The following is a 144,179-nucleotide window of genomic DNA, read 5'->3' as shown; positions in this document are numbered from 1 at the left end:
GCAAATCAGTCTGACCCTGTGCCTCATGGGAACAGTCCAGCCCGAACTGCCAAGCCATGCCTTCCCTGGACCGGACTCAAGCTTCCTAGGACCGGTTTCTGGCATTACAGTCGTCTTCAGCCAGGCTTGCTTGAATCCAGTGGCAAAGTGAGCAAGGGACTCACGTCTGAGCATACCCTGCCAACTTATGGCGGCCAAAGCGGTACAAAAGGGGGTGGTGATGGATGGATTAAAGCAAGCCTGGCTGAAGACGGCTGGAATGCCAGAAACCGGTCCTAGGAAGCTTGAATCCAGTCCAGGGAAGGCATGGTTTGCCAGTTTGGGCTGGACTGTTCCTATGAGGCACAAGGTCAGACTGATTTGCATATGGCCATGTCTGAACTGGGGTGGCAGAGTGGGCTAAAGACCAGTGATGGATTAAACCCAGATCTGTTGACTGGGTGTGAGTGTTTGATTGGTTCAGATGCTCCGTCCATCACCACCCCCTTTTGTACCTCCATGTAGGCAACCACCTGGCCTAATTTTTTGTCATGGTCACTGAAGGCATTGAGCAGAGCTGTCTGGCCCACCCAAAGCTGGTGCAGGATCTCTACAGACTCAGCACTGAGGGCAGCAGGGGGGACAGGTGCAGGCTCACCAGTGCCAGGTGTGAATCTAACTCGTCCTCTCTTACTGACACGGACACGGGCAGCACCAGAGGAAGTGGATGGGAGGGTGGGCACTGGCCGCTGTGTGGTAGTAGATGATGCAGAGTCCCCATTCCCTGTGCCTTCCAACATGGCTGCATCTCCACTGGCATCAGATGATGTTGTACTCTGTGTCTCAGGTAGGGATTCCTCCTGCATACTTCGATCCCCCTCAGATGCGCTGGTGGGCTCTGTGTCACTGGCCTCCGGTGCAGCTGTAGTGCTACCCTCGCCACCACTGGTTTCCGGCTCCTGGTCCCCCGTGTCCACTGTTGATTCTGCATGAGTGAGAGATGCAGGGTTATGTTAGTGTCATCATCAGGACAAAGAAAACCAATCAATGCAGTTCAGGAGATGGCCAAATCTACATGGTGACCACCACACCCTGCAATCACATTACAACTGCACACTACATAGACCACAACAGTGCCTTTAACCCTGAATATCTGCCATGTTGAGGCCACACAGCACAACACCCTGCCCGTGTATGAAGTGTACCAGACACACAACTTGCTCTGCACACACATAGGGACATGATGTGGGGACACTACTTATTACCACTGACAGACCTTGAGGGAACAGGAGGGGACAACACACACACCTATTACTACATGACAGTCCACTTTGGCAAGTAGGCCATAACAAACACCATGTGGTACTCTGGGGCACATTCTTGTCTGATGTGTGTGTCTCACCGATCATGGTGCATGCAAAGTAGGCATACATGCAGTCACACTCAGATAGTGGACACTGCTGTTCACCCCCTAATGGATTCCCCACTCCATCCCAATGCTGAATGACCATGTAGATGCTGACACATCTGGCAATGGTTAAGCACAGCAGGGAGGCTCACCCTTGTAAGGCAGTTTGGGCCAATGCATGACACTGGCACCCATCCCAGCGGCTACTCACATGACACTGAACAGCACCACCCCACGAACATCACATGTGCCACCGCTGCCACAGGCCCTGTACACATGCATCTGCTCCCAGACTAAGTCACCCTCCCCAAATACTCACCCCTGCCTTGCTGCCGATGCTCCTTCAGACGTGCATCCAGCTCAGGATGAGTCACTGCCAATATGCGGCCTATCAGTGGTGTCATGTTGCGCCGTGCCTAATGCCCAGTGCGTGGCAGCAGCCCAATGTCATCTCTGCCATGTTCTTAGCCAGCCGGCTGATGTCGCCCCACCTCTTGTGGCAGTATGTGCATCGTCGGTTGGATACCCCCAGGGCTCGCACCTTTGCTGCAATGGCCCTCCACACGGCCTTACGCTGGTGTACATTGAGCTGCAGGCATGGGAGAAGAAAAGGGAAAATGATCAGTGAGACAGTGTCATGGACCAACATCTATCAGTTCCGTAGCAAGACACAGACTCATTACCAATTGTAATCTCTTTCCATCCCAAACTGGGGTACACCTCACAAGGGCACTCTGCATGGGCCAAACAAATGTGATTGCATGCATTTATGAGGGCATACAGGGTCCCTGAAAATCTCACACACATGCAGGATGACTGCACTGAACCCCCTCAGTGGCTTGCACACATCTCCAGTCCTATGCACGTCTGGCCACTACATACGTCACATATCTACCTGTGTCTGTGTGTAGAATCACTGTGTGCATGACTGGGCAGCATTCAATGAGCATGGCCTGTAACATATGTGTATGTAATGTGTGTGGCATCGGGGTACATGGACTCACCAACAAAATAGCCATCTACACAAGTGTGGTTGTGTGCAATTATACAGGGCTGTGATGGTGCAAATCTTTTTTTCAGTGTGAATGAACAGGAGTAAGGACACAGTAAGTACAGTGATGTCATTTTGTCTTGGTTGGTGAGCAATGGGCATAGTCTCTGGGTTCACGCTGAGTCGGACAACAGGGGCACACAGAGACAATCACCCAAGCAATTACTGTCCTGGCACCTGCATGTCTAACATCCTGTGGCTCTGTATGGCTGACAATGTAACACATTCCACTCAGGCATGCAACTGCAGACAGGGTAAACCGTGACTTTGGGACACACACACTCCCTCGCCCTGGAGACAGCATGTTTGTCAGTGTATGACACAACCCCACACCCTCAGGCATATACTGCAGCAGTACAACTACATCTCTGACCCCCCCTGCCATACTCCTCCCTTTACGATGACTTACCACAACATTGGGTATCCCATACAGCCTTGGGTACTGTGCCAGCACCTCGTCCACAAGGACCTCCAGCTCCTCGCTTGTGAATGGACTGGCACGGATCTTCTCTGTCCTTGCCATCCCTGTGGACATGGATCACCTGTGGTGGAAGTGGGTGGTGAGGGGTCCCAGGCAGCAGGCTCTGGAGGCAGCAGCAGGAGAAGGTCCCAGGCAGCACGGTCTGGAGGCAGCAGCAGGAGAGGGTCCAAGGCAGCAGGCTCTGGAGGTAGCAGCAGGAGAGGGTCCAAGGCAGCAGGCTCTGGAGGCAGCAGCAGGAGAGGGTCCGAGGCAACATGCTCTGTGAGCAGTGGAAATATGAGGCTCACTCCCACAGATTTATAGCCCCCTATGATCGTTTCTTAGGTGCCAAGCTGCAACAATTGGTTGTCCAAGTCTGCCTTTTTCAAACCCATCCAATGACCGCCTCCGCGGTGGCAGAGCACGCCTTCCGTGATTTTCAAAACTGCATCCTGCCACTACAATCATCGCTCCCATTGGCTGTAGGCAATGCTCCATGGCGGTGATGCACCGCAGGGGCTCGGGGTGCGCTACCGCGATGGTGCATCTTTCAAACCCATCCAATGACCGCCTCCGCGGTGGCGGAGCACGCCTTCCACGATTTTCAAAACTGCATCCTGCCACCACAATCATCGCTCCCATTGGCTGTAGGCAATGCTCCATTGTGGCGATGCACAGCAGGGGCCCGGGGTGCGCTACCGTGATGGTGCATCTTTCAAACCCATCCAATGACTGCCTCCGCGGTGGAGGAGCACACCTTCCGCGATTTTCAAAACGACATCCTGCCACCACCATCGTCGCTCCCATTGGCTGCAGGCAATGCCCCATGGCGGTGTCACACTGCCCAGGCCAGGCGTCAGCTACCGCGATTTGGGTGGCGGAGCATGCCCACCGCCATCTACCCATGTCTCCTTGCAAATGACTACTGCACTTGTGAAGGGGGTGGAGCTGGTGTCACACTGCCGGGGCCAGGCAGTAGCTACCACGATTTGGGTGGCGGAGCATGCCCACTGCCATCTACCCATGTCTCCATACCAATGACTACTGCACTTGTGAAGGGGGTGGTGCTGGTGTCACACCGCCGGGGCCAGGTGGTAGCTACTGCGATTTGGGTGGCGGAGCATGCCCACTGCCAACAACCCATGTCTCCATGCCAATGACTACCACACTTGTGAAGGGGTGGTGCTGGTGTCACAACGCCGGGGCCAGGCGGTAGCTACCGCAATTTTAGTCACATACAATGGCAATGTCCATCGTGAACACTTCTACAGTACACAGCGGAGACATGGTTAAGGGCACATCATCGTGCACACAATGCCATTATTCCATCAAATCCACAGGTTGACACACGTGCCATGGTTGGCTATGTGTGAGGTACATTTTCTGTGGTCCCTGCCATGTCAATTATGCATTTGATGGCTGAAGATGCGTGACAGTGTTATAGTGGACTCAACAATGTGTAACAAATCAATGTGTTGTGTGTCATTGCTGACCTTGGCAAGGCTTGTCTCACTGTATGGTGTTGTTACTTACTAGTGCTTTCATATCTGATCATGCACACAAATGACAGTTCGCCGCCTACTGTGATCATTCTGTTGTGGATGTGTGGCAAGTTTACATGATGCATTGAGGTGTGACAGGTACAGCAGATGAATATGAGACAGCCATGTTAATTTTACACACATTGGCTGGATGGTACGCTACAAGGCGTGCACATGTGAAATGTGGGGTTCAGTATGTGTGCATTCACATTGACCTATGTGTTGTTTGCGGCACTTGTGCATGGTAAATAGAGAGGTGTGCCCTCTGTGTGTCACAAATGTACCCCCATGTAACCTGGAGTGTCACGCATTTCACATGGCAGTCTTTCTTTTTCCGTGACATCCTGGACGGGATGTGCTGTGGGCATCTCATGAAGGTTGTCATTGACATGTGTCCATGTTCTTCTCAACTAGGAGGAGGCCTAATCTCCTACGTCACTTAGCACTGCTGGAGGACATGGAGGATGTTGCGATCATTCGAAAAGTCTGCCTCGAGAGACCCACCCGGAAGACCCTTTGTGATCTGTTGGAGCCCCACCTGCAGCCTCGTTGCCACTACCCAACTGCTTTCACACCAACGTACAAAGTGATGGCATCCCTCCATTTTTTTGCAACTGGTTCATTCCAGGACACTGTGGCCAGCGCTCCAGGGATGTCGCAACCCATGTTCAGCCTGGTGCTGAGGGATGTACTTGCAGCCATGATGATCTATAAGGATAGATACAAACATTTCCCCAGGGGAGCAGAGTTGGTCGTTGTGAAGGGAGACTTCTATCCGCTTGGGAACATCCCCAATGTTGTTGGTGCCATCGATTGGACCCATGTTGGTCTGGTGCCACCACAGGCGAGTGAGCACATTTTTAGGAATTGAAAACTTTATCACTCGATCAATGTGCATGTGGTGTTCCTTGCGGACATGACCATGTCGCATGTGTGTGCCAGATTCGCCGGCTCAGCCCATGACTCCTACATCCTGAGGAACAGCATTGTGCCCAGGCTGATGGCTAATCTGCTTCTCGAACGTGCTTGGATTGTGGGTGAGTATGCCTAGTGATATGGCGTGCTGTGTGTGTGACCTACTGCCCTCTGCCTGTGCGACATTGCAATGTGTGTTTGTCATTCACAGGTGACTGCATATCTCAGCCGTCCATGGGTGCTCAGCCCACTACGGTATCCCAGGACCCCGGCTGACGTCTGATACAATGAGGCCCATGCAGGACCCGTTGTGTCATTGAACCGACTTTTGGCCTGCTCAAGGCAAGATTCCGCTGCCTTGACAGGACTGGAGGTGCACTGTCATACACGGCTGGGAAGGTCTGCAAGTGTATGCTCCACAAAATGGCCATTCACAAGGGGATTCCCCTGCTCCTGGATGATGGTGAGGACCCAAGGCCCTCGCCTGTTCAGGGTCCTGAGTCCGGTGATGAGGACAGTGGAGAGGAAGAAGGAGTTGACATGCGTCAACAGCTCATCACTCCCTACTTCACTTGAAGGTGGGTGACGAGGTACGACTTGTACATTGTCTGTTGTGATTGCTGTTGTTGTGAAGGGCTATGTGCGGATGGTACAGACAGGCACATGTTGAGTCACTTGTGTGTGGAAATGTGGCAGTGACATTTCACATGTGAACGTATACAGAACTCTGTTTGTTGTCACTTGCACATTGTGTTGTCTGCCTGTAGACTTATGTGGATGTTAGGTGCAGTGTTATGTCTGTGATGCCACACTAACGCCAGTGACTGTTGTTCTGTTGTGTCTCCCTAGGTGCCTCAAAATTATCCAGGCCTACATACTGTACATCTTTTGGATACATCATGGACATTTTGAACACTGTAAATATTGCACTAAAGACAAAGCTGCACTAATTGAAGTGTGTAAAGTATTTTATTTACAAAGTTGACATGTGAGGGGTGCGGGCATATTTACATGAAGATGGTGATGGAGCAGTGGGTTGACAGTCATGGTAAATGAGATGCAAGAGTAGACACCACATGGATGTGGTAACCCACTCCAACAGACAGGTGCCATTCACAAGGCAGTGTGGGGAAGGACAGTCCAAACAGTGAAAGCAGTGGGGAAGAGGGTTGCCATCAGGGCTGGCTCTATGACTGGCGTGTGGCTGGTGCTTTGCCTCCAGAGACTCCCAGGCTCTTCTTTGGACACCCCCTTGATCGCTTCGATGGGGGGGGGGCTGCTGCATGGCCAGCGGCGTCTGAGAACTCACCCCTCGCTGTGGCCGCAGGAGACGATGGTGCACTGTCATCCTGCAGCACAACAGAGTTGATGATGCGTGACAGTGTTGTAGTGTACTCAACAATGTGTAACAAATCAATGTGTTGTGTGTCATTGCTGACCTTGGCAAGGCTTGTCTCACTGTATGGTGTTGTTACTTACTTGTGCTTTCATATCTGATCATGCACACAAATGACAGTTCGCCGCCTACTGTGATCATTCTGTTGTGGATGTGTGGCAAGTTTACATGATGCATTGAGGTGTGACAGGTACAGCAGATGAATATGAGACAGCCATGTTAATTTTACACACATTGGCTGGATGGTACGCTACAAGGCGTGCACATGTGAAATGTGGGGTTCAGTATGTGTGCATTCACATTGACCTATGTGTTGTTTGCGGCACTTGTGCATGGTAAATAGAGAGGTGTGCCCTCTGTGTGCCACAAATGTACACCCATGTAACCTGGAGTGTCACGCATTTCACATGGCAGTCTTTCTTTTTCCGTGACATCCTGGATGGGATGTGCTGTGGGCATCTCATGAAGGTTGTCATTGACATGTATCCATGTTCTTCTCAACTAGGAGGAGGCCTAATCTCCCACGTCACTTAACACTGCTGGAGGACATGGAGGATGTTGCGATCATTCGAAAAGTCTGCCTCGACAGACCCACCCTGAAGACCCTTCACAGGCCTGTCCCTCAGTAATGACACTTGCTGGGCCATGAGGTCCACCATTTGTCCAATGCGTGTGCCGATGGACCTCATCAGCAGGATGTGCTCACATAATAGTTTGTCAGACTGGGCACTTTGTCCCTGGACCTGTTCATATGCCCCGATGACTCTGGTGAAGTGGTCCAGGGATGGTGTGCCAACCTCCTGAGGTCTGGGGGTGACCCTGGCCCTCCCACCTTCCCTGCTGCCACAGACTTGTTGCCAAGCCACTGTGGGTCCCCGCACACTCTCCCTGCCATCCACAGTTGTTGGTGTCATCCCCTGGGATGGGGAGGGTGCTACAGGTGGAACTGGTGGTGGTGGTGGTAGAGGTGGCAGCGGTAGAGGCACAGGCCATGACTGCAGGGTTCTGCTGTGCTGTTGTTGTTGCAGCAGACATGGTAGTGGGAAGAATGGGGGCCTGGGACCTGTTGGACCCTGGCACACCAGATGGGCCGGCCTGGAGCTCATCGTCCAAACTATCCTGGGAGTCAACATCCGAGATTCCATGTACCGGGGGTGGAGACTGACTCTGCTGGTCATTGTTATCCTCAGCAGTGAGTTCTTCATCACCTGTGGATTAGATAGGAAATGGTCAGTGTTGGGCACTGTGCAAGTATTCTGTTAGCTGCGTGTCATCCACTGTCTGTACACTAAACAATTGAGAGATCTTCACTATTATTATTAAGTACAATAATGTGCCTCATTACATGGTGCAGAGGTACATCAATTACTCGTACATGTCAGGTAACAATGCATTGCATGCAATTGGTGCTGTGTGTTGTGATGCAAATCTCCTACCCACAAACAGCCAGCCCAGTGAAGATTGCTACCTATCTGTAAGTTTGTTTTGTGAACAATGCAATGGCTTCCATGTGCTCCTGGGTGGCGTGGGGGGAGGGCCCCATCTTGCTGGGGTGTGGGACAGGGGGCATGGTGGGAGTAGAGGTACAGGCCTCCGTCCCCCAAACAGGCCTCCAAGGCAAGATAGCTACCTACCTGTTAGGTGAGGGTGGACACTGCAATGGCTTCCAACTGCTTGTGGGTGGGTGAGTGTTCTTTCCTGCTGGGGTGTGGGCCAGGGAGCATGGTCGGAGTAGTGGTACAGGCCTCCATCCCCCAAACAGGCCTCCCAGGCAAGATTGCTACCTACCTGTTAGGTGAAGGTGAACACTGCAATGGCTTCCAACTGCTTGTGGGTGGGGGAGTGCTCTTTCCTGCTGGGGTGTGGGCCAGGGAGCATGGTGGGAGTAGTGGTACAGGCCTCCCTCCCCCAATCAGGCCTCCCAAGCAAGATGGCTACCTACCTGTAAGTTTGATTGGTGAAAAATGCAATGGCTTCCATGTGCTCCTGGGTGGTGTGAGGGAGGGCTCCATCTTGCTGGGGTGTGGTACAGGGAGCATGGTGGGAGTAGTGGTACAGGCCTCCCTCCCCCAAACAGGCCTCCCAAGCAAGATGGCTACCTACCTGTAAGTTTGTTTGATGAACAATGCAATGGCTTCCATGTGCTCCAGGGTGGTGTGGGGGGAGGGCGCCATCTTGCTGGGGTGTGGGACAGGGGGCATGGTGGGAGTAGTGGTACAGGCCTCCCTCCCCCAAACAGGCCTCCCAAGCAAGATAGCTACCTACTTGTTAGGTGAGGGTGGACAATGCAATGGCTTCCAAGTGCTCCTGGAAGGGGGAGGGCTCTATCCTGCTGGGGTATGGGACAGGGGACATGGTGGGAATAGTGGTACAGGCTTTCCTTCCCCAAACAGGCCTCCCAAGCAAGATGGCTACCTACCTGTAAGTTTGATTGGTGAACAATGCAATGGCTTCCATGTGCTCCAGGGTGGTGTGGGAGGAGGGATCCATCTTGATGTTGTGTGGTACAGGGAGCATGGTGGGAGTAGTGGTACAGGCCTCCCTCCCCCAAACAGGCCTCCCAAGCAAGATGGATACCTACCTGTAAGTTTGTTTGGTGAACAATGCAATGGCTTCCATTTGCTCCTGGGTGGTGTGGGGGGAGGGCTCTATTTTGCTGGGGTGTGGGACAGGGGGCATGGTGGGAGTAGTGGTACAGGCCTCCCTCCCCCAAACAGGCCTCCCAAGCAAGATGGCTACCTACTTGTTAGGTGAGGGTGGACAATGCAATGGCTTCCAAGTGCTCCTGGAAGGGGGAGGGCTCTATCCTGCTGGGGTGTGGGACGGAGCACAGTGTGGGAGTAGTGGTACAGGCCTCCCAAGCAAGATGGCTACCTAACTGTAAGTTTGATTGGTGAACAATGCAATGGCTTCCAAGTGCTCCTGGGAGGGGGAGGGCTCTATCCTGCTGGGTTGTGGGACAGAGGGCATGGTGGGAGTAGTAGTGCAGGCCTCCCTCCCACATACAGGCCCACCAAGCAAGATGGCTACCTACCTGTAAGTTTGATTGGTGAACAATGCAATGGCTTCCATGTGCTCCAGGGTGATGTGGGGGGAGGGCTCCATCTTGCTGTTGTGTGGTACAGGGAGCATGGTGGGAGTAGTGGTACAGGCCTCCCTCGCCCAAACAGGCCTCCAAGGCAAGATGGCTACCTACCTGTTAGGTGAGGGTGAACATTGCAATGGCTTCCAACTGCTTGTGGGTGGGGGGGATCTTTCCTGCTGGGGTGTGGGCCTGGGAACATGGTGGGAGTAGTGGTACAGGCCTCCTTCCCTCAAAAAGGCCTCCAAGGCAAGATGGCTACCTACCTGTTAGGTGAGGGTGAACACTGCAATGGCTTCCAACTGCTTGTGGGTGGGGGAGTGCTCTTTCCTGCTGGGGTGTGGGCCAGGGAACATGGTGGGAGTAGTGGTACAAGCCTCCCTCCCCCAAACAGGCCTCCCAAGCAAGTTGGCTACCTACCTGTAAGTTTGATTGGTGAACAATGCAATGGCTTCCATGTGCTCCTGGGTGGTGTGAGGGGAGGGCTCCATCTTGATGGGGTGTGGTACATGGAGCATAGAGGGAGTAGTGGTACAGGCCTCCCTCCCCCAAACAGGCCTCCCAAGCAAGATGGCCACCTACCTGTAAGTTTGTTTGGTGAACAATGCAATGGCTTCCATGTGCTCCTGGGTAGTGTGGGGGAGGGCTCCATCTTGCTGGGGTGTGGAGCAGGGGGCATGGTGTGAGTAGTTGTACAGGCCTCCCTCCCCCAAACAGGCCTCCCAAGCAAGATGGCTACCCACCTGTAAGGTGAGGGTGGACAATGCAATGGCTTCCAAGTACTCCTGGGAGGGGGAGGGCTCTATCCTGCTGGGTTGTGAGACAGAGGACATGGTGGGAGTAGTAGTGCAGGCCTCCATCCCACATACAGGCCTCCCAAGCAAGATGGCTACCTACCTGTTAGTTCGTTTGGTGAACAATCCAATGGCTTCCATGTGCTCCTGGGTGGTGTGGGGGGAGGGCTCTATCTTGCTGGGGTGTGGGACAGGCATCATTTTTTAAAATTTTTTTTTTTTGCAGAGTTTTATATCGCACGAACTAGACCCGAACCGAATCAGGTATCAATCAATCAATCAGGAGTTTGTTAAAGCGCGACTACTCACCCGTAAGGGTCTCAAGGCGCTAGGGGTGGGGGGGCTGGGGGGGTGCAGGTTCCATTCCATCAAGGAGGGGGTCTGTCGAAGAGTCAGGTTTTGAGGTTTCTTGCGAAGATGGGGAGCGATGTTGTCTGTCTGAGGTGGAGCGGAAGGGCGTTCCATGCTTTGGCCGCGAGGAAGGAGAAGGAGCGGCCTCCCAATCTGGTCTTTCTGGTGCGGGGGACCACAGCGTAGGAAAGCTGGGCTGATCGTAGGGTCCTTTGGGGTGCGTGGAATTTGAGTCGGCTGTTCAGGTATGCTGGTCCAGTGCCGTGGAGGGCCTTGTGTGCGTGGGTGAGCATCTTAAAGGTGATTCTCGCCTCGACGGGGAGCCAGTGGAGTGTGCCCAGGTGCTGGGAGATGTGGCAGTGTTTTGGCAGGTTGAGGACCAGTCTTGCGGCGGCGTTCTGGATGTTCTGTAGCTTGCGGATGAGGTTTTTGTTTATTCCGGCGTAGAGTGCGTTGCCGTAGTCGAGTCTGCTGGTGACCAGGGCGTGAGTGACTGTCTTTCGGTGTTCGAGGGGGATCCATTTGAAGGTCTTACGAAGGAGGCGGAGGGTGTGGAAGCAGGAAGATGAGACAGAGTTGATCTGGCGGTCCATTTTGAGCTCGGAGTCCAGGATGATTCCCAGGTTGCGTGCGTGGTCTGTGGGGGTTGGCGGGTTTCCGAGGGCGGTGGGCCACCAGGTGTCACTCCAGGCGTCGGGGTTTGGGCCCATGATGAGTACTTCTGTTTTGTTGGTGTTTAGTTGTAGGCAGCTGTTTTTCATCCATTTGGCGACGGCTTCCATGCCTTCTCGAAAGTTGCGTCTGGCGGTGTTGGGCTCGTTGGATAGGGAGAGGATGAGCTGGGTGTCGTCTGCATATGACACGATGTTGAGTCCGTAGGTTCTGACGATGGGGGCAAGTGGAGCCATGTAGACGTTGAAGAGCGTCGGGCTGAGGGAGGAGCCCTGGGGGACTCCGCAGGTGATAGGTGTGGGGTCCGAGAGGAAAGTGGGGAGTCTGACCCGCTGCGTCCTGCTGGAGAGGAAGGAGCAGATCCAGTCGAGGGCCTTGTCCTGGATTCCTGCATCATAGATTCTGCGTATTAGGGTGCGGTGGGAGACTGTGTCGAACGCCGCTGATAGGTCGAGGAGGATGAGGGCTACTGTTTCTCCTTTGTCCAGTAAGGTGCGGATGTCGTCTGTTGCGGCGAGGAGGGCGGTTTCCGTACTGTGGTTTTTTCTGAAGCGGATTGGGAGGTGTCGAGGATGTTGTGTTCTTCAATGAATGTGGCGAGTTGGCTGTTGATGGCTTTCTCGATGACTTTCGCTGGGAACAGGAGCAGGGAGATGGGTCTGTAGTTTTTGAGGTCGGTGGGGTCCGCTGAGGGTTTCTTTAGGAGGGGGTTGACCTCGGCGTGTTTCCAGTCGTCGGGGAATGAGGCGGTCGCCAGGGAGCGGTTGATGGTTTGGCGGAGCATGGGTGCGATGGTGTTGGCGGCTCTGTTGAAGATGTGGTGGGGGCAGGGGTCCGTGGGGGCCCCTGAGTGGATTGACTTCATTGTCTTCAGTGTGTCTTCGGTGGTGAGGGCTGTCCAGTCATCAATCGCTGGTTTCCGGGTGTCGGGGGTGGTTGGTGAGGGTTCAGTGTGTTGGTTGTCTTCGTCGAAGTTGTCGTAGATGCTCTTGATTTTGTGGTGGAAAAAGATGCTGAGTTTGTCGCAGAGGTCTTGTGAGGGAGGGATGTCGGTAGACTCGCTGGTGGGTTGGGCGAACTCCTTGATGATGCTGAAGAGTTCCTTGCTGTTGTGTGCGGGGGTGGAGATTCTGTCTTCAATCGCTTTTTTCCTCGTTTCTCTGATGAGTTGATGGTGGGCGTTGGTGGCGGCTCTGAAGTTGTTGTGGGCTTCTGTGGATTTGGTGTTTCTCCAGACCTTTTCGAGGCGGCGGCATGTGCGCCTGGACTCTCGAAGTTCGGTGGTAAACCATCTGGCTTTCTTGGCACGGGTATTGTTGTTTTTCTTGAGGGGGGCTATGGTGTTGGTGCTGTCCGAGATCCATCTATGCAGGGTTCGGGCTGCGGTGTTGGGGTCGTCGTTTTCCGCGATGGTTGGGGTGGAGTTGTTGAGTGAGGAGGTGAGCTGGTCATCGGTGATTTTGGTCCAGTTTCTTCGTGGAAGCAGGTGCTGGTGGATGGTGGGTGTTCTGAAGGTGAAGTGGACGCAACGATGGTCGGTCCATGGGAGTTCGGTGGTGTGGCTGAAGGTGATGGAGTTTCCTGTAGTGAAGAGGGGGTCGAGGGTGTGTCCTGCTGAGTGCGTGGGCTCGGTCACGATCTGGCGGAGTCCAATGTTGTGGAGGTTGTCCAGGAGGGATGTGGTGTTGGGGTCCAGTTGATTGTCGAGGTGGAAGTTGAGGTCTCCCAGCAGGGTGTAGTTGGTGGATGCGATGGCCTGCGGGGAGATAATGTCCGTAATGGAGTTGGCGAAGGGTCCGCGGGGTCCAGGGGGTCGGTAGATGAGGGTTCCTCGGAGGGCGGCGGTGGGGCTGGCCAGTATCTTGAAGTGAAGGTGTTCCATCAGTTCTGTGGACTCGTCAGGGAGTGTGCTCAGGCGGAGGCTGGATTTGTGGACGATAGCGATTCCTCCTCCTGGGTGGATGGGGCGGTCCTTCCTGGAGATCTTGTATCCTTGGGGGATGGCGATGGCGATGTCCGGTCCTGAGGTGGTGTTGGTCCAGGTTTCGGTGAAGAATGCTACGTCTGGGGTTGTGCTGTCGAGGAGGTCCCAGATGTCTGTGGCGTGTTTGTGGAGGGATCGGACGTTGAGGAGGATGCATTGTAGGGTCTTCGGTTCGGTTGTGTTCTTGTGGGCGGGTTGTGCTGGATCCGTGTTCTTGGCGGTGCTGCAGGTGTGCCAGCAGCGGTGACAGCTGAAGGGTCCATGGGTGTCGGCTGGTGATGCTAGCTTGCAGTTGTTGTTGCAGCCTGGGTTGAGTGCGTGGAGTGCTGCTGGGTCGTAGCGTTGGCGGGGCGGAGGTCCAGGGTTCCTGGTGCTGGTCGCGGACGGGTCGCAGACGGGCGCAGACGTGCTTGCCTTTGACGCGCCTTCGGTGCAACAGCGGCGCGCCCGCAGCCCGCGGCCGCTGCGCGGCCACGCAGTGGCCGCCATTAAGTAGGGGTCGGGGAGGGCTGGACAGCTGGGAGGCGGGAGCGGGGAGGGGAGCTGGATTGGGCCGGTCATGCTGGGGGGGGGAGGGGCCGCGGGGGCAGCAGCGGCGGGGAAAGGTAAAGGGAGGAAAGAAGGGATAAAGAAAAAAGGGAAAATAAGCAGAAATAAGGCACAAAAGAGCAGAGATGCAGAAAAGAGCAGAAAGGAGAAAGATAGAAAGGGTAAAAAAACGAGTGAAAACGGGTGAAGGAGCAGAGGGAGAGAAAGGGAAAATGGGCAAAAATAAGGCACAAAAGAGCAGAGGTGCAGGAAGGTGAAGGATAGAAAGGGGAAAAAACGAGTGAAAACGAGTGAAGGAGCAGAGGGAGAGAAAGGGAAATGGGCAGAAATAAGGCGCAAAAGAGCAGAGGTGCAGAAAGGTGAAAGATAGAAAGGGGAGAAAAAGGAGTGAAGGAGCAGAAAGAAAGAAAGGAGACAGAGGTCCACTGGACCACCAGGGATGAGGCGCAGGGAAACCTGCGGGTGGAGGAGGGCCTCGATCACCAACACTCAAGAGTGCAGGGGCAGGGGCACCTCACTTAATGGTGGAGCTGCGAGGGTGGGAGAGCAATTTCACTGACAATGAGTCAGTGGTCTTGCTCGCCTGTCCCCGCAGTGGCCGCCATTAAGTAGGGGTCGGGGAGGGCTGGACAGCTGGGAGGCGGGAGCGGGGAGGGGAGCTGGATTGGGCCGGTCGTGCTGGGGGGGGGGCCGCGGGGGCAGCAGCGGCGGGGAAAGGTAAAGGGAGGAAAGAAGGGATAAAGAAAAAAGGGAAAATAAGCAGAAATAAGGCACAAAAGAGCAGAGATGCAGAAAAGAGCAGAAAGGAGAAAGATAGAAAGGGTAAAAAACGAGTGAAAACGGGTGAAGGAGCAGAGGGAGAGAAAGGGAAAATGGGCAAAAATAAGGCACAAAAGAGGTATCAGAGCGCTTTACATATTTTTCCAGTTACGTTATATTATACGTTTCCAGTTACTTTCATTTTAGGCACGGGGAGATTAAGTGATTTGCCCAGAATCACAGGAGGTTTTGGCGTCGTTAGCGAGACTCGAACCCAGATCCCCAGGTCCGAGGTCGAGCGCCCTAGCCGTTAGGCCAACTCCTCTCCCCTACTCATTGTGGGAGTAGTGGTACAGGCCTCCCTCCCTCAAACATGCCTCCAAGGCAAGATGGCTACCTACCTGTTAGGTAGGTGAGGGTGAACACTGCAATGGCTTCTAACTGCTTATGGGTGGGGGAGTGCTCTTTTCCTGCTGGGGTGTGAGCCAGGGAGAATCGTGGGAGTAGTGATACAGGCTGCCTGTGCTCATGGTCCCATGGCAATATTGCTGGCTACGTTTAGGATAAATGGGAGTGAGTGAAGGTTGGATCTGTAAAACAGGTATTTGCGGGTGTGGTGGGATTTGTCTTGGGTGGTGTGGGTTTTTGTTTGTGCAAGACAGTACATATCGGTGTGTTGGTTAACATTTGTTTGTACTTACCAGCCTCCACTCCCCCGGATACTCCTGTGAGACTCTGCGGATGCAGTATGGCAAGCACCTTCTCCTCCCATGGTGTGAATGTTTTCTGTGGGATGGGAGAGCCACTGCCAATCCGGTTAGCCAGCTCCCAGTTCTTGCTCCTCCTCTCTTTGACAACCCTCTTCAGATCATGCCACCGCTTCATGATCTCCTTCTTGGATCGCGGGATGGTCCCTACTGCATTTACCCTTTGAACTATCCTTTCCCACATTTGTGTCCTTGTGGCTAATAGTGTCTGTTGGACCAGGCTAGCTACCAGTTCTGGTTCCACTCTCACTATCTCATTTACCATGACTGTCAACTCACTCTGTGAATTTGGGCATTTTCTGTGATGCTATGGTGTGTGGTTTTTGAGGGGTTTGTGGGTGCAGGGGTGTAGGTGGTGGGTGTGGTGTTTTTGTGTGAGATGTGTTATATGCTGGGGGATTGTTGGTGCAGGTGTGATGGTGATGGTGGAGGTGGTAGTGATGGGTGTTCTGTGTTGTCTTGCCTCTCCTAACAGGTCTGGTGTGTGCCCTTCGCTTCTGGAATGTTGCAAAGGATTGTGGTCAGTGAAGGGGCTGGTTTTATACTCAGCTGTGTGGGTGTGTGATAATGGGGTATTGCTGTCAGGTGAGATGTGGAAGTTGTCCTGGAGTTTGTATGTTTTTGTTTGGCATTTAGAGATTTTTTTCATTTGGAAGTGTTTTGTGTATTTGGGGGGCATGGCTAAATTTTTTGTGTGCACTATTTGCCTTTGTTGTGGTGCTTTTGCATCGTCCGCCATGTTTTATGAGGATTGTCTGCAGTGGTGGCCATCCTGCAGCTCTCCCGTTGGCTCTCCCATTCACTGCAGTGTGCGACCGCGGCGGTCGGAAACAGTGGTTTGTACTGCAGGACCTTCGGGGATATACTAATTTCCCGTGCGGTGTCTCCGCTTTGCTTGCGGCGGGTTGTAGCTTTTCCACTGCATTTCCGACTGCCGTGGTCGGTTTTTGGACGTCACCGCCCACGCAGGGTGGTTTTTGTTGGCCCGCTACCGCCGCGGTCGGTCTTTTTTGGTGGTTGTTCCTAATCTGACCACCGGTTTCTCCGCCGTCCCAGCGGGCGGTTGTTTCCCGCCCCCATGCGGTCGGGGTGGTTTTCCCCCCGCCTTCCGAATGGGGCCCCTTAGAATTTGATTACATTACTGTATAGATACCCTCATGAAATTTCCCATTTTTCCTTCTGTGTTTCTTCCCACTCCTAAATAATCCTTCTCTCGTAGTACTCTTCTGTAATTTCTATCGTATTATTTCTCTGAGTTTGAATCCATTGCATTTGTTTGTCTTTTACAGGAGGAAAGGAAGGGGCCCACCCATCGGTGTGGGGATACATGCACAGGTTCCCTACTCTTTTCTTCTTTTGCTAAGGGCATTCCATGACTGAGAGATAAGAAGTTCTTGTTTCTATACTGCTATTTTGCAATAATTTCTTTTGTTAAATGTCTCACTGGTGTTGTGTAGACCAGGCATACTAAGTATGTCTATCATAATGTTTGTGGTTGTTGCATCATTTAACGGTACACAATGGCTTTTTTGTCATTTGTAGGTTAATGCTTATCCTGTGTGCAAATCCCACTGGGGAGATGTTTATCTTTCAATTTGTCATCTGCCAATCGACTTGTATATTTCCCAATCATTTTTGGATTGCTGGCTTCTCTTGAGCATTGAGTTTTTTAAACACAGGCCTGTTTTGTATACCCATTATGGGAATACTGGTGCAGGTCGCAATATTCGGAAGCTCTATTTACCAATTATTTTTTGTTGGACAGACAAGTGTTTATAGCCACTAGAGCGCATGGATATAAGTTATCAACACGAGCTTGTGATCATGATTTCATGATTTAGTACATAATAATGTATGAGGGTTTCATTTTCAACATTGGCTCTCTGTGATCATAATAGCACTTTACTTTACACAAATGGAGTTGAGCAACTCAGATGTTGGTGAGATCTCTGTTTCCCATTGCTGCATTGCACTACTAAACATGTTACAAGATGGCCACCGTTAATGTATTGAAACTTTGCATGTATCAGCTGAAATCCTTTGTCTATTTCAGGATAAGGCTATGTATTGAACCTTACCCTTTAGTCTTTATATGATATATATATATATACACACACACACACATACAGAGAGAAAGAAAGATTTAAATCGAAAGTCAAAATAATTTATTTTATATGACTTCCTACAGGCTGTTATTTTAATTCCATGCCTCTATTATTTTCTATTGGAATGTGTTGTTATATTTGTGTGTGCTTGGTGCTAGACTTACTCAAAGGCAGAACTAGAGTACATTTGCTACTGTTTGGTGAGCTGTGGGACTGCAGTAACTTGACAAGTGTAGTTCATGAATAGCAATGGGCTTACTCTTCTGAGGGCCTGTGCTTGTATTAGGATGACGCTCACTACAGCCTTACTTACTGTCCACCATCCCCTCCTTAGCCTTCTGCAAACCTCTACCATTTAGTAGTAAGTATTCTACATTTTCCAACCACTCACCTGGTCCCTCGCACATCTACTACTAAAAGATCTCCTCAAACCAAAAATAGGTGAGATGGAGGTCGCTACACTTAGGATTGTGAATTGCATTTTGTAGTAAGTAGTACTTCCTTATGTACTACAAAATGCAGTTTGTGAATCAGGCCTGGGCCTCAGACGCTCTTTGTGTGAGTGCAACTGCATATGCTGCCCACATTTGGATGAGGAAGTCTCCACTAAGTGACTGGGTGCTCCAGCTGAGTGGCTTCCCTGCAAAGACCCACCATGTAGGTGGCCAGGACACAGCCGAGCCTGCATTTCCGATGAGCAGCCATTTCAATTGATCATCACCTAACCCTAAGACAGCAGTGTCGCTATCCTATGTTGATAGTGGTTGCAGGAGCTCAGCTTGTTGGCAACAGGCATTATTCTTTTTTCCGTTGCTTCCCCGCACTTTTATTGTGACCAGTAACTCAGACGGCTATAGAAAGCCTGAGTGAAATTTCCAAAATGCGCAATTTCTGCAGCAGAACATCTCCAAAATTTGTAAGAAATCTGAAAAATTTCAAAAGTATGAAGTAAACGACAACATCTATTTGTCACTGCAGAATTTGGCTGTGCCCATCAGCCAGCTGAGGCACCCCTGCTTCTGGAGCAGAAGAGCCTATGATCCGCTCTGTGATGACAGCACATCAGCAGATGGGTAGACTGGCACACTCTGGCAGGAGTGTAATGTGCCAGTGATGACAGGCTCTCCTACGTGCTGAGATAATTTATCCCCCATCAGGTTAAATATAGAAGGTCATGAATCACCATCTCCAGATACAAAAATAGAACTTTTCTGCTGTTGACACTGGATTACAAATCCGCTGCTGGGGCTATAAGGTTATTTGTCAATCAGGAACTACCCAGCTAAATCTGTCCACTGAACTCCTAGGGGTAAGTGTAGGCCAGCACACCCATTGGGCCGCAAGGAAACTTACGCATCAATAGCTGAAGAGCCTGTGATCAAATATATAAGTGTAGCAGGAGAGGTCTGTCTGCTATCAGTGCCACAGCCTTGAGCTCACTGCCTCTGAGCTCTCCCCTGTGCCATCAGCTGGAAAATGATTCTTGTCCTATGGCCCGGCCGTGCCCACATTGTTCTTTCTTCTCTGTGGGAACTGGCTCAGTGTGTTACAGGACAATCAGGAGTTACCAGGCCACGCTCACTCAAAAGACCATGCTGGGGGTGTGCCATTCATGCAAACAGTCAACACGCTGAACAGGCTCAAGTGCTCCAGTCTCCATTTTGTGAGTCAATTCAATTCAATTCAATTCCTTTATTCGGTTTTCATAAAGTTTCGAAAAACCATAAAAGTAGAATATAGAAAAATACACATTATATTTCAAATTTACATTTCATTTACTATTTACAATAAATAATTTAAAATATCTACTCATTCAGGAATTAAAATGCATTATACCATTAAAAATAAATACTAACAAAGTTAAAAATCAGTAATTGGGAACAAGTGGCAGCTAATTCTAACATAGCTAAAGCGAACATTGATCACCCTCAAGATATACAGCGTTAATAACTATTATACGTTTTTCCTATGCTTAATACAAATTTTAAAAAATCGGGCAATATTATTCGCAAAACACTCTGTATCCAGAAATTACAGGGCGATAAATGCTGGACGGCATGTTCTCAAACCAAATTTTTTTTAAATTGGTTTTATCCATCTTCCCCTCCACTCTTTATACAATTTGCAAAACAGCACCACGTGCATTGTCGATTGGACCGATACATCATCACAGGGACAATATGGCAAAGCATTGGTCCAATCATTCATTTGAGGGAAGGTTATCAGATGATGGAATGTGTTCAGCCTGAAACGTGTTAGAACAAACCTATCATATCCATTCAGATTGTAAGTAAGGTAAGGTTGCACTGTTAAAGTGGTTTGAACCATTAGGTTGTGCCGAACTGTTTATTTATTCACTTCAATAAGTAATCTGAGCCTCTCCAGATAGCCCATGCACTGTTTTTTAAATGATTTCTGTACTATCAACGCCGGATTATGATAGTACTTTAGGAGACCCAGATCAGATAGAAACTTTGTCACATACATGAGCCACCCAATCTTATCAGCATTGTCAAGGGCAAGGCTGTCCTTCAGAAGCTCCCGATTTATTACTGGTTTTGGGGATGACCAGATACGGTACCACAGTAGGACTGGTTGTACCTTTATTGTATCAGTAATATAAGGTATTCCCAGTTCTACATGGCAATTGTACGTTGAAGTGCCTCGCGGAACTGCCAACAAATACCTCAAAAAGACATTTTCTACTTTCTGTATGGAATCCACCCCACAAAATCCCCAGATTCCAGCCCCATATGTTTCCGTACTGATGCATTTGGCTTGGCATATCAGGAGCATTTCTACCGGGGGCCTCTTGCCTAGCCTCTGTGCAAAGTTAACCAATGACTTAATGGTCTTAATATAAAATATACTAACAATCAAAGATGCAACATGCATACGTTTTACCACCCACCAGGAGATAACGCAAAGTTCACAGAGGAGTTAATGGAGATCATAACGGCCAACTCCAACAGCGAAACCAAAAACATATTTCTAGGTGATTTCAACTTACACTGGGAGGACGACAATGATAAACTGGTCAACACGCTTAAAGATTTCCTCGTCGAACTAAACCTCACCCAAACGTGCACACAACCCACACACTCGAAAGGAGCGACATTAGACTGGATTATCTCAAGGAACAAAGATACAACTATCCTCTCCATAACTCCATGCGACTGGTCTGACCATCATGCTATAATATTCGGGATACCCATAGTGGAAAAAGGCAGGACCAGACAACCCTTCCAGTCCAAAAAATGGATGCGGGACACAAAAAAAGCAAATATGGAGCTATTGGTTGAAAGCTGTGAAAGAGACCTAAAGCCACCGAACAACATGAAAAATGTCAATGAGCTGACCGATCATTACATAACTGCGGTGGAAAATATCGTCAATCACACCATGCCATTAAAACTGAAAAGAATCACGGAGAAGACAAAAAATCCATGGTTTAATGAGACTCTAAATGAAGAAAGGCGCAAATTGAGGATGGCCGAAAGAAAATGGAGACAACACCCTTCATCCCCTGAGCTGAAAGCCCTCAGAATAATCAGAAGCCAATATAACAAAAAGCTCATCAACTCAAAAAAGGAGTTCATAAGATCTGAACTAGACAATGCCAAAAACAGACCACCAAAACTCTTTGAAATACTAAAGCAACAATCGAACAAATTAGCCAAAACCGGTCAAGAGAATACAAAAACATCCCTAAACTGCGATGACTTTTCCACATTTTTCACAGAGAAGGCTAAATCGCTAGAAGCAGAGCTCAAAAACGCCGTGGCGAACCTTCCCATCGAACGACTGCATTCGAGCGATACCGTCTCTTCAACGAAGTGTACTAATGCAAAAAACAAGGCAAGCTGGGATACATTCGAACTGTACGACCAGCACATGATCGCCAAGACGCTCTCAGAAATCAAACCAAACAATCACTATCAAGACCCACTTCCGGCAAAGTGCTTTAAGAGAAATCAACCACGTTTTAGTTCCAATATGGACCGAAATAATAAATGCTTCTCTATCACAAGGGACCCTCCCTGACTGCCTAAAAACAGGTCAAGTCGCACCCATAATCAAAAAACCCTCAGCGGACACCTCAGATCCAAACAACTTTCGCCCAGTGACCAATATCCCTGTACTAGCCAAGTTAATTGAGAAATGCGTCCAGAACCAACTCAGCCAACACATCACCAAGTTCTCCTTGCTTGACGAATGCCAGTCAGGATTCAGAACAGGACATAGCACGGAAACAGCGATTCTCCATATTGTTGATGATGCGATACAGGCACTTGACCAAAATCAAGCATGCCTACTGATTCTCCTTGACCTGTCGTCGGCGTTTGACACGGTAAACCACGAAGCATTACTGACCAGGCTGCAGGACAGGATGGGATTGTCGGGAATTGTACTGAACTGGTTCAACTCCTTTTTACAAAACAGAACACAGCGATTCCGGGTCAACGAATCTATCTCACCTCCATGCCCTATCTCAATAGGAGTCCCTCAAGGATCGACGTTATCCCCAGATCTGTTTAACCTATACGTCGAACCACTTACAGAAATTCTCCAAAAATCACAGATATCATATCACATGTATGCGGATGACACGCAGATATACATAAAGATCGCATCCCTAAAAGACATTGAAATAATGAACGAGACATTAAAAATGGCACTACAATGGCTAACTAATAATCATCTGAAACTAAATGCTCACAAAACAGAGTTCCTACTAATCTCACCACCAAGGAGCCAGGCGGAAATAAAGGAATGGACAAAAGTCGTGACTGCGCTTAACTGCACCCCAACCCTAGTCAACTCAGCTAAATCGCTTGGAATCACTTTAGACGAGAATCTGGACATGAAAGCCCACATTAACTCAATGGCTAAAAATGCCCGCTTCCACCTGAACTACTTAAGAAAACTGAAACCATTCATCTCAGAGCCGGATCTCAAACTGGCAATCCAATCCTTGGTTATCTCTAGGATTGAATATGGCTGCACCACCTTAGCTGGCCTACCAAAAACGTCCACAGCCCCACTAAAAGCCTGCCTCAACGCCGCGGCAAGACTTATCACCGGATCTAGGAAATATGATCATATATCCCCACACTTGAAAGCTTTAAACTGGCTACCTTACGAAGCCAGAATCCAAATGAAGATAGCATGTATCACGCATAAAGCGCTCCACTACAACACCCCAGGATACCTAGCCAAGAAAATTCAGCTGTCTGGAGGTAACCGACCAGCAAGAAGCGCTGAGGAGTTGCTATTACGATCAGCCATCTTCAGAAAGAAAAAAACCTATGACAGAGCATTCTCAGGAGCTGTCCCCAGAATCTGGAACTCACTCCCTCCAACCATTAGGAAGGTCAAAAATGTGGCAACATTCAAGCGGGAAGTGAAGAGCCTTCTGATGAACAAATACAATAAATAGAGAAGAACATTGATCACTGCCCTGAACTATTGCTGCTTTATTTCAGAACATTTATGACATCAGGAAGGCGAAGAATAATCAGTATTATAAAGATTGCTAATTCTAGGATATGAAACGGACCATAAATTTATCTCCAAACTCTATCTTTAAATGACCTTACAACCGCATCCCTCAGGGACTTATAACTATCTACCTCACCTATGTGTATATATTATAACTATCTACCTCACCTATGTGTATATATTTTGCTTTTGATATAATTGGAGCTGCAACTCACTTTTGACAGCAATGCGCATGTGTCAAGAATGATTACATTTCATCTACATCATATCTGTGATTCTTATAACTGTTAATATATATGTTATGCTTTCACCTACTCTATGTTAAGCGCTCTGATACCCATGGGTCTTGTTCGCGCTATACAAAACTCTATAATAAATAAATAAATAAATATTGACGTGGTGGCCCTCATGAAGAGGAGTTTCCTGGCATTTATTGCTTGTCTCCAGGAGCCCATATTGTCAATTAGAAAACCTAAATAAGGGTATGTAGCGATTGATTCCAATTTTACATTTTCTATAAAAATGTCCTTCTGCTTCTTTCTCCCCGCCCCACAACACATTACAAATGTCTTTTTAATATTAATTTTTAATTCTAAAATTGCCATAAAAGTGTAGTACCTGTTAAGAGCATGTTGTCGTTCTAGAGAAGTTTGCGCTAGGATCACGGCATCGTCTGCGTAGAGTAGGGCGGGTATTGGGTGCTTCTGTAGCAGAGGTAGGTCCTGACTCCCCTCCAACATGGCCTGTTTAAGACCATTTGTATAGAGTGTAAAAAGGAAGGGAGCCAGGACGCAGCCCTGCTTAACCCCCCCTCTCTACTTTGAACGGTGGCGTGAGCTCCCCGCCTACACCAAACCGCACCCTGGCCGTAGCATTTGTATAAGAATCTCTTAAAAAGTTAACTATGGAGATATCCACACCCATTTCTACCAAGATACTCCAAAGTTTGGCATGACTAACGCAATCGAAGGAGGCGGTCAGATCTACATAGACCATATATAACCTTCACTTTCACATATATTACCTTGCCTAAAGAATCCAATAAGGATATAGGACGATAGCAGGCCGAATTCTGTTGGTCTCCTTTCTTGAAAATAGGGACAAAAATTGAATTTGACCATGAATCAATAAGCCCTACTGAACAGGTAGCTTGTAACACTCTTATCAGTATTGGTGACCATAATTCCATATTATATTTAAAAAGATCCACTGGGACCCCATCAGGGCCCGGAACCTTTCCCCCTTTACTGGCCTTTAGAGCATATTCAACGTCTGGTAGATTGATATCAAGGACTATAGGAAAAGATACAGGATTAGAGAGACAACTTATCATAGAATTATCATCTGTCATAGAATTGACATCAATATTTAGACTGAACATCTGGGAAAAGTGTTCTACCCAATGGTTTTCATCGACAGCAATTTCAACTGTCCGCCCATGTCCCCTTTCAGAAAGAAATGGAGTTTTAAGAATTCTCCAGAAGGCAGCACTGTCCTGGTTTCTACAACTTTTATGAAGTTCTTCCAAGAGTTCTTTTTTCAACTCAGCTTTTCTCAATTTTATAGCCTGATTGTATGTTTTTCTTAGCTGGACAATTTTATTTCTATCCCTCTCTTCTACTTGTAGGGCAATTTTTATCTCACAATATGCCTTTGTACAGGTCTTATTAAACTAACCTTTACTCTTACCTTTATTATTTTTTTGTTGGACAGTCAATGTTTTATTTATTTCCTTAGTGATTTCCTGAAAATTGCTTAGCACCTCCTGATGTGAAGTTAAGGGATCTAAACATTTGATTATAGAATCAAAGGAATTTGCTACTACCACTTTCGTAGTTTGTTGTGGGTCAACTTTATCCCATTTGAGGGATTACCCATTTATTCTATCGTTAGACAGATTTTTTTGCCCTACCTTTCTTTCCGCGTCATTACTACCCGATTGGAAGGACAAGAGATTGAAATGCTGTTTGGGAATGGTCACTAGTTGCGTTATCGTGAGTCTTAAAATTCAACAAACGGGGTGAAGCCCTACTCATCATAAAAATAAAATCAATAACGGTACTAGCACCTCTACCATTAAATGTTTGCGAAAAAGGAATGGGGGGAGAAATTAATTCATTAGCAAATCCCAATTCCAATAAAAATAATGTCTCGTTTAAACATTCGCCACTTATTGTATGCAGGAATTGGGTTAAGTTTACACTGTTCTCATCAATTAGGCCGCATGTCAGATTACTACTTTGATTACATGGCGTTAAATTAAAATCGCCCCCCCATATAACAAGAAGAGGGTAAGAACTCTTACTCTGGATTTCCAGAAGGGCAAAACAAATTTCTGTTAGGGTTAAAATCAGCTGTTCCTTATGCAAGTTGTTATAGAAATTAACCAAAACTAACTTTTCTTGCTTGTTTATATTTACAATTATAATTTGATAATTAGGATCTGACTTAGTGAAGGTTATTGACTTCGACCCCAAGAGATTCGAAATATAAACTGTCAAACCTCTTTTAGCTCTACCAAATGCCGAAGAAATGGCAGGAGAAAAGTAAGTCTTGTACCCCTCAATGTGGATTGCTGTAATGGTGTTAACGCGAGATTACTGGTTACTAGTTACCTTACCAGCTCCCAAACCAAGTCGACTGGATCGTTGGTACCTGTCATTGAGTAAAAGGCAATCTAACAATAGGTCAATCAATTAAGAACTTACACCACTCTAAATGACCACTGACCAGGATTAAGTTTTAAAGATTTAATATAAAGTCAAAGATAACTGAAGATACAAACTTCTCAAAATGAGATTCAAAAGATAAATTGGTATCACTATGAACATGAACTTTTTGAATAGTCTGAGTCTGAAAAACAGAATAATGAGTACAATTTCAAATAACATGAGCGTTGCCAAAATGGATACAAGTTGCAACCTCAAAGTCATTACAGAAAAGAAAATTAAGGTTAGTCTGTCCCTACACTACACTAAGTGACATCCCACTTAACAAGATCTTTACCCCTCTAGGTGTCAGCCGTGGTGACTTCCTAAGAAGATCACGCACTTCTCTTTGTCTCTTCTCTGATAATGGTCTCTCCTGATCAGCCTATCTGCCTACCCATCCGCTTCCTTAGGCTCCCAAAATCATCTGCTCTGCTCTCCTCCCGGGTCGCTTTCCCTAATACCAAATCACATTTCCAATAGAAACGCCCCTTGGGACGCCCCTCACGTGGTACATCTTTGCGCGGTAAACTCCATGATGGTACTCTTCAAGACCCTCGTTAAAGTTGACCTTGGCTCCCAGGCTTCTTCTCCAGTGCGCCGATACCCCCTGAAATTCCTGAAAACTCCTACAGGCCTGCGCCAAGCGCCACTGAACAAGGCCCCTTTCATTCTAGCTGATTAGGACCCTCGCACCTGCATACAGTCCGTCCTGCAGTGGGCCTCAAATTCCAAACTCCACCATATCTATAGGTCGTAAAGCACACGCGAAGCTCTGTGCTGGACACCTCCCGACTTCTCTCTTAACGAGCACATGGCACTTCAAAGGAGATGACATTATCAGTTCGGGCCTATTTGATTTACACGAAGCGAGTCCCTGCACTCTAAAACATTAACTTGATTTAAACAGCATTCTTAACTAACATACGTTTCTAAAACAACACATCTATAAAGCATATATTCCCATACTAAGTTTCGATAATACAATTTTGGAAGAACCACGTTAACCCCGTCTCACATTATTTTAGCAGCACGTTTAGATTGGCTGTGAATTGCCATGAGGCCTACACAATATACTGGTTTTCAGAGTTTTCACTTAACTCTTACATGATTCCTTTAACATGAGAACATGAGGTTTTCATATTCATTCCAACATTTCTACATTAATCTCACACAGTTATGATCATTGTTACTCTATTTAAACATTCTATACATTTCACTACTGAATATAAGACACTCTGTGTATTTCACTTCTAGATATAAAAACACTCGTGTGCAAAACATGTTTAAACTAACTACGTGCTTGTAAATATGGTGCACTTATACATTTTTCAAACTTGTGCTCTCTCAATCCCCCCTTTGATGACCTTCAGGGGTCATCACCATCAAGACACCATCACAAAAATGTAGAACCCTTCAAAGTGAAGTCGTGGCAGTGCCACCTCTTTTCATTGTCTCCAATGCTTTCAGACTCCTATATTGAGTGTCCTGCATCGCTGTCAACTTTTTCTCCTGTTTCCTCATAGATCTCTGCAACCTATTTGCTCTATACCACTGATACAAACGCACCAATCCCCACAAAGTGATTACGCAAATCACAATTATGATGATGGGTTTCAGTATGTACCAAACGATACCCTTTCCTAGGTTGGCAAACCAACCTCCAACTTTACCCATTCCATGACCTACTTTTTCCCACACGTTGACCTTTGTCAGATCCTCAATTTCATGGTGAATTGCAGTGATGTTTCGTATGTATTTCTCTAGAGGTTTTGAATTGTCCGGAATGTAAGTGCAGCATTCCTGGACCTTCAAAGCCTTACAGACTCCTCCCTCTTTAGCTAACAGAACGTCTAAAGCAAGTCGGTTCTGAAGAACCATTGCCCTAATCGATTGCATCTCACCTTCCACCAGCATCAATGATCTAGCAGTACTCGCAGATAGTCTATCCACGACTGTAGCTAACCTCCTAATCTTAATGTCATTCAGTATCAATCCCAAAAATGGAAATACCACCCCAAATACATCTCCAACCACTTCTTCAGCGGCAAGGTCTCTTCTCCCCCTGGACGGTTTTCCTCTCTTTGTTGTCTCTAAGTCCTCAGCATGGTATATTTTGGGAAAGACAATTGCTAAATAACATGAACCGTACCAATTATCTGGTAACCTCACATAGGCATTCCTTCCACACACAAAATATACATTTGGTATGGCTTGCATCTCTTTCAGAAAATCTTTTGAGTAATACTCTAATTGGAAAGCATGTTCACAACTAACTTCCCCTACAAACAAATTTTCATAATAGGAAGAACTTCTGTGAATACATAGTTTCCCCCTTTTCTCTTTGTCTAGAGCAATTGGACCCTTACTACCCTTCCTTTGGTGTTCCCTTTCCTCTTTGGTCCAATCTGTCTCCCAATGTCCTGAAGCTTTCTGGATATTCTGCCTTCTATATCTAGTATCCACCTGCCCTATAAACTTCTTCTCAATTTCTGATACTTGACAAGTCAGATTATTTCTTCGGGCATGTGAGGTATCTATCGTTCTCCATGGAAGAAACCATTTTTGTAATCTGTCTTCACTCTTGTAATAGTCCCACTTGTTTAAATGCTTGTAATTTGGAACCTCTGGCAATGTCGAGTCGAAATTCGAGAAATAATACTCAAATCCTTCTCGTCCATAAAATATGCTCAACAACAAACTGCATGTGATTCCATATGTCAATGGAAGATGATGGTATCTGATACCCTCATCTACAGAAGCTGGTAGCTGCATACAAACGTAGCAATTCTTCGCCTCCATGACATCAATGTACTCATAAAGTAATTTAGCATAAGCATTTGACCTGAAATTTCCTTGTGACTCATCTGTGTGTAACCTTTTTATTTCTGCATCTAACAACGCTTTGTCTTTATCATTAATGTTTCCCTTATAGCTAACAGTAGTGGTTTTCGGTGTTGACTCTCCCTTAACCTCCTTGACTGCAGTTGCATCCCGCTCGTGTCCCACTATGTATGAGACAGTAACCACTAAAACTATCAGAGAAATCACCACTCCCAACAGTGTGCCAACTATACATTTTGCCCTGCGGTTCGGGTTGCCAGCCTCCATGTTCTCAAACAGTGTAGTTCTTGACGTTCTTCCAGCATTCGCTTCTTCTTCTTTCTGAGCAAAAAGTCTTTCTTTCTCGCAATGTCTCTCTTTTGAACACTTGGAAGCTTGACAATTTATTTCCGCAAAACAGTTCAAAGTTCGGTAGAAACAGACAACCCTAGCCCTTCTCCATCCGCTAAAAGGAAACCCCTACCATTTTTTCTTCTTCCACTCGGCGCTAGGTTATCTTGCAGTAATTTTACAAATTATTTTCAAGAGTCTTATATCCGTCTGAAGTTATGTATGGCTCAAGGAGTGACACTACGTCTTCATAAATGTCCATCCGAAGAAACATTCCCTCAAGTTCTGGGCAATTCTTGCAACAACATGGAAAGTCAACTGTTTCTAGGATTATTCTCCGTATTTCGCTCTGGACAAGTGGACGGACGAAATTGAGAGTTAACGTTTTTTCAATTTCTACTCCTGGTACTATCAGTTCTACATCCACAGTTACAAAGGGGTCCGTTCTAATCAGGATCACTTTCTTCACCTTTCCAGTTCTGCGCCCCTTTGAAGACATTTACAATAAGGTATTAATCCACAACAATGAGCATTCCAAGAACTTCTACTACTCGCTCAAGCATTTCCAGACGAAGAAGAGTTCCCTCCAATATTGGATATCGTGAACAGCAAACTGGGAACTCAACTGTCTCTAAAATCAATTTTCTTATTCCGCTCAGGAGAGGAGGATGAACGATGTTGAGTGTCAGCAACCTTTCGGTCTCCGCTCCTGGCAGTAGAAACCTTATTTGCACTGTGATGATCGGGTCAGTTCTGACCAGGTCCACTTCCCTGATCCTCCCGGTTCTGTGTCCCACCGACATCTGCAACGAGGTAGGTCCAATCAGGAGTAGAGTATCTTCTGCTAGGCACTCGCACCCTCCTTGATCTTCTAAGACCCTCCTCGGCTTGATCCTGGATATCTTCTTCTGGATCTGAGTCTTCGGATATAGGAGCAAGGGTTTCTTCCTGAGCTGACCTTAAACTTAGCCTCCTTCTCCTTTCCGGCCAAGTGGCAGCTCCAAGCCTTATTCTCCTATTCCTCGTCCTCTCACTCGGTTCTTGATCGCTCTGATACTGATCTGTGTCTGAGTCGTATTCACTACTGCTCTCTCCTTCAGTTGCGTCCTCAGTCTCACTGCCGTTCTGTCTTCGCTCTTCGTCTGGATCCGATGCGTTCCCAACTTCTTCCGACACCCCCTCAGCTATTTCGATCCCTTCTTGTGGCTCTCCTTCCACTTCTGGACTTTCGTCTGGGATAGGAGCTGTTTCCTCTAGAGGTGCTGGAACTCTTCGAGTATGGGATGCATGGATCCAATTTGGCAGCCCCCCGCACTACACCGCGGTGTTCGTGATCAGGATTACCTGAAAGGGCCCACGCCAGCGAACATCTAGGCAGTTCTTCCGGACGTGCTTTTTGACCAACACCCAGTCCCCGGGGTTCAGGTCATGACACAGGTTCCTCGATGCTGGAACTTCAGCCGCATGCACCTGAAGGGACACAGAATGGATGGCGTCAGACAGTCCTTTACAATAATCTAAGATCAGATCATCTGTAATATTCAATAGGGCAGCAGTTGGAACTGTGGGAAGTCTCATGGCCCTCCCCATCAGAATCTCGTGTGGGGAGAGACCTGTCCTCCTATCAGGTGTGCTGCGCATGCTCATGAGCACTAAAGGAAGAGCATCTGGCCAACTCAAAGATGTGGATGCCACTACTTTAGCCAACCTATTCTTCAAAGTGCCGTTCACTTGTTCCACAATTCCTGAGGCTTCTGGTCGATAACTACAATGCAGTTTCTGATCAATCTTTAGTGTGGAGCACAACATCTTCACTATTTCGCTGTTAAAATGTTTTCCTCTGTCCGATTCCAAAGAGGCAGGCACCCCGAAGCGCGGTATCAACTCCCTGAGCAACAATTTAGCCACTGTGAGTGTATCGCACCTACGTGTAGGGTACGCTTCAACCCATCTGGAAAATACGCATACAATCACCAACACATACCTAAGGCGATTAACTCTTGGCATTTCGATGAAATCTAGTTGCATTCTATTGAAAGGCCCCCCCCGACCTCCCAATGTGATTCAGTGTGACTGGTGTTCGTTTGCCTACGTTCAGTTGTTGGCAGGTAACACATCGCTTACATACTGATTCTGCTGCTATTCTAAATTTAGGGCAATACCAAGTTTGCCTGAACACTCTCATCATAGCATCCCTTCCTAGATGTACTGGACCATGTATTTCTCTCGCCATGGGATTAGCTAATTCTTCAGGTAACACAGCCCTCCCATCTGCTGAAACCCAAAAATCCATTTCACTTCGCACACAACCTGCTGTTTCCCATGCCTTTTTCTCAGTTTCTGGTGCGTTCTCCTGCATTACCCTCAAATCTTCCCAGGTATCCACGGTCTCTAACATCATGCTTAATTCTGTCCTTTCTTCTGCACCTTCTATTTCCACCTTTGAGAAAGAATAATTTTGTTCCGCACAATAACGTGCGACTTCATCAGCGTATCTGTTGCCTTGTTGATGAGTTCAGGCCTCAGCAAGGCCCAAAGGTACCGAAAGGGTTCGCCCTTCTGTGTACAAAGTCCTTAGACTTACAAATGAAGTTGGCAAGGAAACTGGAAATACAAAAACATAGTTTAATAAACCTTTAAAGGTGGTGATACAACCTCCACAACACTTCTACAGTATTGTACAGAGTAGCACACTGAATACAAGCACATGGCCCCTTTTATACACAGTGGAAGGGGTTCAGCTTACAGCTTAGACAGAGGTTACAACCACGTAAGGACATTTCCAAATATATCAGTGGGTGGAGCTAACAGTATTTCTAGAACATGGGAGGGCTATGCTAATAAGGAACAACTGTTACTTCTGCTGAGCATGCGCTACACTCTCAAGAAGGACTAATAATAACTGTTGCTAGGTAGAATCCACAGTGTAACTGGCAGAGAGGTAGGACAATCAGAACATTGAGCACATGGCAATGTAGGGCATGAAAATGGTGGACTCGAAATACAAAATGAAATCCCTATACTAGATATTTGGACTGATGCATTATGGCTTCAGCTAATGCTTAATAATACCGCTGTTTTATTTACAACAGACGACCCTTTCAGCGTTAGCTGAAGCCATTCCATTTCATAGGGTAGTTATCAAACTCATCTTGAATGTCAATGTTCATAATGTTAGAAATCTCTTTAGTTAGACTCTTTTGATAAGCAGCTTGGGAAACAGCTTTCTTATTGGGTATACAAGAGGTAATGCAAAGAGAACATATCATAGGACCACATTGAATACACATACAGCAAGTAAAAAGAATTACTACTATTATACAAAGGCCAGTGAGGATCTTCCAACCCCATGTAGTAAATAAGGTCCAAAACCAACTAGAGAAGGTCCATGTACCATTATCTACATGTATGTCAGCAGCTATTTTATGCAGTTTATTTATGGCATAATAAACAGAAGGCGAGTTGTCTGGGATGAAGACACAACAGCTACTTCCAATAAGTCTACAAGCTCCTCCTTTTTCTGCTAATATGACATCTAACACCATTCTGTTTTGCAGGGCAACAATTCTAGTAATTTGCAACTCTTCAGTTACGTTTCCTAGTGCTGCAGCAGTTTGGTTGGTCACTGCCTCTACAACTCTAGTTAATCTTCTTATCTTTCTACTGTTTAGGGCAGCTCCAACAAAAAAGAATAACCCTAGGTTAAAATCTACATATTGCTGCAAACTAGTGTCGGTCTGGTCCACATCATCGATAGATAAAGTACGTTTGTATCTATTCACAGTGGCATTATTCAACAATTTCAAGTCTTTATGATAAGTGGCAGGTGCTAAAAACACTGGTGGTAATAAAAACGATACATAGCATACTCCTGACCAGCCAGCTGGTAATCGATAATATCCTCTATTACCGCATACAAAATATGTATTATGGGATGCTAAAAATGTGCTATTATTCAGACCATCTATATTTAAGACTTTAATACAATCACTAACACCTACAGGGATGTTCCCAACACTTTGTACGCATAAGTCCGCTTGTGCTTGTGCAACTGAGATCACAAATTTTTCACTTTCGACAGTGTCTCTAGTGTTCGTAAAAATGTAGGGAGTAGACTCATTGTCCGGTCGATATTCTTTCCACTCCCATATTGTTCCATTGGCTTGTGGATAGCCTTCTTTATTCTGGTGACATTCTTTGTTTAGTCTAAAAAGTAATCTTCCAACAGCAGGCTTTCTTGTGGCAAATAGAAGAGTATACCAGGCACGACAAGAACCATTATGAGAGAAAGGGAGAGGTATAAACGGTGTTCCCCCCTTCTTCTGGTGCGCTGGCATCATACCACATATCCAGCAATTTGTTTCATTTGTAGCAGTGTGGGTATGATGTAGCATCTGAATGAAGGTGTTATTTACAAAGGACAAGCGGTGTTTTGATTCCTGATAGGGGAGCGTATAAAAGAAATGCTCCTCTGGCACCGGTGTAGAAACCACATATAGATCACGGGCAGGAATTACATCTTCAACAAACCACGTGATAATGGCAACAACTGCCACACTAGCAATAAATCCGAAGGCGCAGATCACTTTCTTTCTCTCCATGTTGAACAAATGTCTCGCAAATCTTCCTGAAACTAAAAAAAAAGGCTGTCAGAACTCTTCCCCCAAGGCGGCTGTTGTTTTCTTCACCAACGGGCCAAGACGGGTGTCACTACTCTAATGCAAGGCTGATCCCCCCCCCCCTTGCCTCATCGGCTCTCCGTTGCACCAACCAAGAGGCCGTTCTGACAGCAGTCTAAACAGCAGAAAACTTCTTCCTGGGTCGAAGGTTGTATTTTCTTACTCCAGAAGTCGTCGGGTCCGGGAAGAACTCCTCTTGCTCATCAGGTACCACAGCAGGGCCTTTCTCTGTAGTCAGGATTTCTCGATGGTCAGTCAACACGGCAGGCTCCACCAATCCGGGTTGCACTCTGCGACAATGAAGGGAGTGAATCCAGTTCTTCCGGTTGGTCACTCGGACGGCCGTTCTTGTTGCGAGCAGAACCTGCTCGGGACCGCACCATCGGGGCTCCAGGCCACTCGTCCTCTCGAACGCCTTGATGAGGACGAAGTCACCGGGTCGGAGACTATGACCCTCACCTGTGGACCGGTCAGGGAGTGCTTCTCGAACCTGTTGATGAATAGAAACCAAGTTATCAGTTAATTGTGCCAGATAGTCATTCATCAATACACAAGGTACATCATATACGGAACTTGGTTTAGGCACTCCCCAAATATTCATGGGACGACCAAACACCACTTCATACGGTGTAAGGCCGGTTCGGGAGTGTGGTACTGATCTTATTGACAACAATGCCAAAGGCAAAGCGTCGGGCCAAGTCAGAGAAGTGGAAGCCTGGATCTTTGCTAGTTTAAGCTTCAGTGTTCCATTGTAGCGTTCCACCAAGCCAGCCGACTGTGGATGGAACACTGCATGAAACTTCTGTTTTATCCCCAGACCTCTCAGAACGTACTTGATAACGTCTGCTATAAAATGAGGCCCGTTATCACTCCATAATAGTCTACAAACACCATACCTAGGGAAGAACTCCTTAAGTAGCACCTTTGCTGTAGTCATTGCAGTATTGTCCTTAGTAGGGTAGGCTTCAATCCATTTACTGAAAGCACACACCACTACCAAGACGTACTTTAGATTATTACAGCGTTCAAGTTGGATATAGTCCATTTGCAGGACTTCAAAAGGTGCAGTAGGTATTTTAAATCCTCCTGCTGGAGTCCGTGTTCCTTTCCCTGGGTTGTATTTAAGACAGATCATACAGGTCTGTACCACTCTCTTGGCCGTGCTAGCAATCTCTGGATGCTCCCAAACTTGCGCAAGCAATTTCACAATCGCTGAAGCTCCAACATGTGCTAGCCCATGTGCCATTTGAACCATAGGTTGGACAAAAGCTGTGGGCAACTTCCACCTATCCATTTGTTTGTTGCGCCAACAACCTTCATCATCCAGTTCTCCATTTTCAGACCATTGCTCTCGTTCTTTATCAGAAGCAACTCTCTGTATTTCCCTCACTTCTTTCCTAGCATCATGCCATCGTTCTGCTTGTGACTTCACAACATACATTGAAGTGGAGTCAGGTCTCATTGCAGTTTCTCGTGCTACTTGGTCAGCGAAAGCATTTCCTTGCCCTACTTTGTCAATAACTTTCTTATGTGCACTGCATTTCACTATAGCTATCTTCTTAGGAAATGTCAGGGCAGTCAAAAGATTGTGCACCAGTTCTCCATACATAATTTGTGTTCCGTGTGATGTCAGAAAACCTCTTTCCTTCCAGAGCAGGCCAAAGTCGTGCGCTACTCCGAAAGCATAGCGGCTATCTGTATAAATATTCACACACAACTCTGCACTAAGCTCACATGCTCGTGTCAATGCTATCAGCTCCGCTGCCTGGGCTGATTTCTGTGGTATGCGTGCTGTTTCCACGATAGTATACAAAGTAGTGATGGCATATGCTGCCGAAGTCGTACCATCCGGTAGCTTCAGGCAGGAGCCATCCACCCATAATTCTCCATCTACATCTGAGAAAGGCGTATCCTGGAGATCGATACGACCCTTTGTCTGTTCCTCAGTCACAAAAATACAATCATGTGCTTCTTGTGCCTCAGGCTGAGTCGTCAGGAATGGTAACAATGTTGCTGGATTTAACGTAGCACATCTCCTCAATGTGATATGGGGAGCCAGCAACGTTAGTTCATATCCGGTCAGACGGGCACTTGTTAAATGCTGCTTCTTTGTTTGATTCAAAAGGGCGTCAACAGCATGGGGAACCAACACTAACAGCTTGTGAGATAACACTATTCCCTCACTCTGACGTATTGACACAGCTGTCGCTGCGACCGAACGAAAACACCCCGGCAATGCCCGAGCGACAGGATCGAGCAATGCCGAGAAATATGCACACGGACGCTGCCTGTCCCCGTGCATCTGTACTAACACAGATGACGCACATCCATCTCTCTCATGTACATATAATGTGAAAAGTTTCGTGTAATCAGGAGTGTCTAACACTGGTGCTGAACAAAGGGCCTGACGTAACTGTTGGAAAGCGTTTTCACATTCATCTGTCCAAGGAAGGGGAATTGGAGTGTCTTTTGTCAATAGCGCTAACAGTGGTTTGACTATATGTGAAAACCCCAGTATCCACTGCCTACAAAAGGACGTAAGACCCAAAAATGCTCGAACATCTTTCTGTGTAGAAGGTGTTGGTGTGTCCAGGATGGCTTGGATACGATCTGATGTAAGTGCACGCCCCTCCTTAGACAAAAGGTGGCCTAGGTAGGTCACCTTAGGTCTACAGAATTGCAATTTCTTCTTAGATACCTTATGATTGTGAGAAGCCAAAAAGGGAAGCAAAGACAACGTTCAAGTCTCACATTGCTCAGGGGTGTCAGCAGCCAACAAAATATCGTCGACATATTGAATAAGCACTACCCCCTCAAGCAAGACAAAGGAATCCAACTGTCTTTTCAATGCCTGACTGTAGATACTAGGGCTCTCAGTATAGCCCTGTGGAATTCTACAAAATCTATACGATCGATTATTCAAAGTGAAGCCGAAAAGGTAACGGCTATCAGGGTGAATAGGGATCGAAAAGAAGGCGTTCTTCAGGTCGACAACCGAGAATGTTGTCGCTGTTGGTGGGACCAAGGTAAGGAGTGTCGTGATGTCAGAAACAACAGGGTATTGGGGCACCACTATCTTGTTCACCTCCCTCAAATCAATAATAAATCGATATACCCTAGTATCAGTGTCCTTCTTCAAGATTGGTAAAATAGGACTGTTACAAACATTGTATGGGACTTCTTCCACCACCCCTACTCGAATGAGATCCTGCACAATCTGTATGAGCGCCTCCTCACCCTCCTGTGAAATCCTATATTGAGGCAGGCGTGGCAACACAGCTCCCTCCTTTACACTCTGTCCCACATCAGTGTCTGAAGTAGCCCACAACGTGTGAGGTAAAGAGGCTAATGCAACACTTTCAGCGACCATACACACTCTCTCTTTTGCAGGGTAATTGTCATTTAAAATCACGCGTACTCCTTCAGGGGAGCAGCGGATTGTGGCTCTAAAATGTTTCAGCATGTCTAGACCCACAATGTTGTCAGGCGTGTTTGAGGAAAGCAAGAATGGACATGGTGCTGTAAATTTGTCGACATGAAATGCAAGGGGTTGGGATAATGGGCTAAGAGAAGGTGTTCCATCGAACCCTACAGATGTGATCGTTAAGCCAGACAGGGGAGCCCTCGGAACCAATTGTTTAGACAAAGCGCTACGAGTAGCCCCTGTATCAACCAGAAACTGATCAGTAGAACCCAAAACATGTGCTGTAACATAAGGACCCCTCTGATCTACTGGTACTTCAACTGATTCCTCCCCCCATCCTACGCAATCCTATGCATATTGGGAATCATGACTTTCGGGGTGCACATAGTCAGACATCTGATACTGATTTCGTCTATCAAAGGTATTAGACCCTCCTTGTTGTTGCTCCCTAGATTCGAATCTAGCCCTGTCATTTAGGTTACCTCGTGGTCCAGAAAAACCCCCACGATTTCTCCCAAAACCTCTACCCCGTCCCATAGCCCTGTGTTCTCGCGCTAAAGGACACTCATTGGCCCAGTGGCCTCGTTGCTTACAATATGCACATTGATCTTTAGCCAAGTCTGTGCGGTTATATGTAGAATCATAAAAACCCCGACCACCTCTATTATTTCCTCTCTGGGGTGGTCCATACACTTGTGCTAACATAACTTTTGTTTTCAAATCCTTAGATTTCTTATCTTCATTACTTTTTGCTTCTAGTTCCTGACGCTCGTAATACTGAGCCATTGTCAGGAGGGATGCCGGAGTCGAAGTCGTCCAGGAGCTTTCACTCGCTTTCAACCGAGCTGCTACTCCTGGTAATAAATTCGAAACATATTTGTCTACAAACAGATGTCGACCCGTGTCATCCGTCAGAGACTGACCACTGAAATCGTGAAAAGTTTCTTCAAATCGCGTAAAGAAGTCAGAAACTGATTCATCTATCTTTTGCTTGCAAGATGCTAACATAGTCCAGTCAATCTTTTTAGGGGGAATAATCGTCTTTAATTTAATCAAAATAGCAGCAGGGAGGTCTAGAATGAGCTGGGGTGGTTTCTGCGCAGGTTTCCTAGCTCTGTCCTCCTCCTCAATGTCTTCCCATTTAGCTTTAAACGTCACTAAATCATCAATTTTCCGTACTGATCTCCACATGTCAGGGGGTAATATAAGACCAAAGAATAAATCAATGTCAGCTAATGTCATAGTACAAGAATTCAAAGCCCCCTCAACTTCCTCATAAAAGGCAGCAGGATTTTTCCGTGGGTCAGGTAACGCTTTCTTTAAGGCCATAACATCCGCTCTATTCCAAGGAGTATATACCCAATTATAGATAAAATACCCTCGGGCATCAGCTGAATCTTTATCTGAACTAGTACCCGCTCCTTTAGGAGGAACATACAAAGGCGCTGCCTCTCGCATAGGTTTAACATGCACAATATCGACCTTATCTGAAGAAAAGATAGGTGATTGTTTCCCGTCGCCACTCAAACCCGTCTCTTTGTCGTCCACCGTCTTTTGTCGCTTTTCTTCTCGTAACCGAGACGCCTCATCCCGCAATACGAATAACCGTCGAACTGCATCAGCTGCCTGGGAAGGAGAAAAGAGACCTTTACGCAATTCTTTCTTATCTTGTATTATGTCATCAGGTTCAAGAACAGGAGAATATTTTCGAAAAGCCCCGACTACTTCATCAGAAAAGGTTTCAAGAAAATAAATGTTTTCCCTGTCCGGCCATTTTTCAAGAGACAACAATATTTCAGCAAGAGGAATTGTACCCTTAAGAATACGATAAGAAATTTGTCGGAGCTCCGCCATACGATCAGATGTTAGCTTAGACCGCGTGTCTACCTTATCTTTAAATGATCCAGAATCCTCATCTTCCCCTTTCGGAGCAGACGGGCCAGCATACGGAGGCGGAGAACGATCTAGTAATGAAAAATCATCATCAGCATTATTAAGGACAGGATAAAGAGGCCGACGAATGGGATATTGGCCAGATATCTGCAATCTACGTTCCTTTTCCCGTTTTTCTTCCGCATCTTTTTGTTCACGTTGTCTCATTTCTTGCGCCTTCTCACGCACATTCTTCCTCTGCTCTTTCTCAATCAGCGCATGTTCACGTTTCTCACGCTCACGTACTTCTTTCACCCACATTCGCACACTCTCAAACATATCTTGTCTGGCTCGGCGCTTACACAGGCACTGTTCCACATACTCAATTTTGCGCACATCAAACGAACCATACAAAGGCCATCTCAACTCAGGATCCTTCTTGGTATACTTCCTCCACAATGTGCTGTACATTATAGGGGAAAGTCCAAACTTAATATACATGTCCCTATTCGGCGTCCCTTCTGGGGGAGCCGGCTGCGATTCTTCAAGACTTAACCGGTTTCCACAGCAGCACCACTTACGTAGTGCGCTAAAAGCAGACATGCTAGAAATATTGTGAAATACACAATATTATACAGAAAAATGGCACTTAATCGTTGCGCCGCTCACAACCATATGTTGGAGAAAAATCTCCACATTGCCTACCTATATGTGTTGCAACGCATATATACCCATATTCATAATCATAATATGATCGATCATCCAAACATCTCCATATCCATATCCATAAGCCACAGCAAGCGTATCCTAAAACTGCCTTGCTAATCACTGGCTACCATAAACACTCACAGTAATTACCATACATTGGTCCTTACCAAGCACGAGCGTCCAGATTCCACTTGCCAAGTTCCACAATTTGCTCAAACAGCTTATCCACAGCAAACCGACAGAAGAGGTCTCAGTCGAAGACCGGCGCCACCCAGATGGTCAGATCGGAAGGAAGGAAGAAATACCTCAGGATGCCAGGACTAAAGACGCCGCTGGCAGTGATCACTTCCCCGGCAGAGTTCCACTCCTTCGTCACGACCAGTCCTTCGAGCCTCCGAGTCGCCGATGAGCCCCACGTGACGGGCGCCAATTGATGAGTTCAGGCCTCAGCAAGGCCCAAAGGTACCGAAAGGGTTCGCCCTTCTGTGTACAAAGTCCTTAGACTTACAAATGAAGTTGGCAAGGAAACTGGAAATACAAAAACATAGTTTAATAAACCTTTAAAGGTGGTGATACAACCTCCACAACACTTCTACAGTATTGTACAGAGTAGCACACTGAATACAAGCACATGGCCCCTTTTATACACAGTGGAAGGGGTTCAGCTTACAGCTTAGACAGAGGTTACAACCACGTAAGGACATTTCCAAATATATCAGTGGGTGGAGCTAACAGTATTTCTAGAACATGGGAGGGCTATGCTAATAAGGAACAACTGTTACTTCTGCTGAGCATGCGCTACACTCTCAAGAAGGACTAATAATAACTGTTGCTAGGTAGAATCCACAGTGTAACTGGCAGAGAGGTAGGACAATCAGAACATTGAGCACATGGCAATGTAGGGCATGAAAATGGTGGACTCGAAATACAAAATGAAATCCCTATACTAGATATTTGGACTGATGCATTATGGCTTCAGCTAATGCTTAATAATACCGCTGTTTTATTTACAACATTGTGACACAAAATCTGTATTCTTAGTATGAGCTACACACTTTACTACTGCGATGTCAACAGGACCTTGTAATGCTTCTATCAGCAATCGCACAAATTCTCCATTTCGAATGGGCGAACCAGAGGAGGTCATGTAACCTCTCTGAGACCACAACTGCCCGAAATCGTGAACCACACCGAACCCATATTGGCTGTCCGTGTAGATGGTGACTCTCTTTCCGTTTCCCGCTATGCAGGCACGTGTTAGGGCAATAATTTCTGCTACCTGTGCGGAATGTACTCCTTCCAGGCAAGCGGCTTCCACAACTCCAGTAATGGTACAAACAGCATAGGCTGCTCTCAACCGACCAGTATCGTCTCTTAAACATGAGCCATCAACAAAATAAATTTCATCGGGGTCAGACAATGGCTCATCCACAATATCTGGTCTGGGTTTCGTGCATAGTTCAGTCACATCAAGGCAATCGTGGTCTTCACATCCTTCGCCTTCTATTACAGTAGGTAATGGCATCAAAGTAGCAGGATTCAAAACAGAGCATCTCCTGAGGGTCACGTTATCCGCGGCAAGAATAACTTGCTCGTAGCGCGTGAGCCTACTATTGGTCAGATGCTGCGTCTTCGTCCTGGTCATTAGCAATTCAACTGAATGCGGTACATACACCACCACTGGATGTCCCATCACAATACTTTCGCTCCTTTCAATGCTGACACCCGTTGCAGCAACGGATTTAAGACATCCGGGCAACGCTGCGGCTACTGGATCTAATGTAGCCGAAAAATATGCAACTGGTCTACGGGCATTTCCGTGGGTCTGTGCCAAGACTGACAAAGCACATCCCTCTCTCTCACAGCAATAGAGTGAAAATGATTTCTCGTAATCAGGCATTCCCAGAGCCGGAGCACGACACAAATCGTCTCTCAGCTGCAAGAACGCCACCAGGCATTCTTCGTCCCATGGTACCGGATCACTCACCTCCTTGTGCGTCAGTTTCTGTAAGGGCTTTGCTTTCAGGGAAAAGTTAACTATCCACTGTCGGCAGTAACCCACCATCCCTAGGAACATTCTAACTTCTCTCTGTGTTGTAGGCGCATTCATCTTCATTATCGCCTCAATCCTCTCTGGGGACACCTTACGTTTCCCTTTTTCTAACCGGTGCCCTAAATACTGTACTTCTGTCAGACAATACTGCAACTTGCTCGGAGATACCTTATGTCCATTTTCAGCTAAATGGTTCAGTAAGGCAATTGAGTCTGCTTTACAGGCTTCCTCTGTCTCTGACGCAACAAGTAGGTCATCTATATACTGGACCAGAACCGAGTTCTGGGGCAGTACTAGATTTTCGAGATTCTTTTTCAACAACTGGTTGAAGATAGATGGGCTGTCTGTGAACCCTTGTGGGATTCGACACCATGTTAAAACGCGATCTTCCATTTTAAAAGCAAAAAGATACCTGCTCTCTTCATCCAATGGGATTGAAAAGAAAGCCTGACAAAGATTTATCACTGTGAACCATTCTGCTTGACATGGTATTTGAAACAGTATCACTGATGGATTCGGTACCACGGGACAACATGAAACGACTATGTTGTTAATTTTTCGTAAATCCTGCACTATCCTGAATTTCCCACTAGGTTTCTGCAAACCCATAATCGGGGAATTACAAGGGCTACCCACGATTTCCTTCAGTATTCCCTGTTGAATCATTGACTCGATCACAGGTTTTATTCCTGCAATCGTTTCCTGGGACAATTTGTATTGAGGCGTTCTTGGAAACTCGGCATTTGGTTTTACCAGTATTTTTACCGGTTCTACCCCTTTAATCAATCCTATTTCTTCTCCTGTGAAATCCCATACCTCTGACGCCACTGCATCTCTTAAGTCTTGGGGAAGATCTTCTACTGTCAGAGTAGGATATAATTCTACACAGGATTTTGAATTGGCCACCTTAAAGGTAGCATCATCGTCGGTAGTCTGTACTTCCACTCCTTGCGGGGTGCAGTATATGGTGCAGTTCAATTTGCACAACAAATCCCTTCCTAACAGACATACCGGACTCGAGTCACAAACCACAAACTGATGTTCGTTCATATGGTTTCCTATCTTCACAGACACTGGTTCTGTCAAGGGACTAGTCATTCTTTTATTTGCGACTCCTACCACCTGAATTGTTTCCCCTGACATCGGCAAGTCTGGAACCACCGCTGATCTCAGAGTTGATCGAGTAGCTCCAGTATCCACTAGGAACGTTGTAGGACACCCTGCCACTTCTGCCTCAACAAACGGTCCTCTTTGATCCACTTCTAAGACTGCCCCGAGGGTGCAGTCCTCCTCACTACTCACGCGCTGTCCTGTCAATGGATCAATGTAATAACACTTTTCTTCCTCGATAAAGAGAGGCATTTGCTTAAAGACCTTTCCCCCTGCCGATATTTTCGGTGGCTGTGGGAACTGGGCTCGTGGAGCCGAAGTCCCCCCTTTGGCCCCCTTGCTTCCTGTAACTGATACCTTAGGAGCTGGAACCTCTTGAACCTGCTCTTCGACTTCTAGCTCTCCATTTTCAGGGTTAAAGGGACACTCGCGTCGCCAATGTCCCACCTGATGACACTGGTGGCACTTTGTCGTTTTCTTTAAAGTGGCAAAGTCTATCCTAGGTCTCTGGCCTTCTTCGTTATCTTTGTTCTGACCGTTTGGTTTTCGTCCCATTCCCTGCTTCTGCTGTCCACCCTTCCCGGCTGACTGCATTTGCACCACCATCAATTTCTCCTTTAGATTCTTGGCTTTAGAATCTATCTCGTCACTGCAGTATCTCGCATAACGCAGGATCTCATCTAATGGTTTGTTTTGCCAGCAAATTAAATGTTGTTGGATCATCAAACAAATATCTGGTCTCAGCCCCAAAACGAACTTCGACACAAACTGCCCTATGTCCTTGGGATCCATTACATCTAGCCCACTGTACTGTTTGAATATTTTCAGTAACCTCTCATAAAACTCATGAACTGTCTCCTTGGGCTCCTGCCTCGTTCTGTCTATTTTTACCCAATCTATATCTTGTGGAGGCACTTTATCCTTTAACCAGGCTATTACTCTTTCGTACTTTTCCATTACACTGTCCGCTGGTCCATTCGTCCTAGCATTCCTCTCAGGCTCTTCGTTTGGCCACTGAACACTAATCTTGCATGTTACCCACAAATCCCCTGGAACCACAATGTCGAATAATGTGTTCAAATCAATCCACAGCACCTTGGAAATCTTTACGAACCTCTCTACCTGCTTGTACCACTCTACTGGATTCTCCCTCAACTTCGGAAATGAGTTGGTAAATGCAGCTAAATCTCCTCTACTCCAGGGCACATGTACATAATTTCCATTTGATACTTCTCGCAAAGGGAATGCCTCCATCTGCATCACCCTTCCCTCGGGGGTCATCACACTTGTACTCCGCCTAACAGTGCCCTTTTTCGACCACCTCTCTTCCCATTTGTCCAGTTCTCTCCACACCCTTATTCCTGATACCAACTCTCTTATGTGTGTTTTCAATCCGGTAGTCCTTTTCTCATCTAAGTCTTGGTCCGAGTACTGTAATCTGTGGTTACTCTGCAATGCCCTTGTTCTAGATAAATCTACGGCATACCTGTCGGCCAAACTAGTCAGTTTCTCATGAAACGCTCTAGCTTTCCTAGTAATATCCTTTGCTATGAAAAGCAGCTCATCTTGTTCGTACAAATCGATCCTTTCCAAAGGCACCGTCCCTTCTATAATCTCGTCTAAATCGGATTTTAGACTGGAGACATCGAGCCTTTTGACCTTTATCGCAGCCTTTAGTACCTCAGCTCCAGATGCTCCTTCCACATCCTTCCCGTCCCAGCTCCTAGTCCTGCGTCTAGGCACTGGTGAATTAAAAGGAGTCCTCCCTCGCTCCCATCTCTCCAGGTCCCATGCCTTCCCATCTTCTCGGGGTGGATAGTGAAACACTCCTTCGCGCCTCATAGCCCCGCGTTCCCCATCCTGTCTAGTTTCACGGGATGCCTGGTAAGATATTCCGTTACTCCCTTTTTCTTCTTCATGCATCTGTGACCTCCGATCACTCGATGTATGACGTGACCGTTCACTGTTTCCTCTTTGCCAGTGATGTATATTTTCTCCAGGTGCGTGTGAGTGATGAGTGCACCTAAACCTATCTCTGTACTCTTGCGTTCTTTGGTCTCCCTCTGTTTGCATAAGGCGAGACCCCTCCTCACACTCCATACTCCTACCATTCTGATCCTGCTGTTCCCTCCCATTCATCGGACAGGTAACTCCTCTGCTCTCCTGACTTTGACCTTCTCGGCCCTGACTGCTTTCGCTGGCCCCACAATGAGATACAGTCCCGCTCCCTCTGCTTTCCCACTCTGGTTCTGTTCTTGACCTGTTACTCTGAGTTACTGCGGACCCATCCCATTCCCTCAAATCAGCTCTTAATTCTGTATAGGACTTTGGCCGCGGTCCCCTTAGATCCATTGGTCCTCTCGGACCTCCCTGTCCTGAATTGGGACCTACAGTCGTGTCTAATGGGGTATTCCAAGTTACCGATCCTGGCAATTGTTTCCATGCATTTGTCACATTATTCCTCCTTTCCATCTCAATCCTTTCTCTATCCAATTGCCTCTGTTCTTCCTCTCTATCTCTCTCAGAGTTATAGATCGATACTATAGGTCCTATGGTAACAGGCAATTGAAGAGCATCTGGCAGCCCAACGGACTCAACCCTTTCGGTGGTTGGCGTTTTCTGCACCACAAACCTTCCCACTACACTCTGTACATTGTTGTTATGAGGTGTCTCCTCGCCTTTGATAGGTGTCCATTCTGATACTGGGAGTGGTGTATACCCCTCTATCACAGTCCCATCTTCCCTTGCGAGTCCCCTATCTGCGATCTCCTCAACTCTCGGAGGTGGTCTATCTAACAACAACCTGTTTATCAGGTTGTCTTCCGATTCACTTTCCTCGTCTTCCTCCATGATGTTTCCTCCTCCTGCCACCTCCCTCATCGGATACATTTTTTCCACCTCAATAGCCTGTACCCTCCACCGCTTTGCTTCCTCATCCCATTTAGAATCTCGCACTGCTCTTACCGATCGCGTCAGTCTTTGTTGACGCCTGTTCAAATTTCTGTCGTGTGCCGCCCTAATCCATGCATTAAGGGCCTCAAACTGTGTAGGTCTAGGTGAGGGTTTCAATGAGGACATAGTTGCTTTTAGCCGATGTAACACCTCTAACTTAAACGTCCCATACTTCGGGAACTGCATTTCCTCACCCCCTTCCGTAAGCTTATTCCAAGCCCCGATCCATAATATGGTATGCAGCCCCACATTCGTTCCCATATAGTGAGCTGGTGTACCCTCCGGAGGAGCCTCTTCCCCGTAATAATGTTCACTTCTTTTTCTTTTAAAAATCCCTTTCAAACACTTAAAACACTTCATGATTTCTCTTTTCTCCGCGTTTGTTTACTTCCTGATGACAATCCACCAATCTCAGCGTGGTTCTCACTAACTGGCCTATCCGTACGCGACTTTCCTCCAACGTCACTCTAGCCGCCCAACCAGAGCGCGGCTCTAGTCAACGTCACACCAACCGCTCAATCACAGCGCGGCTCTAGCCGACGTCACCCGTCCCCCTTTGCAGCAGTTCCCCTCCTTTCTCAGCTCGTCTCCTCGGTCATGCACACGTCCCATTCATACTCTGAAAAAAATGATTACTTCCTTCCAAGCGATCACTTTTCTTGACTGTACGCCCACAGTCTTATCTGTAGTTGTCACCTTAACTTGACGAAATGTCTTTCCGTTTACGTCCGGACAATCGCCTTCTCTGATAGGTTACTTACACACAGTAACTTTCGACCAGCGTCCGTTACTCATACACTCGCTCAAACACTCCCCCTATCACGGTCTCACGGCTGTCAATGGTACCTCATGACCTCCGTACTATGGTTGACAACTACCCTGGGTGTTCGATACACCCAAAACCACTTAAGCTCTGGCCTGAACTTAAGATTTGCCAGTTCACCCGTTTACCAGGTTTACCGGTTCACCAGGTTGCGCGCGCTCACAACCTTCTCTCATTCACACTACAGGCATTCAACTCCGCAAGACATTACAATACAAATACAACACAAAACACCGCAATCTGTTCACGCATGACCCTTGTTATACTCACTCTCCTCCGATACTGCTGCTTTTCTCGCACCGTCTGCACCTTCGGCGCACGATTCTTCCGCTGCTCGTCTCTCGACGTCTAGGGGCCTTGGGGTAAACTAACCTCTCTAGATTACCTTCCTCAAGAAGATAACCATCCTACTCTGCTACCAACTGTTAACGCGAGATTACTGGTTACTAGTTACCTTACCAGCTCCCAAACCAAGTCGACTGGATCGTTGGTACCTGTCATTGAGTAAAAGGCAATCTAACAATAGGTCAATCAATTAAGAACTTACACCACTCTAAATGACCACTGACCAGGATTAAGTTGTAAAGATTTAATATAAAGTCAAAGATAACTGAAGATACAAACTTCTCAAAATGAGATTCAAAAGATAAATTGGTATCACTATGAACATGAACTTTTTGAATAGTCTGAGTCTGAAAAACAGAATAATGAGTACAATTTCAAATAACATGAGCGTTGCCAAAATGGATACAAGTTGCAACCTCAAAGTCATTACAGAAAAGAAAATTAAGGTTAGTCTGTCCCTACACTACACTAAGTGACATCCCACTTAACAAGATCTTTACCCCTCTAGGTGTCAGCCGTGGTGACTTCCTAAGAAGATCACGCACTTCTCTTTGTCTCTTCTCTGATAATGGTCTCTCCTGATCAGCCTATCTGCCTACCCATCCGCTTCCTTAGGCTCCCAAAATCATCTGCTCTGCTCTCCTCCCGGGTCGCTTTCCCTAATACCAAATCACATTTCCAATAGAAACGCCCCTTGGGACGCCCCTCACGTGGTACATCTTTGCGCGGTAAACTCCATGATGGTACTCTTCAAGACCCTCGTTAAAGTTGACCTTGGCTCCCAGGCTTCTTCTCCAGTGCGCCGATACCCCCTGAAATTCCTGAAAACTCCTACAGGCCTGCGCCAAGCGCCACTGAACAAGGCCCCTTTCATTCTAGCTGATTAGGACCCTCGCACCTGCATACAGTCCGTCCTGCAATGGCCCATGTCTCCTGTAAGAAAAGTACCTGAAATTTGCCAACAAAAGCGAGCCATAAGTCATTACTAATTTTTGATCGAAGGCCCGCTACGTTCCAAAATAATATATTCCATATTGTTTCATTCATTGCTCCCACCTGATTACAATCTGAGACATTCTGCGCCAATTGAACAGCTTCTACGGTCCCCAAGGTTTCTAGTCTGATCTCCGAAATAGTATAAGATTCTAGGTCAACATTTACTAATACTCTATTTGGGTCAAGAATCTGGGGCTCTGGATGGTGATTCATTTCTATAAATAGAACATCTGAGCTCGAATTTTTGGTAGTCTCTGAAATATTTAATCTGCGGGAAACTGAATTAACCTGGGTCCTAAAATGTGAAACAAGTTGTGTAGGAGGGATCGCTGGAATTGGAAGTATACAACTCAGTCAATCTATTTCCTCCAGACTTGAGATAAACTCAAATCTATTATAAACAGGAGCATTGTAATCATAGAGACTCCGCGGCTGGAGCCCATCCCTACGACACTCCCTTCTGGAAATGTGCGAAATTGTATTACGATAATAGAATCCGAGTGGCAATATACAAATGCCATCCCTACTCAGGTGTCTTGCACCCACCTGCCCTTTCTAAGATAGTTTTGACCAGTTTTGGAGACTCAAAATTCAAAACTAAACAATCGCCACTGCCTACTTTTGGGGAGGTCCCAACCCAAGGAGTTCTACGGATCATTTTAAACTCCTGGAAGAGATGACTGCCCAGCCCTGATCTACTATTTAATAGATGAAGGTCCTTATTTCTAAGCGCTAACCAGTGTTCTTCAGAGCCAGGGTGGAGTGGTGGAACATTGGTAAGTATAACGGTATAGGGCGTGGATTCTGGTGGTAATTTAAGGGAGTCCTTGGGATAGGGCAAATCACCCCTAGTCGTTTCTGGGTCACTACCCTCAGTCAGCTCCAAGGGGGTCCCCCCCCTAACTATTTTTACTTGCGCAGTAAGAGGATTTGCAGAGGGGGCACGTGCTTTTTTACTGGTGCTGGCTACAGCGTCAGCAAAAGTTGTCGGTTTTGCATGTGCTGTTACCGGCCTAAGCTCCTTAAAGCCATTGGCACTCTCGTTGCTTACATTGGGTTTCGAAAGGAGAAGATATTGCTCTATTTTATTAAGCCTTGCATCAATATCTGTCAATTTAGTTAATACAGGGTTGAGCATTGCCGCAATCTTCCCCTCCAGTTTTGCTCACATACAATCTTCAGGTTCAATCACTGCCTGGCATGGAGGGGCCTGGACACAATTGCCTGGTAAGCTAAAGGAGCTTTGATCTGTTGCCACTGAGACACTATTTTTTGTTTTCCACGGGCCCGCCTCTCGTTTTTGCCACTTTGTTTGCTTGATGTGAGGCTAGGGGTAGAGTGCCCGCTTTCCTTTTTTTTATCTTGAATAACACCCTCCCTTTCCATCTCCTGCACTAAGTGTTGCTTGCGTGTGCGAACCTGCCCTGCCGGAGAAGGGGTGGAAATAGGTGTATTTGGAACAGTGACTACAGACAGTGAAATATCTGCTTGCAATTGTGGCGACCTAGGGGGAACTTGTAATAAACAGTCAGGGGTTGTATCAAGACATGACTGGGGACCAACTAATGGGTCTTCAATCAAAGCAAAACGAGGTTTCATGGAAAGTCTCCTTTGGGTGAGCTGTATTTCATGATTGAGAACAGACTCAGACCGCAGGAGAAAAGCATATAAAGTGCCCACAACCCGGGGACCCCATGTCCCCTTACGATTGCCCTTACTCATAATGGATTATTGCAGGTTTGAATAACGCAGGCAGAGAAAGCACAATTATTACAATAACCCCAAAACAGAAGGTCTGACGTAAATGTTAGTGTTCTTACTGACCAAGGCCTTAACAACTATGGATTGCAAATAAAAGAGAGGTGGTCCTGCTCTGCCTCTTCCTGACTTCGACGGGCGCTGCGGGAGTCCAGCGGCAGATTTAAAGTGCCTCCTGGCGCTGTGCGATGATGCGGCAATGGAGCGCCACGGGGAATCTGGGAATTGTAGTCCCGGGCACACTCAACAACGATGTTGTCCCGTTGCAGTCCTCCACGGACTGTTTCAATGCAGGGCAGCAGACTGGCGTGGCAGCAGACAAGGGTAAAGGTGAGAATTTGGTCCCCAATGTGAGTCATCCACACACAGGAGTTCCAAAATGAATTCCACTTTCCATACAGTGAAGCAGAGCACACAATCCCCACTGATCCTACCACGTACACTCCCATCTAGATCCCACACGGAGGGAGTGGAGGACCCAATTGAGGAGGGACTAAGTAGTAGGCATCTCTCCCGTGAAGCTCATAGGCAATATGGGCCTGTTTCTTCTATTATAATAATTTGCTGCTATCCCTACAAGTCCCTCTCAGCCCGATCACAGAATAACTGACGCTCTCAATTTGTCCAAAATGGGGGTCGAAGGTGTCTGAGCTATTCCTACTGACTTTAAAGCCATGCTCTGATGTCTCACAACATTAGATGAGAAGCCCTGAAGGAGCTTGTGTGATTGCCTAAGTCACTGATGCGAAAAATCAAAACCTTCGGACTCTTATAAGCAGTCAGACAGAAGTGTGCAAGCTCTCCAGGGCCATACAGAGGAAATTTCTGTTCCAAAACCCTCTCTTCATTCAATCCACATTATAAATAACAGCAAAAAGACAAAGATTCTACATTGACACAAAATGTGTCTTTATTTTAATGCATGGGTTAATATGTTATGCTATGTTGTACTATGAGATGTGCTGTTATGTCATATTTTTTTTCAAGGTCTTTGTGGAGCACATGATCCCCACAGGATTTCTTGGATGCAAGAGAAATATAGCTGAATATGTATTTAATTATTTATGTAAGGGTTATGTACCAGCAGAATATGCTATTAAGCCAGAATGCCCGGTTACTCACCGGTAATATCCATTACTCCGAGTCCTGGTCTCCCCGTCCCATTCCTTACAAGTGAGCAGCTAGTCTGCTCCACAGAACCCCTAGCCTAGCAGAGCTGTTTGCACTTCCCCCAGGATGACTTCACCTTCACGTGACGATAAAGGGGGAAGTGCCGAAACCAAACATCCTGAGAATACCAAAGAAACCAGAAAGAAAAACACACAATCACCCAAAGAAAAACCAAACCAGGGAGGGAGGGAAGGGCTCAGGAATGAGACGGGGAGACCAGGACTCGGAGTTATGGATATTACTGGTGAGTAACCGGGCATTACCTCCTCGTCCTGTCTCCCCGTCCCATTCCTTACAAGTGAGCCCATACCCAAGCACACGGTGATTGTAAGAAAAAAACAGACCAAACAGTTCGAGAAAAGAACAGGTCCATTTTCAAACAACAGAGAACAGTACAGATCACAAATCATGTACCGCAGAAAGGACACTAGCCCCAAAAGCAGCAGAGGCCGCCATCCCCAACTGAAGCCGATATTGGGCAACAAACATATGGGGAGAAGCCCACGTGGCAGCATTGCAAATGTCACGCAACGAGGCCCCCTGAACATGGCCCAGGAGGAAGACACGCTTCGAGTCGACCGACCCAGAACGGAAGAAGGCAGAGGACAGTGGGCAGAATCGGAAGCAGAAACCACAGCGCCCCATACCCAACGAGACAAGGTGGACAAAGAAGGCCGAAGCCCCAGCCCCGAGAGGCCATAGGTGACAAACAGGGAATCAACCTTACGGAAACCAGCCGTACGCTCCAAGTAGAAGCGGAGAGCCCTCAGCACATCCAAGGAATGGAGGAGCACCTCCCAGGAGAGGCAGGAGCTGGGAAAAAGACCGGGAGAACAATATCCCCCTGACAGTGAAAAGAAGACACCACCTTAGGAAGAAAGAACTGACTCGGACGGAGAATGACCTTATCATCGCAAAAGCGCAAGAAGGGGGGGAAGCCACAAGCTCCCCAATCTCACCAACCCTCCGCCCAGAAGCAATGGCCACCAGGAAAAGAACCATAGCAGAAAGGAACTACAGGGCCACGGAGTCCAAAGGCTCGAAAGGAGGACCCGTCAAAGCTCGGAGAACCAAGGGAAGATCCCAAGGAGGCACAGGAGAACGAGAGACAGGACGCCAAAGCAAGAAACTCCACAGAAGGCGAGCCACCAACGGGGAGACAGAGGAAACAGAGGAACCCCGAAAAGCGAGAATGGCAGCCCACCGGGCCCGCAGAGAAGAAACCGCAAGCCCCAAGACGAAACCATCCAGTAAGAAGTCCAAAACCTTAACGGCCTCACAGGAGGCAGAAGAGAGACCCCTCACAAGACACCAGGAGGAGAAATTCTTCCAGAGACGGCCATACGACAACAAGGTGGACGGACGCCGAGAAAGCTGAAGACATCGGGCAACCTCAAGCGAGCAACCCAGACCCAGCAAACTCAACCTCTCAAGTGACAAACCCCCAGCCGAAGGCGACGCAGGGAGGCAACCCCGAGAAGAGGAGACCGCAGCGGGGAGGGAGACAGGGGAAACCGCCAATGCGGGCAAACAGAAAAGTTCAGCAGAAGGGGGAACCAAGACTGCCGAAACCATTCCAGAACCACCAGGAGAACCTCCGCCGGATCCAATCGAAACTTCCGGAGGACCCTCGGAATTAAGGCAAACGGAGGGAAGGCAAACAGCAGACCCCTCGACCAAGGAATCGAGAATGTATCGGCAGCCCACACCAACGGAGAGGGAACTATGCTGCAAAACCGAGGAAGAAGGGCGAACTCCTCCGAGGCGAAAAGAACCAGCCAAGGAAGGCGGAACCGGAGGACAAGCAGATCGAACAGATCCGGGGACAGACGGAGGGACACCGAGGAGGGGAACACCCTGCTCAAAGAACCCGCAGGCCCATACTCCTTCCCCGGTAGATAGACCGCCGTCAGAGACAGGAGACTCGACTCGGCCCAAAGGTTGATCTCCCGGGAGAGGAGAAACAGAGCACGACACATGCCCCCGTGGAGAGTCACATAAGAACGAACCACCTGATCGTCCATCTGCGCAGAGACCGCCCGACCCCGAAGGAGAGGAGCGAACCAAAGAAGAGCCAACCAAACCACCCTCAACTCCTTCCAATTCGAGGGCTGGAGGGATTCGAAACTGGACCACCGACCCTGAGCCTTGGAGGCACCCAGAACGGCACCCCACCCCAAAGCACAGGCATCCTCGGACAACACGACCACAGACTGAGGAGGAAGGAGAACGAACCCCCGGGAAAGAGAGAGAGAGGGGACAACCACCACCGGAGATCCGCCCGAATCCCCGGAGCGACAGGGACCAGACTCTCGCAGTCCAAGGAGGCAGGATCCCAGCGCGACAGGACATGATGCAACAGGGGAAACAGATGTAGCCTGGACCAAGGAAGGAGACGCAGAGTGGACGCCATCTCCCCCCACTCCGTAACCAGAGACGGGCAGACACCCGAGACTGGGACAGAAGCCAGGAAAGGTGACGAAACAAAGTCAACTGGCACTCCTGCGAGAGAAAAACCATGTCCATGTCCATGTCCATGCGGAAGAGAGCCCCCAGGAACTACAGGTACTGGGAGGGCACCAGGGAGGACTTCCTGAGGATGATAAGGAACCCAGCAGAAGACACACCCGGTACACATCCAACAGAGCCTGCGAAAAAGAAGGAGAGACAACCAACCAGACATCCAGATATGGAAACACCAGCAGTCCCCTGAAATGAAGGATACCCACCAGAGGGGCCAAGAGCCCGGCGAACACTCCGGGCGCCGAAGAAAGGCCGAAAGGGAGCACCCGGAACTGATAGGGCAGGGCCCCCACAGCAAACCGGAGAAAACGCCGGACCACCGGGTGGACAGGAATGTGCAAATACGCATCCATCAGATCCAGGGAAGCCAGGAAGCCCCCCGGCAGGACCAAAGGCAGGACGGACCGGAGCGTCACCATCCCGAACGGACGGCGGACAACGAAGCGAGTAACCCGCTTCAGACCCAAAACAGGATGAAGATACAAAGTGACTCTCCATGAGACAAGAAAGATGAGTGAAGAGCAACCCCTGCCACTCGCAAGAGGAGGAACCTCCACAATAGCCCTCATCACCAACAGGAGCCGCACACCTGCCAACAAAGCAGTCCAGCGCAGAGGAAGACGGGGCAGGGGAATACAGAACAAAACCCGGAGGAGGAGGAGAGGAAAACTCGAGCCGGCAACCCACCAAAACAGGCAGAAACACCCAGGCATCCGATGAAGAGGAGGAAGCGGGGGCGGCAACACCGGCAGCGGCCCGGGGCTCGGCACATCCAGGGGCCCCCGGGCCACAACCCCAGCCACGAAAGGGCCGAGAAGCGCCATGAGCAGGAGGCCCAAAAACACGACGGTAACCAAACCCACGACCCCGAGAAGGAGGGCGGACCGGAGCCACCAGCTTGCGGTGCTCAGCTTTAGAAGCGGGATCTGAACCAACGCCTCCAGAAGAGACCGTCACCTGAACGCAGTGCCCAGACCACATGGCCATCCTGCCTCGCCCCTAAAGAGACGAAGGAAAGAACCGATAGGCAACGCACCTGAAACCCATCAGAGACAAAAAGAGGCGAGGCATCCTCACCGTCGATCAGCAGAACCGACAGGGACTGGAAATCCCCAAGGAGCGACTGAACCATATAGCAGAATACGCAGTTGCCCGGACAGAAAAACAGAAGCAGCATAGGAGCGCTTCACCGCCCCCACAAACACGCATATCCACAGCGTCCGCAGGAAGGGCGTCCACAGAAACGACCAAACCCCGAGAGGAAAGGCCAGCCACCAAACGGCAACCCACATAGCTGGAGGGAATACAGTAGCAAAACCCTCAAGAGGGCAACGCCTGGACAGGAAACGAGGAAAAGTAGACTCGCCCACCTCCTTCCATTCGCGAAGCAGCACAGTGCGCACCGCCCCGTGCAAAGGAAAAGAGCCAGGAGCAGGCTGGACATACTGCACAAAGAAGCCATCCTCCAAGACAGCATCCGCAGGAGGAGAGAAGCCCAAATCGGATCGCACATGGGTGAACAGTTCAGCGAGCTCGGCACCCTGAACGAATCAACCACGTACACCCTCATCACCATCAGGTCCAATGTCATACTCAGAAGCAGCCTGTGGATCCAAAGAGACACGAGGCACCTTGGGAGGAGACCCAGCCGTGTCCCCAGCCAGGAAAGCAGCAGCCACAGTCTCATCAAAAATGAGGCGCAGGGCATCAAGAGGGGCAGCAGAGGAAGAAACCTTGGAATAAATGCCAGCAACCAGCCGAGTCCAAAACCCCAAAACAGGCAGAAGCAAGAACAAAAAATCCAGCCAGGAATGACCCCAGAGAAAGGACACAAAGTCCCGAGGACACGAAGTCCCATGAGAGCTGTAAAAGTGGGGTGGCACAAAAGGCACAGGCAGCAACCAAATTCGCCCCCAAAAACATCGTGTAAACACGAGCGCCGCGCCTCCACACATCAAAAACCCCAGCCTACTAAAGCAGGGCACATGGGGAATCCAGAAAACCACCCAAAAACGGCCGCTGAAGCTAGCCGAGCAACCAGGCAAGAGCGGACAAAGTAAAACGGCCGCTATCGCGAACCGTGTGAGAAAAGGCAGACCGCCGGCAGAGGCAGCGCGGGGGGAACAAACAGCAAGAAACAAGGGGCGGCCGCTAAACCAGGCCGCCCAACAAGAACCAAAAACAAAAAGGAACTTACCAGAAGACGAGGCAAACAGCACAGCACAGCCAGGCAACAGGAACTGGTGCAGAAAAAAAAGAACAGGATGTTTGGTTTCGGCACTTCCCCCTTTATCGTCACGTGATGGTGACGTCATCCTGGGGGAAGTGCAAACAGCTCGGCTAGGCTAGGGGTTCTGTGGAGCAGACTAGCTGCTCACTTGTAAGGAATGGGACGGGGAGACAGGACGAGGAGGTAATGAGGCCAGTTTAGATCCGTGCAGGCGCGAGGTGCGATCGGAATTGCTGAGTCCCTGCCCTGGAGTCTCAGGATCTTAATTGTAGGCCAGAACCAATAGGTCTGTCTTCAAACCTCGAGAACCGTAGCCAGCAAGGTCGCATCCTCGGACATGGGTTCTAGCAGTCTGACTTTGAACAGCACTGGCCAAGGGTGGCAATGGTGGTGACCAAGAGCATCTTTGAGCCTCTTACTTATTATCTTACACATTAACACTGGTCCTGTGTCATGATATCTTTAATGAAGCTGTAGGATTTCCCAGAGATTTTAGAGTCAAAGGTTGACAGCTTTGACCACCGAGTTAATGTGGGATACAAACAATGTCTGTTGCAAATATAATTCGGAGATTTTCACCTTTTTTCAATATGACTAGGAGCGCAGGTGAGTCATAATGCGCTGTCCCAGAATAAGCTTGTACCTTTTCAATCCCCTAGTACCACTATCCAGCTTTGAGTTCGTTTCGAGAAGAGGAAACCCTCCTTCATCCAATGGACAACAACCACCCAGGAAGATTCTTCTTCGATTCTTTGAGATTGACTAGTTGTTATTTCTGATTGGATGTCATCGAATTTATTGAACCTCAACTCTGACAAAACCAAGGTCTTGGTTACAAGGAATTCGACATCCACGTGGGCTCTCCTTTGTTGTCTTCCTGTGGCAGATTCATTGTCTCAGAACTTAAGGAGCAATCTTTTACTCTCCATTTAACAGGATGGGCTAGACCAGTTTTGCTTCACTGAGGTGCTATGCTGGATCGTACCATTTCTTCATCCAGGTGGCCGCCGCACTGTTATTTAGGTAGCCACATTTCCTCCAGTCTTGTCTATGGAAATGCTTTGTCCTTGAGACTGCCTAATGTCTTATTCAGGATATTGCATATACATCAGAATTCTGCAGCCCATCTCCTTTCGAATTGTGGCAAGCGTGGCTCGGTCTTGATGCAACTTTACAAACGACTTTGGCTTTGTATGGAGAAGCTCATTAAGTTCAAGGCCTCCTGTCTGATTCATCTAGCTGTCAACTGCCCAGGCCCTAATGCTGACCTAGAAAATGTAATCAATATGCTCCAATGTGTACTCAGCACTCTTCTTCTTTATTAATTGTGCTATTCCACGTATTTGCAGAGCTGTCATTCCTTTCCTTACTAGTTTGTGTCCCTTTGGAACGCACTTCCTCTGCATGTGCACAGCATGGGTGAACACCTGGCTTTTCAGAAGGTGCTAAAAAACGATCTAGTCCTTCTTTACGTCAGCTTTTGGCACCTTCCAATCAGAACACATTTGCAAACCAAACACTCAATAGGTTCATTAACTAATTCATTCATTCAGTCATTTAACATGTGGCCTAGATACCCAGTAGCATTTTGCTAACTTCCTACATCATTCTTAGAACGTGTGTAAGTTTGGATGTCATTGCACTTGGTGCTGCACTGAAACCTGTGCCAGTATGGCACGTATGAATAGTGATTAGCAGAGCCTGGCTTTGCGTGAGGAGGAAGAAACAAAACACAAACTATCAAAAAAGGTAGTTTGGGATATTTTTCCAATTTTTCTAGCCTTTTCAGTGATATACTGTATAGTGATATATGGTAAGAGTTTTCTATTTTTACTGATAAGGATAGTTGAATACGGGCAAAACCAATCTATTTTCCGTCTGTGTATATTTTCAAATAGGGACGAAATAGTAAATATGTCTTCTTTTGAGATACTGCCAATGCTATCATTTATGAAGGCTAGGCCAAGCGCTGTGCACTGCAGAATGACAGGACTGGGAGTCACTAATATCCAAATGAAGCTTGAATAGTTGCCGACGTGACCATGCGCTAGCGATACAATGCCAACGCGCAGGGGCGTAACGAAACTTGAGGGGGCCCCCCTGCAAAGCACATGGAGGGGGCCCCCCTCCCCGGCGGACATGGTGATCAGTGTGAGTGCATTGTAAATGCTGTGAGTGTATGGTGAGCTTGAAAGGGATGGGCGAGAATAAGGACAAAGACAGAAATGTCACATTACAGATATACACATACTTTATTTATAACCCTATTTAGTGTCAAGATGTCTTTCCAGGCTCTTTAAACACATTGCTGGCATTTTCCTTTTGGCAACCTTACTATATATTCCTTTTCATGAAATGCATTCTCACACTTCAGCAGTAAATGTAAATTTCAAATGTAAGGCATAGGCGGAGTGGGGGCCCAGGGGGTACTGGAACTAAAAAGAAAGCTAAGCCTCAGTAACCAGTTTACCAAAGTATGTAAATATGCAAATGTGCTCTGGTCTAGTTGCCTTCAACCCCCTTGCTGCTGGGCCTGGAAGCTGGTCACCTGCACCCACTGCAAGCACCATTTAATTTATGAGGCAGGACTGTTATGAGGCAACTCACTGGTGCAACCAACGCCGGCAAGAAAGTGTAGTGCTGACTGTGTGCACTACAGCGCTGATGGGGCCCCTGGAGGCTGGAACACGGTGGCTGCTGCGGGCATAGCTGCCAAGGTTTGATTGCCATGTGTGACATTTTCATAATTTCAGTGTAATTATGAGTGGCATTCCAACGACTGAGTGTACTACTCAGACTCGACCGTACCTCAACTTTTTCACCTTTGAGCTCATTTGTAGACCCCATTGCCACATTTCCAGTGGATAAGCCCTTCTTTAATACTGGTACCAGTAGTCAATATGATCCAGTGTCATTAACTGTCTTGTGTTGCTGACTTAACCAAAACAGCTACAGTATTTTAAGAAGGACATGAACATGAATACTGCCTTCCAAACACACATGGTCTGCAGTATCATCTTTTTGAGAAGGAGATAGTCAAATTCAGTGTTCTTTAAAAAATATATATATTACAGACTTGGACCCATTTGGGGCATTGTTTATGGGCTTCCATTATTCTGCAATGTGTGGCCTCTTCTCAGAGCCGGAGATTGCTGCACCCATGCTCAGGGAAGCATGAAGTTACTAGGTCTAGTCTCGCTGTGGCTTAAAGGTATTATTAGCTTGAGGCTCATTACAGTACTGACGTTACTTGGGCATTGGCTCAGGGTGGGATCAACTGATTCCATCTGGCTTATGGCTCAGTGGAGTTACTGTGCTTGCACGTGTGATAGGAGTATTTAAGCTATTGTAACATTGATTGTGAACTCTAAATACGGTCTTTCCTTTTCAGTCTGACAATATTCAGTCTGAATGTATTCATCTTGAGTTGCTCACTTCAGTAAAGAAGAAATGAGTCACGGCACAAATTATTAAAACTAAAGTTTTTATTAGGGCGAGGGGGCTGTATAATTAAAATTGAAATAAATAAAAGTAAGGAAACCCACTGAGTGGCCTACATCAGTGTAACTTAGCCTGAGAAAGTCCTATCTAGACCAGCCTTACTAATGTTTTACTGCTTGTCACTTTTACAAGATAATTAAAGAGCTGAGTCTGTCTTAGCCACAGCAGACTATATGGATACAACCATTTATAAGTGTCCCTCGGGCCCACCATAAAAAGCTAATCTAGACCCCAGTCTCTGAGGCCTCATTAGGAAACAGTTATTAAACTTTAAACACACATTCTTAAAAGCTCTACGCATGTAAAGTATTGTGTAATCACCAGTGTACCGACCACTAGGGCAGAGTTCCTCCTGGGAATCACCATATGGCATGTGCCAAGAGTCACTTGACCACTAGCTCTACACCGATTTAGGGTTGTAGTGCTTTTTGTTATATGGCTGGATTGGCTCAGTTGCACATATCTTCACCTACAGCACAGCCTACGTTCTGGATTACCTCTAGGGACTGGATGCAGGCTGTTACCCAAGAGGTTGTTGTTCATTGTATGTGCGTCAGAAGAATGAGCGAATGTGCAGACATTCCAGGAGTGTAACCCTTTCCCCAGCCAGTGAGATAGACCCCTTCACCTCTAGCTCTGCATAGCCCATGAAAACCAAACCAGGATGCAATATTTCTCTTATAGGACGCGTGTTGCATCCAGGATATAATGTGCTACAGCCTGTAATGTAAATTTTTCATGTTCATAGAACTACAGAGACTTCACCTCCTATGGCTCAGTTACGACCACCATACAAGGTCTTTCATCTGAGGCTAGTTTACCGTAAGGACACAGAGCCTTGCACCATGACGGTATGGATTCCCTCGGGTGAACATCCTTTACATATTTTCATCTATGATCTTTGCAGTTGTGACTGAATTAGAACAAGGATACAGGCCTTTCACGCCTAGGTCTGGATTATCGCTAGAGATACAGAGCCTCTGACGCCCATGGGTAGTTCATAGGATTAAGAACTGTTCACTACTAAAGCAAAAAACAGTGGGGATTAGGACCCGTTTGCTTCTGTTACTGAACCATCAAAGGGATGGGTTGTCCAGGGGATACAGTAACTTTCACATCTAGTAGTGGGCTGACACAGGGATGCAGTACCTTTCACCTATGGCACACACAATGAATTAAACCATCTCTAAGCTCTTACAACATGGTGGATTACTATTGCCGAGCTCCGTGATTAATACTTTTATTGCCATCAGAATATAGGCGACTCAGCAGACTCGCCGGGATTCAAAGTTTTGATTTGAAGGTTCGACACTGACAGTGAATGTATTAGCCCGTATGACCATTTTAGCAACCGAAAATGCATATACTTTTACTTCCAAGCAGGGTGGCTATCTCGTGAATCCAACCAAGAATATTGGTAGCCTTCATGACTGGATAATTTGAGCGATTTATATATTTTTAAAGTGCACTATTACCCAGTAATAGTGTGCCTGGTGATGAGGCTGCCCTTGTGTGTCACTAACAACTCCGAAAATAGTGGAGAATATTAACTTTTCATCCTCTTAATGGAATAATGTGGCAATATGGAGCCATTGGATGAATAAATAACCTTTTAAATTACAATTACATTCACATGAATACAGGACCTTTTACTTATAAGGCTAACTTATCATATGGATAGATGGTAAATCACCTCCAAGGGTGGGTTATTAGTGAGGAAGAACCTTTAACTAGTAGTGCTGGATTATTACCTAGTTGTGATGCCTTTTAAACGTAGATCTAGATTAGTAGAGGTGTTCATTCATTCATGACCTTTTATCACTAGGTCTCAATTGTCTCTGGGATGCATAGCCTTTCACTTCTATTCAGGCCTAAGCCATGGCAGAGACACCAGGCCTTTCACTGCAAGAGCTGAGCGGCGGGTCCTCTCCTAGGAGCATGAAAGGTTCACACAAAAGTCATGACCTACTGTGTGAGTCACTCAGTGAATGTCCTTACAATTACCTCGGGGTGGGCTGACCGGTCCGGATGCCTGCCATTCCAGTTCTGGCCTGCAGCTATATTTTACTTCCTCTGCAATTCCAATTCGCGGCGGTGGGGTGCAGTTTGTGAGAGCAACGATGGTGGTTGCAGCTTGCGCATTGTCGCGTGGCTGCAATTAATCAAAAATTTGAATCATGATAATTGTCACGTGACAACCACCTGTTATGATTACATTTTTTATTTATTGCAGCCTCTCGACAGTACTCAAACCGCATCCACCGCACTATGTGATGAATTTAGGAAGGGTGGGGTAAAAGCAGGAGAAAGTTCCCCAGGAAGCTGAGCGCTTAAGGCTGCGTAGTACATATGTACAAGATGTGATGTGATGACAGTGCACAAGCGCCAGTACTCATCTTCCTGTGCAGTGTTAAAGGTCACCATTGCCGTCCATTACGTACACTGAAAAGTAAACTTGAACCCGGTAGCAGTCAAGTCCTGTATCCTCACAAAAGCGTAGGTGAAGGTCCACACCCCTGGGTCCTAAAGTGCGTAATTCTGACAGCCAGTCGCCCACAGTTGTAAAGCTACAGGGCGAATGCACGTTTTGCAATGTAACAACATAATGTCTGATTATGTGTTTAAAATACAGACATAAGTACTTAATACTCGTGCACCGGCAACCGTGTTTATAATGCCGAAAAACGTCAACAAAACCCTACAGTTTTCTGGTAGTTCTGAAATCAGCACATGTAGTAACAACAGGCAAAAGCTCCCTGAGTCGGCAAGACAGTCATGTGCTTGTAAGGATGAGAAAGGCCCGAGCTGTAAGGTTATATACACATGCATATGGGCAGATGAAAACATTTAAGTGAGATTACTGCAGCTCATTATGTAATGTCATGTTAATGTCAGTAACCACACTGACCGACCTCGCTCTCACTCACAAACTGAAACTGGGGCTGGCAATCCTCGTCACGGTCTCCACTGCGCAGCGCCTGGCAGAACCAGGCCCGGGGCCTGTAATATACTCCTAAATTGCGGCAAAGCCGGCTCCTGTCTGCCCCATGATGCATGCAGTTGCGCTACGGGCAAACTGACTGCAATAAATCAAACATTTTAATCATGATTGTCACGGTCACAGTGATAATGATCATGATTAAAAATGTTGATCCATAGCAGTTGGCCACGGCCTACGACGGTGCGCAAGCCGCAGCCCCCTCGCTTCTCTCTCACAAACGGGAGATATGCATCTTCACAGACTCCGTCCTCTGTGAAAAACCGGGCCTGGCCTATATTACTTTTGGCATTAAATCCCGGCCCATTTGCCCGCCCACTGCGCCCACTGCCCAGCCCATGATAATGCATGCACGCATCCCATTCGCAGCCCTTGCGCCCCCCAATGCCACTGCACCTGTGGCATTACGCTCCTGTTCGAGACTTCCCAGAATCATAAAGGGAGAAACTGGAACTGTAAAGTTTTAGAGGAAATATTTGATCTATGTTTACTGTGCTGAGTCTAAGAAAATGTCTCAGCTTAATATCATGATTTGTGGGCGGTGCCACTTTGAATGTGACCTGGTAAGTCAGACTCAGGCAGACAGACTTCAAAGAAATACTGCAATCACAGACCTATTCACACAGGTTGGCGCTCCCTACAGTGATGCGCGGTAGCTCACCTCCTTAGGCCTGGCTGGCCTGCAGCTTTGAAGGAGAGCAGGGCGGGCTGCGGGCAGCAGAAGACAGGGCGACTGGGGCCTGGGCGAGGCTAGCCACACCAGGGCCAGGCAAGGGCTAATACTCACTTCTAGTACGGTCAACGGCGGCCACACCCTTCTTCGAAGTCTGTCTGTACTAAAGTCACGCGCACTTTACAATGCGCATGACAAAATTGCACGCATTTTTCACCAGTGCCCACCCTGAAGACCGCGGCGCGCAGACTCATAGACAACAACTGCGCGCCGCCACGCCTCCGGACCGTTTTAATTATGAATACAAGAGAGCTGTACTGCGCAGTGCGCACCAAATATTTAATTAATTAATTAAAAAAAGGTTCAGAGGCCGAGCCGAGGCACGTCACCGTCCGTGGTGTGTGTGCACTGTTTATAGGCCTAGCTTGCCTCTGCCTCTGCTGAGACTAGTGAGGGGGCCTCTGGAGCGTGGGGGCCCCCTGCGGGGGCCTATGTTAATACCCCCTATAATTAATGATAAAAAAGAGAGACTGTCACGTCACCGTCTGTGGCACAGTTTATAGGCCTGGCTTGCTTGCAGTGATGCAGTCGTCTGACGTCTTTGCCGAGTGAGGGCAGGGGGGGGCTTGGAGCATGGGGGCTGTAGTATGTTAGTTTATTTAATTATATAATGTTAAGATTGTAAGTGTTGCTTTAAGAATTGTACATTCCTTACATGATGACATATACCACATTCTAGTATTACTGTCATTGAATGTTCCATATATTACTGTTGGTCAGTTTCCTGTGGGCTGTCGATCTGACCAGACGTGCTTATTTATTGGAGATTAAACATAAGAAGAAACTACTATTCTGCTTCAATTCATTCATCAATTACTACATTTTATTGGCGACGATTGGGATACTAAAAAGACTCCTTCAAAAATAATTAAAAAAAAACAAAAAAAAATTTCTTCCATGTATGCCGGTTTCATTCAACGAACCTACGTTTCCTCAACTCATCCATCGGGATAACTAAGGCGGCGAAGCGGAAAAACTGTGAGTTAAAGTGTTAAATCCTTATTGTGCGCTCCCATTCCTTCGCGCACAGAGTGTTTACCTACAAACGCTTTCCGTTGCTTCGAGTGCAACCACGCTCGCACCAACTCTCGAGCTCCATCCGCAGCTTTGTCTCGAGGTAACGCCGGTACTTAGCAACGCTCCAGTGTGTTAATACGCGTCACCACGTCTCAGGTCAATCAGCGTGACCTGACGTGACGCGTACGTGCCACCATTTTGAAAACTTCTCCGAGCACGTCTGTCATCGGATTTTCTTCGAAATTTACACGCAAAGGACAAATTGTGTGTTTCTTCATAGCGCGTTCATAGCGCGCTCATTCAAAAGTAAGGTACTATTAATTAATACTTGATATTTACTTTATATTGACAATTTCAAGCTATTTCATTTTACAATTTAGTCAAGTCTTTTAATCAGCTCATTCGTTTTTTTTAAATTAAACATGACTGATGATTCTACTTCTAGCAATACAGCCTCTACATCATCCTCATGCATTAATATTAACATTAGCACACCTAAAGAATTTTTAGTCTCTCCAGGTGATCCAATAATAAAATGGGATGAGTGGAAAAATTATTTTTTGAATTACATCGCCACTCTGGAAGACAATGTTGGTGTCTTGTCATCTGATAGGAAAATGCGAATGTTACTTCACAGTCTCGGTCCTGAAGGTCTCAGAGTTTACGAACAAATGCAAAAACCTGATAGATCTGGGGATTATGACAAATTTAAGACTGCACTATCAGACTTATCTGAGCACTATTCACCTACAGTTTGCATCGGTGTTACAAAACGCGCGTTTTTTAAACGCAAACAACTACAGAACGAATCTGTTGAAGAATACGTTTCTCAACTAAAAATTCTGGCTGCACAATGCAAATTCGGTGTGTTACATGATGAATTGATCAGAGATCAAGTTGTGGTTTGCACGAAAAACAAGACTATACAAGACAGGCTTTGGATTGAAGGAGAGTCTAGCCTTAAGGATGTAATTACCTTACTAAAGAAAGCTGAATTATCAGATAGAAGCTCTAAAGCTTTATCTAAACAATCTGAATCTTCTTCCACACCTACTGTGAGCAATATTTCTGATAACAAGAAGAAAAGTCTGTATGCAAAAAAGAGTGCAAGCAGGAAATTCCAAACCAATAAAAATTCTTCTTCTACATCTAGCAAGAAAACTTTTAATAAGAACAAACCGTTCCAAAGCAGCTCATTTTCTTTTGCATGTTACCGATGTGGCGATAAAAATCATAATGCCAGCTCTGAAAATTGCCCTGCTAGATCTGCAAAGTGTTCCAATTGTGGTACTGTTGGTCATTATGCTAAAGTGTGCAACAAGAAATCCTATCAACATACTAAAGTAGCATGTATTACTGATACTTCTTCTGACTATGACTCTGACATAAGTTTGTCATCTCCCAATTCTTCTGCTAATGCACAATGTAATATTGTTTTAGTTGTTGGAGAAGATGATAGAAGCAAACCCTTATGCATTGTGAAATTTGGGGGTATTCCTGTTCAAGTTGCTGCTGATTCAGGATCTCCATATACTATTGTCAACAAAAAAATTTGGGAGAAAGAATTAGTTAATGAATTGGGTCCTCACTTAGAGCCAAGTGACATACTTACTGAAAGCTTTACTGGTAATACTATAGAAATGTTAGGTTTTCGTTCTTTGGTTTTTGAATTCAAACATCGTTCTGCATTTTGTAAATTGTACATCGCTGTTGATGGTCCTCCTGTTTTAGGCTGGAGAGATCAAAGATCCTTACATATTGTTCTTGATCCTAACAGTGTTGAACAAGTCCTTCTTACTGGGGTGAGTGAAGATACCAAGAATTGGATTCTCAAAGAGTTTCCGAATGTTTTTTCAGGTAAGATTGGAAAATTCAAAGGATTTTCTCACCGCATAAGATTAAAGAGTGATGCTGTGCCTATGATTCATAAGGTACGAAACATTCCACTAATTGTCAGAGATGAGGTTAAAAATGATTTATTAAAATTACAAGAGAGTGGTATCATAGAACCTATTGAATCGTCGGAGTGGATTTCTCCATTGGTGGTCGCTAGACGTACCAATGGAAAAATCCGCTTATGTGTTGATTTGAGAAATTTAAATAATAACATAGTTGTGGATCAATTTCCGTTACCCAGAATCGATGAAATGTTGTCCTTAACTCGTGGTGCTAAATTCTTTTCTACGCTGGATTTATCTTCAGCGTACCACCAAATCACATTACATCATTCCAGCCGTGATTTTACTGCTTTTTGTACTCCTTTTGGTTGTTTTCGTTTTCGCCGCATGCCATTTGGTTTGGCCTCTGCGGCTGCAGTTTTTCAGCGCCTCATGTCACAATTATTCGGTGATATGGCTGGGGTCATCTTCTTCCAAGATGATATTCTTGTGTTAGGTAAAGATGCCACGCAACATGATTCTAGATTGAGACAAGTTATAAGAGTTCTTGATGAAAGATGTCTAACTGCAGAAATTTCTAAATGTACTTTCTCAGAAGACAAAGTTGTGTATCTAGGCCATGAAATCAGTGACCAAGGAATTAGGCCTAAGACTAAACTCATAAGGGCCATTTCTGATGCTCCTGCTCCTAAATCGAAAGACGATTTGAGATCATTTCTGGGTTTAGCGGAGTTTTACTCCAAATTTGTTCCTAATTTTAGTGAAAAAACTTTTCCTATGCGTATTCTTTTAAAGAACAAGGTACCTTTTGTTTGGTCACAGGAATGTCAACAAGCTTTTGAAATTATTAAACAGGCTGTTTGCTGTGCCCCCAACTTACAAGGTTTTGATCCCTCTGCTTCTACATTCGTTACTACTGATGCCAGCTCTAAAGGCTTAGGGGCAGTCCTAACTCAATTATCTGAATCGGATCAGGAAGTGGTAGTTGCTTTTGCCTCAAGGTCCCTTACTCCTACTGAGGAAAAATACTCAGTAATTGAAAGGGAAACTTTAGCAGTTGTGTGGGGGTTAGAGCATTTTAGAAAATTCATTTGGGGTATGTCATTTTGTGTGAGAACTGATCATAAACCCCTTACCAAATTATTAACCACACAAGGTTTGTATAAAGCCACTGCTAGGATTTCAAGATTGTCCATGCGCTTGCAGGATTTCTTATTTGTCATAAATTATGTTCCAGGAAAAAAAAATATTATTGCGGATTTTTTGAGCAGATTTTCTCTACCGATTTTTGTGGCTGACCGCAATTCCTGGAACGATTTTTCTGTTGCTAATGTTATGTCAATTTGCAACGTTTTTGACAGTATTTCTAAAGACCAATGGCTCAAAGCTGACTCTGATGATAAACTTTTTACTGAAGTTAAGTCCAAAGTGGTAATGGGTTGGAAGAATTTTTGCAAAAAGAATCTTAACGATTCTTTGAGAGGTTTTTGGGAAGTCCATGATGAACTTTCCATATCCGATATATTTCTGCTTAGGAATGATAAAGTAATTCCACCCATGTCTGTTAGATCTCACATCATGCAGTTGTCCCATGAAGGTCATCCGGGCATCTCTCGGACAAAATCCAGGGTGAGAGACCAGTATTGGTGGCCTGGAATGGATAATGACATAGAAAAACTTGTTAGGGCTTGCATTAATTGTGAAGTTTCGGATAAATCAAAGAAAACTTTCAATCCACCTTTAGGAAATGTTATTGCTCCCAAGTTTCCTTGGGAAGAGTTAGCTATGGACATCATGGGACCTGTCAATTGGTTTGATAACAATGTCAAATTTATTATTGTTATTGTAGATTTATTTTCTAAATGGTTTGAACTGAAAGTTGTCGAGAAGGCCAGCACAATTGTTATTATTGAATTCTTGGAATGTGTTTTCATCCAAGAAGGTTCTCCTTCTTCTGTCTTAACTGACAATGGGCCTCAATTTAAGTCTAAAGAAATGCAATTGTTTTTCAGTTCAAAAGGAATTAACCATAAATTTACACCTTTATACCACCCTTCTTGTAACGGAGTTGTGTAAAGACTTAACAGGGTCATAAAAAATACTATTCAGTTGTGTTTTAAGTCAAATCTCGTTTGGGAAAGTGAATGTAAAGAAATGTTATGGGCGTATAGAGTTACTCCACATCCTTCTTCTGGCAAATGTCCTTTTTCTTTGATGCGTTGTAGAATCCCTTTTTCAAAAACAAATCCAGGTTGGATGAAAAGGAATGATATGGTTTTCTATGATACTGAAGCAATAAACTCTAAATTGTCTTCTGCCCAAACTAAAAATAGATTATACCATGACTGTAAACATGGTGCAAGACCTATCAAGTTAAATATTGGAGATTTTGTTTGTATTAAAAATGCTAGGAAAGTACCCAAAGGTCAGAGCAAATTTAGTTCTCCCAAAAAGGTTGTAAAAATTCATGAGAATTCTGTTACCTTAGAGAATGGTGAAAAATGGCATTTGAGTCGCTTAGCTCCATCTCAACACCAGCATGAACATGTTTCTTCAGATACTTCGAAGGTTTCTCTTGGGCATTTTTGGTGTTTTGATTGTATTCAATCCGACATTTCAGATTCTGTTCAGAATTCTGGTGATTCTAATCCACTTGTAAATACAGATTGTTCTCAAGATAAGGTTGTTCATCCAAATGTTTGTGATAATGTCAATTCTCCTTCAGATGCTGGTGATAATGAAGCCTGTGCTTCTAATGTGTGTGATGATTGTATACCTGTTCACCAAAATAGAGGATCCGTCCAGAAGTCTTCTTTTGGTAGATCTGTCATTAGACCTTCAAAATTTCAGGAGTTTTATGTGTATAAATAAGTTGTTTTTTTTTGTTTAAAAAAAAAAAAAAAAAAAAACAAAGAAGGGAAGATATGTAGTATGGTAGTTTATTTAATTATATAATGTTAAGATTGTAAGTGTTGCTTTAAGAATTGTACATTCCTTACATGATGACATATACCACATTCTAGTATTACTGTCATTGAATGTTCCATATATTACTGTTGGTCAGTTTCCTGTGGGCTGTCGATCTGACCAGACATGCTTATTTATTGGAGATTAAACATAAGAAGAAACTACTATTCTGCTTCAATTCATTCATCAATTACTACAGGGGCCCCGTGAGGGGGCCCCTGGAGCGTGGGGGCCCCAGCGGGGGCCTGTTTTATTACTCCCCTGTAATTTAACGTTTAATTAGAGGCTGTCACCGTTCCGTGGGTTGTGTGCACTGTTTAATTTAGGCGTGCTGCCTTGCTTGCAGCAGTCTTTCTCTACTGGGAATGAGGGGGCCCCCTGGAGCGCGAGGCCCCCCGCACCGCGGGGCCTGCGGGGGCCTGTGTTACGCCCCTGCCAATGCGTTCATGTTCAGGTGAGTGTATTTTTAGAAATATCACTATTTGCTTTGCCAAAAAACGCGTATTCTGTCTTTAGAAGGGAGAAAGTGTTGAAGCTGTTCTCTGTGCGCTGCTGCTGACAATGGGCACTGATTGGAATTAGAATAATTAGATGTTCTTTGCACTATTTATTTGAGAATTTTATATAGTGCTAATTAAACCGGGGGTATTAGGTAAGGCTTAAAGGTTGACATATTATAATCAGAAGGAGTAAAACCAATGAAACTTAATAAATATTTCTTAAAGTACAAAACATAATCCAACATTGTCCATCCGAGTCAGTCATGATAGATTATATGCAGAATTTGATTAGGCTACCGTATTAAATTATCCTGTTGGTGTAGAAAGCTCAGGGGGGCAAATTAAATTATTTGTTCAGCAGTAGACTTCTGAGATTCTGTTTGAAACAAGTGTAAGGAGGATTGCAGCTGTGGACTTTGGGAAGTGAGTTCCAAATCCACAGAGCATTACCCAAGAAAGCACATTTCTGGGAGGGTTTTTTTTTAGCTTGGGATGGATGAGAAGGAGTGAGTTGGAGCTTCTTAGAACCCATGTTCTACACGCTCTCATGTTTGTTTTTAGATATCTAGGGTTTGCAGTATGGAGGGCTTTGTGGGTGACACTGTACAGGGGTGGATTATCCATAAGGGTTCTGGGGCTGCACCCCGATATTCCCTCGCTTTCCCTGTACAAATTTTAAATGGATTGATTTATTTAGAGATACAATATTATCTCCCAAAGAAAATTGATGTATTTAAGTCTGGGCTGTCTGTCCCAGGCTGCCTGCCCTGCCTTGCTCTCTAGCAGGAAATGGAAGTCAGGCTGTAATCAACTTTCTGAACTATGGTGGACAACGCAGGGTTTTGCCATTGTAGTTTATGGCAGTATCCTCTATAGGTCAAAGAAGCTTTCAGCATCATGGTTTAGGGCGCTGGTGTCTCTGTCCCTGCATGAAAGCAGCCGTCCATTAAGCAAAGGCATAGATCCCATCCTTTCCCATTGGTCACACATAGGATTGGATGCAGCCATGTGTGTGTTTTTGTGCCTTATCCTCGGTAATGGTAAGTGCGAGAATGCTAATCTTCTGGGGTTGTGGCTTGACCGCCGAAGCAACATGGCGGATCCTTTCCAGTTTCTAGAGCCTCTTTTGACTGCATATTGTCACTTCTGCAGTGTTTTCGTCAATGTGAAGGTGGGGTGAGTCTGCGGGTGTGCTCCGACGGCTTTCTCTTAATTTCTGCGCTGATTTTGGCATCACGCAGATTTCACCTCAGTGCAATGCGAGCAGCCGCCATTTCCTACCGCGACGCTCGCGCAACGTTCATTTCTGCCGCTTTTCATGCATTCTGTGACCTAATGAGTCCTCTACTACAATTTTTTCATCGATTTCCTCAGCATTTGGATCCTTTTCTGTGAATCTATGCCTGCATAACAAATACTGTTTGTATTTTGCCATTTTTGTGCCCATTTTTCTACCTAATGTGTCTCCAATGTGGGCTCCTTTATTCTCTCAGGAGATAATGTGAGATTTCAGGGCTGTGCAACTTTCATATGTATATTTCAAGTGCTGGCTCTCAATTTTGTCATCATTAAGTGGCTTTCCCACCAGTTATTTGTGGCTTTTCTATGGTGTCATAAAATGTTGCAGGCCAAATGACTTGCTGTTGGTGGTGCCCTTGAATTCTTTACTCTATTTCCTCATAAGAAGTGTTTGTTTGTCACCATTTTGTCTTTTTTCAGTACCAGTCTCACATTATTACTGTCTTTTTCTCCGTTTTTTCAACTATGGCCAACGACCTTCATTCAGTTAGGTCGTCTTCCACTGATACCAAATCAAAAAAGGCATAAAAATGACCCACCTTCACCTATCTTGTCATCGCAGAATCCAGTCCTGAGGGGCCCATTATGATGTTGGGCGGATTGCCCCCGCCAGGCTGGCGGTAGCCAACGCCAGCCTGGCGGGGGCAATCCGCCCGACATCCTCACTCGTTTCCCCCGCCATATTAGTATGGCGGGGGGACTTTGGTGGACGGAAAGACCGTCCGCCGCTTTTCCGCCCCGGTCACCTTGCGGCCGGGGCAGAAAATGAATAATATGGTGGCGGTGTCTATCAGACACCGCCAGCCATATTACAATGGGCATTTAACAATGCCTTTCCGTGACCTCAATGCCGCCACGGAAAGGCATGCGGTCTTCACTCTGGGGTCCCCCTGTGGGCCCCCAGAGTGAAGGAGAGGTGGGGGGTGCACACCGGGGGGTACCTGTGGTACCCCCCTTCATTTGCATTTACAAAGCGGCAGGCACCACGCGGTGCCTGCCGCTTTGTGAATGCAAATGCACGAATGCATTTTTAGCATTGTGGCGGGCGGTGCAGAGAGCACTGCCCACCACAATGCTAAAAATACAGGATGTGCCCGCCACTGTGGCGGGCACATCCTAATACCCCCCACGGGACCCCCGCCCTTATGGCAGGCGGTCCCAATCCCCGGCCATCCTAATGACCGCCCTGGACTCTATACTGGATGAGGTCCAAGGTCTGCAACCATTTATGTCAACGACTAATGAGAAATGTAAACAGATTGAAGAAAGATGGATCGTCATGGAAGGGAAGGTGCTTGAACTTAAACAACGCGTCAGTGATCTACAAGATGTCTCTTCTAAGTTTCCATTGCTTGAGTCGGAAATCCACAAGTTAAAACTCCACGCTGAGGACCTTGAAAATCGCAATCGCAGAAATAATCTACGCCTTTACGGTTTACCAGCAAATTTTGAAGGTTCTAATTTGGTGGCTTTTCTACAAAGGTTTCTTCCTGAACTGTTAGAACTGCAGTCATCACCATCTCCTTTAAATATTCAAAGAGCACACCGTCTGGGCCATCCTAATCCTGCATCAACTAGACCTCGTGGGATCATAATGCTTTTCCTGGAATTCACTGAACTGATTTGTGTTCTGAGGGCAGTGAGACTTAAACGTCGTCTTATCTGGTCGGGTCATAACAATTTTATTTCACAAGATGTTTCTAATGCAGCAAATGCCCGTCGCAAAGAATTTCTAGCTCTCCGCACTCAATTGAGACAATTGAACATCTAATTTGGAATTCTTCATCCGTGCCTCTGCAAAATAACACATGATGGTCGATCAAGATCCTTTGATGATCCTGATAAACTTAAACTCTTTCTCAATACCTTTGCCTCTCGCAGTATGGAGACTTCTAATTAACTTGTTTTTTTTTCCTTTTTCAGGATTATTAATCTGTTATTTGTTGTTTAGCTTGCATACTAGTTTTTAACTGTTGCTCATCTTTTTCTTCTTGAGGTTCTTCTTTGGCTTTCTATTTTCTTTTTTCTTATGGGTGTCTGTGTTCTTCGTTGTCACCATGCTTCTCTCGACTTGCGTTTCTCTCTTTTATCAGATATGGATTTTCCTCCTTGATCTGTCTACTGTTTTTCTTCTTTCATCTTCCTGTCTTTGCTCTTCTTATCAATTCTGTTGTTCATTTCATGTTTTGTCTTCTATAATGTTCTTTATTCATCATGTAATATTGGGCGTCTCTCTTGTCTTTTTTCCTTGGTCCCACAGTTTCCTTTATGTTGAGTATGCAGTATCTGGTTCCTGTCCATCCAATCTCCCTAACCCAAATCCATGGTTAATGTCGTCTCGTGGAATGTTCGTGGTTTAGGTGATCCTGTTAAACGTCAAAAGGTATTGTCTCATTTAGCTAAACTTAACGCTCAAGTTGCTTTTTTACAGGAAACCCACTGTATTGATGTTGAATCTTTAAAACTAAAACGCAACTGGGTTAATCTAATTGTTTTTTCACCAGCTATTCATCGTCATAGTGGTGTTGCTATACTGTTTCACAAATCTATTCATGCTCAAATTGTGTCGTCAGAATGTGATTCAAATGGTCGTTGGGTGTTGGTTGATGCTACCATTAACAAAACATTAATTACTTTTTTAAATATTTATGGTCCTGTGAAACCAGAACCAGACTTTTGGAATACTATAAAACTGAAATTGATGTCTATATCCAACTCTGTGATGATTGGTGGCGATTTTAATAATTGGTTGGAACCTTTCTCTGACAGATAATCTAATTTTAAATTTAAACCTGATAAGACCTATAAATCATTCCAATCAGCCATTTCCTCTTGTCCTTTATTTAATTCCTGGAAAACATGTAACCCTGATGTCTCTGAATTTACCTTTTTGTCTCCTGTTCACCACACAAGGTCTCGTATTCATTATATTTTAATTTCTAAATCTTTATTACATTGTCTCCAATCATCTGAAATTGGTTCTATTTTTGTCTCTGACCATGCTCCCGTCTCCACATGTATTGATACATCTCTAACACCACTTAAACATGGTCGTTGGCGACTTAATAATTACCTTTTAACTGACCCTACTTTTATTTCAGAAGCAAACAATTTTATTAAGGAATTTTTTGAATTTAATAATTCACTCGATATCTCTGTACACAATACCTGGGATGCTTTTAAAGCATCATTTAGAGCTTTTACTATTGCTTATTCATCTAAGAAGAAAAAATTGTTCAGTAAAGAATATATAGAAATACTAAGTCTCATTAAAACTTTGGAACATGCATACTTCACCTCTAAATTCTCTTCCTCTTTACAAGATTTAATTAAAGCCAAATCCAATCTCCACAAAATTGCCACTGTTGCTGTTTATAATATTCTCCTTAAGATCAAATCCAAATACCATGGAGGTCAAAACAAAGCTGGGAGAATGCTGGCAAACTATTTAAAAATAAAATCAGAACGCAAGAATATTGGCCCTATCCGTTCTGAAACAAATAATCAACTCCTTTCTTCTGATTCTGATGTTATTGATGTTTTTCAATCTTATTATAATAACTTATATACAGAAACTACCTGCCCAACTGTGGAAGAGTTTAATTCTTTTTTCCAAAATGTTCCCAAACCTACTTTCTCTCCTGACACTTTTGCCTCTCTGGAGGAAGATATCTCTCTCCAAGAAATTTCTGATGCCCTAAGGTCCTTGAAAAAATCCAAAGCCCCTGGCCTCGACGGCTTTTCAGTAGAATTTTTTTCATTTTTTTCTCCTATTTTTTCTCCTAAATTACTGGAACTTTTTAATTCATTTCTTTCGAATTCCAAGGCTTCCGGCTCTTTTTTTAGAAGCCCTTATTATTGTTATTCCTAAACCCAACAAAGATCCCTCCTTTTGTAAGAATTTTCGCCCGATATCATTAATTAACTATGATTGTAAAATTTTTGCTAAGATTTTAGCCACCAGATTGGCGAATGTTATTCCCTCCCTTATTCACCCAGATCAAACTGTTTTTGTCAAATGTTGTTTAGCCTTTGATAATGCCGGAATGTTCTCTAATATTTTTACTCTTAGCAAGAAATACCCATCTCCCTTAGCAGCTCTATCTTTAGATGCTGAAAAAGCTTTTGACCGGATTAATTGGGACTTCATGATTCATACTTTACAATGGTTTGGTTTTGGGCCTAAGTTTATTTCCTATATTAAATTGTTATACACTGACCCTAAAGCTTGTGTTTTTGTTAATGGTCTCTTCCCCCCTTATTTTTGTTTTCAAAGAGGTACACGCCAAGGTTGTCCCCTTTCCCCTTTACTCTTTTTGTTATGTTTGGGACCCTTCCTCATACGAATCAGAAACAATGATCAGATGTCAGATTTTAAAATAAAATCCCATCACATTAAATTATCCGCATATGCAGATGACATTCTTGTCTACATGTCTGACCCCATATCCTCTCTTCCGCATTTTTTACAAGAAATCTCATCATTCTCTCAGGTATCCGGTTACAAACTAAATTTTTCCAAAACGGAAATGTTACCTTTTTAAAAAAAAAATTTAACTCTTCATTCAAGACTACAGCGAGGTGACAATAGCTCATATTAACATATGGTACTTTCATCAGTCCCATTTTCTCTTTTCACCCTCCCAGGAACTGCATAGTTAGTCATCTGCAAACATATCAAGAAAATAACAGCTTCCATCTCCCTCCCTCCCATCCCCAACACGCCCACCCTGTCCCACCCTCGTCTCCTGGTCGCAGTGATACAGCTATAGTATAGTGTCTTCTGATTCCTCACAATACTAAGCAAATTCGAACGTAGGCCTATTTGTGTTCTGTGCGCTTCCCTGGGTGCCAGACTAACGTGTCCTACCAACATCACTCTTATTATAGGCATCACTCCCCACCTCCTTGCGACTGTATAAGATCAATCCTCTCCAGATCCATCAACATCACCTCCCAGTCCTGTGCTATGGGATATTTCCTCTGTCCCTTCTCTTCCTCCCTTCGTAGGGTCGACCCTTCCGTCCGGCCCCATTTCACTAGGTCTGTCTGCCGTACGGACGTTTGGGGTGTCCGGGGGGATTTCCATCTCATTGTCAAGGCCCTGACCGCTAATAGGAGCGCCAGATCTAGGAATTTCAATTTGGCCTTCAACTGTTTAGGTCTTTTACGGAGTCCCACTAAGCAGTATAGGGCGTCTTCCGGCACCGACATCTGAGTAACTGTCCCCAGTACCTGACAGATTCCTGCCCAGTAACCCCGTAGGCGTGCGCAGGCCCAGAGCATGTGGAAGAGTCCGGACTCTTCTTTCCCGCAACGCGTACATGTATGTGGGGAGTTTGGGAACATCCTGTGCAATCTCTTCGGGGTTAAATACACGGAAACTTTACCTTTAAATGCTTCATGTTATCAACATATGTTTGCTTCAACTAATTTTTCATGGTGTTCCCAAAACATTAAATATTTAGGTATTTGGTTCTTTCCTAATATTTGTGATACATTGTCTCACAACTTTAATGCCTTGAAACTTAAACTGACCAATTTGCTGTCCTCTTGGTCTCCCTTATTTTTATATTGGTGGGGCAGACTTGATACACTTAAAATGATGATTGTTCCTCAAGTATTATTTATTTTGTCAATGTTACCTTTCAAGATTCCTAATTATTATTTTATCCAAATTAATTCAATTTGTACTAAATTTCTTTGGAACAATAAACGTGCTCCAACTGTATTATCCAAATTATCTTGTCCCAAATCTGAAGGGGAGGTTTGTTTCCCTGTTTTTAGACTGTATCATAATGCATTTTTGATTCGCCAATTTTATGCTTTGTCTAAAGATTATCAAAATGTGCTTCAACCTCCTTGGGTCTCTGTTGAAAATTCTTCGTTAAATTATTTTTCCTTTCAGGATGTGATATTTATGTCCAATTGCTCTTTTATTTCTCAATATCCCATTTTGAAATATTCTCACCACCTACTTCACACACTTTTCTTTAAATCATTTGACGATTATCAATCTTTCCTTGCTTCCTCACTTTGGTTTAATAGACACATTAAATTTCGCCACAAATCATTTTATTACCAACATTGGAAAGAAAAGGGCATTTTTTACGTTTACCAACTGTTTGCAAATAATCTGATTCTACCATTTCATCTGTGCAACTTTCCATTTCAGCTGTGCAACTTTCATATGTATATTTCAAGTGCTGGCTCTCAATTTTGTCATCATTAAGTGGCTTTCCCACCAGTTATTTGTGGCTTTTCTATGGTGTCATAAAATGTTGCAGGCCAAATGACTTGCTGTTGGTGGTGCCCTTGAATTCTTTACTCTATTTCCTCATAAGAAGTGTTTGTTTGTCACCATTTTGTCTTTTTTCAGTACCAGTCTCACATTATTACTGTCTTTTTCTCAGTTTTTTCAACTATGGCCAACGACCTTCATTCAGTTAGGTCGTCTTCCACTGATACCAAATCAAAAAAGGCATAAAAATGACCCACCTTCACCTATCTTGTCATCGCAGAATCCAGTCCTGAGGGGCCCATTATGATGTTGGGCGGATTGCCCCCGCCAGTCTGGCGGTAGCCAACGCCAGCCTGGCGGGGGCAATCCGCCCGACATCCTCACTCGTTTCCCCCCGCCATATTAGTATGGCGGGGGGACTTTGGTGGACAGAAAGACCGTCCGCCGCTTTTCCGCCCCGGTCACCTTGCGGCCGGGGCGGAAAATGAATAATATGGTGGCGGTGTCTATCAGACACCGCCAGCCATATTACAATGGGCATTTAACAATGCCTTTCCGTGACCTCAATGCCGCCACGGAAAGGCATGCGGTCTTCACTCTGGGGTGCCCCTGTGGGCCCCCAGAGTGAAGGAGAGGTGGGGGGTGCACACCGGGGGGTACCTGTGGTACCCCCCTTCATTTGCATTTACAAAGCGGCAGGCACCACGCGGTGCCTGCCGCTTTGTGAATGCAAATGCACGAATGCATTTTTAGCATTGTGGCGGGCGGTGCAGAGAGCACTGCCCACCACAATGCTAAAAATACAGGATGTGCCCGCCACTGTGGCGGGCACATCCTAATACCCCCCACGGGACCCCCGCCCTTATGGCAGGCGGTCCCAATCCCCGGCCATCCTAATGACCGCCCTGGACTCTATACTGGATGAGGTCCATGGTCTGCAACCATTTATGTCAACGACTAATGAGAAATGTAAACAGATTGAAGAAAGATGGATCGTCATGGAAGGGAAGGTGCTTGAACTTAAACAACGCGTCAGTGATCTACAAGATGTCTCTTCTAAGTTTCCATTGCTTGAGTCGGAAATCCACAAGTTAAAACTCCACGCTGAGGACCTTGAAAATCGCAATCGCAGAAATAATCTACGCCTTTACGGTTTACCAGCAAATATTGAAGGTTCTAATTTGGTGGCTTTTCTACAAAGGTTTCTTCCTGAACTGTTAGAACTGCAGTCATCACCATCTCCTTTAAATATTCAAAGAGCACACCGTCTGGGCCATCCTAATCCTGCATCAACTAGACCTCGTGGGATCATAATGCTTTTCCTGGAATTCACTGAACTGATTTGTGTTCTGAGGGCAGTGAGACTTAAACGTCGTCTTATCTGGTCGGGTCATAACAATTTTATTTCACAAGATGTTTCTAATGCAGCAAATGCCCGTCGCAAAGAATTTCTAGCTCTCCGCACTCAATTGAGACAATTGAACATCTAATTTGGAATTCTTCATCCGTGCCTCTGCAAAATAACACATGATGGTCGATCAAGATCCTTTGATGATCCTGATAAACTTAAACTCTTTCTCAATACCTTTGCCTCTCGCAGTATGGAGACTTCTAATTAACTTGTTTTTTTTTCCTTTTTCAGGATTATTAATCTGTTATTTGTTGTTTAGCTTGCATACTAGTTTTTAACTGTTGCTCATCTTTTTCTTCTTGAGGTTCTTCTTTGGCTTTCTATTTTCTTTTTTCTCATGGGTGTCTGTGTTCTTCGTTGTCACCATGCTTCTCTCGACTTGCGTTTCTCTCTTTTATCAGATATGGATTTTCCTCCTTGATCTGTCTACTGTTTTTCTTCTTTCATCTTCCTGTCTTTGCTCTTCTTATCAATTCTGTTGTTCATTTCATGTTTTGTCTTCTATAATGTTCTTTATTCATCATGTAATATTGGGCGTCTCTCTTGTCTTTTTTCCTTGGTCCCACAGTTTCCTTTATGTTGAGTATGCAGTATCTGGTTCCTGTCCATCCAATCTCCCTAACCCAAATCCATGGTTAATGTCGTCTCGTGGAATGTTCGTGGTTTAGGTGATCCTGTTAAACGTCAAAAGGTATTGTCTCATTTAGCTAAACTTAACGCTCAAGTTGCTTTTTTACAGGAAACCCACTGTATTGATGTTGAATCTTTAAAACTAAAACGCAACTGGGTTAATCTAATTGTTTTTTCACCAGCTATTCATCGTCATAGTGGTGTTGCTATACTGTTTCACAAATCTATTCATGCTCAAATTGTGTCGTCAGAATGTGATTCAAATGGTCGTTGGGTGTTGGTTGATGCTACCATTAACAAAACATTAATTACTTTTTTAAATATTTATGGTCCTGTGAAACCAGAACCAGACTTTTGGAATACTATAAAACTGAAATTGATGTCTATATCCAACTCTGTGATGATTGGTGGCGATTTTAATAATTGGTTGGACCCTTTCTCTGACAGATAATCAAATTTTAAATTTAAACCTGATAAGACCTATAAATCATTCCAATCAGCCATTTCCTCTTGTCCTTTATTTAATTCCTGGAAAACATGTAACCCTGATGTCTCTGAATTTACCTTTTTGTCTCCTGTTCACCACACAAGGTCTCGTATTCATTATATTTTAATTTCTAAATCTTTATTACATTGTCTCCAATCATCTGAAATTGGTTCTATTTTTGTCTCTGACCATGCTCCCGTCTCCACATGTATTGATACATCTCTAACACCCCTTAAACATGGTCGTTGGCGACTTAATAATTACCTTTTAACTGACCCTACTTTTATTTCAGAAGCAAACAATTTTATTAAGGAATTTTTTGAATTTAATAATTCACTCGATATCTCTGTACACAATACCTGGGATGCTTTTAAAGCATCATTTAGAGCTTTTACTATTGCTTATTCATCTAAGAAGAAAAAATTGTTCAGTAAATAATATATAGAAATACTAAGTCTCATTAAAACTTTGGAACATGCATACTTCACCTCTAAATTCTCTTCCTCTTTACAAGATTTAATTAAAGCCAAATCCAATCTCCACAAAATTGCCACTGTTGCTGTTTGTAATATTCTCCTTAAGATCAAATCCAAATACCATGGAGGTCAAAACAAAGCTGGGAGAATGCTGGCAAACTATTTAAAAATAAAATCAGAACGCAAGAATATTGGCCCTATCCGTTCTGAAACAAATAATCAACTCCTTTCTTCTGATTCTGATGTTATTGATGTTTTTCAATCTTATTATAATAACTTATATACAGAAACTACCTGCCCAACTGTGGAAGAGTTTAATTCTTTTTTCCAAAATGTTCCCAAACCTACTTTCTCTCCTGACACTTTTGCCTCTCTGGAGGAAGATATCTCTCTTCAAGAAATTTCTGATGCCCTAAGGTCCTTGAAAAAATCCAAAGCCCCTGGCCTCGACGGCTTTTCAGTAGAATTTTTTTCATTTTTTTCTCCTATTTTTTCTCCTAAATTACTGGAACTTTTTAATTCATTTCTTTCGAATTCCAAGGCTTCCGGCTCTTTTTTAGAAGCCCTTATTATTGTTATTCCTAAACCCAACAAAGATCCCTCCTTTTGTAAGAATTTTCGCCCGATATCATTAATTAACTATGATTGTAAAATTTTTGCTAAGATTTTAGCCACCAGATTGGAGAATGTTATTCCCTCCCTTATTCACCCAGATCAAACTGTTTTTGTCAAAGGTTGTTTAGCCTTTGATAATGCCGGAATGTTCTCTAATATTTTTACTCTTAGCAAGAAATACCCATCTCCCTTAGCAGCTCTATCTTTAGATGCTGAAAAAGCTTTTGACCGGATTAATTGGGACTTCATGATTCATACTTTACAATGGTTTGGTTTTGGGCCTAAGTTTATTTCCTATATTAAATTGTTATACACTGACCCTAAAGCTTGTGTTTTTGTTAATGGTCTCTTCCCCCCTTATTTTTGTTTTCAAAGAGGTACACGCCAAGGTTGTCCCCTTTCCCCTTTACTCTTTTTGTTATGTTTGGGACCCTTCCTCATACGAATCAGAAACAATGATCAGATGTCAGATTTTAAAATAAAATCCCATCACATTAAATTATCCGCATATGCAGATGACATTCTTGTCTACATGTCTGACCCCATATCCTCTCTTCCGCATTTTTTACAAGAAATCTCATCATTCTCTCAGGTATCCGGTTACAAACTAAATTTTTCCAAAACGGAAATGTTACCTTTTAAAAAAAAATTTTTTACTCTTCATTCAAGACTACAGCGAGGTGACAATAGCTCATATTAACATATGGTACTTTCATCAGTCCCATTTTCTCTTTTCACCCTCCCAGGAACTGCATAGTTAGTCATCTGCAAACATATCAAGAAAATAACAGCTTCCATCTCCCTCCCTCCCCTCCCCAACACGCCCACCCTGTCCCACCCTCGTCTCCTGGTCGCAGTGATACAGCTATAGTATAGTGTCTTCTGATTCCTCACAATACTAAGCAAATTCGAACGTAGGCCTATTTGTGTTCTGTGCGCTTCCCTGGGTGCCAGACTAACGTGTCCTACCAACATCACTCTTATTATAGGCATCACTCCCCACCTCCTTGCGACTGTATAAGATCAATCCTCTCCAGATCCATCAACATCACCTCCCAGTCCTGTGCTATGGGATATTTCCTCTGTCCCTTCTCTTCCTCCCTTCGTAGGGTCGACCCTTCCGTCCGGCCCCATTTCACTAGGTCTGTCTGCCGTACGGACGTTTGGGGTGTCCGGGGGGATTTCCATCTCATTGTCAAGGCCCTGACCGCTAATAGGAGCGCCAGATCTAGGAATTTCAATTTGGCCTTCAACTGTTTAGGTCTTTTACGGAGTCCCACTAAGCAGTATAGGGCGTCTTCCGGCACCGACATCTGAGTAACTGTCCCCAGTACCTGACAGATTCCTGCCCAGTAACCCCGTAGGCGTGCGCAGGCCCAGAGCATGTGGAAGAGTCCGGACTCTTCTTTCCCGCAACGCGTACATGTATGTGGGGAGTTTGGGAACATCCTGTGCAATCTCTTCGGGGTTAAATACACGGAAACTTTACCTTTAAATGCTTCATGTTATCAACATATGTTTGCTTCAACTAATTTTTCATGGTGTTCCCAAAACATTAAATATTTAGGTATTTGGTTCTTTCCTAATATTTGTGATACATTGTCTCACAACTTTAATGCCTTGAAACTTAAACTGACCAATTTGCTGTCCTCTTGGTCTCCCTTATTTTTATATTGGTGGGGCAGACTTGATACACTTAAAATGATGATTGTTCCTCAAGTATTATTTATTTTGTCAATGTTACCTTTCAAGATTCCTAATTATTATTTTATCCAAATTAATTCAATTTGTACTAAATTTCTTTGGAACAATAAACGTGCTCCAACTGTATTATCCAAATTATCTTGTCCCAAATCTGAAGGGGAGGTTTGTTTCCCTGTTTTTAGACTGTATCATAATGCATTTTTGATTCGCCAATTTTATGCTTTGTCTAAAGATTATCAAAATGTGCTTCAACCTCCTTGGGTCTCTGTTGAAAATTCTTCGTTAAATTATTTTTCCTTTCAGGATGTGATATTTATGTCCAATTGCTCTTTTATTTCTCAATATCCCATTTTGAAATATTCTCACCACCTACTTCACACACTTTTCTTTAAATCATTTGACGATTATCAATCTTTCCTTGCTTCCTCACTTTGGTTTAATAGACACATTAAATTTCGCCACAAATCATTTTATTACCAACATTGGAAAGAAAAGGGCATTTTTTACGTTTACCAACTGTTTGCAAATAATCTGATTCTACCATTTCATCAATTACAAGCGAACTTTGGTCTACCTGACTCTTGTTTTCCACAATATACTTCTCAACCTTTCCCACTCTTTTTTTCACCAGACACTCCCTTATACTTTGTTTCTCCTTCCATTATACCTAGTGCCTCTTTCATCTATACAATTTTATCTTCTGTACCATATCCTCGTAATAAGTCTAATAAGTCTAATATCTCTCAATGGGACAAAAATATTGACAGAAATGATTTAAAACCTCCAAGGCTGCTAACATAACACAATCTCTATATTTTATCTATAATAGAGTTGTTATTACTCCTTCTCTCCTACACAAATTCAACCATTCAATTTCACCATCTTGCTGGTCATGTCTCAATGCTGAAGGTTCATTAAAACATTTACTCTCCTACGGTTCATGCTTTTTGGAAAAATATATGGTTGAAATGTTTATTGATTTTCTCATATAATCTTCCCTTTAATAGCCATAATATACTTTTAGGTACTAAGGTCTCATTAGGATGACGGGCGGACTTTGTCCGCCCGTCATCCTATCGTAGAATGGAACCGCCTGCCAGTAGGGCGGGGGTCCCGTGTTTGGCATTAGGATGCAGCCACCACAGTGGCGGCCGCATCCTGCATTCATAACATTGTGGTGGGCAGTGCACTCTTCACCGCCCGCCACAATGCTATGAATGAATGCATACATTTGCATACGCAATGCGGCAGGCACCGCGCGGTGCCTACCGCATTGCATATGCAAATGCGGGGGGGTACCACAGGTACCCCCCCATGTGCATCCCCCACCACTCCTTCACTTTGGGGGCCCGTAGGGGGCCCCGAAAGTGAAGACCGCATACCTTTCCGTGGCGGCATCGCCGCCACGGAAAGGCATCTGTTTCCCCCATCATAATATGGCTGGCGGTGTCTGTTAGACACTGCCACCATATTATTCCTTTTCCGCCCCGGCCACAAGGCGACCGGGGCAGAAAAGCAGCGGACGGTCTTTCCGTTCGCTGCGGTCCCCCCTGCCTTACTAATATGGCGGGGGAATTAGGGAAACAGTGTCGGGCGGATTGCCTCCGCCAGGCAGGCCGTGGCTACCGCCAGCCTGGCGGAGGCAATCCGCCCGACATCATAATGGACCCCTAGGTCTCCAGATTTTGACCAAGTTCACTCCAAATCTATCTTATTTGACTTATTTATTGCTGTTGCCTTTAAGGTTATTTTAATTTGCTGGAAAGACAATTTCAAACTGTCCTTCTTACATTGGTGGAATCTAATTTGTGATGAACACACATTTGCTTCAGTTTCTTACGTCTCTACTTGCTTACAAATTAAATCTGACTTATTATGGTTACCTTTAACTACATATTTATCTTCAAACTTGCCTCTTCCATAAGCTCATTATTCTATTCCTTTCTCTTCCTTCTTCTCTTCTATCCCTCTTTTCTTTATCTCTTTTCCTCTTTTTAAAGTATATTTTTTTATGTAGCTTCTTATATTTGAATTTTTTCACAGATATGTTATCTTTAACTTTATTCCTTGTTCAATTTTTCATGCTATTAGCAGTTTTATTCCTACCATTTGGCATTAATTCATGTATTCTTCTGCTATAGTTCTCTTATTGTTAATGTTTTACTTATGTATTGAGTGCAAATTGTATACTTATGTCGCTATTTGATTGTGATTATTTCTTTTAGTACTGTGATTTTTCCTGGGTCAACAAAAATTATTTAACTAAAAAAAAGAATGCTAATCTTCTTATGTATACTGTTCTGAGAGCCCTTTCCATGCTAACCTCTGCCAATTTGACACCCCATCCCCTGGCTGCATGTCACTGGCCCCATTTGAAATGGAGCTGCTGCATTTTTTCCCTGGGAAATGGATCCAAAAGATGAGCAGGCCAGAGTACTTGTTCCCTTGTGAAGTTGATACAAATATCCGAGTCATGGGCAAAGCAAGAGATATGTGCTTACAGTAGACAGTTGTCTGCTGTATGACATTAAAACTGGCCCTATCTTCATGCCCTTAACAACATTACTGCCAAAAACATGGATTGCTTTGCGGACAATGAGTGTTAAAAAACGTTAAGGCAATGCATGGCAGCGGTTTAGTTCCTCTTTTATTTCAAGTTTTACTAGATCTGCCTCCCTCAAGAGTTAGCTATTTATCATGTTGTGTTTCTTTATGTATTTTTTCGATGCACACTTTGAGGTGTGCAGGTGTTTATGGGGGGGTTTTATTGAGGGCTCTGACACTGAAGCCAAAGCAAAATGCCTGTCAGTGGGATGGCCTCTCTGCAGAGCACACAGAACAATGGTCATGTATTCCAGTTGTAAATGCAATTTTGTAAAAATATGTTTAACAGAGTGCACAGAGGGCAAACTATTTACAGGGCAAAAGAAAAAGTAAATACATTGCTTAAATGTCAGTGAGTGAAATGTATGTTTGGAAGTGGTGAAATGAGAGAGATGCAAGGAGGTGCATTGGGGGAAGAGTGAAAAGAGGGTGCTAAAGAGGAAAGAGAGGTGGTTGAAGATGTGCAGATGGACGAAATGTGCAGCAAAAAAGGACATATATATCTAACATAAAGCCACATAACTGAATGTCAAAACTCCTCCCACAAGCCTCTATACTACTGAAATTTCAGAATTGAAACAATCTGAAGGTAAATTATTTATACAAAATCCTTGTTACTCATTTATGTTAAAAAGCTAACAACCACTGACAAAGACAATCGTATGGTCAGGTTTTAGGTGTAGATCAGTTGTTGTGTTATATATCTGGATGCATGTACATCTCAGAGAGAAACTAAAATGGTGAAGGTGACCTGCGGCTAGAGTCTGCCTCAGCACCTCTGTGCTGGTCGCGCGCGCTTAGACCGCTGTCTGTTTATTTTAAATTGCCCGTTTTTCTATTTATTTTAATTTTTTGGTTCGAGTTACCCTTGTTTTTAGCGACCCTGTCCTGCCCCTTACCTGCACCATAATTCTTCAGAAACCTCACCGCTGCTTTGCGGGTCCGGTTCCGGGGAGGTTGTGGGCGGGGAGCGCCATCTTGGATCAGGAAGGGAAGTATCGCCGCCATCTTGGAGCGTCCCTGTGCTCGTGGACTGAGAGAGCAGGCTATTTAAAGCACTCTCCCTGGCGCGCAGCGGTGACGCGCAGCGGGAGCGCCCTCCCTGCGCCTGAGTCGTGCCAGAGTCCTGCCCGTCTGAGCTCGTCAGCGTCTCAGAGGCGTACGAGGTAGGACTACTGGCCTCTTTTCTTTCCTCTTTCATATTTTGGGGGCGTGTTTGCATTTCCTGTCATCATGCTCTCCTATTCTTCCACGGAGCTACTCGCGTTGCGAAGACATTCCACTAAATGCCATCATGTCTTCCCGGGTGGACGAACACTTAGGAAGGGCTGTTCGGGTTGCGGCTGGCGCATTCCTGGTCAGGATGGAATCTTATTCGAGACCCCACTCACGTACAATCAATGTTCTCTCCTTAATACCAGATCCCTCAGTAGACATTCCATTGACATCTGGAATTTGTTGTCGGACTCTAAAACATCCTGTCTGTTTCTAATTGAGACCTGGTTGGGAGAGTGCTGACTGCCATACCTCCGGATTACACCATCTTTAGGAGGGATAGAGTGGTAGGCAGGGGCGGGGGTGTGGCACTGATTGTGGATAAGCATCTCCCTTGCACGACTGTTCCCGTTGATAACATCGCGGGTTGTGAAGCCTTGGGTTTTACCCTTCGGCTATCTCCCTGTCAAGCATGCGCAGGGATCCTTATCTATAGAGCACCTGGTCCCCTCGGCTCTTTTTTTGATGAACTGCAGGCGGTGCTCTCCGTGCCCTGCCTTAGATCCGAGCACTGCTTTTTATTGGGAGACTTGAATCTTCACATGGATAATACAACGGATCCTGATACTATTAAGTTGCAGGACATTGCCTCTTCGTTAGGGTTGGTCCCCTACATCACCAGTTCCACCCATATTAAAGGCCATACCATTGACCAGATACTTTCGACTAGGCCGATTGACGTGTCCCCGCCGCTTCCAGTCCTACGGTCAGATCACTTTTTAATTAATTTTCGTATTCTTTCCTCTGCTATGACTTGCCCAAGATCGCTGAAAGATGTTAGAGGGGTTGCCCGGCCATTTCATCCGGTTTCGGTGGAAATGCTGTCTGATGCTCTCCGCCGTCATCCCTGTCAGCTATCTGGTAATTTGGAGGAAAATCTTGATTTGGTCCAGAAGTGGCTGATAGCTAGATTTGAGGAGTTAGCCCCTGGAAAGCCAGCCAAGTCTGCGGGTAGGCATGCCTCGGCCCCTTGATTTACTCCCTCTCTTGGTAAGATGTGCCAAGACTGTAAGAAGGCTGAAAGAGCTTGGCGGCGCATGTATGACCCGGGTGATAAAGTAAAATATAGGGATGCTATCAGGCTTTATCATAAACATATTATGGATGGAAAAAAGTATATCTGGAGCGTAGAATCGATGAAGCTGAAAATATGAGTAAAGAAATCTTTAGGATAGTAAAAGAGTTCACCTCCCCCTCCTTGAGTACGCCCTCCCACTCTCACACCGAAGCTTGGATCAGCCAGCTCGGTGATTTTTTCATAAATAAAATTAAATTCATTCAGGATTCTTTCCCCCATGCTGGCTCTATTTCAGCTGCTAGCCACCTGACCACTTTACCCTTTTCATTGGAAGGGAAAGGTCCATTTCTCTCAGTTTTTCCTCCTATGTCTTCTGCTACTTCTCTTGATCTCCTGTCTCAGCTAAAATTTGGCTCGCCACTTGATCCTTGTCCAGCGAAATGCCTGGGGAGAGTAGCGCCTGCAGTTAACACCTTGCTTAATCCGCTGCTTAATTCCTCCCTGATCACGGGAGAGGTACCTCAGGCTTGGAAACATGCCCTGATCCTGCCGCTGCTCAAGAAGCCCACTTTGGATCCCCTTATCCATGCCAATTATAGGCCGATCGCCCTCCTCCCTGCTCTGGCAAAGGTGACTGAGAAGCACGTGCATCTCTCCATTTCCAGCTTTATCGAGAGCAATAACATCTTGCATGATTCTCAATCGGATTTCCGTGCTAATCTTAGCACGGAGACAGCCCTTCTCGAGATCACCAATGCCATCAGAGAGACTCTTGACTCTGGGGGTAAGGCTATTTTGATTATGTTGGATTTGTCGGCGGCTTTCGACACCGTTCCCCACGACGGTCTCCTTTTAAGACTGTGGGAAATCGGCCTTCGTGGGACGGTGTGGAACTGGTTTAAGTCTTTTCTGACCGGCCGCCGACAAGTGGTCTGGGCACCTCCGTTCTCCGCCGAAATGCCGCCGCTGGAGGTGGGGGTTCCTCAGGGGTCTATCCTGAGCCCCACCCTCTTTAATATCCATATGGCCCCTCTGGCAGCGGTGGCGGAATCCTTTGGTGCCCGGATCATATCTTATGATGACGACACCCAGCTCCTTTTCACCTGTAATAAGGGTGAGGCCTTTGATGGTAGTCGGATCAAAGAATGCTTGGGCGCTGTTTTTGACTGGTTTCAGCGGCACAGTCTGAAATGCAACTCCGATAAATCGGAGCTGCTTTTCTTTGGATGTCCGCCTGATCCCAGCTGGAAGACATGGTGGCCTCTGGACATGTTTCCTCCCGACGATGCCTCTTCAAAAGCCAAAAATCTTGGTGTTCTGTTCGATGACGGCCTTTCGTTCAGACCCCAGATCATTGGGCTGTCCGGGAAATGCTTCGGCATTCTGAAAATGCTGCGGAAGTTTCTCCCGTTGTTGTCTCTGCAACATAAAAAAAACATTGTTCAGGCCTTGATAGGCTAGCGTTTGGACTACGCGAATGCCCTCTACCTCGGTCTGCCCAAATATCTTCTGGCACGTCTGCAGATCGTGAAGAATTCTGCTGCAAGAGCCATCTTTGGTCTTCAGCGCAGGGCAAAAGCCTCGGAGCTGCTCAAGAGACTGCATTGGCTTCCTGTATCTAAGAGAATTACTTTTAAGGTTTTGACCGTTGCTTTTAAGGCCGTTCATTCGATTGGCCCTAAATACATCGGGAAGCGTATGGCCTTCTACGTGCCTAGGAGGATTCTACGGTCGGCCTTGTTGGCCAAAGCCGTTGTTCCCCCCATTAGACGCGCACGTATTGGAGGTCGCTCCTTTCGATACCTAGCACCTCGGTGCTGGAATGAGCTCCCCGTTTCCCTAGGAAAAGCCAACAGTCTGTTCTCTTTCAGAAAGGAGTTGCAGACCTGGCTTTTCTCAATAATTTTCTTTCGGCCCTCTGTGAGTTGCTGTGTTGTGTACTCTTTCCCAGTTCTCTTTGCCAAAGCGCCGGGGCACTCCTTGGAGTAGCCGTGCGCTATATAAGAGACCTTATAACATAACCTAACATAACATAACAAAATACAGGTCGGGTAGTAAACTATGGAAATAACAGAAATGTATTTTACGGGTTCCCTTTTAGAGAATCAACACATTTTTCATTCTACTTAAAGACCTTTCTTCACATATTGCTATATGACTGATTGCAATCAGCAGCTGTGGGTCCTTCCCAAAGCCTAGTTAGAGCATTTCCTTCCAAAGTTGATGCTGCATGCAGTGCAAGACACTGGGTAAGCACTCACTTTAAACAGCTGAAATTGTCGCATTGTACAATTTGCACATTAACGTAACTGATGAACATATTAATGCAGTAAGATACAGGGCAGATTGTTATGTGTTTAATATTTCAAAACTATATTTTCCCACTGCTTTATAAGCCTTGCTTTATCACTAAACTAATTTGCTTTAAAATGCTCCATATGCCAATCTTTTTTTCAATTTTTTTCTTTGGAGGCGGATCCAGCCTGGACCCCACATTTGTCCATTATGCTTACCCACTTTGCTGACTACATAAAAGTTATACCAAACTTTTATGCTCACCACTTTCAAATGTCACCAGCCACCACTGGTGACCCAAGCTTTCTTGAAAATGTATCGTCCATCTATTGGGAACCAATTGAGAGCAGGTGCTAAGTGGCGCAAGGTGACTTTTTTGGGTCCCACTGATAATAGCATTGCCGTAGTCACGTATGGAGAAGACAAGTGATTGCACTACAGTTTTTAGGTCAAGTGGGAAAAATTGGTCATTTTCTTGAGACGTTTTAAGGTGTAGAGCACCCATTTGGCTGAATTATTCATGTGTTCTTTTGTTAGCATGTTTTTGTTTAAGGTGATTTCCAGGGACTTTGCGGAGTTGGAGAGTGTAGGGGAGCAGTTAAGTGCGATGTTGCTCTTGAGATATTATTAGATTGACAGTTGTTTGTCATTTGGAGGAAAAGTTAAAGTTCAGTTTATTTGGAGTTCAGTTTTAGATAATGTGTGCTAAGATAATTTTGTTAAGGGTTTGTGTCTTGTTTAGAGTGTTGTTCAGATGGCAGATGTCACAGTAGGATGATATTGTGTAGTAAACTTGTGTGTCAACAGCATATAAGTGGTATTTCACACCTGCTTGTTTCAGGATAATTATGTGGGGTTTAAGGAAAAGAATGTTGACTGAACCACAAACGACAGAAACACTCTGTAAAGTGATCTAAGGATGTCATCATAATGATGAAAGCATATTTCATGTTAGACATGTTGATAGTAAAGGCACTTTGATTTGGAATTGATGATACAACTCTTGAACTACATTGTTAAGATGCTACCCTACCTCTCTATTCATCCTAATGTATATCTGTATACATAGGACATTTTTAGGGTTGAATAACGAATTCTTGAATGATAATTATCTCATACACCTGTTCCTGGATATGGGTTATCCAGAACATGACTGAAGTGGGATCCAGTGTGAATGAACATCCAGTCAATTGTGATGTTCTCTGAGACCATTACATCAATTATCCTGATGACTACTCCTGACCTGGAATACTCTAAAACCGAGGGCCGAAACATGTAGCCTGAATGAGATATAAAGTATACATTATGACTCTCATATTTTTAATCAGTGGTCGGGAAGTGGAAAAAAGTGTATTTTAGCCTGCAAAAACACAATTTTACTTGAGACAGACAATCACGTTCTCCTTTATAGTAACATAAGGGCACTTGAGAAGCAGTGAATAGGCTAAGAGGGCGACAATTCTCACTCCCACACCGCGGTCTGTGCAGGTAAGAGCGGTGGGGCCCAGTGGAGGGGATTTCGACAGACAATGAACAGTGTAAATTAAATGCATAATGAATTTTCACCGTCATCGTCTGTCAAAATCCCCCCTCCAACCGGCCCCACCGCCCCATTGCTCTTACCTGCATGGGCTTCGGCTGCTCACACAGGACGTCACATGGATCACAAACATGGAATTCATGTTTTCCACAAGTTGCAACAGGCTGTGTACCTAGTGTTATTGGGTGAATTCTATAATTAAGTATTCCATACTATGTTGGTGGGGGTATTCCTGCCAGTATGATGAAAATAGAATACTATATGGAAAAGGGCCCTGAAGAACTGGTGTGAAATAGCTAGCTATGGTGCTATTAACCTTCTACAAGCTCACCCACTTTGATTATTTATTGAATATGTGGAGGATATTTGCCTGTCTAATGCAGTTTTCTCATCCCCCCAACCACTACTGCTGGCAGCAGCTACAGATAATTTGCACATTTTAGAACCAGATGTACAAAAATCTAGAATTGTGATTTCCTAATTGTGATTCTTACCTAATTACAATTAGGAAATCGCAAGTCCTGATGTAGGAAAAAGTACATCATTTAAACAGCGATTTCTGGTGTGTCACAAATCAACCTTCTCTATTAAAATGGATAAAGAGAAGCTGTCTTTACTTGACCTTATACCTTTTGCAGAGGACGGATGTTTAAAAACAGAACTATTCTTTAAACCCATTGACAGAAAATGTTTTTTTCAAGATTGAAAGCTATTACCGATGTAATCTTAAAGAAAACCTCCATGTGGGGCAATATTTATGCCTTAGACGTAACTGCACTTAAGTCCAGGATTACACGGCTCATGCTAAAAACAGTCTCACAGCCCTTTGGAGAAGAATGATCCTTTCCATCTGATTGCTAATGCAAACAAGAGAGTGCTGAGTAATGACAGGGATCACCATCTGACCACATTCTGTGAAATCATACAGGATAGGCTTACCTGTATTACCACCTTTGGCCTTAGTGCCAAAGTGATAACAAAAATTGTAAATCGGAACTGGCTTATTAAGGCATCAGGCGGTCTTAGTTTCAAGAAGCTGATGTTCTCCTTAGGAAAAGTAAAAGCCTGAGGGACATTCTGGTGCGGACACACCCTAACGGACCAGATAATAAGAACAGACAACTCACCGTGGGGAACTTACCTGCTCTAATAAGGCACTTGCGCTGTGGCAACATTAATGTGTGTTGCCTGACACATGTAGTTACCAAGATAGACCTAGAGTTACAGACACCATGAAAATTGAAGTTGATCACCAATTGCAATTCTAAGAATGTGGTATACATTGTTAAGTGAGCCTGTGATCTAATGTATGTAGGTATGACCATGAAAAATGTACGTACCAGAATCACCAAGCAGCGTAGCACTGTAATATGTAAGCATGATACTACTAAACTGACTAGACACTTTATTGACAAGGGACACATCGACCAGCATCATCGAAATGCTCAAATGATGGCATAAAGATATGAATGAATCATTACTGTTAATTGAACAGCGCTTGATCTATAGGCTGTGCACTGATCTGCAGAGACATACCAATGAAATCTCTTGGCCAGGTCTAAATGCTCATAGGAAATAAACTCCACAAAGGAGTGAGATTAAGGAGGGTAAGGTCTCAATGGGCTGTGTCCCATTAGCCTTTAGCATGAGAACTCTTTACCTGGATAAGACTCAGTATGATATCTAGGACTCAGTGGGGAGCAGTAGCGGTCGGTAGTGGGAGTGCTGCCGGGCGGTGATGTGGGGAGGGGTAGGGTGGGGGTAGTAAACTACGGAATACGGACAAATACAGGTAAGTAAACATAAAATAAATAAAACAAATTGTGTTGTGCGCACTGCATTGCATTTGGCGATGCAGTGCACGCAACAAAATTAGTTTTCTTTATTTTTATGTTCACTTACCTGTATTTGTCCGTATTCCGTAGTTTACTAACCCCCAACCTGCCCCTCCCCCTCCCCACGTCACAGCCCGGCAGCACTCCCACTACCGATCGCTACTGGTGGGGGGTGCCCTTTCAGCTTGGTGCAGGTGAATAAGATATGGTATCTTGGTCCTCCTCTATATTTCTATGACAGTGCAAACAAAGTATGGATGTGAGTTGGACGTACTAATGATGGAGGATCAACACTTGGTAATTAGGAGTAGTATATGTTCTTTATCCTGCTACTAGTGAAAAGGTTAACCATTATGCCTATATGTGGTTAAATTCGTATACTTCGGTTTTATTTTTGAAAATGGTGTTAAAAAGGTCCTTTCTCTTCTTTTTTCTCTCTTGTTTAAGGCTTTGTATTCTTTAAGGCAGCCTGGTGACCCTTGACATTGCGGACGGTCTGTCTTGGTCTGTGGAGGTGATTGGCTGTTGAGGGAACTACATTTCTTATAGCCTCTTCTGATGATGCAGGCTCTCGATTTGGCAAATGAACGGCTGGGTGATGGGGCGATTTAGGGTTTTTGCTGGAATTCCTCTTGACAAAGTAAGTTCTTTATAACTTTTTTACATCTGGGGCGCATCAGACTTTATAGATTTATATAGTGATGTGTGATTGAAGGCCCCCACTGCCACCAATGTGTGGGGGGGTTTGCAAAAACACGAGAGAGGTAGCCCCCACAGCCACTAATGACACTTGGCATGCCCCTAAAAAAGAATTCTTGACTAATGACATGCTTCTCCTGATGCATCTACTATGTCACCATTTATTTATTAATGTTGGATCTATATGTTCTTTTTTGATTATGAAGAGATGACTACTGGGATGTTGAGAACTTAATCAGTAAACAGCACCCCAGGAGATATGAGATTCTCAACCATTGAGGCCAGCCTAGTAACAAATTAAATATTACAATTCTGAACTGGGGTGGTGTGGAGTGCAAAAAACGATGGATTTAGGCCCAGATCTCTGTACTGGGGTGAATGTATTACATTGTTCTGCATTCTGTCCATCAACTGTTGTTTTTGCATTTGTCACCCCGAGCAGGACGGGTATGCTCAGACGTGAGTCCCGTGCTCTCCACACCACTGGAGTCAAGCTACCCTGGGTGATGACGGCTGATAGCCAGAAACCGGTCCTAGGATGCTTGATTCCAGTCCAGGGAAGACATGGCTTGGCAATTCGGGCTGGACTGTTCCCATGAGGCACAGGGTCAAGGCTGATTTGCATATGGCCATGTCTGAACTGGGGTGGTGTGTAGTGCAAGAAACAATGGATTTAGGCCCAGATCTCTGTACTGGGGTGAATGTATGACATTGTTCTGCATTCTGTCCATCAACTGTTGTTTTTGCGGTTTCTTGGCTGCAGCACCAGAATCACCACCAATGGTCTAGGACTGGGGTTGGCCCTACTTGGCAGGTCAGGCCTCACAGCCGAGGAGCACAGGTGCTGGTAGCAAGATGCAGGTGAAGTCTTTGTTGGCCCTGAGACTTATATCAGGAGACAAGCTCAACTCAAGCCCTTGGAAAAACTTTAGAAAGCAGGATGCAGAGAGTGAATTCCAGTCCTCTCACTCCCATGCAAGAAGCAGCAGACAGCAGGCCATCAGAGCAAAACATGCAAAAAAGTGTCAGTCCCTCTTGGCAGTCCAACTGCTTTTCTTCCTGGCAGAATGTCCTTAGTCCAGAAGTGTTTCTGTTTCTACAATTATGGTGTCAGAGGTCCAGTACTTGCACCCATTTTGGCCTTTGAAATAGCAGACTTCAATGGAAGGTCTTTGTAGTACACCAGATACTGCCCTTCCTGGACCTGGCTCTAGATACACTGCAGGGGGGATATACAGTTAATTGTGTAAAGAAATGCACAGCCCTACTTAAGAGCAGCTGTCAACTCCTCCTATCAATCTAGCTATGGACGATCCATCAGCTCGTGATGGGCCATTATGATATGCATGGCACACCTTAGTTTGCTTTGTGTGTGACTGCCTAGAGTGAATACGCAAAGCCCAAGTGTCATCCAACTTAGACATGTATTCTAGAGACAGGCAGAGGCACTGAATGGTTAAAGAAAATGCCAATTTTCTAAAAGTGGTATATTCAGGCCTACAATTTAAAAAACAACTTCACTAAAAGATGTGTTTTTAAATTGTGTTATGTGTTTTTAAATTGTGAGTTCAGGAACACCAAACTCAAATTTTCTATCAGCTCCCAATTGAAAGATGCCCGTCTTAAGTGCTACAGAACAGCTCCAATGCTAATCTATTGGAGAGATAGGCCTTGTTGTAGGGTAAAGTGACTTTAGCGGGTTTTCACTACCAGGATATGTAAAACGTAAAAGTACATGCCCTCAACTTTTAAATACACAGCACCCGGCACCTGGGGCTACCTTAGGCCAACCCAAGGGGTGCCTTCACGTAGTATAAAGGAAAGTCTGGGCCTGACAAGTAGGTGTACTTGCCAGGTCGATATGGCAGTAAAACACTGTGCACACAGGCTCTACATTGGCAGCCCTGAGACACGTTTGGAGGGCTACTCTTGTGGGTGGCACAATCAGTGCTGCAGGGCCACTGGTAGCATTTGGTTTCCAGGCCCAGAGCACATGTCGTGCATTGTACGAGGAATTTACTAATTAATCGAATATGCCAATCCTGGAGAAACAAAATGACATTACATTTTAAGACACAGAGGACATGCACTTTTGCACTGGTCAGCAGTGGTAAATTTCCCAGAGTCCAAACACCAGCAAAAACGAATTCCAGCACACAATTAAAAACAGGAGGCCAGAAGCAAAAAGATTGGGGAAACCATGCCAAAAATTCCCAGGTCTAACATGGTGCCTGGTGACATTGCACACTGCACACTTCAGGTACATGTAGCTGAGAGAGCTGACACGGGGAAAGCCTATATTGCCTTGCTACTATCAAATCCTCTATATGCTCATTAAGTCTCGCACTATGCGCCCCCGAGTCATGATATTTCTCTGCCGCTATTATTTTGCTTGCTGTTATGTTTGTTTTTCTTTTATCTACCAATAATATAATAATACCAAAAAAATAATTACTAAACCTTTCCTACTAGTGCGCCTGGATTCCTTGACTGGCACTACATTTCATGCTTACGCAATATAAGTCTTGTAAATTCCTAGAAAAGTACAGAAGTACACTTAAGGCAGAAAAGAAAGTCTGCAAACATACTTTTTTACATTTATGTGAATCAGGCCCAGGTTAAGTATTTATAGTTAAACCACACGTTCATGTCTCTGCTTTTCTTTGTATGAGAATGCAAAGATCTGAATGTTTAAGGTAGCACATTTGCTTCCGTTTAAGGAATAATGCCTGCATTTGTAAATACTTATTAATTAACATAGTACGCAATAATATTATGCAACGCTATGCAATTAAATGTATACTAATTAACGTACAGACTGTTTTTAAGTTCAATAAAAGTTTATTAATCATAATGCAAGGTATCAATACATAATACAGCAAAAGAAATATGGTGAAAATGGGGAGGGGAGGGGAAGCATAGGAAGAAAAATCAGAATATTCTGTATACTTGAAGAAACGACAACAAACTTATCATGGGCACTAAAAAGTCAAAAGAAAGGGCACAATAATTATACAACAAAAGCGAATGCAAACGCGGATATGCAGGTAATAATGTTGAAAAAGAAAGGGAATGACAAGGGCATCAGGGGGGTTTGGAGACCTCCTGCTGAGCAGGCCATGGACAAAATGAACGAGTTGTACAATTATCGGGATACATCGTGACAGGAAGCCATAGGTCAGCACGTTTGGCTGCCATCTGGGCAGGAAAAACAAAAGCAGTATCAAGTCTGTGATTATGACAAATATTGTACCACCATGCTCTGAAAGAAATGGCAGAGGAAGTCTTCCAATTAATAGTAATCTGTTGAAATGCAACAGCCAGTAGCAAATCAACAATACGAACATGGAGATCAGTTCCGACCCAACAAGGAGAAAGACTCCCCAAAAAGAGATGGGTGGGAGACAAGGGAATGCAGGTATGGAAAATGACATTAATTTGGGCCCATACCTGTAACCAAAAATCATGTACATGCTTGCAAAGAAACAACATATGAAACAGGGTAGCATTAGGTAAAGAACATGACCAACAAACATCTGGAGTGGCAGAGAATCGCTTGCTAAGGGCAGAAGGAGTGTAGAGCAATCGATTATAGATGAAAGACATGGATTGCGTCAAGGACGCCGCTCTAGACGTTTTGCGAACCTTTGTCCAAATCCTATCCCAGAAGGATATTGGCCATGATGTAGAAAGATCAACTTCCCGTTGCTCCTCCACCCTAGACTTGGGCCTGGTAACTGTGTGTGCATGAAGGTGCCTGTAAAGAATAGAAGCTTTAGGAATAGCTCGTAGGGTAGAATGAAGTCGGAGAGCAAGGTCGGGAGAAGTAGGAGAAGATGACGCTCGCACGAGTCTTGTGTAGACCTCCATGACCGCTACTTTGAGTAGAAGATATTTGGGAGCAAAGGACGAGGGCAAATCAAAGGTGGAACAGAGGGTGTGGAAAGGCAAAAAGGTGGAATGTGAGAAGAGCTGCGAAATCCAGAGCAATCCCTTGGACCTCCAAGCCTTCCAGTAAAAGGGTTTACCACGGATTAAAAGGTACTTCTTATGCCAAATAGTGGATGAGAGCTAATCAGCAACATTCGCAGGGGGAGGAGGATTGGAGGATAAGAGGAGCTTGACGGTAAATGTATGAATGGGAGTGGGAATCAAGGAGGGTTTGCGTGAAAAGGAAAGATATTCAGCGAAGGAGAAAGGAAAAAGGAAGAGGCGCTCAACCTTAGTCCACAGAGGGCAAGGGGAAGCAGGGTCTTGTAGCCAAAAAGAAGCTTGACGTAACAAAAAGGCCTTTTGGTAAGCTAGGAAGTCCGGAAAATTGACTCCACCTTCAGAAACGGGGCAAATTAGCCTGGCAAGGGACATTCTGGGTTTTTTGTTATGCCATAAAAAGGAGGATAGGACCGAATTGATTTTCTTAAAAAATTTGGCTGGAATAGAGACAGGGATATTAGAGATTGTGTATAAAATAATGGGGGATAACATCATCTTGATGGTGTCCAAACGACCCCACCAAGACAAGTAAAGAGGATGTCACCTAGCTGTGAGATCAGATATTTTCTGAGTACATTTAGTCAGGCATAAGGAGACAGTGTCAGGGATGGAAGGGGTGATGTGCAATCCTAAGTATTTAATGTGGGTGGGACTCCAGGCAAAATTGGAGGTGCTGAAATCAGGTTTAACGGTGAACTTTGTCAGGGGTAAAATCTCACACTTATCATTGTTAAGCCTATAGCCAGAAATTGAGGAGTAATTCCACACTTCTCCTAAGAAAGCAGGGATGGAGACAGTGGGATTAGAGATAAAGAGTAAAATATCATCGGCATATGCACCAAGTTTAATGGAAGACTCTGCGGTCTGAAAGCCATGAATGTCGGGGTTCTGGCGAAGCTTGGACAGGAAAGGTTCTAAGGCCAGATTGAAAAGGAAAGGTGAAAGGGGGCAGCCTTGGCGAACTCCTCTACCGAGGTCAAAGTAAGGGGAGATTTGACCGTTCGCATAAACTGCGACCCGCGGGTGAGAATACAACAATGAAACTAGGGAACTCAATTTAGGGCCAAAGCCAAACCATCCGAGAGTGTGGAAGAGATAAGGCCACTCGACCCTATCAAACGCCTTCTGGGCATCCAGGGCTATTGCTGCAAGGGAAGATTGGAGATGGGATGATTTTGACAATATGTTAAATAAAAGTCTGGTGTTGTCGGTGATGAAACGACCTTTAACAAAACCAGATTGCTCTTCAACTAAGAGATCAGGAAGTAAATGATCCAGCCTGATCGCCAATGACTTAGCGAAAATGTTATAGTCAATGTTGACACGGAAAATAGGCCTGTAGTTCTTGCAATACTGCACATCCTTTCCGGCTTTGGGTATTAAACAAATGTGACCATCGGAAAAGGTCCCTGAGGAGGCGCCTAATTCAGCAAAAGTATTGAGAAGGGAATGCAATTTCGGAATTAACAGCTTGGAAAAATGAAGATAGAACTCAACGGTAAAACCGTCTGGTCCAGGGGCTTTATTGAGTTTGAGACGCTGGAGCGCAGTGAGCAGTTCTTTCTGTGAGATGTCAGTCTCCAAAGAGGAAAGATCGAGAGGGAAGTGTGCAGGCTTTTGGATAGTCGAGACAAAATGTGTGAGAGAGTGAAGAGAGGGTTGGGTGTCAGAGGTGTATAGAGTCTCATAAAAGCGGGAGAATGCAGCAAGGATGTCGGCATCTTTGTGCTGTAAGTGAGCATTGGTGCCATAAACAGATTCAATAGTCATCTTGTTGTGCTTGACCTTCAAGTAATTGGCAAGGATTTTCCCAGCTTTATTCCTACCACCATAAAACTTAGCGCTAGACTTTAGCAAATATAAGGAACCATCTTCAGTAGACTTTTCATTAAATTTAATCTTAGCAGCAACCAGAACTGTCAGACTATCTTTTGAATGTGAAGTGAAATAGGCGTGTTCCAATCGCTTAATGTCAAGAAGGAGATTTTTAGTGAATTGGCGGGCAGTCCTGCGTTTCTTTGCGACATATCCAATAATGAAGTTGCGTCCAGCTGCCTTGAAAGCGTCCCAAACAGTGTGTTTTGAAATGGGCAGAACATCATTAAACAGGAAAAACCCATCAAAAAAGGCAGTGAAGGAAGTGGAGAACTTGGGATCCAAGAGGAGGGTATTGTTAAAACGCCGTTTCCTGGGCCCGTCAACCCTGGGGATCACCTCAAGGCTGACTACAACAGGGGCATGATCCGAGAGTAAAATCAGACCAATTTCGGCTTCAGTAAGCGTTTGAGCGAGATTATGGGAGACAAAAATGTAATCAATCCGCGATTGGGATTGGTGAAACGGAGAGTAAAAAGTAAAGTCCCGTAAGGTCGGATTGCAGAGACGCCAAGAGTCAACAAGCTTTTGTTGAGATATAGCTTGAGTAAAAAGTTTGTTTGATTTAGTGGGAACATAGGTGGCATCAGAATTCCTACCTATAAACGGGTCCAGGGGTTGGTTACAATCCCCAGCGAGGATGAAATTGTCATCCATGAATTGGGTGATGTATGGAGAAAACTCAGTCCAAAAAAGGGGTTCACCATTGGTGGGACCATAGACATTAAGAAGAGAGATTGGAACACCTCTAAGCGATAGTCTGACATGTGTCCATCTGACATTAGTATCGGACTCTTGGGAAATGACTGTGAAAGGGAGAGATCTGCGACATAGAATTGCAACACCATTGCGTTTACCATCACCTTGCGAATAGAAGACTTCACCCACCCAACCTCTCCGAAGTTTAGCAGACTCTATGTCAGGGAGATGGGTTTCCTGGAGGAACGCAACATCAACATTCAATTTGGCAAGGTGTGATAAAATTCGCTGACGCTTCATTGGGGAATTTATACCCTTGACATTCCACGAAATTATATTCAAGGACATAACATGTACAATAATTCAATAAGTACATAGTAAATGGAACGAGAATAGCGACCCATGAATAAGAACAAATAAAGAGAAGAGAGATACGCAGTGAAAAGTAAGAGGAGAGAAAGAAGGGAGAGAGGAACGTGAATGAAATGGTGTGCAGGAAGAAAGAGCAAAGTAGAAATCAGAGAGAGGTTCAGGAAGGTCAGAATAAGAAGAGGGGGAGGATAAAGATAAGTACAACCTGAAAGAAAAACGTTATGATTTCTGCACAACCAGGGAAATTGAAACACAAGGCGAAGGCAAAGTTAAAAAAAAAAAAACGAAGTGAGAGGAAGAAACAAGGGATGAACATACCTACAAGAGGAGGAGACGAGAAGGAGTCGGGGGAGGAAGGGAACGCAGAGGTAAGGCAACACAGCCAGGTTCGGCTAGGCAGGAAGCCGGGGAGACATCATCAGATGGGAAAAGAATCCTGTAGAGGCAAAAAGGGGAGATACAAGAGTAGATTACAAACCTACATCAAAAGAGAACAGAAAACAAACAACAACAATGCAACTGAATGGGAGTAACAGTCGAGAGGACAACGTGTAAAAGAGAGAACAAAAACATGAGCAAACATGAGCAGTGTAAGAACAAGCAGAATAACAACTCAGCCAAGACGAGATGAGGAAGGTCCAGAGGAGTCCATGGCGGTGGTTTTATGTGCATTGATGAAGCTCTGTAATCGCACTGGATCTTCATAAGTGGTCGTCCTGTTGTTGTAGATGACTTTAAACAAGCAAGGATGGTACAGGCCATATCTAGCACCCATGGAACGAAGGTCGTCTCTCATGCCAAGGAAGGCCTTCCGACGATTTGCAGTCGCCTTAGCATAGTCCTGAGCGAAGAACAAGGAGGAGCCCGACCATGTTAACTTGGGAGAAGCCTTGGCAGCTGCAAGAACCTTCAAAAGATCAGTGTCGTCCAAAAAGTAAAGCATAAACCCTGTTGGTCGTTGTGATAAGGAAGCAGATTCAGGTGGGCGACCCAGTCGATGAGCGTGCTGAATATTAAGAGTCGTACCTTCTGGCAGGCGAAGTAATTTGGGAAGGAAAGACTTAAAGAAAGTGATGGAGTCCGAGCCCTCAAGACCTTCCGCCAAGCCGTAAATGCGAAGGTTGTTTCGCCTGTTCCTATTTTCCAACTCCTCCACCTGCTTGTGGAGAGTATCCACCTGTGAGGTTAGATGTGAAACCTTGGTTTGAGTTTCCTGAAGTGAAGCAACTGACTGCTCAACCGAGGAGACCCTAGTTTCGATTTGTGACCAACTGTCTGTGAGAGCTTGAAGCTTGACATTGGTTTCCTCCATGAAAGGACGCAAAGTCCCAATTTCCTCCAAAAAAGGGCGGAAAGATCTTATCTCTTCCAGCAAGAGTTCCATGGAGACGGGTGTGGACTGCTTGAATGGCGATGGGGGATCCTTCTTCAGTCTCTTGATGGTAGTTTTCCCCGGTGTTGGCTGAGGAAGTTCCATGGCAGTATCCGAGCCAGTTGGGGAGGGAGAGTCCTCTAACTTAGAGAAAGCAGAAAAAACTTTGGAGTTTTTCACAAAGGCCACCGTTGTCGATGATTTAGAAGGTATGCGCGACATCCATTTGAGTCGCCCCATACAAAAATGGAGCACCTATGCAACGCGCACTATCTGCGCAATAGGATGGACAATGACACAAGGAGGCGTGAAATAGTTGCAAAAAGAATCCCTGGAGAGAAGAGGCAGGCAATGTAGTCGTGGAGAAGAAGCCCTCGTTGAAAATGTCAGGCACAAAGTGAAAATGGACGACTGACAAAGTAAGGGCTGAATATATCAGGTGAATTGTATGTCACTACACTGAAGAAAAGGACTTCGTGAATGAGTGCACCTCCATAAGCATCATGCGCAAGCAAACCCAAAAAGCCGCATGATGGAGAGGAGCAGCAACCCTCAAGCAAAAATAGGTGCAGTGAACTGTGAGGCTGAAGAGGAGTAAGTAGCTCAAAAAGGTATTACTGAAAGCATCAGAGCGTCATTCAAAGCAAACTCCTAAGAAGAGGCTCATATCATGCATATAATACAATCGACGTCTCCATTCACCCCGATATCCGCAAGGGTAGGAACAGCAACGTCTGGTGAAGTTGAGCAAAGAGCAAGGCTATTGGCATCTGTACTTGAACATCTGCACCCAGAGCAGAACGGATGAGTAGAAGTGAAGTCATAGACTGGCAGGCAAAAGTGGCAATGAAATTACAGTAATCTGTCGTAATCCTGAAACTGTAAGGCAGAACGTATCCAAAGAGTGGGTAAAAAATAGCATGACAGCCTCCCTCACCTCAAAATGCAGATAGACTGATTCAGGTGGAGATGACAGCACAAGAGCTTGTTAGCAAGCCAGTGGACGAAGTCTCGAATCACCCAGTCCATAATAGGCACTAAAGCGATGTGCTGCAGCAAATTATGACGAAGGGACAGCCGCCGGTAGTCATAGGCACTCCTACGCCAAACCATTAACCAATGCGGGTGACCGCGAAAGGCATCACAAAATGACGGTCGGGAGGTGCGTGAACGCAGGAGCCAGTTACAGCAAAGCGGAGGTAAGGGAGAATCTTGCAGCCACAAAAACAGTTATTTGGGAAACATAATGTGGCATAAAGGTTCCAGGAAATAGAAAAAAGCAGTCATATGAGGAACCTCATGAGGTGACTCGGAGAGCTGGAAGCGCACAATCACACAAAATGGCGGTTGCGCCGGTACCTGAAGTAGAGCTGGTCACTTCAGCAAAGTTCTCCGTCACCGGGCGTCACAGCGCAAAGGTGATGGTCGCGTTGGCATCTAGGAGTGTTCCGATACAAAGAAAGCGCCGTCCATCAGGAAAATACAGGCTACTGGCGCTGCGTCTCCCGGAGCTTCCTCGGAGCCTCACACGGGTGCCGCCATTACCGCCGGGTGCATAGCCACGCCCCCCAACGTACAGACTGTTGTTAGAAATATGAACTCTTCAGCAGTTATAGGTAACATTTCACACTCATCGTGTTATATATATCTAAAGTCATAGGCCAATTATTTGTGATACATTAAAAAAGTTGATATAGCACGTGAGGTTTGAGATTAGTAATATTTTTACTGAGCGAGCAGTACACCTAGGTACTGCAGAATAATAAAAAATACATTTGCTTTAATGTCTGACAAAAGACGCCCTAAAGAATAACAGAAACGGATTCCATAACAACGCATATAATTGTTAAAGAACAATTTCAAATGTCATTCTTACTTTTTGTAAATCACAGGCGTGTTTTCCACATATGAAGAAGTAATGAGCTTAGAAACGGTTCAGTGACAGCGTTTTAAGAAACAGGCGATTATTGCCTTATACATTTAATTTTGGCTTAGAAAAGGCAATTTAAACGCGTTGGATGTTTTCGACTGAGTTAAAGGGTTTGTTTGTTAGCGTATTTGCTTCCTATTAATAATGTTATAACCATCCAAGGCGCATATGTGCATCAAACCCACTGGTGGTATTCGCACTTCTAAACTCATGAACGAGGAAAAGTAGCCAACATCCAACTTATGGCCCACCTTGAATCCCAGAATGCCTTTCACACCTCGCAGTCGGGCTTTAGATCGAGCTACTCCACAGAGACAGCGCTCCTGAGAGCGACTGAAACTCTGCGGGAAGGAGCCGATGAGGGTAAGACCATGGCCCTTATCATGTTGGACCTCAGTGCCGCGTTTGACACTGTAGCACACGCCATCTTGCTACAGTGTCTAAACAAAGCGGGGGTCACCAAAGAGGCTCTGGGATGGTTGAAGGCCTTTCTTACTAACAGAAGCTTTCAGGTTCAGAGAGGCAACTTTCTCTCGGACAGCATGATATTGGAACAGGGGGTGCCTCAGGGCTCTGCCCTGAGTCCCACCCTGTTCAACCTTTACATGGCACCGTTGGCAGAAGTGGTACAATCGTTCGGCGTAGAGCTTGTCTCCTACGCCGACGATACTCAATTGCTGATCTCTCTGTCCCAAGCTCCTACCGATGAGGCTGACAACTTCAAATCCTGCATGAGTAACCTTGCAGTTTGGATGACTGAGCACTGCCTCAAATTAAATGGTACAAAAACTGAGGTACTCATAAGAGGAGGAAAGGACACAACTTGGACCAAAGATTGGTGGCCTACCTGTCTGGGACCTCTACCCACCCCCAGTCAGGAGGCTAAGAATCTAGGCATCTGGATCGACAACAAACTCGCTTACGATGGCCATGTCAAGAGAACTGTTGGAAAATGCTTTGGAGTCATGAAAACTCTGAATCGCACTCTGGATTTGCTCCCTCTAGACTCCAGGCGCACAATGACTCAGGCACTTATAACCTCCCGTATAGACTATGGCAATGTGCTGCTGCTGGGCACTTCCGAAAAGAACATCAAAAGATTGCAGGTCCTACAAAACTCTGCCTCACGCCTAGTGTTAAGACTTCCCCGAAGAGCTCCATCTAGACCCTCTCTGGATACTCTCCATTGGTTGCCAATCAGTAAGAGAATACTATTCAAGGCTCTTCTGTGGTGCCATAGGATCATCCATCAGAAAGCTCCATCCTATCTGTCCGATTTAGCCATGCTTTATGAGCCCAACAGATCCCTCCGTTCCAAGGGAATGGGTCTGCTCAAAACCTCGCTTACAAAAAAAGCCAGAATGGGAGGTCGGTCTTTCCGCTCTCTGGCAGCCAACAAATGGAACTCCCTCCCCACCAATATCAGATTAGATAAGAATGAGCTCTCATTTAGAAAACTGTTGAAAACTTACCTTTTCGCTCTCTAACTGTTTCTTTCTTTTCCCCTCTTCCCTTCCCTGACTCTCTCTCCACAGCGCGGGGACACGCCGGTAGGCGTCACCAGGCGCTTTACAAACCCCTTTAATATTAATAATAATGGTTGTGGTACTTCTGCAGTTAAGAGCCGTGAAGAGGAAGTCCCTACCCATTGGGTCTGTCTTATGACTGGCGACATTCTATAGCACGCACTACCCGCCTGGGTCTCTTTACAGCGACAGGATCACATTATTACATTAGCGCGAGGCGGTGACCACTGTGAAGAGGAGCTGAGCGCGGTACCCGGGGACCGTTATCTGAGGTCCGGAGGTGGGGCGCTGCATGCGGGGAGAGGAGCTGAGGCAGTGCCCGTAGCAGGCGTGCACGAGAGGACCCCCCCCCCGAATGCGGGGGCCTACATATGGTTTAATTGGTCCCTACCGGAGAAGCAACGCGGCGGTAGGTGGAGATGGCCGTCATTTTCTAGATTGAGAATCCTACCTGCTGCCATCTCGTGAACTGCAAGCCCTGGGAAAACGGCAGGACACAGTGAGTGTGGCATGATGTTGCACCTTCGATTTTCCTTCCCTCCCCCCCTAAGGAGACACGATACGTGGTGGGGGTGAGACGTGGAAACCAGGCCACCTGCTAGTGACACTGCTTGTGTCTCAGACCTCACGCTGCCGGGACGGGTCGAGGACGGGAAAGTTAGATGATTGATTGATTGATTGATAAAAATTTATATTGCGCAAGACAGTAACCCGAAGGTATCAAGGCGCCTAACAATAACATCAGAAGTCTGAGTCAATCATCATTACACATAGGCCTGTAAGAAAAGGCGGGTTTTTAAAGCACCGCGAAAGGTCTGCAGGGAAGGCAGGGACCTAAGATCCAAAGGAAGATCATTCCACCATTTGGGGGCTAACGTGGAGAAAGCCCTGCCACCCCATCTAGCCTTTCGCACACGAGGGGCTGAGAGAAGCAATTTCCCGGAGGAACGCAAATTCCTTCCGGGGATGTAGTGGGAGATGATAGAACCCACTCCAGAGTCACTGTTCCCTGCGATGGCTCTATATGTCATGCACAGGACTTTAAACCGTACTCGGTACTCCACAGGAAGCCAGTGCAACATTTTTCTGGCTAAAGTGGCCGAGGAACGTCTGGGAACATTCAGAACAAATCTGGCCACAGCATTCTGGACAACCTGCAAGCGCTGCAGGAGGGTCTTATTTAGCCCCGATGCACAGTGGAGGGGGAACCAAGAGGTTCTGGGTGAATGAGGGGTGCGCAGAAAGGTACCAACGGCTGCCTGGACCGAATATGGCGGTGCCCTGATAAACACGGGATCATTTTACCCCCCGTAATTATCATTGTGCACCGACGGCTGCCTGGACCCAAAATGGCGGCGCCCCGATAAACACGGGATCACTGTACCTTCGCAATTATCCATTGTGCTTCCCTAATTGGATCATGCAAACACCATACAAAATGAGCAGTTAGCATTATGGAAGCTTATACCTTCTATCACCAGCCGTGATTTATGGGCGGTATCTCCACGTTTTCTTTATACTGGCAGACTACTCATCGCCTGACCCTAAAATGGCGTCAGTTTGAAGACTTTACATTCACCTTTCATTGCCTGACCTAGAACTGGCGAAAATCCTAAAGACAACCTGATTATCTTCACCCCCACTAGTTATTCCTCGAGAGCTGCCAACCAATCTTCTTCATCCTCGCTAGATATTCTTCGAGAGCTACCAACTAGGCTCTTACCTCATTTGTGCGCTCTCCCATGATTGTGAGTTAGGCAGACTACTTTGTGATACAACTTCTTGGGCCGTGACTTCAGCCTAGCCTACCGGGCTTGGTTGTTGCTCTCTGCTATTTCAGATTTTATGCTCCTTCGAATTTTAGGCTGCACGGATAGGTCAGAAAAAAGCACAGCGCTCCCAACAGAGCTACTGTTGCTTTAGACATATGTTGCGGGACGAGGAGTTCTGGTTTCTTCCAACAAATCACACACAAGAGACACCAAAATGGCTGAAAGGGAAATGCAGACCCAACCAAAGAAGAGCAAAAACGAACCAGGGCCTGCTGACTCGCCAAGCTATGGGGAGATTGACTTTGGGCTCCTTCCTTTGACTTTCACCTACCCAGCTGGACTTCGGGCTAACGCGCCGCGTCTCTCCTGACCTTACCTTCCCCCTCCCCCTTCCCCCAACCCTCCCCCTCTCCGCTCCGTCTCTTTCCAGCTTCTGTCCTCTGCCCTCACATGCCCTTGCCCTTTGTCCCTACTATGTTTTTTTGTGAACCTCTTCCCTCGCCACTTGAGACTGATCTATTTTGTCTGATGCCCGATGGAGCGACCTGGTTTAGCTATAGGGGAGATGGGCCGTGGACTCCCTCCTTGGTCATCACCTACCCAGTCTGTCTTTAGACAGACTTCTTTTTGCCTCTTCTCTTATCCTTACTCTCTCTCCTCCCCTACCCCCCACTACTTTCTCTCTCCTTTCTCTCCTCCCCTAATGATTGCTGACTGTTTGATTTAATGTTTACTTGTTGTTCTTTTTCTGGTATATTGTTGAACCACATTGTTGCACTTCCTTTCGTCTCTCCTGTCGTCTCCTCCCACATCCTCCCTCAATTTATGTCTCTCCTTCCCTCCTCTCTCAATGTATTGAGACCGAACTATTTTGTCTGATGCCCGATGGAGCTACCCGGTTTAGCTATAGGGGAGATGGGCCGTTGATTCCCTCCTTGGTCGTCACCTACCCAGTCGGTCTTTAGACAGCCTTCCTTTCGTCTCTAAGGTTGTCTCTTTCCTTATCCTCACTTTCCCTCCTCGCCCCGCCCCACTACTTTCTCTATCTTTTCTCTCCTCCCCTAATTGTATTGCTTATTGTTGTTAGGATATAATGTTTACTTCTTGATCTTCTTCTGGTATATTGTTGAACCACATTGTTGCACTTCCTTTCGTCTCACCTGTCGTCTCCTCCCACATCCTCCCTCTATTTATGTCTCTCCTTCCCTCCTCTCTCAATGTATTGAGACCGAACTGTTTTGTATGATGCCCGATGGAGCTACCTGGTTTAGCTATAGGGGAGATGGGCCGTTGATTCCCTCCTTGGTCGTCACCTACCCAGTCGGTCTTTAGACAGACTTCCTTTCGTCTCTACGGTTGTCTCCTCCCTTATCCTCACTTTCCCTCCTTGCCCCGCTCCACTACTTTCTCTCTCCTTTCTCTCCTCCCCTAATTGTATTGCTGATTGTTTGATATAATATTTACTTGTTGATCTTCTTCTGGTATATTGTTAAACCACATTGTTCCACTTTCTTATGTCTCTCCTGTCGTCTCCTCCCGCATCCTCCCTCTATTTATGTCTCTCCTTCCCTCCTCTCTCAATGTATTGAGACCAAACTATTTTGTCTGATGCCCTATGGAGCTACTTGGTTTAGCTATAGGGGAGATGGGCCGTGGATTCCCTCCTTGGTCGTCACCTACCCAGTTGGTCTTTAGACAGACTTCCTTTCGTCTCTACGGTTGTCTCGTCCCTTATCCTCACTTTCCCTCCTCGCCCCGCCCCACTACTTTCTCTATCCTTTCTCTCCTCCCCTAATTGTATTGCTGCTTGTTTGATGTCATGTTTACTTGTTGATCTTCTTCTGGTATATTGTTCAACCACATTGTTGCACTTCCTTTTGTCTCTCCTGTCGTCTCCTCCCGCATCCTCCCTCTATTTATGTCTCTCCTTCCCTCCTCTCTCAATGTATTGAGACCGAACTATTTTGTCTGATGCCCGATGGAGCTACTTGGTTTAGCTATAGGGGAGATGGGCCGTGGATTCCCTCCTTGGTCGTCACCTACCCAGTCGGTCTTTAGGCAGACTTCTTTTCGTCTCTCCTTATTGTCTCTTCCATAGCTCCTATCCTCTCTCCCCTGAGTCTCTCCCCCTGCCTGCTACTCTGCCTACCCCCCTGTCCGTTGTGCCCTTTGACTAAGCACTCCTTCTCCCCTTGTTGGGGAAAGATCCAATATTTATACTCTGGAGTCTCAGCGAACCCGCTGAGTGAGTCCACTGTGCCAAGGGAGCCACTCACACTTGAGGTATGGTGTGGCACCCCTTGCCAAAGCACTCCCTCTCCCCTTTTTGGGGAAGGATCCAGTATGTAGGCCTTGGAGTCTCAGAGACCCCGCTGAGAGAGTCCACTGCATAAAGGGTGCCTCTCGCAATAGTGATAGGGAAGGGATACCACTTCCCCTGGGATCACAGCTTACTGGACTTTGGACGTTGCCTTGACTAGTCTACCGGTTTGTGTCCCCCTCACCCTTCCCCTCCTCTCCCTATGCTGTGTCTATCACCCTCCCCTCCTCTTTCCCGCCTTCATTATCTGTCTACTTCCCCTACTCCAACCCTCCTCCCCTGAATCTCTCACCTTCCTTCTTTTCCCCTTACGTATTTGTGCTTATTGTTTATCTCGACCTTACAAGTAACTATGTTGCCATGCTCTAAGAACTGTGTAACCTTTGTAACGATGTAACCTGTAACTATGATCCGATGCTCATGTAAAGCGCTCTGATACCTCTGTGTCTAGCCAGCGCTATATAAAACTTTTTAAAATAAAAATAAAAAATAAATAAAATAAATAAACAATTGTGGCCTACAGCGATTTCATCCTTAGTGGAGGGTGACAAGGTGAACCAGGAAGTGTCACACCTCCCTCTTCGGAGGGGAGGCAGAGGCATTCATACACCCAATACATATGGTTGTGGGTCATCTTAACCGGAGGGTCTAGCTGATATCCAGTCCAGTCTGTCAAATGGGTGGTTTTGTAATGCAGTCTGCAGACACAAAAATGGCAGCAGTAGGTGCACACATTGCTGAGTCACACATCTAGTGGGACAGTTGAGTCTCATAATGTAAATAAATAGTGGGGTGGGCACACATGCGCCACTCATATCCACCCACACACTCACAAGAGGCCAAACTTACTCATCCACATGTACACACACTCACGCCCATCCATTCATAAGCAGGTACACATACACCCACCATTCACACGTACATGCACACGCATGTATGTGCAAATACACATACATTCATACATACACATGTGCACCCATCATTCAATAAACGCGTATCAGGCCTCATAGGTGATGGCCGGTGGCCCCAGATGCTGCAGGACGCTTCGGGGAAGGAAGGGACTCATAGGAGATCCTCCTGACTGCTCTCATTGGCTGACCTTGTCATGGGTCAACCAATGACAAGAGATTCTTCGCTAACTTGTTACAGAGTTGGGCTTTGCCCTGCTGATAAGGCCACTGCCCTCAGAGCTGTGAAATCTTCAGCCATCATGTGGATCTCGGCAGTAAAATGTAGATGCCCCTAAAGACTCAATTCAACACCCTTTCCTGTAAAGCAGCAGTGTTCTCTTCATTATTGGTTCTCTGGGGTTGCCCCCAGTTGCTGTTCTAAAATTATATATTTTTCAACTGTATACTATTTCCCTGTTTTGCTTGAGCTTCACAGTTTAAGGTGTACACCCATGATCGTAATGCAGACCGCGGCTTTATCATAAACAAAACATTTCTTTAACAACTCTTGAGGGCAGAGAAGAATATTACTAACTTGTATTTGTACTACTGCTATTTCTAGGGTGTTCCATTTAATTTAAGCTGTCTGCTCACCATGTTCCAAGCACAGTTGATAAATTAATCTCCAAGTGAACGTTAATATATTAATTCCACTTGTAGTTATCATGACTTTCAACACTGACATTTCTACTTTTAAAACAGTGGGGCATATTATCAAGGGATTTATCTCCGCTTTTTTGGCTTTAAAAGCCAAGAAAGCGGAGATAACATTATCTCCCTATTACCTAGCTGTCGCTAACACCAGTTAGCGACAGCTAGTAGGAGATAGCGACCATCTTGGGCCCCGCTGTGCATGTCAGAGAAATGTATCACTAATGACATGCAAAGTGGTCGTGCCAAGATGTTAGTGACTGGAAACAGTTGCTAACATCGCTATCTCCTATTACCAACTTTTGGAGATATTCGCGCTAAGCGCGAATATCTCCAAAAGCTAACACCTGCCCTGAGCAGTTCTTAGCCATGTTATCCAATGGGAGGTGGATAACATGGCTAAGAGCATTTGCTCAGTAATGCATGAATATCGCTGACTTTTCAGCGATATTCATGCCTTTCGGCCGATTTTTATCGCTTAGGAGATAAACCTTGATAATATCAAGGCTCCTAAGCGATAAAAATCGTCGCTACACGGCGATAAAATTATAGCCGCTAAGCCAACATAGCGATAATTATTACTAGTTGTTGGTAATATGCCCCAGAATCTCTCCACTTACAGCATCCATGTACATTTGTTGGTGTTGAATGAACGTTACCATCTTTCCTTATGCTTAATATCGCTCCTTTCTGAACTGTGCAGCTATCAAACCCACTTTACAATGTCTTCTTCCAAATACTTTCATGACAGCAAAGTTATGCACTTTTTTCATAGTTTCATGTTTCAACTACTCTTCCCGGATTTTGCCATGTTATCTGCGCCACCCGATAAAAACAAGGGGCAGATTTATGTTAACTGGCGCATCCCCAGGGATGCGCCAGTTAATGTGCGCCACAGTGCGCCACTGCTCCGCCACCCATGGTGCACCGCATTTACAATGCGGCGCACCATGGTGCAAGGCAGTGAAGATGCGTGACACATCTCTCGGCATACGGGCGGCGCATTGCAGGAGTCATGTCGCAAGTGCGACATGACTCCTGCAATGCACAGGGGCCACCTTTTCAATGCATTGTGCGTCACCCTTACGCCTGCTTCAAGCAGGCGTAAGGAATTGACGTAGAAAGTGACATAGTGAAATCTCATAGATTTCACTCAGCCACTTTTAGGAGGCGTTCCTGCGCAGGAACACCCCCCCCCCTGCGCAGGAACGCCTCCTTATGGCGCAGGGCTTTCCAACGTGACGCATCTCCTAGATGCGTCACGTTGTAAATAGGGCGCATTGTTTGCGCCGCCATTGCGTCACATTAAGTGACGCAATGGCGGTGCAAAGAGGCACAAGGCCTTCATAAATCTGCCCCCAAGTGTTCATTTTAGAACTATTTGACCTATCTTAAATGTTCCACATCTTGTTAGCAAAATACGTTTCACGAGTTATGTTTGGTTTCTCAGGGTTCATGGTGCTAGCACTTAGAGATCAACTCTTTCAAAGGGTTTTTTAGCTCTCACCTGAGACAACGCTTGTGCTTTCGCTTGCAAGATATTTCGTAACCTTGCAGGGGACTTAGAGCCTGCTTATTGCTTACCATTTGTTATCTTCATCCTCACTCTCATTTCCTTGCTTCTCTTTGGTCATCGTGTGCCGCCTTCACTTCCTCTTCATATGTTTGTCCCTCCCCTGGACTAGCTTCCTTCTTCCAGCGTGTGTATGCTCACAGCTCGCACTTTTGGAGGTAGTTGTTTTCTTCTTTTAGTTGCTTTCCACATCGTTATTTCTTGACCCATAATTGTTGGTCGCTCTGCCTTTGTTGCTTGCTCTCCCCTTCCCAGCTTTTCCAATGCTTTTTAATTACAGCTAGTGTGAAGGAACATGTTTACAATATTGAGCCTACTTTATAAAAAAGTGTCACTTTTCATTTGTCTTGGCATACAGTCTCGTACCATATGGAGACAGCATGTACGACCCCCAGCAAAGTTACATTCATTGCCATGCCTGACCGTGATACAAACTGGACAGGTCACAGCTGTTTGTTTCAAATTAATCACAGGACATAGACACTTTACAGTTTCAAAGGTGCTTGCTTTATCGACCTCAGGAGGATGGAAGACTGAGTGGACGCTGACGGAATTTGAACTTCACACCATTAGGTCAAACATTCCCTGCATTAAATGGAAACATATTGGACCAGTTTCAGAAAAGTAATCTGAGACAAAAACCTAACTTTATGACTTTCAGTATTCACAAAAGGCATTTAGGAGTAGTAAAGTTAGGATTTTATCTTAAATTTGTCTTAGATTTTGGTCTTTAGACACAATCCTAACTTAAGTTAAACTTAAGTTAAACTTAAGTTAGGATTTTGTCTTAAATTTTGGTTTTATGACAAAATCCTAAACTAGGGTGTTGTCTTAAGACCAAACCTTAAGAAAGTCGTAAATTAGGATTTTGTCTCAGATTACTTTTGTGAATCAGGCCCTGAGTGTTTGTGAACTGCTATGCTATGTTTTGTTCCATTAGCTACAGTACTGCTTTGAGCAATTGCGGCTCCTGCAGGTAAGCACAGTGGGGCAAGGGTGTCGACAGACTACGGAATAGGGAAAATTAAAAAAAAAAATCCTATTCCGTTGTCTGTCAACCATTACCCCCCGCCATGTGTCTGTCAACCCTTACCCCCCGCCATGTCCTGCGCCACTACCCCACCGGGCTCACCTGCAGGAGCAATGACTGGCTTTGAGTCTCACTCTAGCATTTATTTACCAAATGTTGATAGCAGCAAGGAGCATCGCTTTTTTGTCTAATTTGATAAATCTCTGCCTTTTTGTATTTGATTTCAGTAGAGCTCAGATTGTGCAGCTTTAATTAAATTTACAAGGCTGCCAAGAATGCTGCAGAAACTATTGCTAACAAGGTTAGGTCGCTGTTACAGTAAATGTTTTGATATAACGTGTTTGGCGTTTTTGTAATTACTGATATCTCTTTATAGCCAAGATACTGCGCCCTCCGGATCAATGTCGTTTTGAAACTGCTCAATGGCATTTTTCCCTCTGTCCTAAAAGATGTTCATCACTCTGTTCCAAATAGTGCAGTCATCAAGCATTCTTGAGCATTTACTTTAGTGGTACGGTACAAAATGCTTTATTCGGTATATAAATATATGACCATGTAGCAACAAAATTTACAAAACATAAAACATAACATTACGTGTGCAAAATAAATACAAGATGGGGAAAAAAAGTATTTAGCCCAACGAAATCAACATCTATGTGTATTTTACTTTAGTGTTGTGATCTCTTGTTTTTCATTTCTACAACTTCTCATATTGCGATACTTCATAACATAGGCACATATGTATTTGTAAAGCGCACATTTACCAACAATGAATGAATGAATGTATGAAGTTTATAAAGCACACAGCTACTACTAGTGTCCCAGCGCTGACGTAGACGGCCATGATAATGGTCAATGACAATCTAGTCTTTAAACAAGTAGGTTTTTAGTTGTTTACAGACTTTTTTTTTGTCCAGTATCCATCTGAGGGGAAAAGGAAGATCGTTCTAATGTTTAGCAGCAAGCACCGAGCAGGCTGAACCACCCCACTCTTGTTTTTGGTGAAGGATGTAGACAATATGCGTGCTGACTGAGAGCTCAGGGATCTTTGCGATCAGTAGCTCGTCAATGTTTCTAGCATGTAAGAGGGGCCGGTTTTGTAGAAAGCAGAGTGTACTACTGTTAGAGCTTTGAAGATAAATAGCTGTCCCTACAGGAATACACAAAACAAAGTTTACAATTAGCAGCCCAAAACGTGTCACATCAATTTAGGACAGAACAGAGGACCCTAGTAGTTAGGGATCACACGAATGATAGACATATACTAGATAGTATATATGACTTCTGTCCAGCCGGACAGGTATTTATTTTTCAATTTTTCATGTAAAGATTGTAGATATAAAATTTATACAAAAGTGGGCACAGCCTGTGACCCACAGAGGACAAGACAAAACAGGTGACAAAACAATTATGTAAAGGCGCACAAAAGCGGTCTGTACTATTATTCAGTTTTACAGACAGGAATTAAATCATAGCAACCCATTGTTTTACACAATACGTGAATTCAAACAAACATATGGTGCATAAAAGTCGACGGCGTTTCGATGCAATTAGGGAATACATGCATCATCATCAGGACAAAAACTGGTGTGTCATGTTTGTCTTGAGAGTCTTTTACAATTTCATTACCCCTCATATATGCATGAATGCAAACTTGGCGGTACTTGGACTGTCAATAGTGATATATATAACATCATCGCCGGTGAAAGGAATAATGCGGGGAGTTATAGTGGAGGCTCGGTGCTCGTTCTCCCGGCGGTCAATTAGTCCATATTGGGAGTTATCTCGGTTCTGCTAGATAGCAGGACGGGGGGGTTCTGGCGGTGATCGCCTTCACTATATAGGACTTACATCTAGGAAGGCCAAAGTGCAGATACAGGAACATCTTAGCACTTTAAAAGCCAAAAAATTGACAACCAGGTTGGTCCAGCATTTTTCTGAGAAGCAGCATGATCCCAGAGATCTCCGGTGGACAGTGCTTGAGAGGGTCCTTGGGGACACACACAATATTGAACAAATTCTGGCGAAAAAAGAGGCTAGATGTTTTTTTTCCGAAAAAACTGATATAGTTGGACTTAATGACCTTATAGAGTGGAATAAGGTCAGCAGCCGCTAACCCGTCATCTAGCAGGCTTTGATTGTTTGGATTCATTTTGTCCACAGTGAGAGAATTCTGTACTTATCTTGTATGAGCACTGTGGGACAATTGGGTGTCTGAGACAATTGCCTCCTGAAGCCCCGTAATTGTAAACACTATTATGATGGTATTCCTTTACTTGTTACTGGTACTGAGCACTTACCACCGCTCCTGTTTATTCAGCACTTATATGTTAGCTATCGAACTTTTAAATACGTAAGAGTACCATTAAAGCTGATTATGGTGGTGGTAATGGAGAGTGATTGCTAAATAAACACCATTTCCACCGAAGGAATAAGAGTTAACTCTCTTTTGTGCCGGATGGGTTTGATAAACATGTTTGGAATCGGGTGATTGGTATAGAGTTTATCTTCCTTTCCCTTTCCAAGATGGCGACCAATGTGAATGAGCCAGATCGTGGTCACGTGTCTGACGTACTCGCGCAATTGTGCGTGAGACGTCAGACGCTGTTTAACATGGACACGATCACAGAGACCGGGGCCGGATGATTGAATGCGCACCGAGCCCGAGGTCACGGTAAGAACTTGGATGCGGTGTTTGGAAGTGAGTATAAAGCTGCGCAAGAGTGGAGGTTTCTAGGCATGTCCTACTAACAGACCGAATGCGTTATGATGTTGAAATACGCATTCTTTTAAGGAATGACAACTCGCTTTCATGATACACAGTGAAAGGGTGTGAATTCTGCATAGTGAGACTGGTGTGAGAGACCACACAAATGAGGACTTTGGCACTGAATCACATTGAATATGGGTAGTGATGGAGTTGCTCTGTTTTCTAAATTTGACCATAGGTGATACAGACCCGTGGGCATTCAGCAAGAGGACGCGATCATACGACACGTTTGTTTCATTTGTTTCTGTGAGGTTGCCGGTATGCAGCAGTAACGCAACCAGAAGGTATGATGGTCATATCACCTTGAAACACTGATGTGGAGTACTACAATGCCTTGGGATAAGTTTTTTATGAGATTGCAATCATAATCAGTTTTAATCCCGTCTGTTTTATTTTACTACCACCACAGGTTCTGATATAAATCCCTATTGAAAACAATAATCTGGATCCCTAGCCCTGACGAAGTTGCTTCAAATTGATTATAGCAACGAAACATGTTGGCTAGTTATTACTAATTGGTGACTTGATAATAGTCAATTTTAACGTGGAAAGGCTTACAGCAAGGAATAAAGATTACGGGTGGCAAGTAAGCTTTACCAATTTTTAATGGTGGGAATTATATTTCTGGTTCTCACGGGATCCTTTGAACACATGCACAATTTCTGCACACATAGGAAGTACATTCACATTTAGGCTTTTTACTTCTTATTTTTTCGTTTCGTTTTTGTTTTCATTGGGCTGTGGATCTGTTGCACTATATGTATGCACATTTTTTCCATTTGAAAGAAGGTAACCGATGATGAGAAGTGGGTCACTGGCGAGTACCAGTCAGTGTTTTCCCCCTTGGTGTTGCTACCGTGAGGTGCCTTCTTTCCTTCTCACACTTTTTCTTTGTGATGAAAGGTCTGTGGTGGCGGTTTATTTCTTTTTAGAAATAGGATACACTGCGGCTTGATGACCAATTGAGTTCATTGGTTTAAATAAAATGATGTCCTAAATTGATGTGACTCGTTTTGGGCTGCTAATTGTAAACTTTGCTTTGTGTATTCCCGTAGAGACAGTTATTTATTGACATTAATTCACTGAGTGGGGGGCTGGTGTCCTGGTATTCCCCTTGATACTCCTGTTGTATTGATGAGAGCTTTGAAGATGCCTGTTTCCTTTACCAGTAAACCAGTGCAGCAATTTTCTGTATTGAGTGAGCGTTGTGTGTTTAGGAAGGTTGAAAAGCAGGCGGACAGCCATGTTCTAAACTATTTGCAATCTGTGAGTCAAATAATCCTTTAAATCCTATGTACAAAACATTGGCATAGTCTAGCCTGGACAGAATCATTGCTTGTTCCACCGTCTTCTGATCCTCCCAGGCCGCCATCTAGAATTTGAGGGATAGGTTTGTTTCTACTATGCCCCCTACTTTTCTGGCCAATCCAGTAGGCGGAAGGGGCGTAGAACAACTGGATGGCCAGGCCCCTGGCCAGCCAGGGAGGGGATCAAATAGCAGGACCTCCGTTTTAGCCAGGTTGCAATGTAAAGAATTCAATTTGAGCCACCCCATCAGTGCTGCCGTACAAGCTGCAAATTTAATTTAGGCTTTGCAGTCATTATTGTTATAGGTCAGCAGAAGTTGGGTTTATTCTGCATAGGAGATCACCTGGATGCCAACGAATTTGATAGAATAGGCCAGTGGGTCATATATATATATATATATATCCACTGGAAAAAATCATAGGTTTCAGGTACGTTATAGTTAGAAATTAGCATTTAAAAACCCTTTGAAATTCACTGAAAAAACCATAGGTTTCAGGGACGTTATAATTAGTTGGAGATTTCACTCGTACAAAACCATAGAAATTCGGCCATTATAGTTAGTAGACCTAACTATAACTCATGCCCTCACAATGCACTGCATAGACGTCTGCATGGGAAGTGCTTAGGGGATTGTACCAGTGCATGTGTTAGTGCCTGGGCCATTCCATGAGTACATGGGCACTGACTGGAAGATTTGAGTAATGCAAGGGCGGTGCATGGTGAATTTATAGGTGCTTGTGCTTTGGTGGAGTGATTGGATAAGTACATGGTGCTGGCTGGGTGATTGAAGGAGTGCACGGGTACTGAAGGGCGATGGCTGGACTGCATGGGTAGTGCTCAGTGTAGTGTAACAGTGCATGAGTTAGTGCATGGGTCATTGCATGAGTACTGACTGGATGATTAGAGTACTGCAAGGAGAGTGCATGGTGAATTTATAAATGCTTGGGTTTTGGCGGAGTGATTGGATAAGTACACACATGTCACATTAGTCCCGCCCCCTCTTTCACCACTGTGCAAACGCACCCCCTGGCAGGTTTTAAGTTGGGGGATTAATTCCCCTTGAATTCCAAGGGTCCCTGGGGCCAACTAGCCCACCAGGTACCTCCAGTAAACACCACAGAGCTGCGTTGCAGAGAGGTGGTCCAAGACCACGCCCCTTTTTACACCTCTCTGCAATGCAGCACTGTGACACTTACTGGTGGTATGTGGTTGGATAGTTGGAGCCAAGGGACCCTCAGGATTCAAGGGGACTTACTTCCCCAACTTACAACGTGCCCGAGGGCCCTTTGCACAGTGATGAAGGGAGGGGGTGGGGCCTGATGTCACAAGTGTGCAAACGCTCCGGTGGCACGTTTTAAGTTGGGGGATTAAGTCCCCTAGAATCCTGAGGGTCCCTGGAGCCCAACTAGCCCACCAGCTACCTCAGTAAGCACCACAGAGCTGCGTTGCAGAGAGGTGGCCCAAGGCCACGCCCCTTTTTTCACCTCTCTGCAATGCAACTCTGTTGTGCTTACTGATGGTACCTGATGGGCTAATTGGCCCCCAGGGACCCTCAGGATACAAGGGGACTTAATCCCCAAACTAACTTAAAACTCGCCACAGAACGCGTTTGCACGCTTGTCACATCAGGTCCCGCCCCCTGCCTTCACCACTGTGCAAACGCGCCATGTGGATCTTTTAAGTTGAGGGATTAGGTCCCCTTGAATCCTGACGGCCCCTGGGGTCCAACTAGCCCACCAGGTACCTCCAGTAAATGCCACAGAGCTGCTTTGCAGAGAGCTGTAAAAAGGGGCGTGGCCTCGGACCACCTCTCTGCAACGCAGCCCTGTGGCTCTTACTGGAGGTACCTAGTGGGCTAGTTGGTACCCAGGAACCCTCAGGATTGAAGGGGAATTAATCCCCCAACTTAACATGAGCCACAGGGAGCGTTTGCACAGTGGTGCAGAGAGGGGGCGGGGCCTTCAGCCACATCTTTACTCCATCCAGTTTAGGTGAGAAGGAGTAATCCCATGTCATGGAGCCGGTTGAGCCTGGGATCTATCTGGTGCGGCAGCACCTAATTCCCTTTGCTTACGAACCGTTCCCGGGGTAAGAGGAGATTTATCTCCAGTCTCATCTTCTTCCCAATGCAAGCTACTGGCATCGCTTTCATATTCCGCCCAGTCTTTTCCGGGACTCTCATCCCCGGAAGAGTTAGAATGGTCTGACATGGAAAATAATTACTCTCCTCAATCTCCCTCTTTTACAAGGCTTATCCCTGAGCACTCCACTGATTCCTTTGCTTCCTTTTCCAGTCCGTCGACTTTCATATCACAATTGGTCCCATCCATCTGACTCCTTACAGTTTTTTTCTAGGCCACTATCCTGGTGGACTACAGTTCCCATAAGGCCATTTTCTTGTTGTTTAGCAGATATTCCATTTACAATACACGGCGAACGGTCATCAGTAATCAGGATCTCTTGGGTATCACTATGACCATTAATGTCAATGGAGCGGTCAATATGCTCACATACCCCCACCGGCTCCACGTTGCTCATTGAGCTACATGCTCAAGTCATTTACGCCAACTGGGAAAAAATAAACAGTACCTTGAATGGGCCTCTGAGTTCGGTTGTCCTGTGGTATTATAGTTGTCAGAGACGTGGGCAGCGAGTCTGTAGATTTGCCGTCATCGTTGTTTCTCGCAGATCGATGATCTGCCGACTTATTCTTCCCAGCTTGTGCCTTAAATAATGCAGGGACCGTCTGGCGCCTCCGACCTGAGCCTCCTCCCTTGCCTTCTCGACCCGACTTCCAGAAGCTCCCACGGCTCCGATTTGTCCCCAGCGAGAGACCGGAGTGCACCTTCATTCACCGCCGCACCATCTGAAGCAGATTTCCTGGGACTCCCAGCGCTCCCGGTGCTTGCGGGAGGCCCGCGAGTCCTTGAGCCTTTGAGAGACTCCTTGGGCGGCATTGTAACAATTGAGCCAGGAATGACAGCAGCTGCCGCCACGTGGTAAAGAGAGCCGACACAAGACAATCTTTCATGTAAAGGTAATCCACAAACTGAGAGCCATGAACGCCAGATCATGCCAGGACTGCACAGATATTCTTTCCCACGTTTTCCTGCTTGTTTCATAGCATTCCTTCAGTCGGGTATGACGGTATGATGGGGAAGAAGGTCAGCCAGGAGAGGGAAGTGTAGCTAACTCATTCAGCCGACGATGCGGCCGCCATCTTGCCTCAGAACTTGGCGCATTAAATTCTCACATGGTTCTTGGCACCTTTACGTGATCCTGCGACAATAGTCGCCTGATTCAGACTTATTGTATCGCAGTAATGTCTCAGGTTATTTTAACACATAGGCGCGAATAAACTATCAGGCACTTTGTCTTTGATCTACACTGGCACTAGTCCCAAAGTACCTTATCATTATTCACCCTAATGGACTTATCATTCAATGACCCATGAATGATAAGTAGATCATGTTAACCCAACCGGGTTTCCCACCTGTAGTCCAAATAACGATATGCCACTTGGCGAATGTAGACCTAGGCACCCTTCAGTAGGTCCCTTGTTTGGGGCTACACATCCGTAGAACCATTTAGGGTCATATACAATTAATATCAGACACTTGTCTAATTAGTTCTGCCCTGGAGCATTCTTTGATGTACCTAACACCTAGATCCTAATACCTGAGTGCTGCTTTTGTGTACTAACATATGCATGATTTTCTACATTACAAAATTGCCGCTACGGTTGACTACCAATGTGAATGGCACATATTTGAAGTCCTATGTTCATGTCTTTTGTTTATTTATGCACGTACTTCCGCAATGCTCTTCGTGTGATCAAGACATTAATTTGACGAAAAGCGGAACGTTTGAGCAATAAAGAGCAATCTGCTTTTTGCCCCAGGACCTTCCAGAGTGCCCATCATTTCTAAAAACGTATTGGATTACTATAAGTCTGGTTCTGGGTTTTACAGGCATCGCTGTTAAACATACTCTTGTTCTTACTGTATCGTGTTGTTTATTTCTATGCATGTACGTCACTGTTGCCAGCCAATGTTCATAGGGCTATATAAGTGACGTCATCGCTGTCACCCGGCATTCTGACAGCTGTCACTTCTTATTGCAGTTGTTTTCCCTTCAGCTCCCCGTGGGCCTTTTATCCTAATAAACTCAGTGTTTAACTTATCGTTTACTGCTGTTATTATTGGCCCCCACTACAAATGGCGACGAGGACGGGATGATCAAAGGTCTACGGGTGAAGCAGCGTCTGCGTACCGGACCGCTCTTTGATTAATAAAGGCGGCGAAAAGTCGGTATATTTGCAGTTGAGGGAAAATCATTGAAGATAACAAAGCAATGAAGTAAGTGGGCATATAAAGATAAAGCGGAGATTCAATTCACTTAAAAACAGCGCAGAAATTAAACTGAAGAGGAGATTCTGCATATTGCGCACAAGCCTTCGGCGTAAGCGTAAACATCGATTTAATGCGCTCTGTCTGTGCTGGTGAATGATCTTGTTAAATAGCGCAGCAAATAGTGACGGAAAGGAATCCTGCATTTGTGCGTTAGCCTACGGCGAAAGCATACAATTGCTAATGAAAGTGAACTGACTGGCTTGTAAGCGCTGCTGTAAGGAGAAACTAATCCGGATGTTAACAATAAATATCTGTTCGAATAATTGTATAGAGGAAAGCTTAACTCAACTTTAAAGCCGCTTTTTGCTGAATCTATTCAAGACGCTGAGGGAAGTTGCCGGCGTGTGAGGAAATCCTCTCAGAGGTGTCGCGTGAGGCATGCTGGGAGAAACAGCTGATTGCCGGATAGGATTGGATAAGCAGGTCGTACGTCATAACATGTGACCTCGAGCGGCCATTTAAAAAAAAAAAATCTCCTCAGAATTACCGATGCTGTTGTAATCGACCTGATAAAAAGATTTGAATATTGATAATATTCAGAGCAAATGGAGCGGTGAACTTATATTTGCAATTTACATAAAGGGAGCATAATATAAGCTGAATCTGTGAGAATAAGTAATAAATATAAAGTATTGGGAAAAAAAATTGACTGTTAACAACACACAAGCTTTGAGTGTTACATAAATAGAACTTGTGCACCTGAAATAAATAAATTACCAAACAAGTGTAGAGGAATGGCAGAAAGTAACAATATATGTGCTCCACCACGCTTTCTTGATGATCCAGGAAAGCCAACTATGAGATGGAAGAAATGGATAAGAGCATTTGAAAACTATATTATATCCATTGATGGCAAAGCCTATGATGCGGAGAGGAAATTGTCTATATTATTTGGCCTTTTAGGGAAAGCTGGTCAGGATGTATTCGATAGCCTACCTGAATATGAAAATCCACCAGGCACATTTATTCCGTTAAATGAGTATGAAGAAGCTATAAAAAGGCTAGAGAAACAATTTGATGAGGAGAATAATGTCATGGTGGGTAGGCATAAATTTGCTTTGAGGAAACAACAGGAAGGAGAAACCATAGATGAGTACATTGCATGTTTAAGGATCTTAGCTATGGAATGCAAATTTGAGGACATGACTGACATATATATTAGAGACCAAATTGTTTTTTATTGTTATTCAAAAAAGGTGCAAGAGAGGCTATTGGCATGTAAAAAACCAACTCTGCAAGAAGTTATTGATATCACTAGAGGGATAGAAAGGTCTTTAGTATCAACAAAAGTGTTATCCAATACTAGTAGTAATGCTAATGTGTTTTATATGCAGGAGAGAAAGAAAGGGGACAGCATGAAAGGTGAGAAAAGTTGGGGTGAGAGAAAAACTGGAGGTAAGCAGTTTAGCTGTTTCATATGTTGATCAAAAGATCATCTTGCTGATAGCAAAACATGCCCAGCTATTAATAAGAAATGTATTAAATGCAAAAAATATGGTCATTTAACTGCCTTGTGTAAAACTAAGAGAGTATATAGTAATGTGAATGTCAATACCGTTGGGGATTTTGATGAAGAAATGTGTGCAAACATTATCTTATACGTGGACATGGAAGATGGTAAGATCAAAGGGCCAATCGGTGAAGGGAAAATTGGTGATATTGAGTTGCAGTTTACTGCAGATTCTGGATCACCCATAACCACCATTTCTGATAAGATGTTTGAAGAAAAATGGTCGATGGTGGAGTTATTTGAATCAGATGTAAATCCTAAAGCATTTGGTGAAAAGGATATAAACATGTTGGGATATTTTCATGATATTGTCACCTTTAGAGGTAGGAAGATCAATACTAAAGTGTACGTTGCTGAAAAGGGGAGAATTTTAATAGGATGGAAAGATTTAGCAAAGTTGGGAGTAATTTTAGTTCCAGGTGCTAAAGATCCTATAATTTTAAGAGAAGATTGGGTGAACTGTGTGAGTGTGGATGACAACAAGAATGACCTCAAGAGTACCTTAGACGAATTTAAGGAGGTGTTCAAGAATGAGATTGGCTGTGTAAAGGGTTTTACTCATAACATAACATTGAAAAATGAAGCCACTCCTAGTAAACACAAGGTAAGGACCATACCTCTGTCCATAAGGAAAGAGTTGAAAAATGTATTGGATAAATTATCTAGAGAGGGAGTCATTGAGGAGGCAGATGAATCAGAATGGGTTTCTGCTATTGTTGTGTCCAAGAAAAAAAAAACAGGTGACCTTAGGCTGTGTGTGGATCTAAGGTCCCTGAACAAGAACATTGTTGTTAATTGTCACCCTCTTCCAAAAATCCAAGAAATTTTACAATCAGTATCAGGCTCAAAATTTTTCAGTTTGATTGACTTAAAAGCTGCATATCACCAGGTATGTCTAACTGAGGAGTCTAAAAGACTAACAACGTTTATAACACCATTTGGAGCCTACAGGTACGTTCGCTTACCTTTTGGTTTAGCCTCTTCATCTGGAGTATTTCAGAAATTAATGGATGTTTTGTTTAATGGCTTGGGAGGTGTAGAGGCATTCCAGGACGACATCCTGGTGCATTCCAAAACAGAAAAAGAACATTTGATTTTGATAAGAAAAGTATTGAGCATACTGGAAAGGAGAGGAATGACTGTATCAAAAGAAAAGTGTAAATTTATGACAGAAAAGGTGGAATATTTGGGACATGTATTGACCTCTGAAGAAATCACTCCTAAAGATGATCTTGTACAGGCGATAAGAGAGGCACCAGAACCTGATAACAAAGAAAAAGCTTAAGTCATTTTTGGGCTTAAGTGAGTATTATGCAAAATTTATACAAGGGTATGCTGAAAAGGTTGAACCTCTCAGGAAGCTATTAAGGAAAAATGTGTCATACATTTGGTTGGATGAGCAAGTGCAAGCTTTCAAAACAGTGAAGGAAGAAATAGCAGGGCTCCTGCTCTTAAACCCTATAATCCAGAGCTTGAAAATGTTGTAACAGTCGATGCCAGCGCTGAAGGAATTGGTGCTGTGTTTTGTCAGATAGAAGGAAAAAAAGAAAATACCATCGCTTTTATTTCAAGGAAGCTAAATGAGACTGAAGTACATTATAGCACCATTGAAAGAGAGGCATTGGCCAGTGTATGGGCTGTACATAAATTGAAAGATTATTTATGGGGGAAAAGGTTCACCATTGTCACGGACCATAAACCATTGATATACATGATGAACGGTGAGGGCCGTGGCAACGGCAAAGCTAGTTCAAGACTAATAAGGTTGTTATCTAAGCTCCAAGAGTTCAATTTTGAGATACGACATATTAAGGGTGGCAAGAATTACAGAGCAGATTGTTTGTCTCGCTTACCAGTTGATACAAAAGGAGAAGAGGCTCTTGATGACATTGAATGTGTGGTGGCATTGATTGACGCTACTGTCATGTGCGAGGGTTCTATAACTGAAGTGGAATGGCAAGAAAACATGGAGAAAGATGCCACTCTAAAGAAAGTAATGGACTTTATAACAACCAAATGGCCCCATATTAGAAATTTGCAGAACGAGTTAAAAAGCTACCAACAAGTTAGTGATGAACTCTCAATAGAGAATGGTTTCCTAAGAAGAGGTGAACTTTTTGTGCCGCCAAATGGTTTAAGAAAAAGAATAATTTCCCTTGCTCATAAAGGTCATCCAGGTAGTACCGCTACTAGAAATATCCTCAAGATGAACTACTGGTGGCCCGGGGTAGATAAGGAAATAAAAGAGTTTATGGACAAGTGTGAGCAGTGTTTGAAATCTGATAAACATTGGCGTATGGAAAAGAATGAACTGCAGATGGTGGAAATTCCAAGTGGACCTTGGGTCAAAGTTGCTATTGATTTCGCTGGTCCATTCCAAATTTTACCTAGTGACTGTAGAAACCTAATTGTTCTTACTGATTACTACTCCAAGTGGGTATTTTTCAAGTTTGTTAAAGTAGTCACTACTGAAATAGTAATAAAATCTTTGAAGAAAGTATTTGATAAAGAAGGCCAGCCTAAATTGTTAGTGTCTGACAACGGTTCACAACTGGTTTCTAGACAAATGACTGAACTTCTTGAAAAAGCTGGAATCGAACAAGTTAAAACGCCTTTGTACAGTCCAAAAAGTAACGGCCAGGTGGAGAGGGTAAACAGATTCATAAAAGAAGGCATCCAACTGGCCGTGGCTTCAAACATGGATGTGAAAGAATTCATAAGGGTAAAAATCAATGCATATAACAATACACCAAACGAAACTATGAAACAAACTCCGTTCTTTCTAATGAGAGGGAGGAAATGTAACAATCTAATTACACCCAAATTCAGTGACTGGTATAATAAGTGTGAAATCTCAGAAGAAATAAATGACAGAAAACTTTTGGTGAAGGAAAAAATAGTAGAGAAGCAGAAAAAGGCAAAGATGTATTCTGATTTTGTTAACAGAGTAAAAGCAAAAGATGTTCAACCTGGTGAGTGGGTGTTATTGAAAAAACCTGGGTTGGTATCCAAGGGTGAAGGTAAATATAGTAAACCAGTTAAAGTTTGCGAAGCATCTAAAAGTGCTGTTCTAGTTGAAGGAGGAGGATGGCGGAGCAAAGACGATGTGATAATCTTAAAGAAGGGACAAGAAAAAATAATAATGAATAGCAAGGAAAGCGAGGAGAGAAATCTTGACGATAGTGTTCTGGAGTGGGAAAATGTATCAGAAAACCAAATCTGCTCCAACCCCTATGTTAGTCCCAGAGTTTTGTTGGAAAAAGGGGAAAGATCCAGGTGTTCTATGACTGACGCTGATAGTGAGACCATGGACGGAGGTGCATCTACGTCAGTTAGGATCTTGGACAAAGTTGTGTCTCCCAGGGGACATGAAACTAACATTGAGTTCCCTAGTACCTCTGGTGTGCAATCCAAGAGTGGAAGAATTGTTAAGATGCCTAAACACTTTGATGACTATGTTATGGAATAACATGTATTTTTCTTTTGTTGTAATTGGGGGGAAAGGGAGATGTTGAACATACTCTTGTTCTTACTGTATCGTGTTGTTTATTTCTATGCATGTACGTCACTGTTGCCAGCCAATGTTCATAGGGCTATATAAGTGACGTCATCGCTGTCACCCGGCATTCTGACAGCTGTCACTTCTTATTGCAGTTGTTTTCCCTTCAGCTCCCCGTGGGCCTTTCATCCTAATAAACTCAGTGTTTAACTTATCGTTTACTGCTGTTATTATTGGCCCCCACTACAATCGCGCACCACAGAAGGACCCGCTCTCTTGGATGAAGATATATATGGAGAGATTTAGAGATAAAGAGATTTTTTTGCACTTTGAGCATTTGTGCACTTTATTGAAAACAGAATTGTTTACATTTAATTATTGATGCGCTTCAATATCTTGTATTTATCTTATGGCCACTGGATATTGATTTAGAGCGTTTTTCTCTAATAAGATATTACACTGTGTAGTATTTCCTCACTGTTTACTTTCATGCCGATCACGTTATCGGAAGTGCTATGCATGTTTCCACTATGGAATATGTCGCTAAGTGATCAAGGACACAGTTTGTGTCCGAAACGCGTCTGAGACTGCACCTTTTCTTCTGGAAATAAAAGCACAAGTATTGGCAACAGCAAAATTTCAAGTCTGTGGTCCTATCTGCGCTCGCGCTGCGCTGCGTCAAGAACAGCACCTTTGAGGAGAAACGGACACTTTACTCCGGTATGCGTGTTGCAGAAAATCTTTTTATTTCATTTTAAAAGTGAATCTAGAGTGCCCCGATCCAGACGCGTTTCGGCGAACTCAGTCGCCTTGCTTTATTAAAAAGGTTAGGGCTCAAGGTTCAGCCCTGAGGTACTCCATACTTAATGGCTTTTGATTCAGAAGAATGGTTTAAGCCAGACTGTTTGTTCCCTATGCTCTAGAAAGGAACATAACCAAGCCAGTACCCTAGCATCCACCCGGTGTAGGCAAGGCGATGTAACAGGATCTTATGTGAGATCGTGTAAAATGCCACTGAGAGATCTCATAGGATGTGTGCTGCATTGTGCGGCAGCCTCCAACATACATTTAATAGAGTCTGTGAAGGAGCTCCTGGTAGATGGAACCCAGGCTAGTCCCTAACAACCTCGTAACATGGGGAGGGAGGGAGTCCAGCGAGGAACCTGACTTTTATTTTGGAAAAAGAGTCCACATTTCATTAGTCGTCAGTGGGTATGTTGACGCTGAAAACAAGATGTTTACTGTTACTCAACTCAAGGGCACTCCTTTCATCGACTTCAGAAGGATGAAAGGCTGTGCGAACCTGCTTGAATCTAAACCCTGAGCAGGAGGTCAATCACAGGCCCCTGTAGGGGATGCATTACTGGTCCACTGACCCACCCTGGCCTCTCTGCCCTTGGCCGAACATCGGTTTCCTTTTGGGCGCTCCTTTAATGTGTCTTTCATGTGCTCCTTAACAGAGTCATGCGTCATCCTTGACTGGGGCCCCGTGGCACTCACACTTCCATTTCACACCCCTGAATTGCATTATCACAGTGCCTGCATTGGCTATAAAGGATTCTGCATCTTTTCCATGTTCTAAAGTATTGTTTTTAGTCTCACCTAGGACGCATTCGAAAATGTTGTTACCTCACTTGAAATGGTAATATTTGTATTTTCAGTTGCTTGCATGTTTCACGCATTGCAAACCAGGAGTGTTAATTGCTTTTTACCTGAACTCACTAACACTAGTCCTGAATAATAGCTCTTAAAGGAAGGTAGCACCACGTGCTTATTGCTCCCATGCAGCAACACGAATGCCACATTTTATTAATATTGATGACATCTGTTCTTTCCCCTTGTCAATGAAATAATAACATTCATACTGCTTTTCTCCATCTAAACTTTAGGAAATATCATAGCCCTGTGCTACATTCAGATTTTCACTCATAGGGTGCTAAAATCAGTTTCACTTTTCTGAGGGAAATGCCAATAAATACTGATTCATTTGTTCATAGCCACAAACATACGCTGGCTTTAAATTGAAACACATTTATAAAATTGACCAGTAATACAATAACACACCTAACAATACAACGCCATTTACCCTTAAGATGCTTTTGCCGTATAATACACAAAGAAAAATATACAATCACAAAAGCAATAGATTAACATGTACATATTAAAGACGAGATCATTTTGACTTTGCCAATGCCTGTTTATTGGAGTATCTAAAAGAGCTCACTGCTGCACCTATGCAACCAATTTACAGGTGAAGGAGACAGGGCTGTCACAAGTGGGTGGGTTAATTTACTCACCTTAAAGAGCCACGCATTGCAGCACCTTTCTTCTAAAAAACAAAAGGAGAATCAAATAAAAACAAACCTTGGTAATGCATCGGTTTCGCCTAGGTAATGAATAAAGAGATGATTTTATCTATCATCGTCCGGAAGGAAGGAGAGAGCTCCCTGACAGATAACACAGGAGTGGAGAGGATGTGGCGCAGCGGCCAGAGCAGCTGGCTCGAGAGCTAGGGATCTCAGTTTGAGTCTCGGCGGCACCCCGCAACATTCTCTGATTCTATGCAAATCACTTGGGGCTAGATGTAGATGGCTAAATACCGCTCGGTAAAGCCGAAATTGGGTAAATTTTGGCTTTACCAACCGTCATTTAGCCCTGTGCGATGTAGGTATTATTGAATGCCATCGGTAATAACTAATTGGTAAATTAATGGGAAAAAGTTACCGATTCCTTATTTACCGATCGGTGAACACCGAAACAAAATAATACTGAATCGGTAAATAAGGAATCAGTAAAAATTCAGAATTGCGATGTAGCAAAATTTGGTAATACTGAACTTGTCCAAATTCGGTATTAAAGAATCGTTAATTACCACTGACCCAGAGCAGGTGGTAATCAGGTGCAGTGTAGAAAAACAAACCCAAAATGCATTAGTGTGAACACAATGGCCGCCCTCTAGGTCATAGCAAGGCGGCTACGTTTGCGAGCAGCAGAAGTGAGGTTTTGGAGACGGGAAGAGTGTGTGTACAGACTGCGTGTCACACTGTTCCAATTGAATGAGCCAGAAATCCATGACAGGTATAGGCTACACCCACACACCATCCTTGACATGATACCTTGGTGTCTGATACCTAGAGCATCAGACACCAAGGGCGCACGCAATACCCACCCATGTACAGGTACTCTGTTGCCTGCATCTCCTGGCATCAGGAAGTTACCAGGGGGTGATAGCCGCAGCAGGTGGTGTGTCACAGAGCTGCCTATCCCGTTTTTTCAACACCTTCCTGGACGCCATGATGGACAGAATGCATCATTACATACGCTTCCCCAGCACACAGGCGGAGCTGCAGAAGTCCAAGCTGGATTACTACCAAAAGGCACAGTTCCCATACGTAATAGGCTGCATCGATGGGACCCACATACCAATCTGCCCACCAGCAGCTACAGAATACATTTACCGCAACCCCAAATCCACTCACTCCATCAACGTGCAGGTGATATGTGATGCAAACGTCACCATCACTGACATTTTTGCTAAATTCCCAGGGAGTACCCACGACTCCAACATATTCAGGAACAGTGGGATCTATACACGTCTGGCTGCTGGTGAATTTGGAGAAGAATACCTACTAGGTAAATCAATGTGACACACTCTGATGTATACCTTGGATTAACGTATTGGTGACACAAATTAATGGCTCTTTCTTTTACATTTAGGTGACAGCGCATATGCCCTCCAGTCTTTCCTACTAACCCCATATCTCAACCCATCCACCCCTAGGGAGAGAAGACACAATGTGGCACATAAAAGCACACACAATGTTGTGGTGCGCACCTTTGGACTGCTTAAAAGCAGGTTCCGTTGCCTCCACAAAAGTGGAGGTGCACGTCAGTACTGCCCCATCATCTGCTGAAAAATAATAGCAACATGTGCAATGCTACATAACCTTGCCACAAAGAAAGGAACAGCAGTGGAACTAACTCACTCTGAGGACGAGGGCGAGGACAATCCAAAGCCAGAGCCCTGCGCAGCTGGTGTAGCAGCAGGACCGGATGGGAGACACAGACGGGCTGAGATAACACGCAACTATTTCTGAGTGAGTAAGGAGACATAGCCAGTTACTGTATTTGACTGATGGTTTTAATGGTCAAAGCACACCACCAAGATCAAAACCAGTGTCCATACAGACATGGGTTACATCATCCATTTCATGAGTATCATATCCTGGTTGGCTCTATTTCTTGCGCCCACGCGCTGCACTGCCACGTTCCTTGGCCCCACTGTCTGCACTGCCAGTATGTTCCTGGCCAGCGCTGTGGCGTTCGCTGCACCTCCTGGTCTCAGTGGGAGAGGGCGTAATGCTACTACGGCTAGTAGCCTCCTCACTGTCCCCCCTTCTGCTGTAGTGGCCACCTTCTCGGTTTGCAGCAGTTCCAGTGCTGAGGTCATTGTCTCCATCCCACTAGCCACATCCCTACTACAGTGTGCCATCTCCTCCTGCATGGCTATTAGCCATCTGCACGTCGAACTATCCAAGATCTCCATTGGCTACCTGTGGGGCAAAGAATGAAGTTTAAAGCTCTATGCTTAACTTTTAAAATTCCTAAATTAGCTTCCCCTCCCATTCTGTCGCAGACTATCCTTCATTATGTCCCCTCTAGAGCCCTTCGATCCGCTGGATGAAATCTTGCCATTGTGCCACGCTTCAAAAAAGCTAGAATGGGCGGACGGTCTTTTTCAGTGTTGGCGGCAGCTCTCTGGAACTCTCTGCCTGCCCCTCTCCGTTCCATTCCCGACCTGTTCCCGTTTAGAAAGGCACTAAAACCTTCCTATTTTCTACAGTTTAGTCCTATTTGCTGGTTCTATTTGCTGGGTCATCTCTACTATGTTGTGTTACACAATCTCCAAAGCGCCGGGACGCCACTTGGATGTAGATATACTCACTTATCTGGCAGCATTTGCATTGCATTAAACATTATACCTGCCAATCCCACTGACTGTCCTTGTTAATTGCTGTCACATGCTTTTGGGTTTGCTAGACTGACTGTTCTGAACATGTGTTTCTTATGACTACATCTCCCATGATGTATTGCAGGTCATGAGTAAAACATAGACTGGAGTGGGAGTCCCTATGCCTCTCTGGGGATTGGGGTTGGGGAGGGGGAAGAACAGCATGCTGGGCATGCATCTTACCTTGTTTGCTGCCAGCTCTGGCAGAGTTGTCTGCGTCGCCAACGCCACTCACACTCTCCGGTTGGAGGGTGGACTCTACCATGAGCTCCAGAGCTGTTGGTGCAGGTGCTCTGCTCCTCCCTCCACCAGTTTTGCTGGCCTACCTCTGCCTCTCCGCCATCCTTGCCTTTGCTGTCTTTCTCAGGTAGTACCACCTTTTTTTAATGTCCTCAATGGAGCGCTGGGTGACCCCAATGGCATTTATCATGCTCTGGATCCCAAGCCAGATCTGTCTCTTCTGAGACTCTGGCACATGGAGGGACTGCTTGCCAAAAAGCTTCTCATGGTCCTTGCTGACGTCTTCAATGAGGACCTCCAGCTCCTTCTCACTGAACTTCATCTTCCCTTTTCTTTCTGCTCCCTCCTTCTCTCTCTCCTGGTTTGCCATTTTCCAAGGTTTGTTTTTTTTGGTAAAAAAGAGAGGCTGTGTTGCTCCTGGCTCCTCTGCTCAGCTACCTGCCTCACAGTCAGCTCCAGGTTCAGTGCAGCTGCCTGGGTGTGGCCACTTCCTATTTAGGAGGTAATTGGGATGCACAGGATTGGCTGATTCATCAAATTCCGATTTGTTTAAATTACCGGTTCGGTATTTACCGATTCGGTGCTGGATTCGGTATTTACGAATCGGTATTGGGGTTTCTGAATTATTTTTTTACCAATACCTTCCGATTCGCTATTTTTTACAGATGGTTACCGATTCGGTAATTTTTACAGAATCTTTACGTACATCGGAGATACCGATTCCTTAATCCCGAATCGGTAAAATTCGCTATTAAGGAATCGGTATTTCACGTTTACCTACATCTGGCCCTTAATCTCTTAGAGTGATAAATTGTTGTTATATATACACTGCAATAGTAAAAGGCAAAACTTTATGAAAATATAGTTCCACCAAAGCGGATGTTAACAGTATACCAGCGGAGGAAACTGATAAGAGAAGCAGACATGAAACAAGCATTGGTAAATGCAGGAAAATATGCTACAGCTAATAGAAATGGAGGAAAGGTAAGTGTCACGTACAGGAATCAATGAGAAGCCAGGAATGAGAGGAGGCAAGATGTTATGTTATGTTATGTTAATGACATTTATAGCGTGCAACTGTTACCCGGGGGTGTCCTGGCACTAGTTACATCTCCTGTGCCTGAAAAATGAAAGAAGTCTATTGAGAAAAAAGCCAGGTCTTAAGGCTCTTCCTGAAGGCCAATAGGTTAGTAATGCTCCTTAGATGAAATGGCAGGTTATTAAAGGCTTTAGCAGCATTGTGGGCGAAACTCCTGCCACTCCACCAAACTCTTTTTATGCATGGTACTGCGACTCTGATGAAGGAAGTGGTCTATTCGGTATATATCATTAGAAACGCTGTTTCAAATAGTCAGGTCCTGTACCATGCAGCGCCTTAAAAACTAGGCAAAGGGCCTTAAAGCGAACTCGATTCCTCACCAATAGCCAGTGCAATTTATTTATTTCCTTGGTAAATGGTGCAAACCGAGGTGTTACAGAGATCAGTCTGACTGCTGCATTCTGCAGCGTCTCGAGTTTATTCAAAAGCCCTTGTTGAGCATTAAGGTACAGGCTATTACAGTAGTCCAGCCTTGACAGTACGAGATTCGCAACTACTGTTTGCCAGCTATTTGGGGGCAGGAACAGCAGTATTTTCCAAATTGCTTTTATCACAAAAAAGGTTTTAGAGGTCACAGAGGTGACCTGTTGACTAAAGGTGAGGTCCTCGTCCATTATCACCCCCAAGGTTTTTCACCTTAATGGTGGGTGAGGGGAGGAACCCCATCGAAGGTGTCCACCAATTTGGGGTCCAGAAGTTAGAGTTGTTATCAAACAGCATAGCTTCGGTTTTACCTGAATCGAAATTTGCCTAGCTTACGTAACGGTAAGTTTCAATTCTATTAAGGACACGCAGGCGAGGATTATGCCTTTCTTTCTCCGCTCTTTATTCATAACACAAAACACAGCAGCCTCAGAAAAGCTTCCAACAAAAAATGCCTTTATACCACAGTATATAGAAAAGCATTTAGCTGAAAACATCAAAAACTACTTTGGAAACTACAACTCCCATCAGTACATAGCGATAGTCCACAACATTAGTCCTTCCACTATGTCCATCAACATTAGATAGAGAGTCCCTTCTCTCTCTTCCTCCTCATTCTTCCCGCGAAATTACGCCCACATCTCATTGGTCCTGTTTGGCACCATCATTTCCTAACAGAAAAAACACGACAGCGTAAGCGTTGTAAAAGTAAACTGTACACTTGCTACCATCATTTGTATAACAACATTATGTAGCACTAGATCGTTTTTAAAATCTTTTATGTTATGTGCCTGATTTGTGTATAATTTACATCTGTACTTTTAAAAGAGCTTACCACGTTTTTCGAGTACTGTTGTTCTGCCTGAGACCCCGTTCCGTCACGGCTTGTGCAGCTTGCATGGAGGGTCGGCCCAGGCATTCACATCACTTCCGGTTGCATTACCGGAAGTAGTAGCAGCGCTCTAGCTTGCCTCTCCCTATATAATCGGGAGGAAGGCGCGGACGCCAAAGGCAAGCCGGTCTGCGCCCGTCCGCTCCTGACCAGTCGCCAGTCGCCAGGACACTCTTCTGTCTCCGGCCAGGTATATTTGTTTTCACTTTTAGTTTTAGTACCCTTTAATCCCAAACAGTATGTCCATCCTTAGGTATTCCAGCATTGAATTGAGGGACCTTAATCTCCCCCGTATTATTCTTTCAGACGCCCTAGCAGCTGATATCAATAAATGTCCGCAGATCTCCTGTCTAGTCTCTCCCCTTGGCGTGACTGGAATTACTGCCCCCCCCCCCCAATTTGAACTCCCCTGTTGGGGCACCTCATGACCTCACTGCTATCTATTTCAATGCTCCCTCAATCCCAAACCATACATTGGAAATATGGAGTCTCCTTGATGCAGAGGCCCCTGACATTTGTTTCGTGTCTGAAACCTGGCTGCACGATAGTGCTACCCCGGACCTCCATATAGCCTTTCCTCCACAATATAGTCTAATACGTCAGGATAGGAAGGATTCTAGAGGGGTAGGCCTACTTATCGCAGCTATTCATATCATCAATATAAGCTGCGTGGAAAGCCTGGTGTTTGACTGTACGGAAATTATTGTATTTAAAATGAATGGCCCTTCAAAGGAGGTCTGGAAGGGGCCCTACTTTATCGTCCCCCTGGCGTTAAGGGTGAGTTTGCCAACTCACTGTTAGAAATTATCGCCCCTCATGTTCTGACCTCGGATAACTTTTTGCTGATTGGGGACTTTAATCATCATGCCGAAGAACTATCCGATGCAGATACTGAGAAATTAATCTCCAACATGTGTACCCTGAACCTCACTCAGAAGATCGCCGGTCCGACCCACCTGGCCGGCCACACTCTTGACTTTCTTTTTTCCAACTCTTCTGATATCAGGGTTGATCCCCCCCACTCCATTGCTCTGGACCAACCATTATTTAGTGAAGCTCACTGTTCCCACGCCTAAAATAGAGTCAGCCTCTAAAATGGAATTTATATCTCGCAGATCCCTGAAAAAAATGACTTTACCTTCTTTTTCTGAGCACTTTCAATCCGAGTCCATGAGTTCCGACAGAAGTGTCAGTGCAGCTGCACACCACTTAGACGGAACCATTGAAAGAGCTCTTGATAAAATTGCCCCCGCGACGTAAAATCAAGTATAAGACCAGGACCGCTCTATGGTTCACCGAACAGTTAAAAATCGCAAAATCTCTAACAAGAACCGCCGAGAAAAAATGGCGGCATAATAAAGATCAAACAAATCGGAATGCATATAAAACTCTGCACACCAGATATATGTGAGAGATAAGGGTGGCCAAACGATCATACTTAATGGATCGTATAAACACAGCACACAATTTCTCGAAAGAATTATATCAAATCCTGAGAGAATTTACCATTCCTAATAACCCATCGTCAACTCCTAATTCTAGTGAATGGGCGGAAGCACTTTCGGGGTTTTTGAGGATAAAATAACTGCGATACATGCTTCCTTTCCTCCCTGTCAAATTCCATTGCAGCCCACTGGACCGATACCTATTTCAAGGGACCCATCATACATCTGGGACAAATTTGAAATGATAAGACCTTATCTATTGGCATAAAAATCAAGTCGGGCTCTCCCACTGATCAGGCCTCTCCAAAACTGTTCACCATACTTGCCCCGGCCCTAGTAGAATGTCTTACTAGTCTCTTCAACAGATCCCTTCTGGAGGCAGATTTTCCTATATTATGGAAGGCAGCCAGAATCAGGCCAATATAAAAAAAAACCTTCAGCCGACCCTAATGTTCTCCCAAATTACCGCCCAATTTCTCTGTTGCCATACTTTGGAAAGATACTGGAGTCCCATGTCAATGGACAGCTGGTGAGCCATCTAGAGAATCATGGGCTCTTAGATCCCTCCCAGTCGGGCTTCCGTGCCGCCCATAGCACGGAGACGGCATTAGTAGAGGTCGCGGATAATATCAGGCTGGCTCTGGATAAGCATCAATCTACGATCCTTATCCTACTTGATCTATCCGCGGCTTTTGACACCATCTCCCATCGCATTCTTATCCAACAGCTGAGGGAGATTGGTGTCAGAGGGAAAGTCCTAAAATGGTTCACCAGCTACTTATCCAGTCGCACAACTGCTGTCCAAATTGGCAACAATATTGCAAACACATGCCCGGTTAAGATGGGTGTACCGCAGGGCTCTATTTTGAGCCCTACGCTTTTTAACATCTACATGACACCCTTGGCGAGAGTAATTAGAGCGTTCGGTTTTGAGGTTTTATCGTACGCTGATGACACCCAAATCCTAGTCACCTTAGGCCCGGACCTTAACGAAACTAAACTGCGCTTCAAAAACTGCATGGTCGAGGTTAAGAATTGGATGAGCACTAATCACCTGCAGCTTAATGGCGACAAAACCGAGATCATGCTTTTTGGGAAAGCTGCGGAATACTGGGCCCATGACTCGTGGCCGGAACAGCTGGGCGACTACCCCATCCCTAAAGAATCCGTACGGAATTTGGGTTTTTACATGGACAATAAGTTGTCCATGAGAACCCAAACAAACCATATCGTGGGAACCTGTTTCAGACTTATGCGCAGTTTGCGCAAAGTCTTTTAGTGGTTTCCAGCGGAGGCACGAAAACTCCTAGTACAGGGTCTAATTATAAATAGGCTGGACTATGGGAACTCGCTCCTCCTGGCAATAAACGAACACCACGTGAGAAGACTGCAGGTTCTCCAGAACACCGTGGCCCGGCTGGTTTTGGATCTTCCTCGGAGATCTCAGTCTGCCCCATGTCTCAGAGGCCTTCATTGGGTTCCGGTCAAGAAGCGAATCATGTTTAAGACCATATGCTTGGTTCACAAACACATGTACGGCAGCGGCCCAAAATATTGGTCTAAGAAGCTGACGTGGTACACACCCCTAAACAAACTTAGATCTAGCTCTGCGTCACTTCTTACCCCTTTGAGAATACAAACTTGCAGAAATGGGGGTCGAGCTTTTTCCTTTCTTGCCCCTTCCCTTTGGAACAAGATGCCCCTGAATCTGCGCACCACTCCAGAACATCACTGCTTCCGTAAGAAGTTAAAGACCTGGCTTTTTGCAAACTAAGTTGTCTTCTCATATCAGAGCCGTCTGCAAGCGCCGTGAAACTCTTTGGAGTGATATGTGCGCTATAAAAATGCACCTGACTTGACTTGACTTGACTTAACATGGCACAGAGTTCAGATTAAAACCTTATTACTTACTGACATGCGGGTGGGATCTCACTCGAAGATGTCCTGGGAGGGATAATCCTCGTTTCTGTGTCCTTAATAGAATTGAAACTTACCGTTACGTAAAGCTAGGCAAATTTCTATTCTATGGCAGGGCCGGAGGCTCAGATTATGCTAGTTTAAAGCTTACTCACCACCAAATGAGCAATATCCACCACCGGTTTAAAATAAAACCTCTTAAACGTGGAGTCTGAGGACCAGTCTGCAGCCCGCATCAAGTCCTCTAAACGAGCTCCTTCAGAAAAGGCCTTAGAGGCCATGGCCCCCCTGGCAGAGTGAGCTCCAAAACGCTTAGTATCTATGCCTGCCTCTTGCATGACCCAGCGCACCCACATGGCTATGGTGGGGGAAGAGACAGCATTGTGTGGTTTTCGCAAGGCAATTAACAACTGTCGTTTGCCCAGAGGGCGAATATCTAGAGTCATATCCTCATAGGCTTTCAGACATTGAACAACTCACAACTTAGGAACATCCACAAAAGCCGGATACGAAATTGTTCTTGATGCGGTTTTTGTGCGACGCCCCACTGTGAAGGTAACTCCATCCGGGGAAAAAACTTGTGCGGAGATGTCCAAAGCACTAACATCCGACACTCCCCGACATGATACCAAACATAAAAGCATGGCCAACTTGGCCGAGAGTTCCTTCAAGGACAGATACTTATTGGGTTGCCAAGATAAGAAAAGATTCAGAACCACATTGACGTCCAAAGGACTGAATAACGAGGTTCTGGGGGTTACGACAACCGAATGATGGGCCGCCGAAATCGCCAAACGCATTGCGTTAATTGTTCGGAACGCAAGACCATCTGTGGCCAATTCCGCCAAAAAGTTCAGAATGGGAACGACTCCCGGGACCAAGGGATCCAAGCCCCGTCGAAGACACTAACGCACCCACTTAGTCCAAGCGGATTTGTAGCGCTTTGCCGTACTGGTTGAACAGGCCTTTGACAAAAGTCCTTCAGCTGATCTTGAAAGGCCCGAGAGCGACCAACGTCGCCGGAAAGCCTCCATGCCATGAGGCGGAGAGAACCCTGAACGATGAGATGATGCGGCTCCCGATCCTGATTGAGTAGCAGGTGAGGAAACCGGGGGAGTAGGATTGGAGAATCCCAAGAAAGTTCCAGAAGAACCGGAAACCAAACTTGGTACCTCCAGGGCGGCGTCACCAGAACCAGCTCCAAATGCTGTCAGCGAACTTGCGCCACTGTCCTCACCACCATCGAAAAGGCAGGAAACGCAAAGAGTCTCTCTAGACTCCAATCTTGGAGGAATGCATCTGTAGCTTCCGCTAGAGGGTCCGGCCTCCAACTGAAGAACCTCAGAAGCTGATGATCTAAGCCAGACGCAAACCGGTCCACTGAGAAAGGACCCCACAGAGCGTTCAGCCACTAAAAAACCTGAACATCCAACATCCAATGACTGGAATCCCGCAGATGTCTGGAGTGCCAGTTCGCTACTTGATTGGCCTGACCCGGTAAGTACTCCGCCGTCACGGATACATGATGGGCCAGGCAGTAATCCCAGAACTCTTTCGCTAGATCTGATAGAGCTCAAGATCGTGGACCTCCCAGATGGTTGACATATCGAACCGCTGAGACATTGTCCATCTTCAACAGTACACATGACTTCGCTGAATCTCTGGTCCAGCAACATACTGCGAAGGAACCCGCCAGAAGTTCCAAGCAGTTGATGTGTAACTTTTGTTCTTCTGACGGGCAAGTGCCGCCTGTGGAGAATTCCCCACAGCGTGCGCCCCAACCGGACCTGCTGGCGTCGGACTCGTTTACCAGATCCGGGACTGACCCGAGGATCGCCCGACCGTTCCAGGCCTCCATGTGGGACAATCACCATGACATTTCCTCTTTCACTTCCTCCAAGAGAGGAACAATCTGGTCATAAGACATGCCCCTTCGTAGATGATGCGCCTTGAGACGTTGGATTGCCCTGTAATGAAGGGGTTCTGGGAAGATCACCTGGATGGAAGAGGATAGGAGTCCCACCACCCTGGCAATCTGCCGTAAGGACGTCTGAGACTTCGCAATCGTTTGTCGCAAGACATGATGGATCTTGGACAACTTCAGAGACGGAAGACTGAGAGAGGCCCTGACGGAGTCTATGACAAAACCGAGGAATATCACCTTCTGACACGGCACGAGGACCGACTTGTCGTTGTTGATGATAAACCAGAGTCCCTGCAACAGGGCAACTGTATGCTGAAGCTGAGAATTCAATTTCTTGGGGCATTGCGCCATCAGCAGGATGTTGTCCAAATAGACGATCATCCGTATACCCTGCTCCCGCAGATATTCCACCGCTGGGTGCAAAACTTTCGTGAAGCACCATGGGGCTGAGGAAAGCCCGAACGGAAGGGCGGTGAATTCGAACACCCAATCCCTCCAGACAAACTGCAGGAAACGGCGATGAGGAGGGTGAATGGGAACCACAAGGTAGGCGTCCTTGAGGTCCAATCGCACCCTCCAGTCCTGTGGAAGGAGGACATCCCGGAGGAGATGTATGCCCTCCATCTTGAAATGCCGATCAACCAACCACCCATTGAACTCTTTGAGATTGATCACCGGCCGTCTGCCTCCATCGGTTTTGTCCACCAAAAACAGATTTGGTGGGGAACCCCGAGGGATGTCGCATTGATTGACGAATGGCCCCCTTGCGAAGGAGCACTGAGACCTCTTCGTCGATCAACTGCGCATTGGATACTGAAAAGGCTATAGGACGCGGGGCACCTACCTGCTTGGGCTGGTCGTAGAAATCTATGTGGAATCCGCGCACAGTCTGTAAGACCCTCGCGTCCACAGTCAGCTCCGCCCATTCCATTTGAAAGGCCGCTAGCCGACCGCCAATTTGAATCTGATTTGTACGGATAATACTCACCGTTCGAATTGTTAGGTCCAGCGTTTTTCCTGTAGCCGCGACCACCGAAGCATTGCCCTCTTGTGGGGTAGAAGTTATTGAAGTTGGCTGAGGTGTTATACTGGCCTCGCCCGGAGCCTTGCCCTCTATTGTTGGCATTCTGACCGCCACGGCCGGTCGTGCGGACCCTACTATGACCGGCCCCTTGGGAGAAACGCTGCTGGAAAACCCTCTTTATGCTTCACTGGGCTTTATCCAGGGAGGTAAAAGATGACACAAATTTTCGCTACTCCTTTATGAAAGGCTCCCCAAAAAGGCCCCCCTGGGCCACTGCTCCTGCCTCCGAGGAGGCCAGGTCTCCCAATTTTGGGTCTAGTTTAATCAGAAGGGATCTCTGGTGTTCGGTCGATAGGGGGCAATTGGTGTTCCCTAATAAAATGATCACCCTCTGCGCCCAGTTCGACAGGACGTCGGGAGAAATGGTGGACCCTGTCACTTTCGCCTCCTCCGCCATATCAAGGATCTTCGTGATAGGGCCGACCGCGTCTAACAGCTTATCCTGACATGACCGCCAGGAGCGGTCAATACCCTTACGCGGGTCCTTCATGAACTTCGCCAGGAAGGTGGCCATCTTAGCATCTAACACGGGCGTCAAGGCCACCTTACCTTCCAGCGTGGGCCTCCCTCTAGCCTTTTTCTCCAGAGTCTTGGGCAGGCGGCTCGCGACAAACTTCGCCACTTTGTCACCCGGGGCCCAGGCCGCGGATCGCGGATGAATGATCTCGTCCGGATCCAGCATGCCTGAACTATCCCGAGGCAACTCGGCGGTCGACCTCGAAGCGCGCCAGGAGCGCACCGACTCCTCATCCTCATCAGTGTCCGGGGTGTCCCCATCCGGAGATGGAGGAGCCGTACCCAAAGCCACCGAGGGCTCAGGGGCCGAGGGCGGTACAGGGAGGGGGGCGGTTGCCTTTGCCAAGAAAGCATCACGGAGACGCTCAAAGGCACCCCTATCCACTCCCTGACCCCCTCGGACAAGCCCTTCACCTGAGGGACCTGGGAGGGCTAATGGTACTCCCCCCTGAGCGTGCTCAATTTTTGCGCACTCCTCCACAATGCGAGCTGAAAGACGCTCTTCCATAGGGGCCACCACCTCGGTGACGCAGCGGTAAATGGAGCTGTCCACCGCGTTATAAACCTCCTTATCGTTGACTGGGACTCATCCTCAAAGTAATCCCCCTGTTCCATGTCTAAAAGGAAATGGACTTAAGAGTCCCCTAATTACTGCCCAACCTGCGTTGGCGTCAAGCAAAATATGGCAGACCCAAGGACTGCAACGGTTTTTGGGAGCCAGTAACTGGCAGGTACAGCGCACACTCAACCCTGTAAAGCGCGCTAACCCTCCTCTGGGGACCGGGTCTGCCCACCTCACAGCGCGCCACCACACACTAACACTTACGAGCGCTGACCTGCCCGCAGGCGATTTTCGCAGTTTTCCCGCAATACAAACCCCAACAGGGGTGTTCAAAAGAATATCTGGGGCAATACAGACCCGACTGAACAGCGCCCTCTAGCGGGCGTCTGCGCACCGCACTCTCAAGGTAGGGGAGATAAGACGCGATAGGAGCGAAGATCGCTACCGCGGCTCAAACGGGGCTCTGTGGGAAGAAAACACCAAACAAGAGCCCCCCCGCCCCTAAAACAACATTACCCTCACCAACAGAGCAATTAGCCACAAACAGGGAGAGTAAGAAAAAGAACACTTAACTGGCTGCGTGAGCAGCGAAGAAAGAGGGGGAAGAGAGAGAAGGGACTCCCTATCTAATGTTGATGGACATAGTGGAAGGACTAATGTTGTGGACTATCGCTATGGACTGATGGGAGTTGTAGTTTCCAAAGTCATTTTTGATGTCTTCAGCTAAATGCTTTTCTATATATTGAGGTATATAAGCATTTTATGTTGGAAGCTTTTCTGAGGCTGCTTTGTTTATTGTTATGAATAAAGAGCGGAGAAAGAAAAGCATAATCTGAGCCTCCGGTCCTGCCATAGAATTAAGTATAAGGCAGTTGTCTGCCATCCAGTTCCCCACTGATACCATACACTCTTAAAATCGGTTGTATAACCCTGCCTCCTCTCCGGGTAGCAGAGACACCACAATTTGGGTGTCATCTGCATATGATGTCAGGCCAAATCCAAATTCCCTAACAATAGGCGCCAGAGAGGAAACATAAACATTGAAAAGTGTGGGGCTAAGAGAAGAGCCCTGTGGAACCCCACAGGGCAGAGTGAAAGGATTAGACTGGTAATCTCCGAGTGCCACAATTTGTCTCCTGTCTGAAAGGAAGGATCTTAAAAGGTCCAAGGCTTTGCCCCCGACCCGCATGCCTTTAGACGATCCATCAAAATACCGTGATGGACCGTATCAAAGGCAGCGGACAGACCCAGCAACACCAACACTGCCCTGCCCCCCTGTCACAGCTCATCGGTAGCCTTGATGAGGGCAGTCTCAGTACTGTGGCCTCCCCTGAAGCCATATTGAGAGGAATCCAGAGCTTGCGCCTCAGCTAGGAAAGCACAAGAGTTGTGAATTCATATTTTTTTCTATCAGTTTTGCTGGGAGTGGAAGCCTAAAAATGGGACGAAAATTGTTAGGATCCTTGGGGTCCAGAATAGGTTTTTTCAGTAGGGGCAGGATAGAGGCTAATTTTCAGCATGTAGGGAATTGTCTGTTAGCGTACATGCCGTTAAAGATTAATGATAGCTGCGATGCAATAGGGATCGGAGTTAGTTTGGCCACAGCCACTGGACATGGTCATGAGGTGACCCTAAGTTTACAGCCAAAAGAAGCTCTTGAGTGTCTTCAAAGGATACTGGTGTAAAGTTTACAAATGTAGCAGTGGACATTGTTGTAGATTTTGGTACTTCCATTGTTACAGATGATCCTTCACTACTCACCCCATTAAAAGCACCGAAAATTGACTCTACTTTGGCCAGGAAGAACTTGGCAAGGTCTTCACAAAGTTCCAGGCTAGGCTAAACGGTGGCCGGACTTGGCAAGGCCAGGTTCTAAACCGTTCTGAGTTCTTTACCAAATCAATGCAGGCTGCAAAATACT

Source organism: Lissotriton helveticus, chromosome 7 (genome assembly GCF_964261635.1).
Source record: "Lissotriton helveticus chromosome 7, aLisHel1.1, whole genome shotgun sequence".
Lineage (NCBI taxonomy): Eukaryota > Metazoa > Chordata > Amphibia > Caudata > Salamandridae > Lissotriton > Lissotriton helveticus.
This window is presented reverse-complemented; position numbering follows the sequence as displayed.